This window comes from Prorops nasuta, unplaced genomic scaffold, assembly GCF_024137725.1.
Source record: "Prorops nasuta isolate Cenicafe-Biocafe unplaced genomic scaffold, Cenicafe_Pnas_1.2 PNAS00006, whole genome shotgun sequence".
NCBI lineage: Eukaryota > Metazoa > Arthropoda > Insecta > Hymenoptera > Bethylidae > Prorops > Prorops nasuta.
The window spans coordinates 9,217,004-9,361,182 of NW_027116803.1; the positions used below are offsets into that span (position 1 = coordinate 9,217,004).

A 144,179-nucleotide genomic window follows, 5' to 3' on the forward strand; every position below is an offset into this window, starting at 1 on the left:
ATAAAGTGACGAATAAAATGTGGCTTGCGAAATGTGCTTTTAATGTTGATGATTACAGTAATTTTATTATTATCGATAAGGAGTATTATCCTGGCACGAAAGGTCTATTTGAATTGATCTTCATGAAAGAACCTAAAGATTATACTAAAGATGATTTAGACACATATAAAAGTATTCTTTCTCAAACTAATGTGCACAGAGCAGATAACATTAGTACAGGAAAGCTTCGTGGGAATAAGGGACATAAATGGAAGAAAATAATTAGTGAATTATTTCCACCGAAGACAAAACTTGTACAAGGCAAGGGATATATGCGTGTTAATAATAATCCCGTGAGCTATGTACATTGGAACGATCCAAACGAACTGGTCGAGCTATTAAAACTATTAATTGCATCATCTGCTGCTGGTCATACGAATCACCATAATGAGATACAGTCAATAATTGAGGAGCTCCATGAAGAAGGTATCATCTTATAAAAGAGATTGCAGTTTCAAGATTTTCTCAGTTCAACGTACTACTTCACTATGACGATAAATAAATTTGGAGCTGGTTTCAATACTGGTAAAGTGAGAAATTATTTTCATAAAATTGATGATGATACGTTAAAGTTTGATAAATATAAGAATGCATTTAATGCCAAGAAGAAAATAATTTCAAACTTGGGATCTGATGTTACTGATGAGACAAGTGCGGTGAATATCAGTGTTCTGATGAGTAATTTGACACCACTGCGTGATAGCTTTACAAAAGAAATGAATGAATATAGTGTGAAGCTGAATGAATATGCATTAAAATGTGAAATTCTTGAGGAAAAAATGACAAATCTGTTGAAAAAACGTATCGACGAAATTGATGAAAGAATCGAAAAATTGAATGATAAAATCGATCATAATAGTTACAAATTGGCAGGATCTAAATAAGAGAAGAAAGCGTTATTCTATATAAAAGAGATTGCAGTTTCAAGATTTTCTCAGTTCCACGTACTACTTCACTATGACAATAAATAAATTTGGAGCTGGTTTCAATACCGGTAAAGTGAGAAATTATTTCCACAAAATTGATAATGATACGTTAAAGTTTGATAAACAAAAGAATGCATTTAATGCCAAGAAGAAAATAATTTCAAACTTAGAATGTGATGTTACGGATGAGACAAGTGCGGTGAATATGGCTGCTCTGTTACGTAATTCGATGACTGTACGTGATAGCTTAATGAGAGAATTGTTTGAATACAGTGAGAAGCTAACTCACTATTACCTAAAATGTAACATTCTTGAGGAAAAATTTACAACTCTAATGAAAAAAATCGATGAAATTGATGAAATTGGTATAAGAATCGATAAATTGGTTGATAAAGTCGATCATAATGATTATAAATTGGATCGAAAAGACAAGGAATTACGAAATGATATGATTGTTGGATTGAAAATTGTTGTAGAATATTTCTCTAATCAGCTGGCAAAAAAAGATTTTGCAAATGAGAAGAATAGAGAAGACGATATAAATTATGCCTTGAAGAAACTTATACTACCGCCAGTGCTTGATGACCTGCTGTAAACATAACACGTAATGGAATAATTATGAGTAGTGAGGAGAAGAAGCAATTGGTAGAAGAGTTGCATGTGCCTGCCAGACGGAACTTTTTACGTAGACGGGTAATAATACGAGGCTTCGATGACCTCTGGCAAGCAGACCTGGTAGACATGAGAAACTATGCAGACGCAGGCTACCACTACATTCTCACAGTTATTGATGCATTGTCGAAATATGGCTGGGCAATAGCCCTGAAAACCAAGTCAGGCAAGGAAGTGACAGCTGCATTGCTGAAAATCCTGAAGAGTGGGAGATGTCCGAAAAATCTACAGACCGACGATGGCAAGGAATTTTATAATAGTGATTTCCAATCGCTTATGAAAAAGCATGGAATAAATCATTACTCAACATACAGTGTATTGAAAGCAACCATAGTCGAGCGTTGGAATCGAACGTTGAAGACAGAAATGTGGAAAGGATTTACGTTGAATGGAAATTACAAGTGGAGAGCTATGCTACAACAACTGGTTGACAAATACAATTCAAGAAAACATCGTACTATAGGAATGCGTCCAGCCGATGTGAAACCTGAACATGCTAATAAGCTCTTAGCAACAGTATTCAGTAATATAAAGATCGTTGGTCGTGCCAAGTTCAAAGTCGGTGATTTTGTACGAATCAGTAAATATAAGAATATATTTGCAAAAGGCTACACACCAAATTGGACAACTGAAATATTTGAAATTATAAAAGTGCAGAAAACAAATCCTGTTACATATTTACTAAGGGATTCTAGTGATACAGATATATATGGTGGATTCTACGAACATGAACTTTTAAAAACTGCTAATCCTAATGTATATCTAGTTGAGAAGGTATTACGTAAGAAGGGGGACAAAGTCTTTGTAAAGTGGTTAGGATTCAATAATACACATAATTCATGGATAAATAAAAACAATATTTTGTAACATACAATTTATTAATAAAGAAGCAATTATTTAATCTTCATTTAAATCTACTTCACTTAATTCTATTTCATTTATCCTATAATGACCCCATGGTAGAGTTGATACAGTACCTTCTACAATATAGCGCTTATCATCATGTGGACTGAGAGAAATTTTTTGCTGTACAATTGAATAAACATTATGCAATTTTGAACGAATTAAATTTTGATTATGGATATGAACAGTAAAATTTTGTAAGCAGTCTCTATAATCTTCAAACGTTATTTTTCTAGCGATAACGCAACTCTTAACGCCCTTAGCTTTTTTAAAAATTTTATCTTGTATTTTAAATGTATACATTTTCGATCTCAGCCCAATAAACTCAGTCATAATTCTCCCGTTATTCTCATCTTTCATCAAACCAGGCACTTTTTTATTTACTAGAGGTAAATTATACTGGTTATTAGGCGAATAATCACTAGTATCGAATCTTGAAAGATTTTCTCTCATGATCGTGTAAATGTTATCGCATTCGATACTGTATATCAAACTATCTGTATCGGTATACAATGCTCTACATTTACTACCAAACGTTGGAAGCATATATTCATAATGGAATTCGTATAAACATGTTTTTGAAATATCTAGAATACTCATACCTACATATATAGGTTTATCAAATTTCGCCGTTAATTTTTTTAATTCTATCGCAACCAAATTTTCGTTGAATATGGCGCTACTGTGAAAATTTAGTTGGGATATCAATGCTTCTGCTCCATATCTTCCTTCCCACTTACTAACTAGCCTCACATCAACTCTATTTCTTACATTTTCCATCGTCTTACCGAACACTGCATTGTTCATTAGTTTGAAAAGATTTTTCTCAAACTCATTTTTAGATGCAGCTCGCAAACGTGTGTTTAAGTCTATATATTTGTTTAGCCAGGCAGATTGCTGGAATCTTAATCCGCGATGGATACGTTTCAGTACCATTCCATGACGAATACATTGTTGTAAAGCCCGATAATGTATAACATAACGCTCCTTATTTTCGACAGTTGCAAGTAGCTTCTTCTGTCGTGCTCCGGGCGGAGCCTCACGTACCGGACAAAATGGCAAGTCAGAGTGATTATCATGAAGTACGCTTGGATACTCCAAGTCTACCTCTAAAATAAAACCCTCAGATGAATCTATAGGTATGCTAGAGATATCAAAGTTGTTAGTATCTTCAATCCAGCGAAATCCATGAGTAGGTAGAGCTTGACACATTGCCCATCCGTATAGATTATTTACATCATAGTACATTAAATATTTGCTTGGTTTTGTTGAGTCATAATCATTCATATACCGATTGTTTGCTTTTTCATAGCGGTGAGAGCACTGACTCAAACCACCACGTATTCCGCGTTCTACGAAAAGCAACATTTCAACATCAGTGAAAAGTTCCAATTTTATTCTAGTATATTTAAGCATTGCATCCCAAGTGAAGCCTGGGAGTGTAAAATAATGTGCAGGATCCAAATGATAATTTTCCATGCAGCTATCGCGAAAATTTTCAAAAACGTCTGTCAGTAATAATACGTCAGTTTTTAAATAGATATCGCTGTACTCCCCAAGTGTTTGTATTTGAAAATTGATCCATACCTCCTTAGCATGATTATATGCCTCTTCACTAATATCACTGTCAGTTAATTTGTTATAGAATAACTTGCGAGGCGGTAAAGCATTTTCTTCCAGACGATTCAGATTATCTACGTAATCATAAGGAAAAATACCTTTTCTTGTTAGTAGATTAAATTGTTCCGTATTTAAATTTGAAAATTCTGACTCTAAGTTTTGCAATTGAGATCTCTCCAAGTATGAGCTCAATTTGTCTAAACTTGATGCAAGAAATTTAAATGAATCAATAAATCTGAGCTGAATATTATATTTCCGTATGTATTTTGTAAATGAAATATACTTTTCCTTATGTACAGGTAGCAGGTATACTGAACCCTCATACATGTTAGCGATCGCATTGAAGATGAAATGTGCATCGTAATTAGATAAATTATGAAAAATTACTGGAATAACGTGCGAATCTTTATAGTTTAAATTACAATTGTTGTGAGAGGGTCCTCTATATTTACCTGTTAAATGATCATGATCGCGAACACGTATTTGATTTGGAAGAAATGGCTTTTTACATATATGACAGTCGGGATCATTGTTATGACGAAAATTTTCGCTAATACTTAGCGTTCTCATAGGCACTACAGTCTTTAGTTTTTCGCTCGCTATGCTAGCAATTTTATCGAGTTCTCGCACAAACCATTCTATACACTCGAGTCCACGATATGATTTATAGGTTGAGAGCGATGAATCACGAACGCTTTTAAAATAATATCCTACACTAAAGGGTAAATGTTTTTGATAAATACTACTATTACCGCTCGTTTCATTCACTTTCTCTAATAAACATTCAATGTCTGCATATACGACGAATGGGGTCCTCTCATTGTTCTTGTCATTTTTAAAGGACACCCAACGGTCCTCTTCAGGTAGCAGTATACGGACGTTTATATTGAGCTGACTGCAATCACGTTTATGAGATTGAAGTTTATCCTCATTGAAGAAATAGTGTAAACATCTAAGAGAAAAATCATATTAGTATATAAACATTAAATAAAATTATATTAAAATATAAACAGTATAACATACCGATTACAAATAAGATGAGATTGTTTTTTTCGAGTCAGTTGTTTCTTTAGCAAGCGAGAAAGATTCGTGATACATAAAAAATGTGCTGCACCTTGATGTTCGAGAAGAAGAAGATTCGCATGTCTCGATTTCTCACATTTTGTGAGTTGAAGAGGTGCAATAATTTTATTCTCCTGCCCTTCCTGCTCATCCACCATGGTGAAAACATTAATCGACACATCATTATCTTCTTCAAATTTAGGTATCTGCCTTAATGTGGTTGGAAATGTTATACTTCTGACGTTGAAAACAGATTTAAAATGGGGGTATGAAGATTGTCGTTGTGGATTTTTAGTTGAAATAGTCGGATAGAGTGCAGCCGTTACAGCCCATGCAAAACATGTATTATCATCACTCTGTATGTTTATCACTGCATGTTTGTTCTTAATATATTTTGGAAGGTCGATTCCACAGCCTGCATGTAGTGGATTATAGTGATTAATATTCACAATTAAATTTAATATTTTTTCCAAAGCCCACCCACTATCACGCTCTTGAAATTCACCTAATTTTGTTAAAATTTTATCTATGACGTTTGTTTTATACCAATCACTAAAAGTATCAGTCTTGAATAAAATCACATTTTTTGTGGAAATATGTTTGATATCACTAATTTCCTTGCAAATAAATTGTCCGTTGAATACCATATTTATCTTAACAGCGCTTACTTTACTGAATACTTTGTTCATGTAGGATTGCAGCATTTCTGATGCTGCCAATAGAAATTCATGTGGTTCGATATAATTAGTGTTTACTATCATACCACTACACATTCGACTTTTAAATGATGAATCAAGATCTTTCCAAATAAGCTTTTCCGCATTAATGCCCGCTCCAATTGAATTTTTATTTTTCGCCGCATGGAGAAGTAACTTTCGAATACATTTTATTTCTGCAAGATTTTTCTGTATAGCATCTGGAGTTGCATTCCGGTTGGATTCTCTCAAATCTCGAATATAATCACGACACTTGCAAACCCACTCGCGATAATCATGCTGAGTTCTTAAATCGGGATTCTTAAGAGCGTGATTTGAAGAATAACTTTTTTCTCTTGCTGCTCTGATTAATCGACACTGTATCTGAGCAATTTCCGTAAATATTTTCTGCCTTGCCCCTATACGTGCATTGCGGCTAGCAACTCTCAATTTTTTAATGTAATCGCGACAATCACGTACCCACTCACGATATTCATCTTGGCTATTTAAAACTCTATTTAGAAGCGACATCGTAGTTCTTTCCGTTTAAATGATCAGCGTGAAACTAATGAAAAATCTTAGATGGAGAACCCTTCAAATAATCAGTCTCCGAGACACTTCAGTAACATAAATACTTTACGGATCAGGTTTCGCGTTGGAGTAAAAAGAATGCATTCAAGTTTAAAATATACATATATTCTAGATTTTTGATTCATACATATATTTCATATAATATACATTTCTCAGTGCGCATATACCTTCATGATTCATGCAAATAGGAAGTTGTGAATTATATAAACCATCTTCTAAATTATAATTTCCCCACACATATTCATCTACATTACTAATTTCTAAATCACAAATACTCTTTAACCAATTTAACTTTTCCACCCCTTTTACAAAAACCGTATCCTCATATACATATTTTTTTATAATATCTTTATATTTATAATATGGTGAAAAACCATCCATCCAATTTAAGCCATGATGATTGAAAAAGATTGAACTGAAAAAGAAATTCCTTATTCATTGAAAATAATAATTCGTTGTTTTTTATAAAATATACTTACTCTGTTTTCTTTCTCTCCTCTTCACTTAACCAAGTATGTGGAAAGGGGGGTGAAAATAAAATATGATGCACTTTTAGTTCTTGTAAAACTGCAAATTCTTTAACTATAAATGTCTTATCCATTAAATGGAATCCTTGAAAATCGACGAACGTTGGGATCATCATGTTAGCGTTTTTAATACTAAATTTATTACACTTTGCCGTTATTTTAAATATATTCTTTTTTTGTTTCTCTAAAGTTTTCCCCTTCTCTTCAAACCAAGTATTTCAATTCTCCCACTATCCTTAACTATTCTCTCTTTGGACCAATGGTGTTTCTAAAAGTGTCTGGTTAGTCACCTCCCACCACAGACCAAATTTTTCACATCCCTTACAGCATTTAAAAGATCTTGAGGAGCGTGTAGGGTAGTCTTCAGTTCAGTTCTAGCTTTAGAATATTGAATACTACTTTATTTTTTCGCTCAAGTTAGAAAATGTTCAGTTTAAACAGTATCACCCATATAATAGATATTGATGGATTTATGGTGAACAAGAAAATAGTATATAAAGAAGTAGCCATAAAAGATGTAAAAACTGATTACACATATTACGCCTCGTTTAAAGTGAATAACACATTTCATGATTTAAGTATTAAAGATCAAAAAAGTGCTAACTATGTGTATAGAAATGTACATGGCATAGAATATGGAAATATGGGTTTTGAAAAGTATATACAAAGTGAAATATATGACTTCATAAGAATTGTGCAACGAGACTATATGTATCCAGTAGTTGCATACAAAGGGGGCACTATAGAACGTGATATTCTAAATTTAATGGGCATTGAATGCATTAATTTAGAATATTACAAGTGCCCCAAGTATGACAATTTAAGGCAACATTTTACAACTTTCAACCTCCCATGCGAACTGCATAAATTAAAATTCAGTGGCAGATCAGGAAAACCAATCCACTGTGTCTACCAGGAGGTGGATGTTTTCGCAAAGTGGGTGCGAAAACAAATAGAAGGTAAATAATAAAAATTAAGTTCGCAATTTACTTGATATTAATAACTTTTTTGTATGTTTCAGAGTCTGTTATTAGCTGAATGGGCTAAATATTAGTTTAATTTGTATTAGTTTTTTATATAAGTTTAATTTGTATTAGCTTTTATATAAGTTTCATTTGTATTAGTTTTTATATAAGTTTCATGTTCGTTTTTAATTATATGATAAATTTTATTTAAAAGACTCTTTCTTTTCCTCTACTCCTATTTCCCTTAATTTAATCTGTAAAAAACAAAAAAAACAGAAAAAAGGAAATAAATTTGACATGATTTCACCTATTATTCTTGTAATTATAGGAATTACTTGAGAATTCTGTCTATACGCTAAATTAATAACCATTTGATACTGCATATTTTTTCACTTTATATTTATCGACAGCTTGTATAAGAAAAAAGGAATCTGTATCCAAGGTTCAAGAAAGGTACAATGTGAAATTAAAAGAAGGACCCAAGGAGGAAAATAGTAGGAGGGAATAGAATGGGTATGTGGAGGGAAAAAGACCCTTCAATGGTGTAGAGGTAGGTTGAGAGGGAAGAAAAATGGTTAAATGTGAAATCAAGTTAAATGGCGGGTCCATAGTAGGAAAATAGTGGGAGGGTCTAGGATAAGTATGTGGAGGGAGAAAAGACCCTCCGAGGGCAGGACTAAGAAATCAAAAATGGCAGTCCGTAAGATGCTTAGGACCCCTAGCGGTGTAGCTGCCCCAGTAATTTTCGTGATCGCCACCTAGTGGAGAAAAAAGAAACTTTTTCCTCCACCAACTAAAATACAAAAAAAAGTTCTCTGGGTAACTGTCAGGATAACTAACTATCCGGGCCCTAGGGTGATGGGAGAGGGGTAACCCTTAGGGAACTAGTGGACCCGTAGGATAACTAACCATCCGGACCCTAGTGACATGGGAGAGGGGGTAAGCCTTAGAGAACTAGTGGACCCGTAGGATAATTAACCATCCGGGCCCTAGGCTGATGGGAGAGGGGTGAGAGACTCTAAGAGAGAAAGAGAGGGTGAGAGGGATCTCTCTCTCTCTCTCTCTCTCTCACTCCCCATAGCCAAAGCATTTCCTCCGCACACCCGCACCCTCCTCATCACCCAATAAACCCTAGCTCTTAAGAAGACACTTCCCCCCGCACACCCGCACCCCCCTCACCACCATGTCACAGGAACCCAAGACACTTCCCCCCGCACACCCGCACTCCCCTCACCACCGTGTCACAGGAAAACCCAAGACACTTCCCCCCGCACACCCGCACTCCCCTCACCACCGTGTCACAGGAACCCCCTAGCTACCACTACTTATAAGCTTTATCGAAAATGCGAGCTCTTTAGGACAATCTACATGAAGAATGGCTTTAATTATTACTAGTCTCATCAAATTCTTTTTAAAAATACGACTGTACCATTGTCCCGCGTTTCGCCGTATGCCCTATATTTCAAGCATTACGAAATCTCCTTTTCTACAATTTTATTTCAAAATGATAATTGCATTTTTAGCAATTTCATTATATCGGTGAAATGAAATGTTCTCAACATTATTTTAGCAGTATTTATATATGTATAGCTACAGTTAGGGGAATAGCGTAAATATGAGAGGAAAGCTTCGCAGTAAGTTTGGATGCTGGAGTGGGGGAACACGTTAGCGTGAGCCGCGAGGGGGGAGGAAGCCTAGCTTCCTTCCTAAAAATTTTTGCTCTTCGTCCACCTCAGAAACGCGGGACAATGGTACAGCTCTATTTCTCAACCGATTTCAATGTTTTTGGGCTTGTTGGAATCGTTAGGTCTGGCACCTCGTCATAAAGAAGCCCGATTTTTCTATTTGTTTTGCGTTTAAATATTATTAATGCGAATTTTTAAACAATTTTATTTTTTTAAGTTTTGTAGAAAATACGGCTTTATTTATGACGAAAGGCGAGTCCTAACGATTCCAACAAGCCCAAAAACATTGAAATCGGTTGAAAAATAGCGCTGGACAATTCTCTCTCGTTTTTCGTTCCGTAATGTTGGCTACAGAGGGCTTGAGGGATCCCGTTAATACACATATACATGTGTATATTCATTAGTTTTATTAATTAACATGAATTTATCCTTAATATTAAAATATGGATTTTTCTTTACAGATTTCTCAGAATTTAAATCAAAAAAGGTGTTAAAACAGTTCTATTATGTGAAGTTTGTGAACACTGAAATCTATATAGCCAAACATTGCTTTTTAAACTTATTCCACGATCATTCAAATGTGTTAAATCTTTCTAATCGATATTTAAAATGGCATTATTTTCCGGCAAAGTTTATCTTCAAACAAAATATCCATTTATGGACTGCAATATAGAATTTTTATTTTGCGCAGATACACCCGTGCTGAACGAGTTAAAGGATCACCGGCTGTATCCTATACAAATTATGCATAAGATTAATAAGAGTCACGTCACATCAGGTATTAATATAGCATCAAGGACATCTATGATGACTTGAAAAATCTAAAAGTGCGATAGGCTTCCAAATGCCAAGCCTCTTCTTCGGATGAATCCATAATTAATACTCTGTTAAGACAAAAAGTAATATTAATTTCAATATTTTATTTTAGATTCTACAAGTTCATACCTTTCACGTTAACTTCTAGGTAGTGAAGCAATAATATAAACTTCTAAAAACTCAGATACTTTGTTGAGCCAATCATTTTGTCCATTGATGCATTAAACCATATTATTTCTTCAGTAATAGCAACATCATCTTCAAATGCTTCTTGCAAAATAGCTTTAATCGATTAAGTACTTTAAATGTTATATTTGTCTGAGGATTAAGTTAGATTAATAATAAGCATATAAAACAGTATCTATCAAATACATCTCCACATTGCAATGTACATAGGTCTTATATAGTATAGAAAGAGACATTTAATATTAATAATTTATGTTAAGTTACCTCCAATTTTACTATATTTAATTTGAAATGCAGCTCAATTTAGAGTAAGCGTGTGTTTCCACTTTTGATTAAGCTGCAGAAGTTGTAAAAAACATGAATTTGAATTACATACTCTTCTCGGACCAACCAAACCTAAACTTATTTTATCCGGGTGTTTTAAAAGTACTATTTGGGCTACTTTTATTCGGCTTCTTCACAGGAGAAAGTTTCGTTATCAATGATGAGAAAGCAACATTTTAATAAATTTGACATGTACAAGCTGCAAGTATTACCCTGGAAACATCTCCACCATATCGTTTAGCATTATTATAAATTCCATGACCTAGAAAATATAGAAATATTTAAAAAGTGCCATTGCAATAACAGGATAGTCATAAGAACATAACCAAATACCAGCGTTGCCAAGTGTAGTGTAATTACACTACGTAGTGTCCATATCCTATAGCGTAGTGTCCTTTTGGACACTACGCTATAAGATGTGTAGCACGAACAATACTTCTTAATACTTCTATCTTCCTCGTGTATTTTGACAGTTTATCTAGAATTGTTTGTTATTATTCAACTTTGTAAAGAATATTGAAGTGAAAATTGTTCTGATAATGCATTTATATACATATATAATTACCTAGTAAATTGAAAATTAAATAAATTTTTAAATATCGTGTTGGTCATTATTAAATAAATAATTTTATTCTTTTATTTTATCCCGAGGATGAATGATCCCTTATAATAATGCTGTAAAAAGTTTATCCTTTTTATAATTTTTAAGAATTTTAAAAAGTATGAAAATTTATTACTCTTGTATAATAAATAGTTGTTTTTCTTGTTTATATGAATTTTATTGAAATTAAATGTCTTTATTTATGTGAAAATCATCGTTGTGGAGATTATAAATTTATGTAAATGTCAACTGAGTTCTTTTTCCTGTAAATTATTATTAAGGAGTGATACTCCTGTAAAACGTTGTTTTTTAAAGAATTTTTGTTACAAGAAGAGTAAAATATTTATTGATTCGCCGTAAAGTGCATGTTAATTAATATTAAAGTTAAAAGTTGCTGATTCACCCAATGCTGATGCCAATGAATAATCCATCGTTATGGATATTTACAACTCCGCATAAAGAAATTCTAGAAGTAATTTGTAAAAACAAACCTAAGTTCAGCATAGAATTAGTGGGCTCCGGAACGATTTATTTACATAATAATTGTTTGTTAACAGCTACTGATTTTATGTTGGAAACAGTACAAACCTATAAAATAAGCAAGTGAAGGAATTATATTCCAAGCCATAAATTTTCTCTTAATACAATTGATCCCAAAAACAGCATAAATGCAGCGGACACCAACAAGATACCTCGATTCCACACTATACTAAGTAAACTCAACGAACATATAATACCCTCAGCGCACAGCTCAAGGACCTCGAGAAGGACCTAGATAAAAAGGTCAAGGGAGAGGTCACTACCTGTTTCCTATCAATTTATTTTATACTATTCAACATTGTAAAATAACTCTACGAGGACAGAATAAATTTAGTTGTACCATTGTGATTGAATTTGCTTATCGCAGTTTAAACCATTGAACAATATAGTGAAATTTAACAAAAAAAAGTCTAAAAATTAAAATTTAAGGTTGTTTTGAACAGAAATGTCGTTTTTTTTTATAAACAAAAGGAGAAAAAATTTATTTATAATGGTTTTTTTAATGAAGTTTAAGGTATACTTTGCTTATTGCTGAGGCCAATAAGTTAAAAAATGTATTTGCAAAATTTCCAGTAAATTAGACAAATAATTTTTTATTTGCATTTCACGACGCGAAAAATTAAACGTTTTGAGAAAAACGCGTTTAAAGTTTTTGGACTTAAAAGTTCTGTTTACTAACACTTTTATGAATTTCATCCTTATCAAAGTTTAATCTGTTTGCGTACATGTACATATATGTATTGAATAATATTCAAATAGCAAATTATGTATAAAGCTTATTAGGCCAAACAAGGCATAAGACAAAACTGCGAACTCGTTTTTTTATTTCATCTCATATACGCGTTTTGAGAGTATAGCTTCGATAGATTTGTAAAGATTCTTAAATTATTTTTTTTCACTTGAAACTTTGGGAATATATTCTTCACATGTTAAAGAATCTTTTTATAATAAAAAATTGTTAACAAACAATTTGTAAATTACTCTTCCACCTTAATAATAGTCATACTTCTTTAAATAAAGTATCTATATATACAGGAATAACGAAAAGTGTGGAATGTTACATGCTGCCTCACTCTCCAGTATCACCATATATGAGCTAGACGAAATAAAAAATAAAGCAATGATATTTGAATATCAGGCAGACATTGAACTTAACTTATTGATATAACTATATTAAAACATAGATTTTAAATAGAATATACATTGGAGTAAACATTCCTATCCTGGGTGCAAAGAGAGCATCCCTATACCTTCTCTACCTGCATTATCGCTTATAGAGCAATAAACCATGAACTGTCTATACAATTTACCCTTTTCAGACATCTTTTTTTACATACGGGGAAATCCATCTGCGGTGCAAATAAGCCACCCGGGAGTTTCTCTTTTTTTATGACTATCTACGAAAACCCATCCTGCGATGCAAACATCCTGCTATCGCCAACTTTGTTTTTGGGAAAAATCTTCCTGTGACGTAAAGAAAGTACTTCCCGTCCAGAAAAAATATCCTTAGCCTTCCCTACTCGGTGTACCAAAAATTTCCTCAGCAAAGGAACAACATTCGCTAAACTGAAGATCTGATTGGTCCACAGGGTGGACGATGGACCCCTTCATTTTCTTCTCAAGGAGGGATAATTCATTAAAAGCCCTCGTTAGCCCTTAGGCAATGTCTTTTTGTCTGTTTCGTCTTTGATCTTGTTTTTTAAGTTTTTGCTCTAAGCGTATCAGCGAAAATCGATAATTATTTTAAATTAATTTCTTCATTTACTGATTTCTTTGGTAAAGTTTAGTGTAATTGTGTGAAAACATTTTTAAAAATAGTAAAAGTGATAAATAAAGCAAAATATAAGCTTTAAATTAAACTACATCATTCAACTACCATCTTCATTCCAATTACGCTTAGTGACACAGACGGTATCTCGAATATACAAATCATCAATAATAAAAATCTCTTTTTAATCCAAAGAAATACGGTTTATCGTTTAATCCCCAGATTAAAACGAGCTGTAGCGGTAAAGCAAAGTATCGTAAAACCGTCCTTTGTTCGAATTAAATAAGTGTTCGATTAGTGGATTATCAATAACATCTGTGAAATACATTTGAAGCATATATCAGAAAAATAGGGGTAAGTTTGTTACATAAAATCTCTTTTCGTCGCTTCTACTAACATTCTTTAATTTTTAAATTTGTAACAATTTCGTTGATATTTCTTTAAAGTATTTTGATAATGGAAGCTGAGCAAGAATTTTCAGTAAATGCCCTGTCTGAAAGCAGGGGTCAAACGTGTTGAAAGATTTGGGAAACGGATCCTGCTTTGAAAGATTGGCTTCAACCTCACGCTTCCAACAAGAAAGCATTATGCTCAATGTGCGAATCTTCCATTTCGGCGCACTATCATACATTACGAAAACACGCTCGAAGTAAGAAACATTTGGATTTGATGAGGCGTACAAGTAGCACAAATAGTTTGGACACCGTGGAAACTGCTTTAGAAATTCAAAAAAAAGTAACAAGAATTGAATTAATGTTGACAGGATTCTTTCCAGAACATAACATAGTGTATCGTATAGTAGATCATCCAATACATCTATTAAAACATTGTTTTCAGGATGTAGATGTTTGCAAAATGTTACGTTTGGGAAGAACAAAATTAACCGCGATGACAGGTGTAATAGCATCTTCGTATAATAATAAATTATGTATTACTTTACAAAAACGCAAATTCAATATAATGACAGACGAAAGTACAGACGTCTCCAATGTTAAAGTAATTTGCATTATTGTTAGATTTTTCGATGCAGAAATACAACGTATTCGTTGCGCCTTATGGGATTTAATTGAAATTTATAGAGATGAAGATAGCAATGAAACAGCAGAAAATTTATATAACAATATTATTAATTCATTCACTGTTTGCAACATTCCTTTAGAAAATATAACCGGATTTGGTTGAGACGGATGCAATAGTATGATGGGTTCACATAATTCAGTAGCGTCTAGATTTAGAAATGATTGTCCTAATATTACTATTTTGAAGTGCATATGTCATACTGCACATTTATGTGCGAATTATGCTTGTAAAACATTACCACGTGAATGTGAAGATTTAGGGCGCAATATTTATAATTTTTTTAAACTTAGTAGTAAGCGGCAACACCAATTTAAGGAATTTCACATTTTGTTGGATGCTGAAGTGCATAAAATGTTATATAGTGCTCAAACGCGATGGCTTTCATTAAAAGCAGTTGTAGATCGAATTTTAGAGCAATGGGAGCCTCTTCAAATGTATTTCACACAGTTGTGGGAAGAACAGCATTTACCAGCAGCAGAGATAATTTACTCATCCATTCGTGAAATGTTATTATTAGTTCTTAAAATGGGTATTACCAAAATTTACAAAATTTAATTGACTATTTCAGTCTGAAAAAGTTATTATTCCATTAATTTACAATCAAGCAGCAGCATTATTTAAAGATATTCTAATTTGTTATATGGACAATAGCTATGTTCTCAGCACGAATGTGAAGGATATAGATCCTGATAACGAGTTTCATTTTCTACCAATAAATGAAATTTATTTAGGTTTAAAGGTAAATACCGAATTGCAGAAACCCGAGATAATACAACAAGCGGAACATGTACAGAATTTTCGTCTGAATACGTTTAATTTTTTGAAAGAAGCAAGCAAAGAATTATAAAAACGTTTTGATTTTAATGATTTACGTTTGAGAGATTTGGAATGTTTTATTCCTCACAAATCTATTGATCCCCAATTTCATGTAACGGTACCAACATTAACTTCTATTTTTGAAATGTTTCCTCGTAATTTAGATTCTTCCTGTTTCACCAGGCAATCAGTAGATGATGAATGGCGTCTACTACCTTTCGCACAGCTACCACTCGACATTACAAATGAAAAGTTAATAGATGTTTTTTGGGTTAAATTATTAAATTATGATGATATTATGGACCTACAAAAGTACACGAATTTATCTCAGTTTGTTTTAAACTTGCTTTGCTTACCTTATTCAAACGCTGAGTGCGAATGACTTTTTAGTAAAGTTAATTTAACGAAAACGAAAAACAGGAACAAAATGAAGACAACTACATTAAAAAATAATTTGACTGCGTGGGAATGTGTTAAGAATAGTGGTACTTGTAAATTATTTGAACCATCCGCAGATATGATAGATCATTGCAATCAAAGCATGTACAATTTTAATACATCAAATACAGATAATGAAAATGAAGGTGTTTCCGATGAAGATTCAGAATACTTTATGCTGATGTAACGCCCGTTTCTCAAAATTGCGTAATTTACTGATATTTCAATTATTATCTTAAATTTAAAAAGAATATATAAATTTGTAACTTAATCTATAGTTTTTATTTGAATCTTCGATATTTGAAAATTCTTTAAATTTGTAAAAAAGTTATATGCTTTTAAATAAATAATGTTTATTCTTACAATATTTTTCTTCATCTCATTTTCATTGTATAAAAATAATATTTTATTTATAAATATATAAAAACAAATAGCTAGATTTCATACAAAAATTATTAATATTATGAAGCACTGTTGAAAATTTAATCAAGATCGGTTGAATAATTTTTAAATGAGAGCTTATGTTACTTCCTAAACTTTGAAAAACTATACATCATATTATTATTTTATTGAGTTTCTGTTATATGCATCATCATATTAATGACGAAAATAGCAGCTAATACAGCCAACGAAGCTAGCCAAGACGCCAAAGACCGATCCTGTTAAAATGGAATTTCAGCTTATCAAAGTCTTAACAAAGATAAATTTTTCTCGATTGAAACTTCCATAAAAGACATTACTCTTCATCCTAAGTAATTAATAATATGATTTTATGTGTACTCAGTTAATTGGCATACGATTTTCGGCACAAATCATCAGTTTTGCAGGTACGGTAATCGAAATCTTTTAATTTGCAAGTGACTTTTCATGATTGGTCAACGTCCTTCCAAATTGACCAATCATATTTAGTCATTCATTCTCGAACGCATCTTAGGTATACTTCCAGTTGAAACTACAGTTTGTAGTCTAGACACTTGCTATACCACGTAGAGTAGTATATTTTGTTCTCGCCACTTACTATGCAGCGTAGTGTAATTCAAAATGGCGGACTTGGCAACGCTGCCAAATACATCACCCCGTACTATTTTCCACTTTCATGCTGCTAAAAGGTAGCATAAATTCTTAATATTATGATATTTAGCAAGTACTTCAACTGTTAATATACAAACCTTTAAACTCCTTATATTTGATTTTGATCAAAACTGTTTAATATTATAATAATTTGAAGACGATGAAAACATAGTTGTCATACATACCATGCATATACAGCCCTATCAATCGAAGACAGAAATATTTGCAGCAGTTGATCTCTTTCCTACACTCCAGGGTGCTCCAATGTGCTCCAGGGTGCTCCGGGGTGATTTTAAAGTAGCTAATGAATTGTTATCCAACAACATTTCACAGATAGTAATTTTCCTACAACATTAGAAATTTTCACAAAGCATGTATGCTCTCTTTATAATAAAAATAATTAGGTTTATACAACAAGCTTCAACTTATCTGAAAATGTGTTTGTTCATGTCACTCATAACCTTCCTTTTACATTTTTCCGCAACATTTCTGCAACATTTCCGCACCTACAAAAATACACGCACACACACATTCAAACATAAATGTCATTTTAGCAGTAGTGTTCAAAGTTAAGTGAAAACTGACAGACACTTCAGTCATATACTGTAAAACTGTAGACGACCATGTGTAATGGTCATTTCGGCCTAGAAAATTTTCGGAGAAATTTCGCTCTACCCTCCCGTTTCATCTCTGGTACTGCCCCCATTTTGTCACTAAAAAAAGTAGGACACTTGACTGACTTGGACCCCCTATCAATCCCAGCATGGATCTATCTAGGTATTTAATTTTCGCCGTTGCATTCTTGCGGCTTGATTGGATCGTGATTTGGATTGAATTACGGAACGGAAACCGTCTCCACAACAACCTTGAATTCCGAATATTCCAATCAAAAATCGAAAACACTTTGAAATAGCGGACTTGGCAACCCTGCTTGACAACTCTGGTTATTGGGCGTAAAAGGAATGTAGCCAATATAAATAGTGCATTTTGTTGATGTTCTCCTACCAAGTTGTTAATTGTTCCTTAATGTTGTAAAATTTTATGTTGAATTTTGAAAGTTTTAATAACTGAGTAATAAGTACTTGCAAAAATTTAGCAAAAACTGCAAAAGAATTTTTTTCATAAACCATATTTTATACAGGTATGCATTGCTATTATTTGGCTTTTAAACTTTTAATGATCCAGGAATATTTACTTACATGATCTATATTTATTTTAATTATAACGCTATTAATATTTTAGCATTTCTTTTTAAATGCAAACAGGACATTTTTTGTAATAAGTAAAAACATATATTCTTTTATAATAAAGTCAATAAAAAGTTTTGTATCAGTACTAGTTTAAATATTGATAATTATTGATAATAGTGTGTTTCCAACTTTAATCAGTTACATTTACTGTTACACATTTCAAAAGGATTGAAATGTTTGCTAAGAAAAAGAAGAAACCTCAAATTTCTACACCAACGAACTTTGAACATCGAGTTCATACTGGATTTGACAAACAAGAAGGCAAATATGTTGGACTTCCTCTACAATGGGCCTCTATAGTAGGAAACAATCAAATTTTAAAATCTTCCAATAGGCCTTTACCTTTGGTAGATCCCAGTGAAATTACACCAACAGAAATTCTTGATTTAAAAACAATTGTAAGAGGTCATAATGATCTTAGAACAGATAAATCAGATAAATCTATTGAAAATGGATTGCCAAAAACTGGTACAGTTGCAAGATCTAATTCATTAAGATCTTCAAGTCCGCCTCACTTTAGACGTGATTACAGGTATTTGTTTATAATCAAATAGATTACTCATTGATATATCCTAGAAGAAATTAGGATTGTTTCTTTTCTAGACATAATACAAACCTTCCTCCATCAGTACCTGAAGGACAAGAGATATTTTCTAATTCAAATCAAGTACAAGGCCTCTCAAATATGAATTTTGGCAAGCAAAATACTTATCTTGAGAAGCTAAGGCCAAATTCACAGACCTTTGGTAGTAGTGTGATGACTCACACACAAAATATTATACCAAATCTCCAAAATCTAAACCCAAATATGCAATCATCACCATATTTAACTCATACAAATTCTGGCACACCAACTTTATCATTAAATTTCCAAAATTTGAGTCCTATAGCTAATTCTCAAGGATCTATCTCAAATTCAAATATAAAACAAGTAGCAGAGTCTGATTTTTTTAGAATAAATTCATCATTAGCAATGAAAATTGAACATTATAATGGCAGTGTGCAAGTATGTAAATAATTCAGGTATCATTATAATTACTTGTTTTAATTTAGTTTTAATTACAAAATATTAAACTTTAGGTGGATAATATCGAATCATCTTTAAAAGATCATCAGATATCACAAAACAAAATTCATAAATTACAACCGAAAGAATCACCTGTCAGTTCAATAGCTTCTCAACGTCCGTTAAGCCAATTGAGTTCGCACAACATTAATAAATATTCACAATCAAGTAGTATTTCAGAAAATCTTTCAAATTTGCAAGCACATCTAAAAAAGCCTATAGAAACATCACAATCAATGCATAACTTATCCAAACCAAACATACCATCTTCTGTGTGTCTTGTCATTGGCTCTACTCCAGATCAAAATCAAAATCTAAAAAGTGCCGTTTCATCAAGTAATTTAATTATTACAAGTAGTGGTAGCAAACAAACTGCAGAACAAAGACTTACTCACGAACAGTTTAGAGCAGCATTACAAATGGTGGTAAGATATTGCAATGTTCATATTGTATAGTGTAATTTATTATTTAAAAAACAATGATAGAATTACAGTACCAAAGTTTGGCCTTTTAATGCTTTAATTCAACATTCAATATTTATAATGTTAGAAAAATCATGAGACAAATGAGATATTATTTCAAATGATCTGTTAAAATTTCAAATATTGAAATACAAAGAAAAAAATTGTTTTTAACCCAGTTACAAGATTGGAAAATCACTTTGTTTCCTCAATTCAGTTACCTTTGTTCATTTAAAAATAATTTTGCCAATTTCAAAGTTAAATTCAAACTATGTTTGTCCAACAAAAATTCATAAACTCTGCAATTAATTTAACGGGATCCCTCATGCGTGTTTTACCGACATTAAAGGTCAATAAACAATTAGTTTAATAAAATTCAAATTCGAAGCAAATTTAACAAACGTACGCTTTTAAGACAAGATGCCAATCTTAACGAGTCAAACGAGCTTAAGAACATTCAAATAGGACGAAAAATAACTGTACCATTGTCCCGCGTTCTTGAAGAAAGGTCACTTCTGGTTATTTTCACTTCAAGAATGCGGGGCAGTGGTATAATGTTATTTTTCATCCAATTTGAGTGTTTTTAAGCTCTTTGACTCGTTAGGACTGGCACCTTTTCCGAAAAATGCCCGTTTGTTCAATTTGCTTCGCATTTGGATTTTATTAAACTAATTGTTTATTGACTTGTACTGTCAGTAAAGCAGGCATGAGAAATCTTATTAAAGTCTATTTTTATATGAAATTTAGACCAAATGCCAAGCTTTGAAACAAACCATAAATTAGTTGCATTAATCATATATATTGTGCTTGATATAGGTAAGTCGTGGTGACCCAAGAGAAAACTTAGAGAATTTTCTAAAGATTGGTGAAGGTAGCACTGGAACAGTATGTATAGCAACTGACAATAGTACAAATCGTCAAGTAGCTGTGAAGAAAATGGATCTGAGAAAGCAGCAAAGACGCGAACTTCTTTTTAATGAAGTAGTTATTATGAGAGATTATCATCATCCAAATATAGTGGAAATGTATGATAGCTTTTTAGTAGATGATGAATTATGGGTTGTCATGGAGTATTTGGAAGGAGGGGCATTGACAGATATAGTAACACATTCACGAATGGATGAGAGTCAAATTGCTACAGTATGTTCACAGTGTTTGAAGCCATTAGCATACCTACATTCACAAGGTGTTATACATCGAGATATTAAGTCTGACTCTATACTCCTCGCAGCAGATGGTAGAGTAAAATTATCAGATTTTGGATTCTGTGCACAAGTTTCACAAGAATTACCAAAACGAAAATCCCTTGTTGGTACTCCATACTGGATGAGTCCAGAGGTTATTTCTAGGTATTTATTAAATTAATTTTTTATTATTAATTCTTTACATGAAATAAATATTTAACACTTATAAATCTATCCCTTAGGTTACCATATGGACCTGAAGTAGATATTTGGTCACTAGGTATAATGATTATTGAAATGGTTGATGGTGAACCCCCGTTTTTTAATGAACCTCCTTTGCAAGCGATGAGACGTATTAGAGATATGCCTCCTCCTAAATTAAAAAATTCCCATAAAGTTAGTGTACTCTTTAAAGTAACATTTTTATTATAAGTCTCAAATTTATTTACCATTTTTATCTTTAATAGGTAAGCCCGCGTCTTCAAGGATTTTTAGAAAGAATGCTTGTTCGAGATCCAGCTCAAAGAGCAACAGCAGCTGAATTATTACAGCATCCATTCTTAAGACAAGCTCAGAGTCCTAGTATTCTCATTCCGCTGATGAGAGGTGCCAGGCATACAAATTGTTGATAAGGTGAGATAGCATTAATTTGCTTATCTCGACGTTGATATAATTTAAATTCAAATGGAAAGTTGATCATTCCTAGAAAGTATTTTTGTACTGCAACATTTGTCATAATTCATTGAAGAAATGCTTACAATAAGTATCACAGATCTTAAACTGGTAAAACAAGAAAATTATTGGAAGGAATTTCCTTGCATTCGTCTTTATTAATCCGAGCAATTTTTATTATTAATTAATATGTATTCTATTAATTTAACAAACCAAATAATCACTTTTATAAATGAATCAATTATCGGTTTTCTAGAAAAGTAAAAAATAACGGAAGTTTTTCTTACATATTCGGTTTTTAGGACGCCTTTAAGTGTTTTTTATGGAGAACAACACTTATCTAAATAATTACAAGTTATTATTTTAAGAATGAAAGAAATGACCTCAGCAGCGAATGCAATATAAAATTAAAATTCTTGTTTTAAATAACCTGAATTGTCGTTAAAACCATCAAATAAAAAAAAGTAATGCAACTGTTTTTTACATTATGACTAGGAAATGTTTATTTCGAACATTCTCCTTAGGCTGGATTACATTTGATGTTTCCAACGCTCCTATATATATTATGTGACACATATACAAATTGGAGTGTTAGAAAAATATCAAATGGAATACTTCCTTAATATCTTTCGTTTTTAAAATATTAGCTTGTACCATTAGTTGACACGTCCTGTATTTATACCACAGGTTTCTATATATAATTTTAGTTGAAAAACATATCAATTAAGGATTTATCCTCATTTTCTCTAGAAAATTGATTATAAAAACAGTTTTAAGGAAAGATGCGTAACTGCGTTGGAAGAAAATTAATTTTTCATAATTTAAAATTTATGATCAATCAATAGGAATTCATATTTTCAAAGTTACAGAGAGAAAGCATTTCAGAAATGCGGTATTATTTATAGACAGGTTTCAAATTTTGTGGAATTTATTCGATGCGTCGCGACGTAACTTTTGAAGACAAATAGTTCCAGTAATTCATTTCTTTTTAGCGAGACTATACGTTTTAGAATTATTTATTAAATTACGTGTTTTAAAGATCCATTTGCATTTTATAATCGAATTCAATAATATTGAGGTTGCTTGATTCGTTAAGAGTTGCTTTTTTATTTTTGGTCGTATTTATTAAACATTAAATTGTCTAAATAATCTTTTTCATTTCCCCAAAATTGAACCGTATATCTTAAAAGATTAGGTTACTGCGCATCGAAGGAAATTACAAAGTTTCAATTCATCCTTCAAATAGCGTCGTACTTTTGGAATACGCTAGTGATTTATAATGTTAGTAATATAGGGACCGTGCACATCAACACAATGACAGTGAGATGAGAATGTGTATTGGTGTATATGCATACTATCAGCGCAAACTATCGGTCAATTTTCGCAGTTTTTGAGTGTAATTTATTTATACGTATATAGTTACACATTGAAACTTCTTTATCATTGTGTTTATGTGCACGGTCCCTATAGAGATTTGTATCAGCCCTACCCAAATCCCTAATCCTAACTGTACAGTACATTAAGCATCTCTTATAGAAAATCTTTGTAAATTTTCAGTTAAGAAATACACTTTATGCAGAGATGAAACGGGAGATTGCTCATGGCAGGGTCCTAAAATAATCCTTGCCGGTAGGCGGCGCTGATGTTTGAAAATTCCATAAAGCCACTGACGCCATCTGTCGGACACGAATGAGAAGCACTTTGTTAGGCACACACCATTACTGTGGTACGTATGCGTGTGCAACCTCCTTCGGTTAACATCGCTCAGCTTCGGCTATCTTTGCTATACATCGAGCTCGAGAGAGAACGGCATAGCTTTCTCGGATCTCTCTCTCTCCCTCTCGATCTAACTTTCGTTTAGCCGAAGAGCCGAGTAAAATTCCTTTTCGTCCTTCTGCTTCAATCCTCCTCCATCTTTCAAACCTAAGATTCGAGTTCGATTCCATCCAATAAATTTTTTTTTTTTTTGTAGAATGTTTATTTATTACCATTAACATATAAGATTAAAAATAATGTAAAAATGGGGGTTTAATATTCCATAGTTACGCTCAAAAGATCTTTATTAAGTCCTACACTTTAAATATTCTTGTAAAAATTTAATTTTTATTTCGTTATCAATTCAAATAAGTTATTAATGATTACTATAAATATTCTAAAATTATAAAAAATGAAAAAAGAAAAAAGAGTCGAAGAAGTCTCGAACCTGGGCACACCGGTTCCAAAAGCCGAGACCTTACCAGATGCGCCTATAAGAGATTTAAGGATATACAGGGTCTTTTCCTAACAGCAGAGCATAGGAGATTCGTGTTAGTTGACTATAGCACTCGGAATGATCAAATCTGAGAACGCTGATTGGTCAATATTACGTAGTACCAACAGATAATAAGCCGTTACCAATAGTTGGATACAAAAAATGAGATTCATCCGCCATATTGGTGTGGAGAATGTTTACATTCTGAACGTAGCAGAAAGAGGTGTAAAATGGAAAAATGTCAAATGTTGCCGTTACTAAAGTAAAAATTGAATACTTTGAATGAAAATGAAGAATATTCGTACTTTCCATTCATTATTTTCAATTTTTACTTTAGTAACCTTACCATTTGACATTTCTCCATTTTACACCTCTTTCTGCTACGATTAGCATGTAAACATTCTCCACACCAATATGGCGGATGAATCTAATTTTTTGCATCCAACTATTGGTAACGGCCTATTATATGTTGGTACCTACGCAATATTGACCAATCAGCGTTCTCAGATTTGATCATTCCGAGTGCTATAGTCAACTAGCACGAATCTCCTATGTTCCGCTGTTAGGAAAAGACCCTGTATATCGAAAGAAGGTATACTTGTATCTGTGTAACATGGAGAGTACGCGAATTTGTAGTTATAAAGTTTATGCAAGTTTATCATCTATATCCTTAAATCTCTTATAGCGCATGTAGTAAGGTCTCGGCTTTTGGAACCGGTGAGCCCAGGTTCGAGACTTCCTCGACTCTTTTTTCTTTTTTCATTTTTTATAATTTTAGAATATTTATAGTAATCATTAATAACTTATTTGAATTGACAACGAAATAAAAATTAAATTTTTACAAGAATATTTAAAGTGTAGGACTTAATAAAGATCTTTTGAGCGTAACTATGGAATATTAAACCCCCATTTTTACATTATTTTTAATCTTATATGTTAATGGTAATAAATAAACATTCTACAAAAAAAAAAAAATTTATTGGATGGAATCGAACTCGAATCTTAGGTTTGAAAGATGGAGGAGGATTGAAGCAGAAGGACGAAAAGGAATTTTACTCGGCTCTTCGGCTAAACGAAAGTTAGATCGAGAGGGAGAGAGAGAGATCCGATAAAACTATGCCGTTCTCTCTCGAACTCGATGTATAGCGAAGATGTCCGAAGATGAGCGATGTTAACCGAAGGAGGTTGCACACGCATACGCACCACAGTAATGTTGTGTGTGCCTAACAAAGTGCTTCTCATTCGCGTCCGACAGATGGCATTAGTGGTTTTATGGACAATTTTCGACGTCTACAAACATCAGCGCCGCCTACCGGCAAGGATTATTTTAGGACCCTGCTATGAGCAATCTCCTGTTTCATCTCTGATATTACTAAGATTTATTATAAAAGAAAAACATCTTGTTTCATGTCGCTTTACCAATTTTAACCTCTAGAGGACCATCTCATTTTAGGAACACTAGTTATTTTTATGATTAAAGTATTTTTATATTTTATTAGCGATGCAAAGATTACGCGCGCGCCTCTAGCGGTGAAATTTGTAACACGTCTAAGGACGACACCTTTCGTTTTCTGTATTAGTCAAATCCGTCAAATAGTGGTTTTTAACTGGATTGATTACCTTTTTTAATGAATAAAGCTACTATCATCGTTTATGATTAAATTTGAGAGAGTTAACTGCTTTAAGATTATGCTTCTTTCTTTATTTGCTGGAAGGAAATTTACTTGAGTACATTTTTCCAATGGATTATTTTCACACAGAATGTCTTTTAAGCTAGTATCCTCTTGGGTATGATTGTGTTTATCATCTGTTAAATTGGCTTACACTGATGCAGCTATAATATTTTTATGATAATTTTCATTAGTTAGATCACTGATTAGATCAGGTTTCGAACCAGCGTTATTATCTTTATCCATATCTGTGTATACTTTAAGATCATTCAATGATGTTACTAATTTGCTATATCTGATATTAGCTCTAAGATCTCGAGCCAAACTTTTTTCCTTGGTGCTTAAAATTTCTTCCTTGTCACAGCTCCATTTCGGAATATTTTGAGTAGGTAAGACGTGATGGAATAATTCATGCTTTTTGGAGTTTGGCACTATAAACATGCATACGATTTAATAAGCATATATATACAGGGTGTATCTCTAACGGCGGCATATAGGAGATTCATGTTAGTTGATTATAGCGCTCAGGAGGATGGTAACTGAGAGCGCTGAATGGTGAATATCATGTAGTGCCAACTTGAAATGGTCCGTTACCAATAGATGAATACGAAAAATGAGACCCATCCGCCATTTTGGAGTGGAGAAGTGTTTACATGCTAGTTGTAGCAGAAAGAGGTGTGAAATGGAAAAATGTCAAATAGTGAGGTTACTAAAGTAAAAATGGAAAATAATGAACGGAAAGTAAGAATATTCGAACTCTCCATTCATTATTTTCCATTTTTACTTTAGTAACTTCACTATTTGACATTTTTCCATTTCACACCTCTTTCTGCTACAACTAGCATGTTAACACTTCTCTACCCCAAAATGGCGGATGGGTCTCATTTTTCGTATTTATCTATTGGTAACCGACCATTTCATGTTGGCACTACATGATATTGACCAATCAGCGCTCTCAGTTACCATTGTCCTGAGCGCTATAGTCAACTTACACGAATCTCCTATATGCCGCCGTTAGAGATACACCCTGTATATATATATATATATATTTATACTATAGAATAATTTGACTTATAGTTGAGATAATAATCCGATTTTAAAAAATAATGATAACAAACCCTTACTGCTGATGAAGCTAGCTTACCCATCCTAAAAGCAATTTCCTATTTTCTTTTTATATTAATATCTTTGGAGAATAAATGAAAGCGTATCCCCGATTTCCCATACGTCGTACATTGATAAACACAACTATATTTTGTAGTTCTTCGTTTTTTTTAAGGGATTTCAAGTTCAAAACTCATTTACTTGTTATATCTATTTTCAAATGTGTTATTCTTAGACAGCTTACAAAATTTGCCACTCATGGCGCTAGTTTGAATCTTTGCTTTGCCACGAGTTTTATTTTGAAAAAGCTGACTTTTTAATTACGTTCAGGCAATCGAGCGTTGAGAAGAATATGCGACTTGATTGGTCAGTTTTGATCAACTTCGCTAAGTTTATCTAAGCGCAACCATTGTTGCAAAGCCTAAAAATAAGTTTCTGATCCTAGAGAGGTTAATAGATGGCGTTGGTTGTAATATGAGTTAAAAGTATAGATCAGAGTACCACAATTATAGGCTATTATTATTTGGAAAGAACTGTAAATGATGTAACATAATCACCGCATATTTTTAAAAGTAGGCACTACTAAGGGTGTGCCGATGACGATCCGAAAGTTTAAAAAAAAATCGACACGGTGGTTCCAAAATTATAGGCTTCCAAGTATCAACGTTCGCGCGTCAGATTTTGACAACATGGTAGCCACGGCGGAAAGTCGACTATATCTGAGCCCAACCCGTACACAGTGGGAAATTAAATCTTGTGTGGCTCGACTAGCTTCGCTCTGTACTTTAAATGAAAATTGATATACAGGGTTTTTCTCTAACAGCAGAACATAGGATTGTGTTATTTAACTATAGCAATAAAGCACTTACTATACATTATTATAATTAATAAAAGCGTAGATAGTTACGATTTAATGGTCTTTTAGTTTAATTATTTCTATTGTTCATTATAAATGTCATTTTACTTAATTAATCTTGGTTACTACGTTTAATATTTAAATTAAATGGAAAACAGTAATTTGACTATAGTAAAATTTACTATAGTCAAATAATACGAAATCTCCTATGTTCCGCTGTTAGAGAAAAACCCTGTATTACAATATAGCTGAGCCACACACGAATTAATTTTCCACTGTGTACGCCGCTAGTGACGCCATGCAAATGGCGTTGCACATTTAGTTTATAGAAATTTTACACATGCTGCAATAGGCGAGTTGGGAAATTTAATTGAACTCGATTTTAGGAAATGCAGTAATTATTTCAACTAAATCTAAGTAATTGCTTCATAAACACCTATCGGTAGATGTAAGCTTTCCTGGGTTTACTACTTCACGTAGAATCCCAAAACAAATAACCTCACATGACATTAATCCAACTATTATTCACATGTCAAAACACTTTATTAACCAGTCAATAAAATTGTGATAATAAAAAATCAGCGATCGTTCGCGCTCACAATACTGTCACGTATATCGAATCACGAATTAAAATAGAAGTACGCGCAAAACTGCGATGGATGCAATGTCCAGGATTTAGTGTCTTTAGCTTTTTTGTAGTAGAGGTTCTCTCTTTGCCGCAACGATTGAATACACACAAGAATACTGTGTTGCTGACTTAAAAATTTCTAAAACAAAAAATGCTCTGTTTTTACGGTTATATTGTTTTTTACTTTATTGTTAAATTCTTAATTTGAAACTGTTTGTGGAATAATTATTAGTTGCCAGAAATTTTTGAAAATTATTGATCCCTTTATAAAATTTTAATAAATAATCAAAAATAGATTCATGTAGAAATATTGTACGTTCATAGGAGTCGAAGGTTGGCTTGTCATAATAATTATTAAACACAAAGCTGAGAAAAAGTATTTTTTGGTAATTTACAGTGAAAAACAATTTGTTAAGCATAATTTGTCAAAACTTACAAGCGTGTGAACATTATATATTAGAATATCTACACACATCATAATATAAAAAAATTCGTAATACTTATTTATATTAGCTTTGAAATTCACACACATTTTAACATCCTGTAGGTAGAACAATATGGAGTATCATTTATAAATTATTACAGAGATTTTTAAAAATTTTAGTGTGTCAACTTTGGAAACATATTATACTTAAAAATAATTGAAATAGCAAAATAAGTATGTAATGGAATATTCGTAAACCTCTGCAATTTCGTTTATTTCTTATAATACATAATTATAAAGCAATTGCAAGAGACATTTTTAATAAAAAGAAACGAGAAAGTCGCAAAAATCTGAAAGGTTCATAGACCTTTCTAAAATTTTAAATAGTAACGAATATGAATTATGTAGCTAACAATTTGATTTAATTTAAAAGAAAGTTACCATAAATTTGGGATTAAATTCTTTTAAAATTCCAGAAATATCTACAATTAATAATTTATTTTCATTTTAATTAATAAAATTGCTAATAATTCGTTTACCTTATATATAACCGTATTCTGAAATTCATTCTGCATTATTATAGAAATTTACAATTCACGACTTTCGACATAATTGGTATTCCACAAATGAAATTATCAATGATCTTACAATTTTCACCATCACGATTTAATTCATTCGATCAACAGCTTTTAATTAATAAAAATGTATGTTCTTGCGTTAAGAAGTTTAGCCGATGTCAACTTCATAATTCAATCTAGATGTACATCGCCGGGAGTTGCATGCCGTTAATCTTTAATCGAAATTAATTGTTCGAAACAGTTTGTAAAATATAACAAATTATTTTAATAGGCATCAATTTTATAAAAATTCTCGTCAAAGTTAATTATTTTTAGATTCTTTATCTATTACGAATGAATCACAGTTAATTCATTTTTAATTTTTATTTTATGCTATAATTTTATTTTCTTTTTACAAATTAAGCAGCAGGTGTCGCTTAACGGATGTGGCATTCAATAGGTTTTGGTCGATTTTATTTTCAATTCTGTCTCACTTATTATCAAAATCTTTATTTCTCTTCTAAATGTACTTCAATTATGTCTTTTTTACTTTCAATTTATGTTTCATTTTATTAATTCAAATGCTATGAAAATAAATATTTATATAATATATTTTTCTACTGAAGTGTTTCGAATCCATTTTCATCGATTATCCTTTCAAATAGGCATATTTTAATTACAATTTGACACCCTGCTAAATAATTATAAGTAATTGTTATGTAGAATATTGTATCACAATAAATTATTTTCTCTAATTCGTATTTGAATCTTAATTATTATCTATTATTTTAAGCGTTTCTTTCTTTCTAAGGGATTTAAGATATTAGGTTTGATTGAAGATACGTTATGCAATTTATTTATTTTTAAACTAATAATAAGAATATACGTAGTTAACAGATGTGACAGAAATTTTTAACGAGTGTAATGCATTTTAAATGGAAACAATGTGACATACACATATTAACGAATAATTATAATGATGTTGAAGATAGCCGGCAGTTTCAGTCGACAGTTGAGATCTACTGCAAATAAATAATTTTTGCAAAAAACATGGTTTCGTCTGCTCCGAATAAAGTAGTGTTTTATCTTGATTAAATAATACTACACAGATGTGGTTTTCACCTATCGTATCGAAATTATAACGATTTCTAAAGTATTTTATAGAAATTGCCACAAAACATTATATGACTAGCAGGAAATTGATTTTTTTTCAACTATACAGCTTTATAGCCTATTAAATTATGGAGACAACAGTATAGGCATTTCATTGGGGCTTGTAAATATCCCAGATAACATTTTATGCGCAGATTGCTAGCAAATTGGCAACAGAAATATTCAAATTATGTTGTCAGATTATCATCAACTATAAAAACATTTGACTTGGTAGTTGGTATTTGCCGTCAGAATCTGCACATACTAGCCTTTTAACAGAGTAGCGCCAAATACAAAGTGAAATCTGTAAACATAACCTTTTTTTTCCGACGCTTTGCGAGGTAGGGGGAAACTTCTTAAAGCCTATGGCTTTGTTAAGTACCTCCGGCGGCCGATGTTTTGGCCGGAGTTTATGTGGGATTCTGACCCACCAAAACCACCACCTGCCCTCCTACCCGGTACCAAGCATAGCTTATAACATCAGGTAGGAGGATATATGCTCTACTCTACGACCTTTTGAGGCCGTCCCCACAAACAAACCCCAGACACTACCCCATCCCAGAGGAGAGAGCAGAAGACTCCTCATCTCTGACTCTACTGTCCTTGGAGATGAGGACCCTAGCCGAAAACCTGAAAAATGCCTTCCAGGCTCTCGGCGTCCTCGTAACCAGGGATACAAGGGTCCCCACCTCCAACGAGGGCACACCTAAAGCATCACAGAGTTCTACTCTTTCGCATTCCCACAGGGGACACCACAACAGCGTGTGCTCCGCCGTATCCGCAACCGGATTCGGTGAGCACCAGCAGTCGGGTGTCGCCCTGCGGCCCACACTCGCGCGATGACTCATGAAACTACCATGCCCCAGGAGCATCTGAAAAACATGGTAGCTCAAGTTTCTACAATTGGCAGCCAGTCAGGACCGGATGTCCGGGTTGAGGCGGTGGGCCCATCTACCCCGACCATCCGCGTCCCAGGCTGCCTGCCATCTATCTACAAGATTAGTCTTCGCCAATCTCCGCGCTTCGGCCATGCCAGCCGAGGAGCAACCCGCACGCGACGCATCGAACACCTCCCTGCGCGCCAAAACTAAAAGATGTGCCGGTGGTATGCCGGAAATTACTAATAGCACACAAGACGGAGCAGTATGACACGCGCGGGAAACCCTCAGCGCCATGATCCTCTGCGCGGAAATTAGAGACCTCACAATGATTGGACGAGAGGCAGCTTCAGCCCAGCAAGGGGCGCCGTAAAGAAGAATACTGTACAATAAATTCGTGTAGAACATCCTTCCCGAAACCCCCGACCCACCCACGTTCGCCAATACGCTACTTAACGCCCACCCAGCCTTTTTGGCTTTTCCCACCATGCAATTAATGTGAAACTTGAAAGAAAGACGACGATCCAACCGCACCCCGAAGTATTTCGCCCGCGGGGAGACAGAAACCGTCTCACCCCCAACCAAAAACCGCGGAGCCCGATCAGACCGCCTCCTAGAGAAGAAAACAGCCTCCGATTTGGAGGCGTTCACCTCCAGGTTCCTCCCCTCAAGCCACAAAACGATACGCGACAAAGCCCTATTAGCCTTCAACTGCAGGGACCCAACACTACCCGCTGACACACACAATGCCGTATCGTCCGTGTAACAAGTCAACATGCAGCCATCCAGAAGATTCAACCGCAACAGCCCGTCGAAATAAATGTTCCACAGGAGAGGTCCTAAGACTGACCCCTGTGGAACACCCGTCTCAACATACCACTGCCATCCAGCGCACTCAATGACCAGGGCCCCCAGGTAACTGCGGACTATATCCACAATCACCCCCGGGACCGCGCCATTGGCGGTCAGGGCCTCCAAGATAGCCGCATGCGACACAGAATTAAACGTGTTCTTGATGTCAAGAAGGATTACTGCCACGCGTTTGCTCCGGTACACAGACCCCCGAAGGGCGACCCGAATAATATTCTGGATAGCCAATACGGCGTCCAAGGTACTTCTACCAGGACGGAACCCGTATTGACCGTCCGCAAGAGGTGCGACCCCCTCGTAAACCTTCGTGAGACGAGCAACAACTACCTTCTCGAACAACTTCCCCACCACCGGTAGGAGAGATATGGATCTGACGGCCCCGATCCCTTTCGGGATTAGGACAACCCTCGCCCTCCTCCAAATAGCGGGAAAGTCGCCGAGTTCCAGGCAGCGGTTGAACATCCGGGTAAAACCAGCCGGGCAGCTCATTGCTGCAACCTTAACCACTTCCGGGAGAATGCCATCGACACCAGGGGCCCCCTTTGCAGGGGACCTCCCGGCAGCCATGACAATCTCCGCTTGCGTGATGAGATCAGACTCTAAGATCGACCTGGTGTTAACGCGAACCACAGGTGGAACGCCCCCAAACATCACTTGCGACATCGAGAAAAGACTCTCAATCGCAACCACCTACTCAGACTCCGCCAGACTAGCAGATGTCTGTTTCTTCAATCTCTTGTAGGCCACCCAGAAGGGGCGACCCCAAGGATCTGCCTCCACTTCATTCACCAGCGCTACCCATGCGGCCCGCTTTCTCTCGCGTATAGCGGAGGAGAAAGCGGTTCTCGCCGTCTTATAGGCTGCGCGCAAGTGAACTTCCGTATTGACACCCCTCGACCTCGACCACCTCCTCCGGGCAGCATTCGCTGCCTCAACATAACCTAGGCGCAGATTTATAACAGATTTGCGACAGGGGCCATTCCACGTCAAAACAGACAGATTTCGGAGTACAACACCGATTTTTTTTTTAAAAATATGTGTTAATATATAAGAAAATACAAGTCTTTTGGCGCTAGTTTGAGTCAAAAATCTTTTTTCGTTTCGGAGATACGAGCTGTCAAAGTTTGCAGTTTTACTGTTTTTGGTAAAAACACGTAATCTTTGAAAATTTATATCTCCTAAACGAATAAAGATAGAAGACTCTGGCTGGAACGAGTGTACTCAGAAAGAATCATACTTTATTAGAAAAATATAAAAAAAGACAGTTTGTTTTAATTGGTTAAAACTATTAACAATTAAAATAAACATTTGAATTAACAAATGTGTTGTCATGCTCTGACAATTATAAAAAAATATCAGGAATGTTCCTTGGAATGTCCTCTACAAAGAAAAAAATTAAAACGCGTATACTCTCTTGGTGTTCATAGTGAAAAAAAATATTTTATCACGACGCGCTCGGCCAGAAGCGTCGTTCGAGCGGCGTAAACCGGTGAAGCGCATGCGTAACTGAGCGCGACTAGTCTCTACATGTCGGAATCCATCAATCTATGAATAATGCGAGCTAATAACATGTTTTAATTGTTTGTTTATGTTTTTATAAATATTATAAATTAACAATATATTTATTATTATTCTGCTTTATAAGCAGTCGTTATTTATTTACAAAATAATTAGCAATAAGACATTTGAACATGGCATTGAATATACAAATTATATACTAATTTATATTTACATATTTTATTAAATTATGGCAGAAGAAAATATTAGGAATATGAAATTTCTGTACTGAAAATATTTAACAAACTTTAACATTTGTATAATTATCTGATTGAGGAAAAGCTTTAGTTTGTAATTGTGTCTTTGAATCTATCGTTAAAAATGCACGATAATTTCAAGTTCCTTTAACTATTTTCACTTTTCAAAAAATCTCGTACGAAGTGTTTTAATAAGCATTAAAATAATTTAAACAAGATTTTTTTGAAAAGTAAAAATAGTTAAAGGAACTAGAAATTATCGTGCATTTTTAACGATAGATTCAAAGACACAATTACAAACTAAAGCTTTTCCTCAATCAGATAATTATACAATTGTTAAAGTTTGTTAAATATTTTCAGTACAGAAATTTCATATTCATAATATTTTCTTCTGCCATAATTTAATAAAATATGTAAATATAAATTAGTATATAATTTGTATATTCAATGCCATGTTCAAATGTCTTATTGCTAATTATTTTGTAAATAAATAACGACTGCTTATAAAGCAGAATAATAATAAATATATTGTTAATTTATAATATTTATAAAAACATAAACAAACAATTAAAACATGTTATTAGCTCGCATTATTCATAGATTGATGGATTCCGACATGTAGAGACTAGTCGCTCTCAGTTACGCATGCGCTTCACCGGTTTACGCTGCTCGAACGACGCTTCTGGCCGAGCGCGTCGTGATAAAATATTTTTTTTCACTATGAACACCAAGAGAGTATACGCGTTTTAATTTTTTTCTTTGTAGAGGACATTCCAAGGAACATTCCTGATATTTTTTTATAATTGTCAGAGCATGACAACACATTTGTTAATTCAAATGTTTATTTTAATTGTTAATAGTTTTAACCAATTAAAACAAACTGTCTTTTTTTATATTTTTCTAATAAAGTATGATTCTTTCTGAGTACACTCGTTCCAGCCAGAGTCTTCTATCTTTATTCGTTTAGGAGATATAAATTTTCAAAGATTACGTGTTTTTACCAAAAACAGTAAAACTGCAAACTTTGACAGCTCGTATCTCCGAAACGAAAAAAGATTTTTGACTCAAACTAGCGCCAAAAGTCTTGTATTTTCTTATATATTAACACATATTTTAAAAAAAAAAATCGGTGTTGTACTCCGAAATCTGTCTGTTTTGACGTGGAATGGCCCATAATAGGCCTACATACATACGGATGCGACTGTGTTAGTGACTCATGGAGTATACTGTAAACAAACACACATAGCGTTTGCCATGTATGTACGTGGGTCTTATTTTCAATCGCAAAAACGGCCTTCTAAATTTATTGCATTGCACCTTCTACGACAAACTTCATAAGATTAAGAAATACTCATAGCTACATGTACACTGACATTCATCGAATCTGCTCGTGAAGAATGGCCTACTAGATTTGTAACTAGCTGGACAGCTTCAGGTCTCTAGTTCTCACCAAAGCGTAAAACGTCACGGTGACGTCAGATGACGTCACGATGACGTATAGGAGTCGTGGTGGGGAGAATAAGGAGAATCTGGTAAATTGCATATACTCGAGTGTAGCGGTTGATCGTCTTACTTTTGTCAAAAGTATATCATCTCGGGATAAAATGGTATAGTAAGAATTTTCTTCTTTCTCTGTCTAATAGCATAAGAGTGAGAGAGAAAGACATATGATACCCCATGTGCCCATTGATTCTGCTCGAGCACGTTTTTGGTATAGTGATAGGAATTTTGGTATACTGATAGAAGCGGTAATAATATAGTAATCAAACGACAGATCAATAAAAAGAAGAGGGCATATTCCAATGAGTGAAGTGTCAAAATGTGCAACTTAACCTCTGTAATTTGTATTAATTTATTAAAATAACTTGTAAGTGATGAACTTTTAATAAAATCATATTAAGTGTTATAAATTTGTATAAAAAATATGTATTTTAGTTTTAACCTATTATTGTGTAACATATGGTGTATAAAAATAACTGAAAATATATATTTTAAATTAAATTTATGTTGTTGATATTTTGTCAAGAATAACACATCATTAACTTTTATATTAATAATAAGGAGCTATATTCTTGAGTCGTAAAGTCCATTGGAGCTTGCAAGTCAACTATGGATCCCAAGCTTACAGCAATAAGATTCTACGAATAAAGAAGATGCAATTCATTATTAAAATAGATAATCGTTAACTCAGATTTTTTTGCAGAAACCTAATATCAATAGTGACAAGCTTTCGTATCTATTTCCAATTGATGATGCTGGAAGAGAACCTCTGAGAGCTCCTGACAGCTCAACTGCCACAGGTCCAAGAAACAGCTATTTACGTAAATCTGTCCAGTGTCATGCAATACATTATCCAGAAGCCATTCTGCTATTATCCAGCTAATGTTTCTACGCAATATAATTAATTTCTTATTAATTTTCAAATATACTAAATATGTAAAGAAGAAAAAGCCAATATATTAAAATCCATTTACTTACACTACATCTCATTACGTAACCATGAGTGAATATTGTTGAATGGTGACAGAACAGTTTATAGTTGCAGAATCAGAATACATTCCTGTTGTGGGTAATGTTGCTGGGTCCTTTTGTTCTTTCGCAGTATCCAAAAGCAGCAAATTTGCAATGATTTTACAATTATAGCCTATATTCGAAGAAAACTTTAATACTTAAACTTAAATTGAAGAATATTCAAATGATTAATAGTAACTCCTTACGGATTAAGATATCTTGCATTATTTTCAATTTCTGCTACCAGTGCATATAGGCAAATTCAGTGGTAAATTGTTATTCTCATCACTTAGAGCTTGTTAATCCTGTAAGTTACGTAGCACTTTAAAGTGGGCAAACAAATCCTTACGCTGCATTATATTAGTCTTCTCTTCCTTCGCTAACTTTTGAAAATTCATATATTACTGTTATCCACGAGTATATTTACCCAGTGGCTGAAAAATATTAGAAAGAGTATGAAAATTCATTCTTAAAAGTAAGCATAAATTATTTCCATATTCATAAAGTTATACATACCTATTCTATTATTTAGCTGGATGTTAGCTGCCACGAAGACATCCATATGCAATGTGCCTGCCCTCCTTCCTTTTTATTCCAGTGTATTATCCTAATAGTTTGCTGCAGGACAGTCTTAAGTCAGAAATAGATTGAAGTGTGATAATTCGGTTCTACTTTCTCTTTACCCTGGCCTACCATGAGGAGATACTCTTTTTTATCTTGATTTTTCATAACGTAAATGATAAATAATTATTCCTGAAATAAAAACGTGCACACACACATATATATATATATATATATTATTGTCTTTTCAGATTATATACTGTATTTTTTATCTTATATAATTTATTTTTTTTTTCTTTTTTTCAGTACTCCGAAAATTGATTTACGTTAAATAATATTGGTGGCCCTGAAAAGGGCCGATTTTTGGATCCAACACGTGGCAGAGCACATTCCTTTTTTATACCATGCAATCCGATCCATCTAAAAAAATACCCATTCGAAACCAACAACAGTAAAGCTCATTCAATAATCCGTCCAGTAGCCATTCCGCTCGATCACTTGATTAAGTCGATTAGGTATCGAGTTAGTCAAGTTAGCTAAGAACTCTGGGTCAGACCTAAGGCCTTCCCAGATATTCTTCGCTTGATCGAGAATCGCTGCCCTCGTCCTCGCGCCTGGCTCTATCCATCGTCTGGACATCAATGCCCAGACGTTCTCAATTAAATTGAGATCCGGTGATCGAGCGGGCCAATCCACCACTTCCAACTCCGGGTGTCGCGCAAACCACGCTCGCGTTTCGCGTGAGGTATGGATCGCTGAATTGTCCTGCACAAATCGGATCACCGGTACTTCATCCGCGGGATATACATTACGCACGCTTGGGAGAAAAATTTCTTCCAAGATGCGAATGTATTCCCGGGAATTCATACGTGGAGAAATCTCCACAAGATCACCGATATGTTCACCGGAAATCCAGCCCCATACGCCACACGATACGCGTCCAGACCGATGAGTCTGGAAGACGTGGTTTGGCTGCAACCGGGTATCGTTCGGGCGCCACACGTGCAAGGCCTGAGCCTGAGAGGGCAACGATATGAAAACCTTTTCATCGGTCCATATCGTAGCCTTCCAATCTGCACGGCTCCGCGAAAGATTCGCGAGGGCATAGCCAACTCTCTGCTCACGGTGAGCAGGAGTTAATGGGATTTTACGCGCTGGACGACGGCAGTGAATACCTGCAGAGTGTAAACGCCGCAGGCCGGTGGTCACTGAAGCTGGATAATCTATCTCCTCCACTATGTCGCTGACACTAGCGAAGGGATCTTCTTCGATCCTGCTCAGCAGCTGCTGGTCATCGATCTCCGAAGTCCTTTTCTGCCCTCTGTTCTCCGCTCTCCGGTCACGCAGTGCGTGGTCTCCGCCTTCGCGGTACCGACGTATCCAGCGCCTGACGGTGGTCTCGTGTGCCCCGCAGAGTACAGCGATCTCACTCGCGCTTTTCCCGCACTCAAAATAGCCAATGGCTCTTCCTCTGGTAGCCTCACTATGCTGTGACATCGTCGACGTATCCAATAGATATGAATGTTATAACAAATTAACGTTATTATAGATAAAAGTGAATAATGCCTCGATTATTGAATTAGAAGTATCGATAATAACGTTAATTTGTTATAACATTCATATCTATTGGATACGTCGACGATGTCACAGCATAGTGAGGCTACCAGAGGAAGAGCCATTGGCTATTTTGAGTGCGGGAAAAGCGCGAGTGAGATCGCTGTACTCTGCGGGGCACACGAGACCACCGTCAGGCGCTGGATACGTCGGTACCGCGAAGGCGGAGACCACGCACTGCGTGACCGGAGAGCGGAGAACAGAGGGCAGAAAAGGACTTCGGAGATCGATGACCAGCAGCTGCTGAGCAGGATCGAAGAAGATCCCTTCGCTAGTGTCAGCGACATAGTGGAGGAGATAGATTATCCAGCTTCAGTGACCACCGGCCTGCGGCGTTTACACTCTGCAGGTATTCACTGCCGTCGTCCAGCGCGTAAAATCCCATTAACTCCTGCTCACCGTGAGCAGAGAGTTGGCTATGCCCTCGCGAATCTTTCGCGGAGCCGTGCAGATTGGAAGGCTACGATATGGACCGATGAAAAGGTTTTCATATCGTTGCCCTCTCAGGCTCAGGCCTTGCACGTGTGGCGCCCGAACGATACCCGGTTGCAGCCAAACCACGTCTTCCAGACTCATCGGTCTGGACGCGTATCGTGTGGCGTATGGGGCTGGATTTCCGGTGAACATATCGGTGATCTTGTGGAGATTTCTCCACGTATGAATTCCCGGGAATACATTCGCATCTTGGAAGAAATTTTTCTCCCAAGCGTGCGTAATGTATATCCCGCGGATGAAGTACCGGTGATCCGATTTGTGCAGGACAATTCAGCGATCCATACCTCACGCGAAACGCGAGCGTGGTTTGCGCGACACCCGGAGTTGGAAGTGGTGGATTGGCCCGCTCGATCACCGGATCTCAATTTAATTGAGAACGTCTGGGCATTGATGTCCAGACGATGGATAGAGCCAGGCGCGAGGACGAGGGCAGCGATTCTCGATCAAGCGAAGAATATCTGGGAAGGCCTTAGGTCTGACCCAGAGTTCTTAGCTAACTTGACTAACTCGATACCTAATCGACTTAATCAAGTGATCGAGCGGAATGGCTACTGGACGGATTATTGAATGAGCTTTACTGTTGTTGGTTTCGAATGGGTATTTTTTTAGATGGATCGGATTGCATGGTATAAAAAAGGAATGTGCTCTGCCACGTGTTGGATCCAAAAATCGGCCCTTTTCAGGGCCACCAATATTATTTAACGTAAATCAATTTTCGGAGTACTGAAAAAAAGAAAAAAAAAATAAATTATATAAGATAAAAAATACAGTATATAATCTGAAAAGACAATAATATATATATATATATATATGTGTGTGTGCACGTTTTTATTTCAGGAATAATTATTTATCATTTACGTTATGAAAAATCAAGATAAAAAAGAGTATCTCCTCATGGTAGGCCAGGGTAAAGAGAAAGTAGAACCGAATTATCACACTTCAATCTATTTCTGACTTAAGACTGTCCTGCAGCAAACTATTAGGATAATACACTGGAATAAAAAGGAAGGAGGGCAGGCACATTGCATATGGATGTCTTCGTGGCAGCTAACATCCAGCTAAATAATAGAATAGGTATGTATAACTTTATGAATATGGAAATAATTTATGCTTACTTTTAAGAATGAATTTTCATACTCTTTCTAATATTTTTCAGCCACTGGGTAAATATACTCGTGGATAACAGTAATATATGAATTTTCAAAAGTTAGCGAAGGAAGAGAAGACTAATATAATGCAGCGTAAGGATTTGTTTGCCCACTTTAAAGTGCTACGTAACTTACAGGATTAACAAGCTCTAAGTGATGAGAATAACAATTTACCACTGAATTTGCCTATATGCACTGGTAGCAGAAATTGAAAATAATGCAAGATATCTTAATCCGTAAGGAGTTACTATTAATCATTTGAATATTCTTCAATTTAAGTTTAAGTATTAAAGTTTTCTTCGAATATAGGCTATAATTGTAAAATCATTGCAAATTTGCTGCTTTTGGATACTGCGAAAGAACAAAAGGACCCAGCAACATTACCCACAACAGGAATGTATTCTGATTCTGCAACTATAAACTGTTCTGTCACCATTCAACAATATTCACTCATGGTTACGTAATGAGATGTAGTGTAAGTAAATGGATTTTAATATATTGGCTTTTTCTTCTTTACATATTTAGTATATTTGAAAATTAATAAGAAATTAATTATATTGCGTAGAAACATTAGCTGGATAATAGCAGAATGGCTTCTGGATAATGTATTGCATGACACTGGACAGATTTACGTAAATAGCTGTTTCTTGGACCTGTGGCAGTTGAGCTGTCAGGAGCTCTCAGAGGTTCTCTTCCAGCATCATCAATTGGAAATAGATACGAAAGCTTGTCACTATTGATATTAGGTTTCTGCAAAAAAATCTGAGTTAACGATTATCTATTTTAATAATGAATTGCATCTTCTTTATTCGTAGAATCTTATTGCTGTAAGCTTGGGATCCATAGTTGACTTGCAAGCTCCAATGGACTTTACGACTCAAGAATATAGCTCCTTATTATTAATATAAAAGTTAATGATGTGTTATTCTTGACAAAATATCAACAACATAAATTTAATTTAAAATATATATTTTCAGTTATTTTTATACACCATATGTTACACAATAATAGGTTAAAACTAAAATACATATTTTTTATACAAATTTATAACACTTAATATGATTTTATTAAAAGTTCATCACTTACAAGTTATTTTAATAAATTAATACAAATTACAGAGGTTAAGTTGCACATTTTGACACTTCACTCATTGGAATATGCCCTCTTCTTTTTATTGATCTGTCGTTTGATTACTATATTATTACCGCTTCTATCAGTATACCAAAATTCCTATCACTATACCAAAAACGTGCTCGAGCAGAATCAATGGGCACATGGGGTATCATATGTCTTTCTCTCTCACTCTTATGCTATTAGACAGAGAAAGAAGAAAATTCTTACTATACCATTTTATCCCGAGATGATATACTTTTGACAAAAGTAAGACGATCAACCGCTACACTCGAGTATATGCAATTTACCAGATTCTCCTTATTCTCCCCACCACGACTCCTATACGTCATCGTGACGTCATCTGACGTCACCGTGACGTTTTACGCTTTGGTGAGAACTAGAGACCTGAAGCTGTCCAGCTAGTTACAAATCTAGTAGGCCATTCTTCACGAGCAGATTCGATGAATGTCAGTGTACATTATCGAGAGCTTTTAATGTAATTTTTCAATGTGCAATCGTACTTTTATTTGTTCCGAAATAAATTGCAGAATAAACGAGTCAGTGATGCCTTAAGACCTGAAATTACGGCAAAACGCGAGACAATGGTACAGGCGTATTTCTTAATAGAATTTGATGAGACTAGTCATAACTAAAGCCATTCTTCATGTAGATTGTCTTAAAGAGCTCGCATTATCGATAAAGCTTATAGTTTTCCAGTTATGAACGATTGAAGATGGACTTGCGCAACAGCTGATCTACGCAAGAGAAGAAATATGTATTTATGCGCCGTGCAACTTTAATCGCTCATAGGTGAAAAACTATAAGATTTATCGGAAATGCGCGAGCTCTTTAGGACAATCTACATGAAGAATGGCTTTAGTTATTACTAGTCTCATCAAATTATGTTGAAAAATATGACTGTATCATTGTCCCGCGTTTCGCCGTATGCCGTATATTTCAAGCATTAGGAAATCTCCTTTTCTACAATTTATAACGTGAATTTTAGGATCCCCGTTATAAGCGGGCGATCCAGGCCTGGAAGGCCTTATTATTTGCACGTTGCCCCATTCTCTTTTACCACGCTAAAACACACCTTGGCCTAGAAATACGGAAAATGTTTATTTATCCATGGATTTGACATTTATTTAATGTTATATTGTTCTGTATCGAGTCAGCGCCATAGTAGCGGCTGTATTAACTTGTTTATTAGTCTGTAAGTTCGTTTTGGGTGAATGTGCAGGGTGCGTTGTGTTTTGAAGCATAGGAATGTGTGTGTGAACGGACGAGGAGTGGGGGAGGAATGGAGACGTTAGAGTTTGATAGGAGCAAATGAGCCTCTCCAGATCCGTCGGTAAAAGAGAACATCAGGTGGGTATGAAAGAAAGTATGGCTGCGGATAGTTAAAGGAAGAAGGGGGAACACTCGGGCCTCTCACCTGGATATCATACTGTATATAGTTAAAGGAAGAAGGGGGAACACTCGGGCCTCCCACCTGGATATCATACTGTATATTATCTGCAAGAAACAATATCCTCGCTTAGCGGTACAAGATAATCTACGCGACAGAGTCGGTAGCTCCGCTAATCACGATGTTTCGACTAGAGCACGTGACCCTAGTCGGCCAATACCGCCGAAATTGCGGAAAACTAGATGATAGTCGAGGGTGAGGGGAGATGTCCGAGGAATTGGAAGTTGAGGAGTGCCTGTGAGGACTCTCTCTCTTCAGTCTGGTCCTCTGAAGGCAGCGGTCGTAGCAGTTTGGAGTCTGGAAGTAAAACCCGATGGATCTGGAGAAGGAGATGGAGCAACGGAGCACCTAAGAGTAGCAGCTGGGGCCAGGAAGGCGGGGACGAGGTGCCGATTAAAAGACCTGCGGCGAGGCTGACCAACCCGGTGCTGACCGATAGGAACGAAGGTTAGAGTTCCGTGTTTCCATCTTCTCGGTTCAACGAAATAGTGACGTAGATCGGCCTAGGAGGGGGGAGGTATCACGGTGGGCTTGGGGCTTACTCGTCGGTTTTCCCGGCTCTTCCCCAGTGGGCATCACGGTGAGGGAAATTCTCTCCTGTGGCCTTACCGGGTGGAGTCGGTGGGCCGGCGGTAGGCCTTGAGTCTCGCCGGGGTATCACTCCCCAGGTGTCTCGTCATCGAAGGGCATAGGTAGGGTGATATTTCCGGTCCGAATGGCTGATTCCCCTGTTTAATTATTTTACTTTGATTTGGGTTTGTGGACCGTCGGTTGGTCATAGAGTCATCCGCGAGCCCGAGACGCCGGTCCCTGTAAAAGCGTAGTGGTTCCTCCTTAGGTTCCCCGCTCTCGAGTCCGGTGCTAGGCGTCCGATCGGATGAGGGACGGGATCGGAACTTGCGGTACTTATCCGGAAGTATTCGGGGTGTCCGATGTCCTGAAAAGGGCCCCATTCGAGCGTCACTTCGGCGGGGCCTCTCTGGAGGACGTAGCCAGAGAGTGAGTGCCCATGGCGTGCCTCCCCATTAGACCGAGGTCACTGGCTCGTGTGTAGCCTCCTTCGGGACTTGGCATATATTAAGGGACTCACCGTTTTTCCCCGTCATCGGGCCGTATTCGTCGACCGAGAGGATGCCTGATTCATAACAGTCAAGAAAACTCCTATTCTCCCCGCTCCTCGGTTCGTAATATAGTGTGTAGTATGCTGGTGTGAGTGTGATATTTCTGTATGGTATGAGTGTGTCGCGAATATAAAGTCTGAAGTAACCAAGAGGGGAAAAACTACCGAGCGAATACTATTTTTGTATGAATCTCTAATACGGAAGATAAAAGCCTCGGTTATCTTACCCCTACAAGTTTGGTCTAATTTAATTTACAGCAATACCTGGTATAATACCTAAAAATCATGAAACTCGTCAATCCTAGAGTATTCTCCTAACTTTATCCCTCTCCTTTACCTTAGGGGGCTGAATAGCCGTGCAACAGAAACAAACATAGATTGATTTCTAAGGTCTGGTCATAAGAACCGACCTGGCGCCCAACAGATTAATATAGTACGTTTCGGAAATAATTCCCCGTAATCGGGTTGAATAAGGCCTGAAAAATCATATCGCTGTCCTTTATATGGCAATATTGACTGCCGAAAGGTAGGGAAAATATTGTCCGTTATAAATTTTATTTCAAAATGATAATTGCATTCTTAGCAATTTCATTATATCGGCAAGGTAAAATGTTCTCAACATTATTTTACTGGTATTTATATATGTATAGCTACAGATAGGAGAATAGCGTAAACATGAGGAAAGCTACGCAGGAGGTTTCGATGCTGGAGTGGGGGAACACATTAGCGTGAGCTGCGAGAGGGGCGGAAGGCTACCTTTCTTCCTAAAAATTTTTTGGTTTCGTCCACCTCAGAAACGCGGGACAATGTTACGGCTCTATTTTTCAACCGATTTCAATGTTTCTGTGCTTTTTGGAATCGTTAGGCCTGGCACCTCGTCATAAAGAAGTCCGATTTTTCAATTTGTTTTGCGTTTAAATATTATTAATGCGAATTTTTAAACAATTTTATTTTTCTTTCATTTTTTAGAAAATACGGTTTTTTTATGACAAGGTGCGAGTCCTAACGATTCCAACAAGCCCAGAAACATTGAAATCGGTCGAAAAATAGCGCTGGACAAGTCTTCATCGTTTTCGTTCCGTAATGTTGGCTACAGAGGGCTTGAGGAATCCCGTTAAGGCAATCTTTCGCCTTCGAGCTTATAAAATCATTGCTCATATCTCTTAACACCATTTGTATAGGAAAGGAGACTGTATCATTTTGACAAAAAAAACCTTTATTATACAAAATTTTCCGAAGTTTTCGTGAAACCAGCGAACGAACTACAACAATACCAAACTTATAATTTCAGAATATAACTGCATCCTTAAAATGGAAAAAGGAAAAAAAGAAAGGAGAAATGCTAATTTCACAAATGATAAAAAGGTCATTTAATAGATTTGATTGCAAAATATAAGAATGTGATAGAAAATAAGTCATCTAATATGATAACTTGGCACGAAACAGAAAAATCATGGTTTAAAATTTTGAAAGAGTATAATGACCAATGTAAAGAAAAACGAAATCTGCAATCATTAAAATATATGTAGACTAATTTAAAGAGGGATGCCAGGAAACATTTTGCAGACCTTAAACGAGAAACTTATCGGACTGGTAATTATTTTCAATTTTATTAATGAATAAATATTTGGCCTGTTATGAAGTTTATAGGTCGGTTATATTATGTAAAATAATAACTTTCTTGGTTCTATAGGCCTTTTCGGAGTTCGCCTATTTTCTTCACAATCTTCTACAATTTCTTCTTTTATATTTACTTACATCCAATCGCAGCTCTTGCATCTCCCACTTATTTCCCAACCCCTTATCATTACCTAATCCTAACTTATTCTACCATTCTTCAAATGAGAGAGACATGCGTGAAATAAAATTTATTAAAAAGTAGAGCTTCATGTTTAAAATTGTCATCACACATACATTTTTATGTATCCTTTTTTGTCTAGCTTATCATTTTTTCTAATTAAGTTGTAATAAAGTAAAAAAATGTATCTTGTATATCAGAAATTTACAATAAATTATTTCAGGCGGAGGAATACCAAAAATTAAATGTAACGTATTATTAGACAAAGTATACAATAGTATCTCGTTATCTGTGGATGGATTGTACAATCCTTTCGACAGGGATAGTTTCTCTCTCAGTTCCCTAGATAACACAACCGAAGACATGGAAAACATCAGCATAGCTAAGGCTAATTTAAATGATTCTGAGAATAGGGTTTCTTTTTATAATCCCCCAAGTAGCATGAGCAATGCTTTAATAAATGAGGATATGAATGAGGATAAGCCAGATGATCCCGGAGATCCCGTATTTCAAGTAAAACATTTAATACTTATGTCCATAAAATTTATTTTACCATGTAATTATTTTATATCTAAATGAATGAATCATATTGTATTGTAATTGTTTATACATATATTTTATATTATTCCTTTATATTTATATAGTACTTGCTTGATGAGGTAAAAATTAATTCATGGAAACAATGGTCCCCTCAATTATTAAACTCAACTTTAAGCGCTCCTTTAAAAAACAGCATTACAAAACAGCTAATAAAAAGTAATATTTTAAAAGAAAAAAATTGTAATGAGTTGAAGCCAAATGTACTAGTCTCAAAAAGAATTAGCTGAAGCTACGAAACAAAGAATATTAAGACAAGAACACATTGAAGATAAAATATTAAAAATGAAATATAAAAACGAAGTTTTAAAAAGAAAAATATTAAAAGTTAAATACAGAAAGTTATCACCAGATGATAAAGTTGTATCCTCCATTTCCAGGACTCGGAAACTAATATATAAGAAATAAGTAAAAATATTGCAATTTAATTTATCAAAGTTTCTGTTTATTGTTATTTCTTCTGACGTTTATAGTTTATACCATTTTTATAAAAATTATATGTGTTAATCTAATAAATTTTGGAAGTAATTATCAATTAACCATCTTCTTTCATTTTCATGTAATGCGTGATTATTATCTTCAGAATCATACGCATCGATTTGTCTTTTCCTTCGTCTTATTATATTATATAGTACTGCTGCAGCTATTATCGTAGAAAGAGTCTTTTCAGGCTTGGTAAATCGTGATCCTTTTGTTAAGACTGCGAACTGCCTTCCCCAAATGCCAAAACAACTTTCTACCATGCAACGAGTTTTTTTTGGGCTTCGTTATAAAGAACTTCTGATGGGGCTTGAAGGTTTTGTAGTGGGGTTACATTAAGTATGGTAAATTGGGATAGCCAAAATCTCCAACCAATAAATATTTACAAAACTCCCCTGACTCAAATCGTGCTATTATTCTTGAATTATTAAATATAGTGGCGTCGCGACCAGATCCAGGCCAACGAGAGCAACTATATCAATAATTTCCAATTTTCTGTTCACAATGACTTACATGTTTATTCAGAAAAATCCCTTTCTATTTCTAAATAACTCAGCTTCACATCCACCTACAATAAAAGAGAACATCCTGAATTATAAACTAGTAATTAAATAGTTGAAAAATGCTTTGATTAATGTAACAATACCATATGATTATATCCTAACATGAATGCAATCAATAGCACCAGCAACTCTCAGGAATCCGGCCTTCAATAAATTTAATGCTGCAGTTCTTTGTAGCTCCTCTTGTGTCGAAGAAAAATGAATAAATTCTTCGCTTAAGGATGCAATTAAAGGCGATATTCTATGCACAATGGTATGAACAGATGTTTTACTGATACCACAAAAGTCTCCTGCTGTGATCAGAAAGCAGTCTGTTGCTTAGAAACGAATTGCAGTAAGCATTTAGACTATGAGTGGTATAGGATTGTTCCTTAAAATATTTTTTAATCAATATTAAATAATTTACATGACATTAACCATTTGAATTAATTTATCTCCTTGAAAGATACTCTATTTTGCCTTCAATTCTTCTGAGAACGTATAGCACGTCTATTTTTGGAGAGACGGAATCTGCTTTCAAACTCCACATCATTGCAAATATCTACCCAATTTTTTCTTTGAAATATTCTTCTTTCTCGCCGCAAATGTCTTAAATTTCCTTCCTCAATTTCATCATCAATATGTTTAGCGACATTAATTAACCACTCCAATAATTCAACCTCTAAATCCATATCCTTTATATTTAAGATTCTATTGATAATTCTATTGAAACTTTAAAATTGGTCATCTCCTCTTTAAAAGGACTGTCAATATAATTTTGGCATTTAAAACGTCAGAAATTTGAATTTCATTCATTAAGATGGCCAACATGTATAATATTGATTATCCTCGATATAAGAATATTCAGGGATTGGTAACCCTGCTTAATTGGTAGTTGGGCCATTCCACGTCAAAACAGACAGATTTCGGAGTACAACACCGATTTTTTTTTTTAAAATATGTGTTAATATATAAGAAAATACAAGACTTTTGGCGCTAGTTTGAGTCAAAAATCTTTTTTCGTTTCGGAGATACGAGCTGTCAAAGTTTGCAGTTTTACTGTTTTTGGTAAAAACACGTAATCTTTGAAAATTTATATCTCCTAAACGAATAAAGATAGAAGACTCTGGCTGGAACGAGTGTACTCAGAAAGAATCATACTTTATTAGAAAAATATAAAAAAAGACAGTTTGTTTTAATTGGTTAAAACTATTAACAATTAAAATAAACATTTGAATTAACAAATGTGTTGTCATGCTCTGACAATTATAAAAAAATATCAGGAATGTTCCTTGGAATGTCCTCTACAAAGAAAAAAATTAAAACGCGTATACTCTCTTGGTGTTCATAGTGAAAAAAAATATTTTATCACGACGCGCTCGGCCAGAAGCGTCGTTCGAGCAGCGTAAACCGGTGAAGCGCATGCGTAACTGAGAGCGACTAGTCTCTACATGTCGGAATCCATCAATCTATGAATAATGCGAGCTAATAACATGTTTTAATTGTTTGTTTATGTTTTTATAAATATTATAAATTAACAATATATTTATTATTATTCTGCTTTATAAGCAGTCGTTATTTATTTACAAAATAATTAGCAATAAGACATTTGAACATGGCATTGAATATACAAATTATATACTAATTTATATTTACATATTTTATTAAATTATGGCAGAAGAAAATATTATGAATATGAAATTTCTGTACTGAAAATATTTAACAAACTTTAACAATTGTATAATTATCTGATTGAGGAAAAGCTTTAGTTTGTAATTGTGTCTTTGAATCTATCGTTAAAAATGCACGATAATTTCTAGTTCCTTTAACTATTTTTACTTTTCAAAAAAATCTTGTTTAAATTATTTTAATGCTTATTAAAACACTTCGTACGAGATTTTTTGAAAAGTGAAAATAGTTAAAGGAACTTGAAATTATCGTGCATTTTTAACGATAGATTCAAAGACACAATTACAAACTAAAGCTTTTCCTCAATCAGATAATTATACAAATGTTAAAGTTTGTTAAATATTTTCAGTACAGAAATTTCATATTCCTAATATTTTCTTCTGCCATAATTTAATAAAATATGTAAATATAAATTAGTATATAATTTGTATATTCAATGCCATGTTCAAATGTCTTATTGCTAATTATTTTGTAAATAAATAACGACTGCTTATAAAGCAGAATAATAATAAATATATTGTTAATTTATAATATTTATAAAAACATAAACAAACAATTAAAACATGTTATTAGCTCGCATTATTCATAGATTGATGGATTCCGACATGTAGAGACTAGTCGCTCTCAGTTACGCATGCGCTTCACCGGTTTACGCCGCTCGAACGACGCTTCTGGCCGAGCGCGTCGTGATAAAATATTTTTTTTCACTATGAACACCAAGAGAGTATACGCGTTTTAATTTTTTTCTTTGTAGAGGACATTCCAAGGAACATTCCTGATATTTTTTTATAATTGTCAGAGCATGACAACACATTTGTTAATTCAAATGTTTATTTTAATTGTTAATAGTTTTAACCAATTAAAACAAACTGTCTTTTTTTATATTTTTCTAATAAAGTATGATTCTTTCTGAGTACACTCGTTCCAGCCAGAGTCTTCTATCTTTATTCGTTTAGGAGATATAAATTTTCAAAGATTACGTGTTTTTACCAAAAACAGTAAAACTGCAAACTTTGACAGCTCGTATCTCCGAAACGAAAAAAGATTTTTGACTCAAACTAGCGCCAAAAGACTTGTATTTTCTTATATATTAACACATATTTTTTAAAAAAAAATCGGTGTTGTACTCCGAAATCTGTCTGTTTTGACGTGGAATGGCCCTTATACTAGTGTACATACATACGCTGGACGAGGTAACGAGCTGCAAAGGGGAGAGGGGAAGCCAACTTTATTTACTCCGAGTATGCATCTTTTTCACATTTCGCGTTATAATGACCAAAAGAAGCGTTGCAAAATTATGGAAATATTATAAAAGCATCTCCCCTTTTCACGCTCTATTCATAGATGCCACATAACTTGTTGGTGCATTTTTATTTTGCTCGAAATAAGTTGCAGAATGAACGAGTCAGTGACGCTTGAAGACTTGAAATTACGGCAAAACGTGGGACAATGGTACAGGCCTATTTCTTAATAGAATTTGATGAGACTAGTCATAACTAAAGCCATTCTTCGTGTAGATTGTCCTAAAGAGCTCGCATTTTCGATAAAGCTTATAGTTTTCCAGTTATGAACGATGGAAGATGAACGTGCGCAACAGCTGATCTACGAAAGAGAAGAAATATGTATTTATGCGCCGTGCAGCTTTAATCGCTCATAGCTGAAAAACTATAAGATTGATCGAAAATGCGAACTCTTTAGGACAATCTACACGAAGAATGGCTTTAATTATCACTAATCTCATCAAATTCTGTTGAAAAATATGACTGTACCATTGTCCCGCGTTTCGCCGTATGCCTTATATTTCAAGCATTAGGAAATCTCCCTTTCTACAATTTTAATTCAAAATGATAATTGCATTTTTAGCAATTTCATTATATCGACAAGATGAAATATTTTCAACATTATTTTAGCGGTTTTAATATGTGTATAGCTACAGATAGGGGAATAGCGTAAATATGAGGAAAGCTTCGCAGTAAGTTTGGATGCTGGAGTGGGGGAACACGTTAGCGTGAGCCGCGAGAGGGGAGGAAGCCTAGCTTCCTTCCTAAAAATTTTTGCTCTTCGTCCACCTCAGAAACGCGGGACAATGGTACGGCTCTATTTCTCAACCGATTTCAATGTTTTTGGGCTTGTTGGAATCGTTAGGTCTGGCACCTCGTCATAAAGAAGCCCGATTATTCAATTTGTTTTGCGTTTAAATATTATTAATGCGAATTTTTAAACAATTTTATTTTTCTTTCATTTTTTAGAAAATACGGCTTTTTTATGACAAGGTGTGAGTCCTAACGATTCCAACAAGCCAAAATACATTAAAATCGGTCGAAAAATAATGCTGGACAATTTTCCTTGGTTTTTCGTTCCGTAATATTGGCTACAGGGGTTTTGAGGGATCCCGTTAACGGGATCCCTCACGCGAGCTTCACCGACAGTACAAGTCAATATACAATTCGTTTAATAAAAGTCAAATGCGAAGCAAATTGCAAAAACGGGCTTCTTTATGACAAGGTGCCAATTCTAACGAGTCAATCGAGCTTAAAAAAACTCAAATCGGATGAAGAATAACGCTGCACCACTGTCCCGCGTTCTTGAAGTGGAAATAACCAAAAGTAACCTCTTTTCAAGAACGCGACACAATGGTACAGCGTTATTTTTCAACTAATTTGAGTGTTTTTAAGTTCATTTGACTCGTTAGGACTGGTACATTGTCCAACAAACGCCCGATTGTTAAATTTGCTTCGCATTTGAATTTTATTAGACTAATTGTTTATTGACTTGTACTGTCGATAAAGAAGGCGTGAGGGATCCCGTTAAGAGACAGAAATGTCCGAGAATCAGCGTCCGCTTCTTTAAGCTCCCGAATCCTACCGAAGCTTGTCGAAGGAAGCCGATGGCCGCACGATCTGTCGAGAGAGAATCCGAGTAGCCGAAAAGTGAGAAGTAAGAATTAAAAAAAGAGGAGACCGATGAAACTATATCGTTCTCGCTTGCACCCGAAGTGAACCGACGTTTAGCGAAGGTAGCCGAAACAGAGATATGCCAAATGGCAGTGTGGGTAGCTAGTAGTTCGCATTTCTCCGCTAGAGGTGCAAGTGGGCACCTAATAGTTCGCTGCGTCTCCGGTAGGAGTGCAAGCAAAGATCTCATGGATGACGGATGCATGTGTGCGTGCCAGCTTGGTCGACGTGATGGGGAGTGGGATTTCCCACGAGTTACCAGCACTGAGTATTAGTAATGTTTATAATGGTAAGGGTTATGTGCTATTATATATCCGTATACATAACACCCCTCTCCCCCTGGGAGAAGAGGGTGGGTGACTAATAATCTGCGTCTTTAAAATTTGCCGCTTGCTCAGGTGTTACAATAATCATGTGTGTTGGGGCAGCGTCGTCCGTTACGATGGCATTAGGTGGCAATGCCGGCATTGACCTGAGTCTGGGCTTAGGTTTTGGTTTAGTAGTAAAGAATTCGCCAGATTATGTCTATGGTCAATCCTATGATGATTAACGTTGTAGTAAAGTATGAGATGACCATATGTTGATCAATGTTATGTTGACCTGGGTCTTCGTTTCCTACGTTCTTTTTTAGCTGCTTTATTGGACGCTGAGCGTGTTGAGGTCGTTGACCTTGTTGAGGATGTTATGCAGCGTGGGAACTTTGGTTGTATTCATTGTTGCAAATAGTTATCTGGATCTATGGCTCTCAAAAGAAAAATTATAGTGTGGGATATAATTTTTATGTTTGTTGGACTTGGAGGTTTGTACAGGTTCCAAAACACAATCAGTAGCAGTTAATATACAATTTTCATATAAATTAATTACTCCGGAGCCCATTTACTCTATATTGTATGTGGGTTTTTGTTTGCAGATTACTTCTACTATTTCTAATCGCGATGTGGAGTATATCCACGAGGCTTAATTTTTCATTGGAATTAGCATCGGTTGCACAAAATGTAGAAGTTTATGCTCGCACATGTCTATATTTATGTACTTTAGGTATAATGCGATTTCGCATGGGTTAATGGTTTTTATTTTATTGGATGTTTTATCCGTGGGACCAAAATAATTGTCGGTTATGGTATAGTATTTTTGTAATTAAATTTCACAGTAATTTTTTCTAGGTTTTTTTCTGCTGTCTCTAATTTGAAGACTTATATCGAATACGGAGTTATTACAAATTTTTTCTCCTTCGTGTTTATAATAAAAATTATGATCATACAGGAATTTGTTTAATCGCTCGTGTCTTTCGTGGTATTCCGCTATGTCGGTTGTTACCACTAATTTCCATTTTCTTTGTAAAAATTGATGGTGCCGAATTTTTCATAGAATAATCCCGGTTGACCTTTGATGGGGTTTATCTGGACTTGCTGGATGCTTCTTTGGATTATTATGATCATAAGGGTCAGCATGTACCTATAATAAATTGTTAAATTAGTTAATTTTTGGGTTTTGCATATGTCCTTTACTAATTTATACTATTATGGGAAGGTGGTTTTATTAGGCTATCGCGAAGGTGCGACTCGTTTGTAGACACTAAGTCAGCGTTTTTGCATGATTTTTAGCGAAGTGGGGAATGGCCTATATAATCGCATGTTTCCTACGGGGTTTTATTTCATTATTACCGATTTGTGGAGTAAAAGTTATTTTTTAGTTGTGATTAGGAATGAGGAGGCTGTGGCGTTTCGCCGTATGTGTCGGTGGAGCGACCGGAGACAGATTGAACTAGAGTGGAATAACGAGGAATATGAAAACGACTTCCAAGTCCTGTCCGACCTGTGTGGAATCCGGTGGCTTCAATACACGGACGTAGAGCCTTTTCGCGGCTGGGGTTATCCTAACAGTCAGATCGTGGGGCTATGGACTGACAGCACTATGTGGACGGAGGAAGAAGTCCTTCGTTATCATAATTTAATTTAATAGGAGAAAAAGAAGAAAAGAAAATTGTGTTATTGTGTTTCCCTTACTTTTGTATTAATTAGTTGAATAAATTGTGATTTTTAGTATATTTTGATCTCTTAATTTATTTTAATGTTAAACCTTTCCGTAAATGTTAGAATTATTTATTAAAGTTTTGAGTAGTTTAGTTTACTTAATAATGGTTGTGATGGACTTCCGTTTTCGGTGTGTAGAGGTGTGGTTGAGAGTGAAAATGGCAGATAGGATTTTTGGAAGAAAAGAGTTTAGTAAAAGTGGGAGGAAGGAAAAATTGAGGGGTAAGACGAGTAGGAAAAAAGGGTTGGGAGAAGATATAAGAGAGATAAGAGGAGAGGAAGAATAAGGAAGAAAAAGAAGGTGAAAGAAACTGGTGATTAGAGAGGTTAGGAGGAGAGAGCGGGAAAGTGACAGGTGGAGTCACGGAGAAAGTAGAGAAAGTAGGGGTGGTGACACATATAGAAAAGAGAGAAAGTAAAGGTCGGTAAGGTAGAAAGCATATAGAAAGGAGTGAAATGGAGAGGGATAGGAAAGTTGAATGGGAAGATGTGGCGAGAGGCGATGAAAGGAGGATAGGGGAAGATGGAAAGGGAGGCGTAGTGCAGAAACTAAAACTGGGAAAGTTGGGTGGATGGGGAGGAGAAATGGGGAGGATATGAGAAGTGGAAGTGTAGGAAGCGTGGAAGAAATACTGAAGGGGAAAAGAAAGGAGAGGGAAAAGGAGGAAGGAGGAGAGGATGTTTAAGAAAAGTGCGAGGGTGGTGAGGACACTGGAAAGAAGGAAGATGGGAAAATGGAAAGGATAATGAAGGCGTTTGAAGAGATTAAGGGTAAAATGGATGAATGGGAAAAATGGAAGAAGGAAATAATTGAGAAAGTGTAGGAGGTAAAGGGGGAGATGGAAAAAGATAGGAAGGAATGGAAAGGAGAGATACAAGGACTGAAGAACAGAGTGGAAGAGATAGAGAAGAAGGAGGAAAAGAGGGAGGATGAGAGAAAGGAAAATAACAGAGGTAAAGACGGAGGAGAAATGGGGGAATTAGAGGCGAGAGTAAAAAGATTGGAATAGGAGAGGGAGAGAAGGATGAGAGAGAATAAGAGGAACAATGTGGTGATATGGGGATTGGAGATAGCAGGAGAAGGAGAGAAGGAAGTAAGGGAAGAGGTGGATAAGATAATGATGATGATTAGGGTGGAGGATGGAGTGTTGGAGGTAAAAAGGATAGAAAGAATGGAGGGGGGGGGGGAAGAAAAGGTGTGGAAGTAAAACTGAAAGACAGGGAAGTAAAGAGAAAGGTAACGGAAGGGAAGAGGAAGTTGAGAGGAAGGAAGGAAAGGATAGAGGAGGATCTAACATGGGAGGAAAGGAAAGTGATGACAATAGTGAGGAATGTGGCAGAGACGGAAGGAAGGAAAGGTAAAAAGGTGAATATAGCGTACATGAAGATATGGATAGGTAATTTGGAGTGGAGGTGGGATGAAGGGAGAGGAGGGTTAAGAAATAGGGAAGGAAAAAGGTTAGAAGATGAAGAAAGGAAAGGTGAGAATTTTGTGGGGAGAGGGGTGGACAGGATGGAGAGAAGATAGTGATGAAGAAAGATGGAAAAGGAGAGGAAGGGGGTAGAAGGAGGAGAGGAAGGTAGAGTGAAAAGGTGGGGAGAGGGAAATGAAAGAGGATGTAGGGAAAATGGGGAAAAGGGTGTAGAGATAGTATTTTGGAATGTGGCAGGCTTAGCAAATAAGGAGGAAGATTTTTAGGGGAAAATAGGAGGATATGACATAATTTGTTTAGTGGAGACATGAATGGAGGAGAATAGTTGGAAAAGGATAAGAAGAAAGTTACCAAAAGGATATAGGTGGTGGGCGCAATGGGCAAATAAGGAGGAAAGAAAGGGAAGGGCAAGAGGGGGAATTTTGATAGGAGTAAGGAAGGAATTGGAAGGATGTAGGAAGGGAGAGGAGGAGGAAGAAGAGGGTATTATATGGAGATAGAAGCTAAGATAGGAGGAGAAAAATGGAGGATAATAGCGGTGTATATAGGGAATGGGATAAGAAGAAAGTAGGATGGGTTAAGAAAAATAGTAGAAAAGAGAACAAAGGAAAAGATGTATAATAGGGGGCGACTGGAACGCAAGAACAGGAGAGTTAATAGGAGTAGATGAGGAAGAAGGGGGGGAAAGGGAGAGAAGGTCAAAAGGCAAGGTGGTCAATGCGGTAGGCAAGAGAATGTTGGATATTCTAGGAGAAATGGGAATAGAGATAATGAATGGAAGAGTAGAGGGGGATAAAGAAGGGGATTTCACATATGTAGGGTATATGGGGAGATCAGTAATTGATTATGTGGTAGGTGACAGGAGAGCAAGGATGGGGGTGAAAAAATGGAGGTTGAAATAAGGACGGAGTCTGATCACTTGCCACTAGTAATAGAATTGGAGGCGAGGAAGAGGAGAGGAAGAAAAAGAGAGGAAATAGAAGGGTAAAAACAGGTTGGGGAGAAAAAGTGAGAGAGGAGTATGGAAAGAGAGGGGAAAGGTTGGAAATGAGAGGAGGAGAGGGGATGGGAGAGAGATGGAAGAGGCTGCAAGAAGAAGTGAAGACTATAGTTGATGAGGCGAGGTAAAAGGGAGGAGAAAAAGAAGAAAGGAGTAGAGGATGGTGGGATGAGAAATGCAAAGAGAAAAAGAAGGAGCTGAGGAGGACGATTAGGAAATGGTTTAGGGAGGGAAGGGAAAAGGAAGCCTATATAAAGGAAAAGAAGGAATACATGAGAAAATGCGAAGAGAGAAAGGAAGAAATCAGGAAACAATTGAATATAGAAATGGAGAAAGCAAAACAGAAGTAGAGATATGGAAGGTGATAAAGAGATGTAGAGGGAAGGAAGGAAGCGGAGTGGAAGAGATAGAGATGAAGGAATGGGAGAAATATTTCATGGAGCAAATGAGTGGGAGAAGAGAGGAAGTAGGGAGAGAGAGAATGAAAAGAATGGTGTGGAAAGGAGAGAGGAGAGGGGATGGTTTAGAGAAGAGGGAGGTGGAGGAGCAAATAGAGAGGATGAAGATGGGAAAAGCACCAGGAGAGAATGGGCTGGAGGGTGAGGTATGGAAGTATGGAAAGGGAAGAGGATAAGAAAAGAGGTATGGAGGATATGTGACGGAGTGTGGAGAGGTGAACGGATACCGGAAGGATGGGAAACAGGAATGATAGTTCTGATAAAGAAGAAAGGGGTTGGTAAAAAGGTGGAGGATTATAGAGGAGTGACAGTCATGGATACGATAGCAAAATATATGCAGGAGTATTGGGAGAAAAGTTGCAAAAGGAAGTGGACGAAAAGGGAATGATAGGGGAAGGGCAATCTGGTTTCAGGAGAGGGAGGGGGGTGATGGAAAATGTATATGTTTTAAATTATATGGTGAATAGGGAGATAGGGAGAAAAAAAGGAGGAATGATAGGATGTTTCATAGATTTAAGGGCGGTATTTGACATGATAGACAGGAGAAAGCTATGAGAGGTGCTGAAGGAAAAAGGGGTAAGTGAGGATTTGAGAGGAGCGATAAAGGAGATGTATAACGAAACAGCGTATAAGGTGAGAAAGGGAAGGGAAATGGGGGAAAAGTTCTGAACGGAGAAGGGGGTGAAACAAGGTTGTCTGATGGCAAGCTAACTGGCGGCCGAAACTAGCGGCCGATGACTTTGTTTTTTTCGCCGACTGTACATTGAATTTTTCCCCTTTACCCCTCCATTGCTCAATTGTCGTACTAACACATATGAGACAAACCGTGAAGTTGCGGCCATACGGCATGCGAACTAACGCATGGCGCGTAAAGAAGACTCACCAGACTCGACGCGCTTAGCGCGAATGCGCATCCTTATATACAGGGTGAGGCACTTAAGCCGCCCCAGAATATGGATGCAGAAAGGCGCGTATCTCTTCACCTATAAAAGATATTCAATTTTTGCATAGAACCTTTCTGAAAGCAAATAATAAGAGGCTTCGAAAATGTCCTATGGAAAAATTGAATATCTGTTATAGTTAAAGAGATACACCTCTTTCGGCATTCGTATTCTGGGGCGGCTTAAGTGCCTCACCCTGTATAGATATAATTTGCGCCTCGCTCATACTGTACACACCGCGCCCATATTCATTTACGAATATTCTAATACCAAGGCAAAACGATCTAAAAGCATTTCCAAAGATGCACAAGACATGTGAGAGCAGGCAGAAAATTCAAAATCTTCCAATTTCGCGTTTTCTATCCTTTAGGCCAGTGCTGCCTAGTGATGGACATAGAAAATTCTTGAAAAAATTCAAGAACCTTCTCTTGTATTGTTTAATCAAAATAAGATCCTTTCCAGAGCGGCACAAGATCTGTGATCGAAGGAAAAAAATCCGAAAGTCTGTATTTTCGCGTTTTCCCTCCTTTAAGCCAGTGCTGCTTAGTGATGGACACATGGAAAATTCTTGAAAAAAATCATGAACGCTCGCAATTAATTCCCAATCAATTAAAGCAAGATTCCAGAGCGGCACAAGATCTTTGATCGAAGGAAAAAAGTCCGAAAATCTGTATTCTCGCGTTTTCCCTCCTTTAGGCCAGTGCACCTAGTGATGGACACATAGAAATTTCTTAAAAAATTCAAGAACCTTCTCTTGTATTGTCCAATCAAAATAAGATCCTTTTAAGAGCGGTACAAGATCTGTGATCGAAGGAAAAAAATCCGAAAGTCTGTATTTTCGCGTTTTCCCTCCTTTAGGCCAATGCTGCCTAGTGAAGGACACATGGAAATATTTTTAAAAAATTCAGGCATGCTCCACTTTGATGACCGAACGAAAGAATGGTATTTCCAAAGATGCACAAGACCTGTGAAAGCAGGCAGAAAATTCGAAATCTTCTAATTTCGTGTTTTCCCTCCTTTAGGCCAGTGCTGCTTAGTGAAGGACACAGAAAATTCTTGAGAAAATTCAGGCATGTTTCACTTTGATGGCTAAACGAAATAATGGTATTTCCAAAGATGCACAAGACCTATGAGAGCAGGCAGAAAATCCGAACGTCTGTGTTTTCGGCTTCTTCTCCCTTTAGGCCTGTCGCGTTAATGTAACTGCGGTTACCAAACATAAAAAATTCATTGAGCTTCCAAATTATAGCTATTTCTTAAAATAAAATACCCATGTTCCAGACTGCAAATGAATGTTATTGGAAAATGAGATGTCATTTAGTTTTTCTAAATTTTTATCATATTATTTAGTCGACGGGTAAGGTAACATGCCTAATAGATGGACAATGATCAATAAATGGATGAAGGTAGTAATCATCTTATAAATTTCGTTGAAATAAAAATTTTTTGTCTTTTTGATTTTAAAAAATGTTTTTAGTTATTAATACACATTTATTACTTTTTAAATTTAATTTGAATCTTCATATTTACTATTGTCCATCTATTGGTTTTTTTTGTTTATTTGACAATTTTTTTTTCTTATAATCTATTTCAAATTATTTCTAATATGTTGAATTATTTTTTATTTGATTCTTTAATTATATATTTATTGAGTTTCGTCAGTTATCTTTAAAAAAGAAAAATTATATTTTAAATATACAACCCTGATATACAACGAAGTGCTAAATTGTCCATTTATTGGACAAGTGATCGTATTTCAGCTCTCTTTTGTCAATACGTGGTTTGAATTTTGTAGGGAATTAATAAATAAAAAACAAATTGGCAACACAAAATTATTTGAAAATGGCTTTATTTATATAGTAAATGTTTGTAACATTTTTATTTACTTCTTCGCGTGACGTTTGGCTCTCCTTTGTTTTATTTTCATTATTTTTATTTATAGATTTTTGAAAAATTAAAGTAATTATTATATATATTCTTCTTCTATCTCTATCTCCCGTTCTCCATACCTCTTCCTTGTCTGTTATTTCCTCTGGCCTTTCAAATGTTTCTTTTTTTTCTCCTTCTCTTTTCTCTTCAGCTAAAATTATACGTTAATATTAATGTAATTTTTCCATTACCAATTTACATATATTTAATGGAAACAATTAAATTTTAAAATTGATAATACCTTGTCCTTGCAGCAACTTTCTTTGCAATCGCCTTAGTTGGCATTTCTGGCGTGAGTTTTTTAGCGAGTTTTTTCCTCTTTTTCTATTTTCTACGGAATAATTCAAAATTATTATTTTTATTATTATTCATTAAAGATAAAACTTTGATTTTAGATTACTTACTGTTGTTATTCGGCATTTTTAATCTCCCTTTTTTAAATTATTTAGTGACAACGGTGATGTCAGAATCAAGCCCTCAGCAATAAAGATGAAGTTAGCCGTCAGTCAGCAGCACTATCGAGAATTTGAAGGAAAGGGGCACAAACACAGCTATGCCTGCTCAGAATAGATGTGATTTCGATTTGGGGCAACATCGGCTTTGGAAGAAACGCGACTAGCGCTAACCAATGTATTTTTACATGTCGTCCCTTTGAAGTGATGCTAAGTTTACCCAAAAACTCGAAGGAAATGCAAATCCTTTTCCAAAATTAGTTAAAATTTTTATACAATGCTTACATGTAGCCATTAATTAATCAGATTTGGTAATAAATACAAAAATGCGTTTTTCTTATATCAAATAATGAGTGAATGTATAATAAACTTTTTTTTTATATTGATCAGCTAACAAATGCATTTTTTATATATTATTAAGTCGAATAAATTAATGGTTATTTAAAATAAACCTTGTTATTAAAAAGAAAATAATAATTTTAAACTCGGCCGAGACTCGAACTCGAGCCCTCTGCGTGACAAAACGCCAAACTTACCGTCTGCGCTACAGCGCTTACTTGGTGTACCAAAAGCAAAACAGTCTTTTAAAGACTGACTATAATTCTTTCAGTAACCCTTTATAATCGATCAAGAATTAGCTGCATTAATAAATAAATTTATTTACATAGCATTATTGCACTAAATTTATTGTTTTTAATTTGAAGCAGACATTTTGCGTGAAAACAAGATGGTTCAAGGGTAATCATGCAGTACTCTAAATACAAAATTATTAATATGCTCTATTATGATAAATTAATTAAGTAATATTATAATAAATGTTACGCGTGTAATCAAATAATTCATAATAGTTGAGTATATGAATAGTTTTGTGTTTAAAGTAATGCATGATTATCCTTGAACTATCTTATTTTCATGGAAAATGTATGCTTCAAATTAAAAACATAATAAATTTAGTGCAATAATGCTGTGTAACTAAATTTATTTATTATTACAGGTAATTCTTGATCGTTAATGAAGGGTTACTGAAAGAATTATAATTAGTCTTGAAACGACTGTTTTGCTTTTGGTACACCAAGTAAGCGCTGTAGCGCAGACGGTAAGGTTGGCGTTTTGTCACGCAGAGGGCTCGAGTTCGAGTCTCGGCAGAGTTTAAAATTATTATTTTTTTTTTGATAACAAGGTTTTTTTTTAAATAACCATTAATTAATTGGACTTAATAATAAATAAAAAATGCATTTGCTAGCTGATTAATATAAAAAACAATAAGTTCATTATACATTCACTCATTATTTCTTATAAGAATAACGAATTTTTGTATTTATTACCAAATCTGATTAATTAATGGCTACATGTAAGCATTGTATAAAAATTATAAACTAATTTTGGAAAAGGATTTGCATTTCCTCCGAGTTTTTGGGTAAACTTAGCATCACTTCAAACGGACGACATGTAAAAATGCGTTTGTTAGCAGTATTCGCTCTTCTTCCATTGCTGATGTTGTTCCAAGTCCAAATCACACCTATGCTGACCAGATATAGCCGTGTTTGTGCCCCTAATTATTTAGAAAACTAAATGTGTTAGAAAAAAATTTGATAAATGCTTATTTTTATTATTTTCCAATCTCTAACCAATGAACGTATTGATTTGATCTTGAGAGATATGCTGAAGGATAAACTAAGGGTATGTTGTTTTTTTAAATGAAACACCCAATTTTGTATAGCATTTTTTTAGCTGATCTCTAGAGCTTTCCAAAACACTATATAAATGTATTATTTCATCCAGTAACTCTCACTAGTTAATTTTAGTTGAACCTATATGTTGGTGTGGGTTTTTCGGAAGTAGTGTGCATGAATATTGCGTGTTTACTCGCACAGTCGCTTACCTAAATGTAATTTCAATTCTAAATATCTATTGTATTACTGGATAAAATAATACATTTATATAATGTTTAGGAAAGCTTTTAAGATCAGTTACAAGTACATGCCATAAAAAATTGAGTGTTTCATTTAAAAAAATTAAAATGACCTTCGTTTATCCTTCAGTGTATCTCTCAAGGTCAAATCAATATGCCCATTGGTTATTGTTAAAAAAATAATAAAACTAAGCATTTATCACATTTTTTCCTAACACACTTAGTTTTCTAAATAATTAGGGGTACAAAGACTTTTTGAACACCCTGTATATCTCAAACTAGCGTTAAATTTAAAATTTTATTTTAATTAGCTATACTTTTAATACTAAGAAATTTTTGTATTTCTATTTTTATCTATTATATAAGTTTATATCGTAAATAGTGTACAAAGTACAAAAAGTATAGCAATTTTCTGCTAATACGAACAGACCTTAAGTTTATAAGTCTGTGCTTTATTATGCTCATACTCTGCAAATTCAGCACGATTCAGCAATACCATTTGAAAACTAGAATAAATAACAAATTATACGCTTTTATGGTCGTATCGGTTTTGATTGAATATAGCACTTTATGTCTCCTAGATACGATAATTATATGTTTAAGAAAACTTTGAAGTTGTACCTTCACTCGTATATGGTGGCTGAGGTGACATAGCCGTGCTTGATTTTTAAAATCAAAGTTTATCAAAGTACGATATTTATAACACGTAATTTATTGTGTATATGAGTTATTGTGCGTGATAAATTGTTATCTGGGTGCATTTTCCCCAAAAGGGTAGTGCTTAAAAGGCAAAATTGGCCTTTCCAAAAACTGACGTTTTTGAGTTGCTATAATATATTTTAATACTACAGCTCATTTTTTTGGAGATAATTTCTGAGGAAGTAATCCTTGATACGTGTAAGTCCATTTAAATACTTTCTGTGTTTTTTTAGTATAACTGTAGATATGCAGAAATAAAATATAACAAATTTTTATAAATTCAATTAAGTATGTTTTCACCTAATAATATTGCATCAGGTGAGGGGAATTTAATAATAGAGGGGCGATGGGTTGTATAGCGAATTATATTGTTTACCGTGAAGTCTATGCATTTTTTTCACATAATTATATTAGAAAAAGTTAGTATGATAGACTATCTTCATTTTATAAGTTGCGTAAAGAATAATGCTTGAATATTTTGATGCTAATTGTAACTCCATAAATGGCTTCTTGGCTAACTTAACCTTTTGCTACCCCTTACCATTGGTCACGTACATACATATGTATATGTTTATGAAACGTTATTTTCTAGGACCAACTAAAATGTAAATATACACTAGTATATGTATATCTACATTTGCCTATACATTAAAAATAACCATATTTTTCTCGAATGTATATCGTAGAAATGAAGATATATTAAAAAATAATTTTATTTCTGCATATCTTTTAATTTTACCGATTTATCGTACGTTTTTCTTTATCAGTTTTATGAATATTGTGTAAACTTACAGAATATGTCAAACTAAAATAGATAAAACAAAATAGAGATTTTATTACACCAGCAATGGTTATAAAAAAGTAAATAGATTTTTTTAATAGTTTCTTTATATATATATATAGGGGAAGGTAGCCCAAAGCGGGCCACTTAAGATTTGTAGATCAAGAAAACTGCGTTTTTAATTGATAATCAAACATTCTCGGTGTCATTAGTCTGGGTAATTATCTGACTATAAAGTAATAAAACAATCAACAACATTTAATTTCATAATTTTTGTTTATGCGAAGAATAAAAAAAAGTGTTTTTGACCCGCTTTGCCCCATAAGTAGCCTAAAGCGGGTCAGTCTTTTGGGCAAAGCGGATTACCGTTATAATAAACCATACAAATGTTATTAGATACATAAAAAAAAACAAATTTGTATATTTGACTTTATGTTATAATTATTTTATCAAATTTTAAGTTAATGGAATATTAACATTAACATGAAGTATATTATTGAACGAAATTTCTAAGTTTAATTTCATTCTTGGCAAAAATTACAAAAATAAGATCTTCGACCAGAGTAATTTGCAACGCATATTTCAACAATTCAATTTCTTTAGCGTCATTGAATACCCTATGAAATCTATCGAGCTTTTTTTCACAAGTTCCCTTTTTTGATATATCTTTGTAAAGTGGAGTACCCATAGAGCACCTAGTAGCTTTAAGACAACTTTTAGGTGTCTTTTAGTCAATTGGATGACTAAAAGAAGTCTATAAGACAACGTTTAGTCAAGTGTGCTGTATGGGTAGTTTATATTATATTTTCTTGAGGCGGTTCTAATAGAACTTTCTTACTTTCGTCCATTGCCTTTTGCATTATGTCTTGACTCCAAGACGCCTGATATGTTTTTTCCTTTGGTATTTATTCACCATCTGTAAATTATTCAACAAAAGCTATCAATTTACTTGACCCGCTTTGCCCGGCCCGCTTTGCCCGAGAGTACACTTTTTAGTTAAATAATTATAACTTTTAAGAAAATTATCCAAAACAATATTTTCGCATATTATTTTAAAGCTAAATAACGCTGGTTCGAAATAGTATCAAGAATAAAGAAATAATTATAATACTTTTTAAATGATCTAGAAAAAACTAACCTTTAAAATTTTTATCGGCGTCAACAAAACTGATTTAATTGCCAGGACTTTTATAGAATACGTCTCTGCCAACGAAATGCTACTAATTTACATTCATAACTGTTGTATCAATATCACCAAATCAAAATATTAACACTTATTGTTTACATAAAAGTGTAAGGACAGTGACCCGCTTTAGGCGGACTATCCGCTTTGCCTAGGCTACCCCTATATATATATATATATATATTGTGACGTAGCCAATTCTATACGTCTTGGTGTCGTCACAATCGTAATTATTAAGAACTTACTCGCACTCTCGGGTGCGCCCTCTGGAGTAAATATGTTAAATAACGTTGGCAATTGTTAGTCGGGATACTCTTGGCTTTCTTTAAATACCATTTTATGAACATGTTAGACTAAGACTTTACAGCCTAAAAGTAAATGGAGCCTCCAGGATCATTTCGGAATCCCGCCATCACTAAGGATTAGAGTTCTCATTTCTCCATTCATTTACTTTTTATATCGATAACGAACGGTAATATTTAATTCTATAGTGTATTGCACTTTTTGGTTTCTTTTTCGCACATTTCTCACTCTATAATTCGGTATTGCTTGTATGGTGTGTCGACCTGAGCGGGGGCCTCGCCTTTCTTCTCTTTTACCCCATCGCCAACCTCGAGGAAGACTACGCCACCAGCTAAATCATCAACAGGAATACCGTAGCTCCTTTCTCGCTTTATGAGCTCGCCCTGGATCTCGACCCACCGAGGGACAGGATCTAGACTGGAGAGGATTCCCCGAGGTCACGGGAGGAAGCATAACGGAACCATCCTAGAACTATTTTGGGAATATTTTGGAGACAAAGAATCATTGCCTTGGAATGGATTAACTGTCGCCTGATCATGCTCTCCGGTGACGTCTAACCGTGGCTAATTCACGCACAGCAGCTGCCTACACCACCCACTATCGCTACCGTAGACGGAAATATTTAGAGTCGTCCAGGACAAAGCTGATTCCGGACGAAAGAAAGCAGAGAAAAGAGCTAGAGAAGAGGATCGCCTAATACCGCGGATCCTCGTAATTCTACGGTAATCCAATCGATATCCGAACCTATTGGTCAATAGGTGGGGATGATTGCGAATTACCGAGATCACTATACCGCTATGGCAGTCGAAATTTAGCGTTAATTACAGTCTGACGTGAGCCTAGAGCATCCTGGACCTGACCTACGACCGTTCTGCCGAAGCCTGGTCGAGTTTTCCTGAATATCGCTTCCTGTTGGCTGCTGTATCCGTGATACGAGTTTGTGGACGGAGAATAGAGGAAAGTTAGCAGATTGGTGAGTGCCTCCCTCGGGTCGACCATGCCAGAAATAGCCTAATTTCTTTATATCGAGTTATATTTTGCAATGTAACGAAAATCTTCTAAATTCCCCATGCTTATGATCACGGCCGAGTATTAAATGACGATACGTCGAGTTATGATAATAATTAGAATGTTGGGAAATTTAACTAGGAAAAATGTACTGAATTTTCTTGTATCTAAGTATCGTTTGGCGGTGTCGCGCGTCGAGGCCTACCTGTTGTAGGCTCGACATAATTCTCGAGATATTAGTAGATTTTACCGGGACAAAATTGCCAGAGTTTTCGTATTATTTGAATTATTGATGGTCCAGGATTGAATGTCGCTGGACATCAATTCTGTCTCCAGTTCACTCTCCATTTGAGGAATAAATTCTCCGCTTTTGAGGCGTGTGAGGTTCATTGAGTTTCTTTGAGTTACTATTTGAGATAATTAAACGACGGTATCGGTGATTGGCCCTGATCATAGGCAATCTTCACCACCTTTTCTCTAGAAATTTTTTGCATCTTCTTTATGTATCTCCACCTTACGTTATCTTATGTTGGCGGAATATAAATTGTATTTTACTAGCGTTTTCTTTTACGCATTCGTAAAGATTTGCTATTTAGTATCGTTAACGATTTGCGGGAAATTGTAATACAACGTGACAAACCAAACTAGTAACGGATTTTTACTTTCTAGACCTTATTAATTGAATCTGAAGCATTCTCTGTAATTTTGAAGTTCAGGAATTTTGTAAATAAACTTCAGAATTATTCTTAGGTAAATCGTGCCTTTTTCTTTAGTCGAGTTTTATTTCACGTTCTAGAGTTCTCCTTATTTATTTTAGCGAAAAACCTCTCCTAAATTTGTCCCTCTCCATTTTCCAGCTAGGGACAGAGCTAGCCCAGCACTTTGGGGAAATTTGTCATCGAGTAACAGATTTTTCGTAGAGAATAACGTCTTAGAGAAAACTGATCTAAGTAGACCTGGCGCCCAACTTATCGGTTCTTGAGTTATAGATTTAGAATATTCAAAGGCAGTTGTGCAGTTAGTCGCGTATTACTTTTAATTATATAGTATCGTCCCCGAGAATTTTTATAGAGCCGTAGTAGCATTGTCATTTATTTTTCTCTACGCGGCAAGTTTAATCACGAGATTTTTGCCGCGTAACAATATAAATATGTTATCGTTGGATATTTTCCATGATAAATATAGGTGGCATCGATTTTCAAAATTATTCAATATTATTTTCGAATAATACTCATAAAAAACAACTTTAATTCTTAGTCGGAAATATAAGTTCCACCTATACTTTTCGTTTAAATTTCGGACTGTAAACTGAACATTTTGAGAATATGAAGCTGAAGCTAGCAGACCAAAACTAGCAGATCAAACGTCGGCAGGATGAGAACCACTGCTATCACAAAATCCAAATAATAATAGTAAATAGTATATTTTCAAACGGAAAACGATATAACTTCATTTAATAAGATTTGCTATAATACAAAAATTATTCATTAAAGTAATTCACATCATTATTAAAAATAAACATTATTTTAATATTATTTATTCATATTTAATTCTTATATAAAAGAAATTTTCGAAAAACATAAGAGTAGTACCAAAAGAAAGGATTTTTTATGCATAAAATAATTATCTGACTTGCGTTAGGCAGCAAAAATTATAGAAAATCATACGTGAGAGAGTACATCGAGCAGCACGAAAATTGAAGACTTGTGGCCTTTTTCGTCATTAGAGAATTTTTCCAATCTTACAAAAGTCAGTTCATTATTTAGTGCATAAAAAACCCTTTCTTTTAGTACTACTATTATATTTTTAAAAAATTTATTTTATATGAATATTAGATATGAATAAATAATATTAAAATAATGTTTATTTTAACAAATGATGTGAATTACTTTAATGAATAATTTTTTTATTATAGCAATTTTTGTTAAATGAAGTGTAAGGTTATTCCCGTCAGTGTGAGGGGCCACTCACACTACGGGTTTTCCCATTACCTTCGCCCGTCCTTTTCTATCGGTATCAGGGCGCCAGTTGGTCAGTTGGGTGGCCAACAACCCTACGTTATCAATTGGGTCCTTCGACCCCCTTCTCTATGCATCTTATACGGCCCTGCGGCCAAGCACATGGACGGTAGCGGTAGCCAGGGTCGCTCAGTATGCTAGGTCGTGGAGAGAGGGGAGGGTTCCTTACGGAAGTCCGAGCCTCGCAGACCCACCTGCTGAGGGGCATACATTCATCCCTCACCACCCACACCCAGGTGGTGGTGAGGAGTGCGGGAACATGCGGTATCATTTGCCAAGCCTAGAGTTTGCCAGGGACGGACCACCACGGAGGCAATGTTCGCGGCCCGTCCAGCCATAGCGCAAGCCTACGGGATTACGGAGGGCACCGGGACACATTCCAACGGGCTAACTACGCCCCTGCACAACCCACTATGCATTGGCCGGTATCCAGTCGTGACGTACGTGCAGGCTGGTCTATAGCACACGTCTCACGTACGCGAACGGATCCATGGCTGCCTGAGTGTCGCGTCACGCGCTCACCAGCGCGCACGGACACATCAGCCCAGTCCTATGGTCGCGTTCCGTCTGCCTGATATGGCAGTCTGCGCACGACATTCGCGCAGCCTGCTTGACGCGCGTAACCAGCATTCAAGCCAGACTCGATGTTCTATCTCCCCTCCTCGTGGGGACTTATAGACACTGTCATTCCTTTAGGACTCCCCGAGGCCGCTTCTCCTTATCTCAGGTTGCCTGGGTTGTTTGGCATGGCCCTGCCTTACTTCTCAGGACAACCTGGACATCGTTTACTGGAGCGCCGGTCTTTTCATCAGGGCCTCTGCCTGTCAACGGGGTCTATCCTTGACGTTAGCTATAATCCACTCGTGAGCCTATCTCACGAGTCGGTAACGTAGGGATTAATAATATCCACTGCTCGGTAGCTTTTATACTTTTTATTCGGTATCTCGCATACGTAACGGGGAACTTCGTTACAGAAGTTGTATCGTTTTCCGTCTGAAAATATACTATTTATTATTATTATTGGGATTTTGCGACAGCAGTGATTCTCATCCTGCCGACGTTTGATCTGCTAGTTTTTTTTTGTTAGCTTAAGCTTCATATAAAAAAATGAGAGCATCTTAATGAATTTTAAGAAATATTACATTGCCAAAGATCAACCAAGTTTTCTTAAAAAAAAGGAAATTTAAATTTTATTTTCCAATTATACGGGGTGAGGCACTTCAGTCACCCCAGAGCGTAAATACAAAAAGACGCGTATCTCTTTAGCTATAAGAGATATTAAATTTCTATATATGACCTTTCTGAAAGCAAATATCAAGAGGTTTCGAAAAAATTCCTAAGTAAAAATTGAATGTCTTTTATAGTTTAAAAAATACCCGTCTTTTTGTATTTACGCTTTGGATCGGCTTAAATGCCTTACCCTGAATATTCTTACAGCAAAATAGCTGAAGAATACAATGATAATATTTTTACAAAATTACGCGGCCTTTTTATCCACGTTTTTTTTAAATTAAAAACGTTACATTGCCTAAAAGCAGGCGTTTTCTAGCAAAAAAACCTTGTTTCAATGAGCTAGAAATGTCTCTAATATTTTCTAATTATGTACACTTATAATTAATTTGCTGTAAGAATACATAATTGAAAAAATGAGAAAATAATCATTCCTTTTGAGAAACCTTGGTTAATTTTTGATAATATAATATTTAATACAGAATGAAGAAGATCATTTATCGTTATAAAATTTTTATTATTGTTTTCAACAAATAAGAAGCTAAAAAAACGTATTTCAAAGCTTATATTAACTTGTTTCGTATGTAATATTCATAATGAAATTATTTCGTGTTATACCGTGTGTCCATGTTACTCGATGTGAAACTGCCTGCCAACTGCAGTCTCATTTACTGTTTCTATATTGCGCGGAAAAAATTTACATGGATAAATAAAGAAAAACGTACTATAAATCAATAACTCATTTATGTCTTAATATTTATAATAAAAATATCTCTTTACTTTATTTAGGTTGAAGAGGTGCACTCTTTGGTGCGTACGATTTGAGACGTGGTTGAAGAGAATAGGTGCCCCCAAACTTAAAAAAAATTAATTTGTTTCGCAATAATTAAAAAAAAAAGTTATATACATTTATTTTCAGCTCTAAAATATTCAAATAATGCCATTTAAGAAAAAAAATACATTATCCGTAATTGCAAGAGCAATTTATGAAACAGATAAAAATTTTAACCCTGAAAATTTCAAGATTTCTGAAGATTTTAATAAATGGAGAGAACCTGATTGATTTTGGTTTAAAGTATCAAAATTTATATTTTCTAATAATACAAATAAAAATAGGCTACGAATAAAAGCAAAAAGTTTATGTGTAACATTCAGTAGAAATGCAAAAGAAATTGAAAAGTTTATTAATGCGTTTAGAAGAGATATAGAAACTTGCGAAAAAATAATTTATGAAGAAGTTGAAAATACTGACAGAAAAAATCCTGATGTTACAAATAATTATGGTATTGAAACTAATAATACTCATAATTTTAATGATATAGAAACATCTATTGATAATCTATACAATACAAGTAACTGTATCCTAAATCTTGAAGAAGAATATCATCATTTAGATACAAGTATCTGTGAGACAGATAAAGATAATCTAAAATCCATTGATACAGATGATACTGATAATATTGATGATGTTGATATTACAAAAAGTAATATGGAAATATTATATAATATTAATGATAAAGACAAAATAGAGAAAATGAAGGAGACGAAATTGGAGATTTTTTCAAAGAAATTGGATTCAATTCTTATAGTGCCGGCTGAATTTTGGAAAGAATTCTTGAGTAAAGGTGAAAAATCTATTAGATTGAAACAAGGATGGACTGATTCATTTAATACATATTTTGAAAAAAACTATCTTTTATGTGTTTTAAAATTTTTGTGGCACAAATTATACAAAGGCAAAAGAAGTAGAACTTTCACAGCGAAAGCTATTTGTAAGAATTCCAAATGCCAAGTTGAATTTGAATTTACTACTTTAGAGTTAATTCATGAAGAAAAAAATGTTAATATTTCAGTATTTATAGATAAAAATATTGAACACAAAAAAGAAGAAGGACATCGGCGATTTATAAGAAAAAATAAACGAGATGAGATAAGAGATGAATTACGAGGGAAAGAACCAAGTACTTACATATTTGAAAAAATTAATTCAACTTCAGATCTCTTATTGCAAAATGGAAATCTGAATAAAACACCCAGCTTACATTTAATTCAAAAGATTAAAAGTGAGGGTAATATTCGTTTGCAATTTGATAAAAATGATATAATTGCATTACTGCAATTAAAAGAAAAATTGGAAAATGAATGGAAAGGAAAAAAAATTGAAGGCTATATTCAAAATATATCTTTACATCCTTTTAGAGTGATTTTATTCTCAGAGATCATAATTAAATATATGCTTTATTTGCCACAAAATAACATTAAATGTTGTTTAGATGCCACTGGATCCATTATTATGCATCCAAGTAAACGAAAAGTAAACACCGATATGTTTACAGATGATGATTACAAACCTATTTATTATTATGCCTTTATCTTACCAGGCTCTAAAGATTATGGTCCCTTACCGATTGCAGAATACATTACAGACAGCCATAACATACCATCGATATCTCATTTTTTAGGTACCTTTCAACAAGCCATTAAGGAGATGACTGCAAGGAAAGTAGTCGTTAAAAAAATAGAAACAGATTTCAGTTTGGCTTTAATACAGTCTTGCACAATGACATTCAATGCAATAGATCTTTCACGCTATTTAAAATTAGCGTTCAGATACATAATAAAGGGAAAAACTAAACAATTTACAGAAAGGTACACTATTCTACATGTATGCTCTGTGCATCTATTAAATACAGTCTTAAGAAAAATTAAGAGAATAACCAAAAGTAAAGACTGTAGAATTTTAGCAGGAAAAGCTATAACGAAATTATTGCATACGAAAAACATGAAAGAAGCCAAAATAATATTTAATAATATTATTGAAATATTTGGTTGCAAATATTTAAGAAACAAAGCACAAAGCGACATTAGAAATTATGATTTCACAAAATACTTTAAAAAACGCAAAGATAAATGACGATAAAATTCATAAAAAATTATTACACGAATGTGGCAAATTCAATAAATTGAACAACTGGAAAAGTCTAACTCATGGCTCTCCATTTTATCAATATTTCAAACAATTATATGATAGAAAATTTAATTGTAATAATATATCTAATAAACAAATGAAGCGAAAATCTTTTTTAAGAAAGAAAAAGCAATTTTTAATTGTTAATCCTTTTTATTGCATTTCATTTCTCAAATATTTATTAAGATATATAATGCCATATTTTCCTATATGGTCAGCTTTGATAATAAAAGAATTTAACATAGAAGAGATAGTAATGCGTCTGTTGAAAACTGGTTGAAAATTGTTAAAACACATATTTTTAATAAAAAGTTGAGACTACCGATTATTAAATTTATTGATGAAATGTCAAAGATTATAAATGGAAAATTTAAACAACGAAGATATGAATTAACCACAGAGAGACAAAAGAATAAAGAAAAGAATAGAAAATATGCACCTGATTTGATAACAGAAAAGTGGGTAGATAAAAAGTTAAGCCTAAATATAAACGAACAAAACCAGTATATTTTGACGATGAAAAAAATATTGCAATGATTGAAGATAAAGAAGCAATGGATGTAACTGACGATGAATTCGAAATGGCGCAAATTTCATTAACAGAAGAAACTTCTGAAAGCGCGAACAATAATTTAACGCTGAACGTTGAATGCAAAATAAATAATGATGATCAATTGCAAAGTCAGAATGTAGAAGCAGACGAAAAACTAAGTGTAGAAAATAAAAAAGTTTTGCCTAACTTAAAACCATGGTTAGACATTGTGGATTATCCTGATTGTGACTATAAAATCGATTTAAATATATGCAATATAACGATTGATAAAAATAGTATTGCAACTCTAAAACCAAATTGTGCTATAGAAGACAATATTATAGATGCATTTATCAATGCAATTATAATTGAAGCTAATAATAAACATGTTTTGTGTTTTGACTCCCATTTTTCACAATGGACTTTAAATCCCACCACAATACGTTGTGGATTTGTTAAATGAGCTGCTTCAGTTAAAGCCTGGACCTTCAATATATGGCTTATACCAATTTTTCAAAATAGTAATTGGACATTAATAATTATTGACTTTATCAATAAATATTATGTTTATATAGACTCCATGCACGGAAACCCACCGAGTAATTTAATAAAAAATTGTAGCAGTTTCATCGAGAAATTGTTTAAAAGAAAAGATATTCCATTTCATTGGAATACATGAACTTTGTGCATTCCAAAAGATATTCTTCATCAAGGAAGTACATTAAATTGTGGTGTACACTTGATGTTATGGGCATATATATTATTAAATGGAAAAGAATTGGAGTTTTTAAATAGTGACATGGACTTTATAAGAAAATGGATTTATTTTAAATTAGTTAACGCAAATGGGTTACAAAGAAATGAAATTAAAAATAAAAGAATTTATGATTTGCCACCAGATAACGTGGCTATAAAGTCAGAAATTGATAAAATGCAAATAACTGATTATATACCATTACCAAATATACCTAAATGTCGATTAAAGACAATGTATTATTTCAGAGATTTAGTTAAATCTATTACAGAAAGGTACACATTATAAACTGTGACGAAGTATAATGTTCGTCACTTATATGTATTTTGTCTTTTCAGTTAGTCCGGTAAACGGGAGGGGGAACATCACCTGCCAGGCTTAGCGACAATCATGCGTATTAATCTTAATCGCGGTCGATAAGAAAATAGATCCGCGCATGCGTAGAGTACATTGTCTCGCGTGCCATAATTGCCGGACGACACTCGCATTTTTGGGCCCTACGTAGCCGGTTGTGTGCCGTAGTTGTGTCCTGTTGAGTCGTTAAGGGTACTCCCCTGTTTAGTATTTTCTATTTCTTATCTACTTGTAATAGTGCGCCATAGCGATTTCACTGAAAGGATTCCCTGGTTATTAAGGGAAAAGGTGTAGCATGGTAAATGGACCCGATACAGGAAGCATGGAAGGAAAGCAGAACTTGGGAAGAACCGTCTAGCACGTGGTAGTCCGTAAAAAGGCCCCTGCATGGATCCCCATTTTGTCTGCATATATAGTTGATTCCAGGTAAAGCTAACTTCGAACTTGCGAAATCAGGCTTCCTTAATCTTATACTCCTCTTTCCTTGAGTTTCGTCCGGCATTATTACTTGTATGATTTTTCTTATATTTGTATTGAGCGTATATCCGGTATTTTGTAATTAATTAATTTTGATTCGGACTTGTCCAAACCTATCACGGGATTGAGAAACGCGAATCGCTGAGGGAATGCCCTATATCCAAGGGATAATTATAGGTCGGGGTGTAACCCCTCGACGGAGGTGAGCATCGTGTGTGCCTCCTCTAAGGCTTTCCTCGCCTATTTCGCAATAGTCTCCCCTAGGTTATCTTTATTTTCAGTTGCATACTTTAAAGCGTCTTGGTCCACGCCTAGAGACAGTCTCAAGCCGGTCATCCGCGGACGGTCATATTAACGGATTTAGCAAGCTGGCGCCCAACACCTTGTAAACGGTTTATTGTACTTGATTTCCCTTTCATTATGGTGTATTTAATATAAGTAACAAGTTTATATAATTAACGATTGTCATTTGAATACAACGTAGGGAATACTGTATTGTAACTATGAGAACGTTTGCTGATCCGTAATAATTAAAGTAAAGCTGTATTTTTAGAAACTAATCATTTGCTTATTTGATTACCCGGCCAATAACTCCCTCCGTGTGCCTTGTGCGTCGGTTCTGGTCACTGCCTATCCCCTGGCAAACCAAGGCCTATAAGTGATACTTTCCGTTTTTAGGCAATAACCTTAGTGAAAGCACGAAATTGGCCAGGCCGCGAAATACGACGTTACAAAACATACATAGATATGTAAATATACATATAATATGAAGTAAGAAAAAATTAATATAAATGAGAAATAAGAATCTAATAAGTAAATAAACAAAGCTCATGCGATGAAGACTACTTGTTGGAGCATGAGCGTTAATATAAATTAAAAAAAAAAAGGTTAAGCGATGAAGACATTTTGTTGGAGCAAGAGCGTTAATATAAATTAACAAAATATAAGGTAAAAGTACCTATTATGGAACAATTTTAGATAGGTTAAAGTTTCCTCTTTTATTTAAATTATTATGAAATATAATAATGTAAAAAAGTCAATACATTTTGAAGGGCTGCTTACCAAAGATTCAAATGCAACTTCAAAAATGAAAATTGAATGTAAAGTTAATTATTAATAAACGAAATACCAAACCGATAAAGTGTATGTGTTTTGGAACGCCGCATTTACAAGCTGTCCCCCCGTTCCATAAATCATGCCCCCACTATGGAACAGTTTAAACATTTCTTATAATGTGTATTACTAATAAATTTGCAGGTTTGCATTACTAACATTGATAAAAGATTTAATATCATTAAAAAGTTTATTATTTCTCAACTTTTATCTTTTTCTTAATTTCATTCATTTTAGCTTTTAAATCACGCACGCACTGTTTCTTCTCCTATGCCAATTTTTTTTCTCTTCATATAATAATATTTTTTTTCCTTTTTGTTTTTCCTTCAGTTTCTGCGCTTGTTAGTAGATAGGCTAGGATGGTTCTATGACCGCGTGGCGAGGGGGTCGGGGTCCCGCGGGGGTAGGGGAAGTAGGGGAATAACCCCCACTTTTAAGCGGGGGGGGGGAAAGGAGGGATTTCCCCCACTCCTGGGTGGTGGGGGAATCACGTGACACCCGTGGTGGAGGGGGAAATTTATGAACGTGACACCCGTGGTGGAGGGGTAAATTTAAGAACGTGACACCCGTGGTGGAGGGGTAAATTTAAGAACGTGACACCCGTGGTGGAGGGGTAAATTTAAGAACGTGACACCCCTGGTGGAGGGGGAAATTTAATTTTTTTTTTTTGTAGATTTTGATAAAAATTTTTTTTTTTTCTAACAATCTGCAGCGAGATAGCTGGTCTCTGTGCGTATTGTTTTTTTTTTTTTTTCTCGTTGCTGCTAATCGTACCATTTTGATTCGTTCTTCCATCTAGAATCCAAATGGCCCACTTTGCCTCGTATAGAAGTAAGGTATACCTCAGGCTCGTAGCTTGTATTCCCCGTGACGAAAGTCTACGATCGCGTTGCAGCGAGATAGCTGGTCTCTGTGCGTATTGTTTTTTCCTTTCCGAGAAGTGGAACGCAGTCAAAGAGAAGGAGAAGGAGAAATAGAATTTTGAGGTTGTGAAATGAACGATATTTTTTTTTGTTTTTTTTAATTAAAATTTATAAATATATTTTTAATAACACATATAAAAAAAAGTTATAATTGAATTTAATAATAAAATATTATAAAAATGAAGTGGTAGTGAGAGTAGCAGTAGGAGCGGTATCATCTACGAGAAAAAATATTTATTATACTACTTATCCAAGCACTTGATAAAATTTTTTTTTTTTTCATTGATTCTTACCGATTGTTGATGGTTTCCAGTAGCTGGAGAACGTCATTATCCTCATCGAACCGTAATATATTTTCTGGAGAAATTTCTTGCTCCATATCAATACATTCCCACTCCATTTCACTACTAAAATCTGATAGATGAACCTCATCATCATCATCATCATCGTCATTATCCCCATCAGACTGGATATTTGATGTGGATTGTTGCCGCTGAAGCTTCTTCCTCAACATTCTCACAATCGCGGTCAACGCGTTGTTATTCACGTCTTCTATTTCACCCCAATCTCCTTCCAAATCTACTTCTTCTTCTTCTTCCTCCACTAATTCATCCATATTTAGAATGTTTTCAATATTTTGTTCAGTAGATAATCTGTACAATTTAATTACACCCATTTTTTTTGTAGAAACTATCACGTCAAGCAAACTCGGTAGACTGAGAATGGTAGAGATGTAAGCTCAATACGAAATGTATAATTATTATTATTTTCTCTATCAATACGTATTAGATTTCTCCACTTCACAATAGCTATTAACAGGTTATTATCCTCCTCTTCTACTACCTCGTCCATACTTTGGATGATATCGTTTTATCATTTTTCACGTGAATTCAAGGTTGAGGAGCAGGGGTTTGCTAGTTGAACAATCGTTGTAGTTTTTAAATAAAATTAATATATATTTTTAATAATAATATTATATACACACAATAACAATAATAGTAATGATAATATTGGTCTTAAACTGGAGCAGCAGCAGCAGCAGAATCTACGATTAAAAAATTGAAAATGATTTATTATTATTATTAGTCTTAAATTTTAATTTCATGAAGTACTTAATGTTAGAAGAGTTAAAACTTTTCTTACCGATTGGTGGCTAAAGACGTGGTATAGGTTGATTATTGACATTATCAGAATCACCAGCACCAGCAGCAGCAGCAGCAGCAGCAGCAGCAGCATTAGGCTGAAGCGGTGCAGGTCTTCGAAGTGGTTGATGCTGCTGCTGCAGAAGCCTCCATGTATTTCGTCCTACTACTAACCGCGGTGTTGGCTTTACTATAGCTACAGGCTTTCCTGTTTGTTGATAATCCAATAATGTCATTTTTTTGTCTGGTAAACTGATTTTTTTTTGGTTCGAATTCATTTTGTCTACTGTCAGAAACACTACTGAAGTCGACATTGCTCTCCAGTACGAATAATCCTTATCTATCTCTACTCTAGATTGAGTTACATCTCTTAATCAAAACGTATTAGATTTCTTTCCGTTTACCCCTGATGAAATAGGAAGGGGAATATTTACAATAATATTTCTACAATAATTTTTAAACTATTCTATAAAAATTTAATAATAAAAGAAAAAGAAATGTGGTGATTCATCTTCCTTCTTAGTCTGCTTTGACGCATTATCTTTTTCCTCCTCCTCCCCCTCCTCTATTTTTTCTCTTCTTCTTCTTCCTTCTTCATCTCCTTTGGCTCAATATCTTCCCCGGTCTGTTTCTCTTCGTCTTTCTTCACTTTAATTTAAAAATACAAATAGGTAATAATTATGAGAAGGTAAAAAAATAAAGTAAATACTTACATTCTTCCTCCTCTATTTTCTCCTCCTCCTCCTCCTCCTCCTCCTTCTCCTCTATTTTTTTCTCCTCTTTATCTTCTTCCTTCTTCGTCTCCTTTGACTCAATATCTTTTTCCTCAGTCTCTTCGTCTTTCTTCACTTTATTTTTTTGAAGAAAAAAATTTTACAAACAAATAATAATTATGGAAATGTAAAAATATTATAAAATAAATACTTACAGTTTTTATGCAAATAATGATGCAGTTTCCGTTCATACTCTTCGAAGTAACGATTGAAGAAATCGTTAATTCGATTCACGTATTCCTCTGTCAATTCTCTGGGAGGAGTGGGTGAAAGAGGAACAATATCCTCTTGAATCATGATTAATTTACACTTTTCGCAGCTCATTTTTTCTTACTGTCACCGACGATGTTGTAACATTGAATGAGGCTGCGAGGACTTGTTTTCCCCTCTTTATTTCTCTATGATTTTTAAAGAATCACATTTTTGCTTTTATCCATTTGGCAAAAACTGATACCTCCTCGTACGGACAGTGGATACGTTCATTGTTCAAGTTCTTCTCTCGAACGTGTAAATTGCACGGTGTTTTTTCAAAATCATATAATTCAATTAAATCCTTAAACTTAGGGCAACCATACACTTCTAAATTAATATTATCCACATTCATCCTATTCAATAGATTTTTTTCAATGTTCCCTCCCTTGTAGGCTACTACGGGATTCTCGCACGTTAGGCAACCTCTAATAAAATCTTCCACATCCTCCTGCTCGTATTTCTCGAATCCCGTATCACTGTATTTTATACCATGCACCATATTTAGCAAAAACCACACAGTATTTTTGTCTTTTTCACTAAGGTTTTTCATACTGTCACGCAAACGAAAAGATGCGTAAGAAATTTGGTTACTTTTTAAATCAATTATAGCTATATCTTTATATTTAAGTTCTTTTTTATAAACTAAGAAACCTTCTATATCCATTATGTGAGTTATTCTATGCATTGTTGCGCTATTCTCGACGAAGATAAAAACTGAAATGAAGCATCTCCGAAGAAATATCTCCGTAGAGAGAGAGAAAGATTTTTTAAAAATATAAAGTTACATTCGATAAGGAGTCCATTCTTTCTTAATCTCTGGAAGATATTTTTTTTCCGAAGAAACTAACAATGGGAAAAAATTCTTAGAAAATATCCCCTCCTAAAAAAAACATTAAATTTTAATATTTTCTTAAATGCAACAAAAAAAAAAGATCGTTCAGTATTGCATCGAGCGACTGACGACGACGATAATGACACCGACATTCGTTGATTTTCAAGGTTTTGTATTGACCGACAAGAGTTTTATAGTTAAAGAATTTGCGGTGTTGCGTGATAATGAAGTGTATCACAATGTATTTTCACCACCATTTCAAGAAGCTTGGTTGAGCGATCTCGAGAGAGAACAGAATGAGTAAGTATTTTTTTTTTTTTAAATGTAATGTTTTGTATATAATTTTTTCTTTTTTAAAGTTGGCTTTATTTTAATCGACATGGATTCAATTGGACCGACGGTCATTCACCTTATTACAAGCATAAAGATGTAATAAGAAAGTATGTAACGTCGTACGAGGGAGAGGATTGGATTTTCGTGAAAGGACGGGAGAAATATGATTGGTTGAGAAAAATTTGCAACTTAGAAAATATATACAATGCGAAGGAGTGTGAGTGGGGTAAATTTAGTCTTGGATGGAGTAAAAATTTCGAACCACCGTTACCCAAGTGTATGAATCATTATGGTATATGTTCACTGCAAAATGTTTACTTTATGAAATCTGTATATGATCAATATATAAAGGAATAAAAGACTTCTGAAAAAAAACAATGTATATCAATGTCAGTATGCATCTCGGACGAAACAATGGGATGTGTAGATACCCTTACTTCCATTCTCTATTCGATATATATAAGCGTTACTCTTCGGGAGAGACGCATTCGCAATTATTAATTTATTGTTGTTGTTCACCGTATGACAGAGTCATTTCTTTAAGAAAAAACATAAAATGTCGACTGAATTGCGAAGAAAATTTTTTACAATTAATAGTGCGAATGAGTACGACGCGTGGGTACTGGAATGTCGCGAGCATATTCGACGATTGAGCAGCGCGGATCGAGCTTTACCCGTTGGAACGCGTCAGAAGAATTTCGCCGAAATCGCGTGTATAAAGTGTCTGTTGCTACGAGCGCAGAGAGAATTGAATTATATTAAATCAGGGGCTGGTTGTAGCAATGACGTACAAGGACTTACCTGGGAGGAGCTTGATTCGGCGTTTCGAAGTCGAATATGCAGCGACATGGTAGTTAATAGTAATTATATAGAGCCTAAGGATTTTTTAGTAGACGCGGAAGTATTAGTGCGTACGCGTATAGATAAGGTATTTGTTAGTGCAAATAGTGTTAAGGTTAATTGTGTATTTAACGGACAATTCATCTCTAAGGACCAGAGTGATGATAAAAACATTAGTACGACTAATGCTACATTGTATAAGACTGATAATTTTAGTGATTGGTATAGGAAAAACATTTTAGACGTTATTATACAAAAATTAAGTGAATTTCAAGAGCGTGATAGTGGATGGACTTTGCACAAAATTCATTATTTACTAGTTAACATTAATCGTTTTAACCCGTTCCACGCGGGTTGTAAAATTAATCTGCCATCCGCTATCACGAGTAGGAAAGCTCTGATAAATTTAGAAACCAGTGATAATGCATGTTTCGCGTGGTCCGTGACGGCGGCACTCTATCCGGCAAAACCTACGGCTAATCCAAAGCGCACGTCCTCTTATCCACATTTTCGGACGGTTTTAGACGTCGGTAGCCTAACCTTTCCGACTACGCTAAAACAGATTCCGAAATTCGAGGTGGATAACGACGTGTCGGTGAACATCTTCACCTTGGAGAATGAAGAGCAAAATAGCGACGCAAAAAGCAGAATTGTGCCTCTTCAGGTGACGAAGAAGAAGAGATCGAGGCATGCTAATCTTCTTCTCGTCAACGATGAACAGGGAGCTGCACATTTTATGTGCATAAGGAATCTCTCGAGACTGGTGCGAAGCCAATTCACCAAGAGAGAAAATGCTCATTATGTATGCGATCGGTATGTATTAATAATAATAATAATAATACTGAAAAAATACAAATATAACTGCATATGTTTTATATTAAATTTTTTAGATGTCTCCACTACTTCCGCACAGTGGAGAGGCTCGAGTCGCACGAGCAGGATTGCGCGCAGCTCAACGATAATCTCCGCTTGATGTTGCCGAGCAAAGCCGAGGATCGCTGGGTTTCCTTCAAGAACATCAAAAATGGGGAACGAGCACCATTCGTCGTATACGCGGATCTCGAGTGCATATTATTGAAAGTTGAACAATCGAACAGTAGTAGTAGTGATATTTATCAGAGACATGAACCTATTAGTGTAGGCTATTATTTAAAAAGTGCTCGCGATGCGTCACTCTCGAGGTACGACGCTCGTCGGGGTGCCGACTGCATCGAATGGTTCGTACGCGAGCTCGAGAACATTGCGCGCATCGCGAGCGAGACGCTAAGTACTATCGTGCCCATGCATAATCTTAGTCTTAGCGAACAATTGCGTCACTATAATGACCCCAATTGTCATATATGCAAAAAGCCGTTTCTTCCGAATCAACTACGAATTCGCGATCACGATCATCTGACCGGCAGATACAGAGGACCGGCTCACAATAATTGTAATTTAAATTTCAAAGATTCGCATGTCATTCCAGTAATTTTTCACAATTTATCCGGCTATGATTCGCATTTTATCTTCGAGACGATCGCTAATTTGTACGAGGGATCGGTACATCTGCTGCCTGTACATAAGGAAAAATACATTTCATTTACCAAATATTTGCGAAAATATAATATACAGTTGAGATTTATCGATTCGTTCAAATTTATGGCCTCCAGTTTGGACAAATTGAGCTCGTACTTGGCGGAATCTCAGCTGACAAATTTGAGGTCACAATTTTCGGAATTGAGCGTCGAGCAGTTCGACTTGCTTACGAGGAAAGGTATTTTTCCTTACGACTATGTAGATAGTGCGGCTAGATTGGAAGAGACGGCTTTACCACCGCGCCAGTCGTTTCACAACAGACTGACCGACAGCGATATCAGCGAGGAAGCATACAATCATGCCGTAGGGGTATGGACCAAATTCCACATGCGCACACTTGGGGAGTACAGTGACCTGTACTTGAAGACCGATGTCCTATTGTTGGCCGATGTTTTCGAAAGTTTTCGCGATAGTTGCATGCTAAATTATGAGTTTGATCCAGCCCATTATTATACGCTACCGGGCTTCACCTGGGACGCGATGTTGAAGCATACGGGAATCAGGCTGGAGCTTTTCACGGACGTGGATATGTTGCTGTTCGTAGAGCGCGGTATACGCGGTGGTTTGAGTCAGTGCTCCCATCGTTACGAGAGGGCCAACAATCGGTACATGCGGGACTACGATCCGGCGGAACCGTCGAAATATCTCATGTATTACGAAGTAAACAATCTGTATGGGTGGGCAATGTGTCAGCCGCTGCCCACCCATGGATTCCTATGGATCGAGGACGCTGCCAATCTCGATGTCTCCGCTATACCCACGGATCATCCCGAGGGTTATATTTTGGAGGTCGATTTGGAGTATCCGCGCGAGCTTCACGACAAACACGCGGACCTACCGTTCTGCATGGTGCGCGAGAAACCGCCGGGCGCTATAGCCAGGAGAAGCTGCTGGCCACTTTAAACGATAAGACCCGTTACGTAATACATTATCGCGCTCTGCAACAATGTATGCGTAATGGACTGGTACTGAAGCGTATACATCGTGGTTTAAAGTTTCAACAGTCCACCTGGCTACGCGATTACATCGAGCTGAACACGCGTTTGCGCACCGCGTCCACCAATGAATTTGAGAAGAATCTCTTCAAATTGATGAACAACGCGGTTTTCGGTAAAACAATGGAGAACGTGAGGAATAGAGTTGACGTGAGGCTCGCAACCAAGTGGGAGGGAAGATACGGGGCGGAAAGCCTGATTTCCAAACCGAATTTTCACAGTCTCGCGATTTTCAAGGAGAATTTGGTCGCGATTCAATTATCGAAATTGTCCGCGAAATTTGATAAACCCATTTACGTGGGAATGAGTATTTTAGATATTTCAAAAATTTGCTTGTATGAATTTCACTATGACTATATGCTTCCTACATTCGGCGGTAAATGTAGAGCGATGTATACCGACACGGACAGTCTGATATACAGTGTCGAGTGCGACGACGTTTACTCGGTCATGAAACGCGATCTCGCGCGATTCGACACCAGCGATTATCCTGACGATAATCGGTATGACTTGCCACGCGTCAACAAAAAGATACCCGGTCTGATGAAGGACGAGAACAATGGTCGTATCATGACCGAGTTCGTAGGACTGAGGGCAAAAATGTATACTTTCAAGGTGCAGAACTGTGCGAGAATTACCAAAAAAGCCAAAGGTGTCAAAGGTTACGTTATCGATAGAAATATAACATTTGACGACTACAAGGATTGTTTGGACAATTTCACCGTACAGTCTCGCAGTCAAAATTTAATAAGATCGAAGCTGCACCGAGTTTTCTCGATCAGTCAGCGGAAGGTCGCCCTCAGTCCGTACGACGACAAGCGTTTCGTTACACCCGACACCGCGACGACTCTACCCTGGGGACATTATAGTCTAAAATTATAATTTATTTATTGTTTTTATTTATTCGCTTTATTTAGTTATTTATGTATTTATTCTATATTTTGATACATCTTAATAAAAGTTTTTATAAAACATTGCTCTTATTTATCCAGGAATTGTGCGTACTGTCGAATCCCAGCCACTTAACGAACACTTTATCGCCCTTTCTGCGCAATACTCTCTCCACCAGATACACATCGGGATTGATGGTTTTCGAAAGCTCGTATTCGTAAAATCCACCCAACAGTTGCGTGCCCCTGGAATCCTTGAGGAGATACGTAGCGGGATTGGTACTCTGCACTTTCGCCACCTCGAATATTTCGGTCGTCCAATTTGGCGTGTAGCCTTTGGCGAACATCTGCTTGTATTTACTGATTCGTACGAAATCGCCGACTTTGAACTTGGCACGACCTGCGACCTTGATGTTACTGTATACTGTCTTGAGTAGCTTATCTGCATGCTCGGGTTTCACATCCACGGGACGCATTCCCGTGGTACGATGCTTTCGCGCATTGTACGCATCCACCAACTCTTGCAGCATAGCGCGCCACTTGTAATTACCGTTCAGCGTAAATCGTTTCCACATTTCCGTCTTCAACGTACGATTCCAGCGCTCGACTATCGACGCTTTCATCACGCTGTAGGTCGAGTAGTGATTTATCCCGCGTTTCCTCATCAACGCCCGAAAGTCACTGTTGTAAAACTCCTTGCCGTTGTCGGTCTGTAAATTTTTCGGACATCTGCCGTTCTTCAGTAGGATTCTCGTCATTGCCGTCGTCACTTCTCCGCCGCTCTTGGTCTTCAATGCCACCGCCCAAGCGTATTTCGAGAGGGTATCGATTACAGTGAGAATGTACTGATGACCCGCATCGACGTAATTGCGCATATCAACAAGATCGGCCTGCCAGAGATCGTCGAAGCCGCGCACGATGACTCTTCTGCGTGGAAAATTTATCCTCGCCGGTGCGCGGAGCTCCTCCACCAACTGTATCTTTTCTTTGCTCATTTTTTTTTTTTTTTTTTTTTTTTTCAAAAAATAGACAGATTCTTAGAAATTCCTAATGAAAAGTGTTGCTAAGTATTGCTCTTTCCAGATCTCTTTTACTCACTTTATCATCCAATTTTTCACAAATTGTTTGAAAAATTTGGTCCATCTTTTTCTCAAATTGTTCATTATGTTTATTCAATGTCATTGTCAGATATTGTTTGAATTCATGCAGTAAATGTTCTAAATTTGGTTCGTGTTTCCTACTCTCACCATCCAGTCCAATTCCAAATTTATTTATCGACATTTCAAAAATCAGTCTCCTGTTCCTCGTTATTATTCCTCTTTTTGATGGCTCGTAATGTCGAGAGTATACAGTCTACGATGTATGTTAAACAAATGCAAATTTCACAGCAGCAGGAGTCAGACATTTATTTTTTTTTTTTTTTACCTCGTACTACCGAAAGACGTTGATATTACACTGAGGTAAGAGTGTAACGTGCAACTTTCTTTATACGATGAGATCCTCGTCGCGCAACTCCTCGATTATCGACTGTATCTCGTTGTGATGACTCGTATTACCGGCAGCCACCGACGCGATCAAAAGTCTCAAACGTTCGATCAATTCATTCGGATCGTTCCAATGTACGTAGTTGATTGGTCCCTCGGTGACGCGCATAAGACCTTTACCCTTTTTTTTCGATGATGCTGATGACGGTTTACTTGCGCTCGACGGTTTACTTGCGCCCGACGGTTTACTTGCGCCCGATGTTGACGCGTCAGAAGTTGACGATTTTCTTGCGCGTGATGTTGATGGTAACCGATAAGGCGGTAAAATAGGTTTTCCCAATAGCAATGGTTTCATAATTTCTGTATATTTTGCACCTCTATTACCTTTGATTTGTTTTAGACTATCGTTTAACAGTTTATGCGCTTTAGTTTGATTGAGAATACTCTTGTATTGTTCCAAATCGTCGGGTTTTATAATGGCTCGATTGGGTTCTCTCATGAAAATTAGTTCATAAGTACCCATTGTACCGGTGTATAACGTCTTATCGAGAATAATATCTCCCTCATGACTTATTTCAAATTTACATTTACCAAGCGTCAGTTGATCATCTTCATAACGAGGTCCAAAAGCACGATCAATCAAGTTATCCCTATCAGTCAGAAGTAATTTAATATACTTGCCAGGGATCGGATGTAATTGAATATGTTGAAAGACATGTTGAAACAAGCCTGGTTCCTGTTTTTCATCAACATTTAATTTTTCTAGCAAACTTTTTTTTGAATCGGGCGACGGTTGATCGGTTATAGAAGACTCGTCGTCGTCGTCGTCGGTCATGAAATCCAATGGATTCGTAATAGTTTCACTAATATTACTACTACTAAGATTCTTTGCTCGTTTATGCGGTGTCGATGTGAAATAGGCTCCCCTCTTCAATTTATCGTTGTATTTGACAAACGAACTATTATTATTATTTGTGTTATCCTCTGTTTGCGAAACGAGTTTCTTCAATGGTTCGACTATCGGCTTGAATGTCTCAATCAAACTGCTCTCCATTATCGCCTTCTCCGATTTCAAGGCACGATGCTTGTCGCGAATGACCTCGCTCGTCTTGGCGATCCTCTTCAGAAGCGATTTTTCATCCATCGCGATGCTGTATAAAACAGCTTTCCCCCGAATTGAACGGTTTTTAACCGACCTGTTGCGATGCTGTATTCTCCCCGAATCGACACGGGTTTTAACCGACCTGACACGGTGATCCGAACAGCCTGCGCTCCAGTATCAAACTGACACTCAAGGCCGTGATCGTGAAACCTTACCGGCATGATTATCGACATTCACAAGGCCGAAACCTTACCGGCAAGGTCGAAACCTTACCGGCCTGACAAGGCCGTTCACTCGATCGTGGCGTACTCGTTGAAACCTTTGCGATAACGACCGTTCCTCAGAGAGCTATCCTTGTCTATTACTAAGAAACCGTAATCGCGACTCCAACAGGTCGAACACAATGTGAGAAATTTCTTATACGACATATCACTGTTGACGTGATCGTTGAAAATATGCTTCAGATTAGTTCCATCCTGCTTAAATATTATTAGCAAGTTTGCGTTATCTCGTATCAGATGCTTCGGTATTTTCGCATAAGTCTGACAGAGGTAGAAACAATCGATGTTGGAATGTCTACCCATGCAAAAGTAGTCCCTTATATTGTCCTCCTTGTCGTTGGCCACATCGTCGAATATGAAAATGGAATTCGGCTTTGCATCCGCGACGTTCACAACCTCGCAATTGTTGGAAAATTGAAAGTAACCGATTTCCTCCGTTTCCTGCAGAAGCTGCTCCAGATATCGATACTTCGGTTGCTGCAGCGATTTCGAGTAGACGTACAGGTTCTCGAATCTCACACCGTGCGGACTCTCTATGAGGCTCAGCAGCACGTTTGTCTTACCGCAATTCGACGGACCGCAAACTATGCAGCGTATCGTAGATGGTAATAGCGATCCGTGACGTTTTTTTTTTATTTGCGCGGTAGCATTGTGAGCATCCAAATTTGTCACGCGAATAGTCGGCACGTGCTTCACGAAATGCATCCTCGCTATTGACCTTCGGCAACAGCCGTATCGTTCATTTATATTTCGCGAATTACGGAACTATTCGGTCAGTTGCCATTACGATGGCGTTCATGCTAGTCGTCGTCGATTCTCTGCATAACTTGACGAATCATCAGCTCGAACACATACCGAAGATCGTATTGCTCGAGTACTTTCCAGACAGTATCGCGAGTGTGTGGGAAAGATTACCTCGGCACATTCGCGCGGACTCGGATGTGCAGCAATATCAATATTGTTTGCAACACTACAATCTACCTGATACCACTCACCACGACGGACCACCGAGACGGATAAAAGACTGTTACGTTTGTCAGCAAGAGAAGCAGTTGCTCTAAATGTCTGGATCGTTCTTCAATAAAGTCTTGAAAAAATTGCCATTTGAGCTGCACGTGCCCGGTTACAATTATTGCGGACCCGGCACTCGACTTCGCGAAAGATTGGAGCGCGGCGATCGTGATATAAATCCGCTGGACGAGGCCTGCCTCGATCACGACTTAGCATATTGGCACAACGAGGATCTACCGGAGCGTCATCAGGCCGATAAAGTGCTAGCGAGGAGAGCGCGTGAACGTATTAACGCAAGAGACGCGACCTTGGGTGAACGCGCGGTCGCCGCAGCCGTATGGGCATCGATGAATGCTAAGCGTAAACTTGGCTTGGGATTACATAATAATATTGTTGCGATGAAGAAAGCAGTAGCGGCTAAAAAAAAGAACAACAACAAGAAAAAAATTGGTATTACGAGGAAGAGAAGAATTCGAATGCCGAGGAAACGGGGTGGTATAATACCTATACTTCCACTACTAGGTGCAGTCGGAGCATTGGCAGGTGGAGCATCGGGTATAGCGAGTGCTGTAAACCGTGCAAAAGCTGAGAGAGAACGATTGCGGGAAATGCAACGTCACAATCGCGCGATGGAAGCGTCGCGCGAGAGAGGCCGAGGTCTTTATCTGAAACCGTACAAGCGAGTCGTCGGAGAGGGTATCCGTGGAAAAAAAAAACAAAAAAAAAAACAACAAAAAAACGGTCGAGGAAGAAAATGAATGAGGGAAAATTTCGTCGTCGTCGCGATGCTCTCCCGGATTCAGGTCCTACTAGTAACGTACAATTGACACGCATCTGCCGACGCATACCATACTTCCGTGGAGTCTTTATGCGCACATCTCTGCCGCTAGACGGGCCGCGGTGCAACGAGTGCGCGATCGTGAATCTCGACGATCAATGCGGTCCTGGTACCCACTGGGTAGCCTACGTCAAGCGTAACGACATCGTCCTATACTTTGATTCCTTCGGAAATTTGAAACCGCCGAAAGAATGTGTGCGTTACTTTGGCCCTAACGTTACAATCTACTACAATCATGATCGATATCAATCGTACGATAAAAGCAATTGCGGTCAGTTGTGCGTGAAATTCCTGCGAGAACAGATACTTTGAAACAAAAATGTCTTTCACCGTGACATTATCGGATCGTAAATCAGTATTAAATTCAGATTTCTTCCCCCCCATCAATCTGCAAGACGATCGCTACGAGATCGGTCTCGTGGACATGCAAACGTTCAACTCGATAGCCAATGTGGACGAGACGAATAATAAGTTTTACTACGATAACGATAAGGTACTGACGATACCCAGAGGCTGTTACGAGTTGAGTGCCATAAATGAATTTTTCCAGTCTGAAATTTCTGCGAGACATGAAATTAAAGACAACATTGACAGCGTCATTCTTCTACGAGCGAATAACAATACACTGAAGAGTGAAATATTCTGTAAATATTCGATTGACTTTGGAAAACCGAATAACATTGGCTCGCTACTGGGCTTCTCGTCGAATCGCGTGATCGAGCCGAACGTCCAGGCTGAATCCGACGATACCGTGGACATTGTGAAAACAAATATTCTACGCATCGAGTGCAACATTGCGGGTGGTGCGTACACCAACGGTAGACCACGACACATTATTCACGAGTTCTTTCCCAGCGTACCACCGGGCTATAAAATCTCGGAGGCACCGAAAACCGTCATTTATCTACCGGTCATCGTCAGAGTAATCGACCGTCTCACGTTACGTATCCTCGATCTGGACGATCGTCTCGTAGACTTTGGACGTGAAGAAATTACCATAAGATTACACATTAAGAAATGTTAATTTACAAAAGTAGTAGTAGCGAGGATTATAAAGCGGTGAAACTGGATGAAACGTTCGCTAGTCGTTCGTCCTACGTGGAGTCGAATACACCGGCTCGGAGTGAAAATCGCGACAAGAGGAGCTTCCTGCTAACGAGAAGAAATATCGAATTTTTACAATCATTGGGATTCACCGTGAAGAGATTGGGCGAAGGTAGTACATAGTGGAACAATGGCAGATCCCTTGAACGTCACCGCACCGCTGACCTACGACAATCGCATCACGAAAATGGAGATGCATGCCTACAATCCGTATGCGAACGCCTCGTTGGCGAACAGCGACGAGATTCGCATTCCCATACAGCAGCAAGATTTGATACTCCTGCCGTGCGAGAGTTATCTCTACGTCGAGGGCCAGCTGGTGGAGGGTACGCGTGACGCGAGCGCCACCAACGATGATACAGTTACGCTCGACTGCAATTCCGCGGCTTTCCTCTTCGACGAGATTCGTTATGAATTGAACGGTATCGAGATCGACCGATGCAGAAACGTTGGTATTACCAGCACTCTGAAGAATCTCGTTTCCCTGAGCACCGAGGAGAGCGCCAGTCTACGTCATTCCGGATGGTTCGTCGCTACGGCCAGAGACCGGCTCAAAAAGGAGGCGGCTGTTAAGAATTTCAGCTTTTGCGTGCCCCTGAAAATGCTGCTGGGATTCTGCGAGGATTATCGGCGAGTCGTCGTTAACGCGCGTCACGAGCTCGTTCTCATTCGCGCGCGCGACGATACAAACGCCATTTACTCGGCGGTGAAAATCACCGATTCGTCGATCAAGCTGCTACGAGTGCAATGGAGAATACCCCATGTGACCCTGAACGAAATTACGAAACTCCAATTTCTCGGTATCGTCGAGCAGGACAAGAGTCTGTCACTCGCTTTTCGCGCCTGGGAACTTTACGAGTATCCCCTTCTGCCCAAGTCGCAGCGACACACGTGGTCCGTGAAAGCGTCCACGCAATTGGAGAAGCCGCGATACGTCATTCTAGCGTTCAGAACGAACAAGAAGAGTAATCAGCACGAGGATGTGCTGAGATTTAATCATTGCAAAGTCCTCGATGTCAAACTCTATCTGAATTCCGAATCCTATCCGTACGATCGTCTCGACACTGATTTCACGAAATCCCGCTACTCCGTCCTCTACGACATGTATGTAAAGTTTTTCACCTCCTATTACGCTGGTGAGAAACTCGGGAGACCCATGCTCGACTATACGGACTTTTTGACGTACGGGCCGCTCTTCGTCATCGACTGCTCGCATCAGAACGAGTCCATAAAAACCGGCACGGTCGACGTTAAACTCGAGATCGAGTGTATGGAAATCATTCCGGATAATACTACAGCCTATTGTTTAATCATACACGATAAAATTGTACAATATAATCCTCTTACGAATATTGTTAGAAATGTAAGTTAAAAAAAAAAAAAATAAAATAATATACTTTCTTAAAGTTCTTAATGTTTTATTCCTAAATTCTACATTATGGGAGATTAAACGTAGGGAATAAATAAATATTAATAATTATAAGCATCAATTAATTTTTTATTTTTAATACAAAATATCTATCAAACTTTACACTTAAATTTCACGTTGTGGTATTTTCCTCCTTTATATAACATTATTAAATTATTTGCTGCTGCAGCCTTTTGCAGCTGCTGCAACTGCTCCGTATCCTCCGCCAATTTTGCCATTCTCCCTGGCAAGAATACCCAATCGGCTGTTGGCAGCTTTACAATAATTTTTATGCCATATTTTGTCTTAATTATTTCAACTTCAGATATTTCGTATTCGTCATTTTCCGTTAAGCTATCTAATTTAACGAATTTTTTTGGAATGACACTTCCCAATTCATTGATCTTATTGAAGTTCATTTTTATCTCTATGAAAAAATTAGTCTCATTAGAGTAAAAAAAAAAATCAATTAAATAATGCATTTACTAATCGAATGAAAAAGAAAATCCTTACCTTTTTTTATTTATGTAAGAATCAAGTTTATTTTTAATGCGTTCAAACACACAAACTTATTTTTTCTTAATAGTTCAAGCACGCGTGGTACGACTATGCAGCTCTCGTTTAACAGACTGACTTTTTATATGAACGATATTATCATATATTAAGCGTATGCAATGTTTGGAAGGGGTAATTTTTTTTTTTTTTTTCTTTCTTACTTGCGATGAATTTCCATTGTGATTGACCTATAGGTTTATCACAGTATAACACAATAGGAAAAAATATCTATGGATATCACTATACGGGGATTATTCAGAGGGTATAGTGTATCCTTCTTAATTAAGAAAGAAATAATGGAAGGGGTAATTTTTTTTTTTTTTTTTCTTACTTGCGATAAATTTCCATTGTGATTGACCTGTAGGTTTATCACAGTATAACACAATAGGGAAAAATATCTATAGATATCTCTATATACGGGGGAGGGTATAGTGTATCCTTTAAGAAAGAAAGAATGGACTTCTAATGTAATTTCATATTGAAAACAAACGATAAAGACTCTCTCTCTCTCTCTCGACGGGATTTCTTCAGAGGATTCATTCAGTCCTCGAACCTACAGCAGTACACGTTGAAAGAGCAAAATATTAAAAATGGAAAGTGAAAAGTGTTCTGTGACGATAAATCGTGCAGAAGAGGAGGAAACTGCAGCAGAATCTATGCAGGATTATATTAGGAGAATTAACGATTCTCATGAACGCTATTTTCGAGAATATGAAGCGATGCTTCAGCGAAATATGCATTGTAAGTACTTATTTTATTAATTTTTAAAAGAAGAAAACCCACCCATACATAGAATCATGAAATAATCTTACAACACACATACGAAAAAAAAAAAAAAAATTTTAATTTTTTTTCCTTTTATTTTTTAGCAGCTATTGATTTAGAGAAGGAGGAGGAGGAGGAGGAGGAGGAGGAGGAGGTGATTTTTGTAAGTATACTTGATTTGTAAAGTAGTTATTACAATATTAAAAAAAGTTTTCAAATATGTCCTAGGTGAAAAATAGTAGCACGCAGACGGAACCTATTTTCGCAAAAACAGAGGCTACACAAATGGAACCTGAAATGGATTTAACACCACATTATTGGTGTACTAATTGTGAAAAGTATGGTCACCTAAAAATTAATTGTACACTTCCAGAGTGGTGTTCCATTTGTAAACAATACATTCATCATACTATCGAATGTATGAAAAACTTTTAAAAATTGTAAATAAAACCAATAAATATATTTTTACTTAAATTTGTGTTTCTTCAATACCTTTCCATCCACTTTACAAAATAATATTCTGCGTTCCACTTCTCGGAAACTACTCATAATTATTCCACTACGTGTTATGTTTACAGCAGGTCATCAAGCACTGGCGGTAGTATAAGTTTCTTCAGGGCATAATTTATATCGTCTTCTCTATTCTTCTCATTTTCAAAATCTTTTTTTGATAACCTCAAAATTCTATTTCTCCTTCTCTTTCTCTTTCTCTTTCTCTCCTTCTCTGCGTTCACTGCTTACCGTAAGAGGGGGGAGGCCACTTGTGTACCCTACGAGTTTAAGAGACCAGCTATCTCGCTGCAACGCGATCGTAGATTTTCGTCACGGGGAATACAAGCTACGAGCCTGAGGTATACCTTACTTCTATACGAGGCAAAGTGGGCCATTTGGATTCTAGATGGAAGAACGAATCAAAATGGTACGATTAGCAGCAACGAGAAAAAAAAAAAAAAACAATACGCACAGAGACCAGCTATCTCGCTGCAGATTGTTAGAAAAAAAAAAAAATTTTATCAAAATCTACAAAAAAAAAAATTAAATTTCCCCCTCCACCAGGGGTGTCACGTTCTTAAATTTACCCCTCCACCACGGGTGTCACGTTCTTAAATTTACCCCTCCACCACGGGTGTCACGTTCTTAAATTTACCCCTCCACCACGGGTGTCACGTTCATAAATTTCCCCCTCCACCACGGGTGTCACGTGATTCCCCCACCACCCAGGAGTGGGGGAAATCCCTCCTTCCCCCCCCCCCGCTTAGAAGTGGGGGTTATTCCCCTACTTCCCCTACCCCCGCGGGACCCCGAACCCCCTCGCCACGCGGTCATAGAACCATCCTAGCCTATCTACTCTTGTTCTTTTTCCATTTGCATTTTCCACCACTCTTCTGAAGTTCCCACAGAGGGTAGTTTCAGTTTTCCAGTTGTATTCAATTTAAGTCGTTTTTTTTTTTGGTAAGTATTCCGGAGGCAAGGTAAAAGCATTGGCAAAACTCTTTTTTTCAATATTAATGACATCTACAAAGATATAAACATTAAATTAAATGATTATTAAATATGTATACGGAACTAATTGAACTATAAATCCAATCAATTTTGAAGAATTACCAGAATCTGCAGAAACAGAACCGAAATTCTCTTTTTTTCCTTGAAATTCATTGCATTCTTCACGAATATTTTGAAATTTTTTCTGTGAAACAGGTAAAATGGTTTGAGATTTTGAAGACTGATAGATTTCTCAGTTTGTTCACCAACATTTTTACTAGAATCCTGTTTCCTTGGGCTTGTTATTTCATTTTTTGAATTAGTTTTAGTAGTAGTGGCACTTAGACAATTGTCTTTGTTGGTAACTAAAGAGTTGATTGGTTTTTGTATTAAATCATTCGATACTGTGTTAATCACCTGAGAATCATTTAACACATTTATAGTTGCACTTTTACCAATGTTTTCTGAAATAATGGAACATGAATGAAATGAAATTAGATAAAGCATTGCAATGAATAATTTTTACTAAATTTGTAGAAACCTTTTAGACAGATTATAGCATCTAAATTTTCAGGTGGTACATCTATAAACTTGTTATTAGACTCATTCGTGTTATTGTTCGATTCTAAAGTTATACTTTCTATATTAATTTCATTAATAAGAGCGTTTAATTCATCTTTTTCTACGTTATTTAATTCTATAATTATTTCGTCGTTTGCCACATTTATGTCTCTTTCATCCACAGATTTAACAGACGTATTTTCAGACACTGTATGAGGAACTAGAATAACATTGTGGTTCTTTAAACGTTCAATATTTTTAATTAAAGGCCGCGATCTCATTCTGGTATCTAAATACGTGTATAAAATAAAATATAATAATTATTCAAATATCTTAGAATTTTAAGTTATACTATAAATAGAAAAAAATAATTGTATGTAGTCAATTATAATCGTAAATAGTAAAAATTACTTTGATAAATAGTCAATTAATTGTAAATATTATAATTAGTTTGCTTGATTATTTGTTTAACACCAATAGTTTTTTTAACTTCAAGACAGTACTGAAATAAACTGCTGTTCTCTGTATCTGAATTATGTACACCAGTGGTCTCAGCAGTTTCTTTGAAATTCTCAAGCATAGCTTCAGATAAATTTTTTTCGAGAGTCAGTAGATGCTTTTCCATGTCTTCTAATTCATTAACTGGGTCTGTTCTCCGGACTTCTGTTTCTTTCTTTCTTTTACTTTTCTTTTTATGCAGAACATTATATTCTACTGCTTCTGGATTAAAGGGTACTAAACCAGCTGCTTTAAATCCATTTTGAATAGTTCTCTTTTCGTTGACAAATGAATTTAAGGCTTGTTCAAGTACAGCTGGAAAATGTTCCTTCTTTAGCCTTGAAATGTTATTAGTAGCTTTATACTTAATAACTGCTGCTCGCCATACTTCTTTGAATGGGTGAAAGAACGCAATGTCTAACGGCTGCATGATATGTGTTGCGTTTGGAAACAAAGCAATCACCTCAATTTGTTTTTCTCGACAAAATTTGACTAATGGTATGGTAACGTGAGATGAATGACCATCCAAATATATAATAATTGGAAATTCTACTTCATTTTGCAGTAGCCAAGGATGGAAAACATTTGCTATATATTCATAGAATGTCTCTGTCGTCATCCAGCCATTATCCGAATTGCCAATACTCCAACCAACTGGACAATTTTTTAAAATATTATTTGGTACACTATCTGCATACTTTAGCATTATCATAGGTGGTGCTCTTGTGCCATCAGCGGCATACATAAAGAGTGCTGTTAAACTTTCTTTCTCGCACCCATCTACAATTTTGTAGGCTGATCTGGCTCCTTTCTCGGTCAACATCCTTTTCAGATTTTGGAATAAGTTGAATATTTGTCTCGTCACAGTTGAAAACTCTTGAAGGATTCAATTTATCTAAGCCTTTTGCTTTTAAATATACTCCGATATCAGAAAACCATCCTCTGAGATCTTCTTCAGTTACACAAGCACGTGTCATAGCAAGGTTTTGTGGGGTCCTGATCGTTACTTCAGGATGTCGAGCTCGAAACTTTTCGTACCAGTGACGACCAGGTCTCTCGTGAGTGAATGGTGTTTTAAGTACTCCATTTCCCAGATTACGAATGTAGCTTTGCACACTGTCCAGTAACTCAGTTTTTGTGACTGGATATCCTTTTTCAGCTCGATACAAAATCCAGTGTACAATGTCATTTTCAATTTCAGGTGGCAAAACTGAAGGAGGGCCCGGCTTTGATTTTTATTTTTTTTATTTTTTACAGCTCTATGGATAGACGTAGGTGGAACGCTATATTTGTCTGCAGCTTTTCTTATAGACATGCCAGAGTTGACTGCATTTATAACTCTCTGTAGATCCAGTGCTGAATACAGTTTTCTTACCTTTTCTTTCCTCTTTTTAACTTGCACTGCCTTTTTCACAACAACTTTCTTGTGCTTTGCACTTTTTTTCTTAGCGTCCTAGGCCATTTTGTTCTTAAATTCTTTTTTTGCCTTTCGTTTCGCTGCCATTTTTTAAAACTGTGATAAGCTAGTACTTATCTATAAAAAATAAGAAAGAAAATTCATAGGGATTGATCAATTTTACCCATGTTTGCTTAATTAGTAGGTTAGATTTTTCTTTGTTCTAACCCTTTATTTATACATACATATTAATACTTACCTATAGGTTAAAAAATATAAACAAGAAAACGTATGTTTAGAGACGTTTAAGTCTTATCAAAATTAATTTGAAATTGTTCAAAATTAGGTTTTAAAGCTGCTCTCCAAAAACGTTTCATAAAACGGTACTTATATGAAAGAAAAGAAGGTCCGAGTATGTGAAACACCGATTTGGACTGTTCCATAATTCCGGACTATTGCAATTTTTAGGTACTAGTTTTGAAACACCGATATATTTGATAAAAAAATCTAATTTTACAGAAAAAATAATAGGTAATTTTATTCTATGAGCCAAAAACCATATATAAAGTATGTAATTATTAAATAACAGTGAAATTGAAATATATATCAATCAACAAATCATTTTGTAGAAATTCAGCTCCTATGGTACAAAATAGCATCAACTTCAGTCAATCTCGCGGCATATAAAATTGTATGTTTTTTATTAATTCTAATTGCTGCGCATCTATATATATCTTTGTGTATTTTAAACGTAAATATCTAAACTATTTAATAAAATTTTTATAAACCTAAAACGACCTATTATAATAGATTTTTTTTTATATATTTTAAACTGTTCCAAAACGGGGTAAAAATTTTAAAAGTGTTCCATAATGGTTACATTTACCTTAACGCTCATGCGATGAAGACATTTTGTTGGAGCAAGAGCGTTAATTTAAATTAACAAAATATAACGCTCATGCGATGAAGGCTTTATGTTGGAGCAGGAGCGTTAACATAATTTAAGCAAATATAACGCTCATGCGATGAAGAAATTTTGTTGGAACAAGAGCGTTAATTTAAATTAACAAAATATAATGCTCATGCGATGAAGGCTTTATGTTGGAGTAGGAGCGTTAACATAATTTAAGCAAATATAACGCTCATGTGATGAAGCCATTATTAGAGTAGTAGTGTATTAACACTAAACTTACCGTGGATTATTTATACACGTTTGTTTATATCTAATATTGTCATTTGACCGCCAAATGGTAGCTTTAGTGTTAATGTGCATTACACCCGTTGAATGTTATAACAGGAGCGATTATATAAACCAATAATATGTAATGTTCATATACAGGGTGTTTCTCTAACGGCTGAATATAGGATTGTGTTATTTGACTATATATATATAGCATTGAAACACTTACTATAAATTAACATAATTAATAAAAGCGTAGATAGTCAATTTTTAATGGTTATTGTAATTTAATTGCTTCTATTATTCATTAAAAATATCATTTTACTTAATTAATCTTGGTGACTACGTTTAATACTTAAAATAAACGGAAACCCTAGTGGAAATTTAAAATATGCCCTGGCTTGGCACTACCTAGATATTACGAGAATCTATCTCGGCCCTGTCTAGGAAAGTTGCATAGGGCCTAGCTAGTCGTGTAATGCTTTTTACATCTAGTCCCTGGCCTGTAAAACTAGACCGATACTATAGCTACTTAATTTATACAGATACGATGCAGTTTTATTATCTGGGACCCTAAGATAGGAATCGAGGAAGGAACTAGCTACACGAGAGAAAATGTTTTGCGTCAATGAATAATTTTCATTTTCAATAATGAAAACAATTTTATTGATATAATGAATTACTTTTTACATCAATAAAATATATTTTATTATTGAAAATGAAAATTATTCCCGACACAGAACATTTTTTTCAATGTAGTGTTATCTTTTTTAGTGTTCTCACATATGAATAAAACAGTCAATATAAATTTCTCTACATAATTATTATAGTACCAAAGGATTATAGTACAAATTTATAAGAAAAAATTTATGAATATATAATGTTTGCGCTACAAATTTTTAAAGATAAAATAGAAATGTTATACTTAAAAAAAATTGCAGAATAATAAAGAAATCCTTAGAAAATTATGATTAAGAAATAAGATTTAAATTTTATAGGTCATGTTTTTCGTTTGCAACACTGGAATTTCTTAGGTTACGTTTATGTCGAAAACCATCCCAATCTTTCGAATTAGTCAAAACTTTTCCCAAAGAGCAATAAAAATCCTTTTCATTGTACGTTTTTAAAGCATCTTGAAGCACTTCTAAAATACAATCAAAATAATTGCGATTAGTTACTTCCCACTTAATAGCTACTTAATAAATTATATTTAGAATTATTGTATTAAAAATAAAACTTACTTTGTAAACTACTGCAGTAAGACAAGTCTTTGAATAAAAATTTATTTCCAACCTTTTTAGTTGCAGTAAATAATAGTGCTACTTCCCTACACAAATGTTTTTTTAGTACGTAAGTAATGTTTTTTGTAAATGTCGTATCCACTCGAATAAGATAGTGCATAGAGTTTTCCTGCAAAAAGTAAAATAATTAGTTTCATATTTTATAAACTTCCTTCTTATGTATTACTTACAAAATCCTTTCTCATATTTTTATCCTTAGTTAACTCCTGATCGAATATTAGCAGCTCTTCGACATTTGTAAACGGGAAATTATATTCAGTAATTTTATTATTGTATTGTACACACGCATTATTACTCTCTTTCTCTTTATGTAACATGAAACTTTGAAGCATACATTTCAGCTCCTCAAATGTCATGCTTAATTCCTTTAATTCTATAGATATAGTATCATTATAGAAGATTTTATGTCATCTAAAAGAGTACATTATTAAACAAGCCAAATAAAGATTAGATTATTATATTATCTAAAGTAAACACGAAGTACCAGATACACACATACTATGCTATGTAGCAAGTATTTTACGTTTAATACTCAGAAGATTATTCGCAAAAATCAATATTTAAATTTATTACCAGTTGCACTTTTTACAAAATCATTCTGTTGATCCGCTTGCATTATCTTATGTTGAGAAAGAGAATCAGTATCTATATAAAACGAATATTGCATTATAAAATAAAATTTTAAAAAGCATACACAGCACTTATTATAATTACATAATTAAAAAGGAAATCAATCTATATATTACATGTAATATATTATTTTGTAAGTATAACAAAGAAAATCTATTACTTCTAAAAGAACTCGCTGCTAAATCTTCATTTTTATTTTTTTTTGTCCTAATTTCTTCATTCGTTTTGAAACAACTGTCTGCTTTTGCTTTATTACATCTGTCGAAGTCACAGTATCATCTGATAATATTGCATCGCTCGACATGTTAACTGAAAGTAAAATTAAAAAACGTTAGATTATGTAATTTAACATTATAGAGACAATCTACTCCATTATCTATAACCTACCTGATGACCTATTAGAGCTATCACTGCACATCTTATTTATGGGAGAAATATTTTTTAACATTTCTACATGATTCTTTATGTCATTTTTCTTTGTCTCTGTAAACATTTTAGTAAATTTTTTTGCTTTATCAGAACTATCTTGCCCATCAGTTGTGTAAGCATAATCATGCATCTGAGAGCGTAAATTGTCTAACCGTTTTAATGCTTCAGCATATGTTTCTAGAAATACAAATTAATATATGTCTAAAGTAAAATATGGAGAGTGCTTAGTGTTTAAGAGTAGGCTGACTCAAATTTAAATATGTATAACATACTACAACTAATTTTATTGATGAAAAGGGTGGTGTAGGCACTTTGATACTTCTTCATCATCAAAAGTAGACATAAAATATTGTACGTCAAAGTGTTGAGCCGTTGAGCCTATGTACTCTTATATTAGTTTACATTATATTATTTATACGATTATGTAATTATATTAAATTAATTTAACTTACTCGCATGCCCTTTTAAAATTTCTTCATATTCTGGCCAAGTTAATTTTGGGTCTTTTAATTTTTTTATTAAACAGTGTAATTCATGAATATTTTCTTTGTTGTATGGAGGAGGTAGAAACTTAGTTACTAGACATCCTTTAATAGTGTCATAATAAATCCATGTATTTGGAACACAATCATTCGTATGGTCATCAATAAATTGGATAATTTGGTATGGATATACATCACACGTAGATCTAAAATCATTAAATTAATGAAAGATATGGTACTTAATAAAAATAAAGATAAATATAAAATAAAGTAATACAATTGGAGACATGTGAATTTCTACACAGTATAAAGATTTTTATTTGCAGCGTACTAAATTCTTAATAAACAATGATGTCAGATAAGACATCTAAAGATAGTTATCATGGTTACATTTTTTCAAAAGGATTGTTTTAAGCACAGGCTAACTCTTTTTATCACTATTAAAAAATAAGCAAACGATTCTTAAAATAGGGTTATCCATATAAAGCTCTGACTATAAATACAATCTTAAAAGATGCCTTATGCAACATCATTGTTTAATGGATTATTAGAATTTCCTATTCAATATGCCAATATGAAATATATTAGACTAATGCTACATTAAAATAAATTCCATAAAAGTACGATAATAAGACAAAAAACCATAATCCATACCTGTTTGTTTTTATAGACATTTTAACTAGCTTTAATGATTAAACTTTTGTGATAGATAGTAAACTTGGTTAAAAATATGAAGATTTGTTTCTCCAAATGCAATTTTACAATGTAAAACAGAAAATCTTTTTATTTAACTCCTGGATCCTTACTGCTTTATTTATTGCACAACACTACTCCTTCCTCGCCTCTCCCCTCTTTGCATGAACGAGTCACTTAGAACGGCCTGTCCCCTCCAAAGACACTTTGGCTTTACACGCCAAATTCAATTTAACAAGATAGATTCTTCTGATTATTTTATGAAGAATATTGCAAATAACTTAAAAAAGTAAATATTCTGAATATAATTATAAATGGTTTGGTTTAAATTCAGGGTTTTCAGATTGATTAAACACTCTAATGTCGTCCTTCTACAATAGTAATAGTCGTAACTACTTTCGTCGTACTTTGTACTTTTTTCCTCTTGTTTCGGTAGGTTCGGGAAGAGTCGGAAATGATCTCTCATTGGTCCATCTGTACTTTGTTTTTATACTTTGAATTTCGTATTATGTACATATTATTCTCCATATATGCAATATGTATGCATGTACTGATATCAATGGGTACTTCAGTACATATTATTACGAAAATAACATAATAAATGTACAAATATCCAACATTCACCTTCATATGTGTTATAGATAAAATTGACCGGATAATTAATGGTCAATCATAGAAATATGATAATAAATTAGATATACTTTACTTGTAAAAGTAATATTTTTGCTTATAAAAAATATGCATTTTATTAATTTTTTATTCGTGTAAAAGTCCAATTGCATATATTTTATTATTAAGGTGCAGAAGCACGGCTTTGTTTTTTATATAGTTTATTGGAACTGCTTGTAAATCAGTCGAAGGCTCTCTATAAAGCTCCCACATTTGTACGTTATTGGAATCTAAAGGATACTTATATATAGATTTTTTTATTTTCCATATATTTCCTATTATAATCATGTTTATTCTATTTTAATTTATAGATCTTATTAATAATATTGTTTTATTATGCAGAATTACAATATTATTTGATTTTTTAACCGATATGGAAAATTGTTTATAAATGATAGTGACAATTTGATTTTCTCTATTTCTTTTTGTAACTTTGACATTTGATGGAATAATGGGCTTTTTATTTTTAGTACAACTCTTATCATGTAGACGACGACATACTTGAGCCAATGGTTTATTTGCAGTACGAAGTAACTTTTTTAACTGACCCAAATAATTTTCAAAAGAAAAAGCTGTTATATCAGATACTGGGCAGTTCATATTTCTTATATCATCCGCAAGATGTGTAAGACTATGAACATTAATGGAAACTGAATTTTTTCCATAATAATATGGCATTAATTTGCAAAATGATGTTAGAAATTTTTTGGCATAACTATTATATTTGATGCACAACCTCTTGGATGACAAAATTCTGCAGGAAAAATGCAACAGAAGAAAATGTTCATATAACTTTTTCTTTAAAATATTTTTCAGTATTATAGGGCCAATGTATAGTAAAAAGAAACGATATTCAGTTGCTTTCCAATACATAATGTGGGCAGTTGATCGTGGTTTCCTTTTAATTTCACTAGGAACTTGATTTTTTATTAATTCCATTTTCTCTGCAATGCATTGTCTGCTTCTTACACCGAGTCTTATTTTTAATTTTCCAAAAAGCCACTTCTCCATTAATGCTTTCATAACTCCTAAGCAGCATAAGTGCATAAAATCCAAAACAAAGGTAGTAATCATGTTTGTAGGAAGTGTTATGCGAAGCAGTGGACTTATATAATTATGATGTTCTTTTTGCAATTGGTTCCGAAAAGATTCATCTGTTTTTTCTGAACTATCTACGCAAGGATAAGTCATAACTCTATCTATTCGAGTTCCTTGGATGGTACATCTTTCGCAAGCTGCATATTCTCCATAACCTTTCGTACACTTTATAAAGGATCTTGCAGGCACATCACAAATAAATGCTTTTATAGAAATATAATATCTTATGCCATTGATGAGTATTCCTTCATTTTGTAAATAGTTTATTTCATTTATAAAACTGTCCAAATACTCATCAATATTTTTTGGTTTTGCTGTACCAGAAAATATTGCTACAGGAAATGGACTATATGTCTGGCTCAAAAATTACTTTGGTTAAAATGGGCCAAAATTGTTTAGGGCTAGATCTATATAATTTTACTCCATCTATGTTTATTTGCAGCTGTATATTGTTGTTCTGGTGTAGCTGTGTACTTAAACACAAGTTTAAACCAGCTGCGATCCCAAAATAAACCAATTCTCCATTTTCCCCCTTACTACTTTCCATCTCTATAATATTATAATTATAAGATGTAGTAGAGAAAAAGGTTTTTGAAGATTTTGGCAAGTCAGGTAAAACCAGTGATAATATAGATAATAATTTGTCTAAATGAGCCTGCGGAATGCTGCAATCTATAGCCCAATCTCTTAGGTTGTTTATAACTTGCTTTTGTTCTTTCTTTTCAGAAGTTTCAGTATCACTATTTACAAGACAATTTTCTATAACTTCAAAGTCTTGGATATTATAAATTCCTGAACTAGTGGGATTAGCTGTTACTTCTTCGTTACTAAAGCTATTAGTCTGCAGTGCCATATCAGAACTATCATGTTCAACAACTGTAACAGGACTTTCATTGGCCACATCTGATTCCACTACTGTATTAAAAGCAATTATTACTTTTATTATTAATTTTTTGTTTAAATTAAAATTTTTATTACCTTCATTATCTGGTATTCTTGATTGCCTCAATTTTTGGAGAGCCCTAAATTTTCGTACTCTCATCCTGTTTTTCTTTAATTTTAATGATGTTCTATCCATCTTTGTTGATATATAAATTTATCTATGAACTATTCATAAAGGTTTCAAATTTCTAGTATACACTGTGCACTGTAATCTTCACACCTTAACACAAAAAAATAAAGTTAATCACTTATAATGATCACTCAATCACATTAACAATTTCCTTTAAATCACTTTTTTAACAGTTTCGACGCATAACCTATTAGATGACTATATTAAACGGATAACCAAATTTAAAACGATCTAGGTCAATCCAGATGTGATCAAGATTTAACCTAACTAGTAAAATCCGTGATTTTCGATATCGATAAAACTAGTTATTAGTTTATTTGGGCCGAGATAGGTTTTCCTGTATTGCTGTAGGTACAAATTTTGGCAACGTGGCGCTAATTACAATGGATACAACCACGTATAAACTTCATAATGCCTTACGAGGGCCTAGATGTATTTCTCTATCAGGAGTTATCTATGTTGAAATTATGCAGTTTTGAGGAAGGCATTTCTAGTCAGTTTTGCCCTGCTTTACCCTAGCTAGCGCCTGTATGGTATATAGGCATTACTAGAAGAATTTCTACTAGAGAAACAGTAATTTGACTATAGTAAAAAATACAATAGTTAAATAACATGATATCTCCTATGTTCCGCTGTTAGGAAAACACCCTGTATTACAGATATAATTCTACTTTTTAATTTAAAAATAATTTTCTATATCGTACTGTGCAAAGTTATCAGGCGAAATGAAATTTTCGATGCTCATAAATTATGTTTATCATCTGCAGAAATAAAATTTTAATTACGAATTAGCTTTGCAAATTACCGTAGAGAAAATAACGTTAATGAATCGTGTTTCAATTTTTGTTCGTACAAGAAAATAGCTAGTCTCCAATTTTACTCGTCGGAATTAATGTAATATAAATGAACAAAAATTGAAGCATTAGTGCAATATAATATACCTACTAATTCTAAATTACGTAAATAATAATTAGTATGTAATAATTCGTTTAAAAAGTTTTTGTTTATTCTGTTATACACGGAGAGTATTATTAAAATGTTATAAAGATAATTTATCCTTAATAATAAATAAGCGAATTTATCCTTCATCTTCTCGAAACAATCACAGTATCTTCTTAAACTATTCTTAGATAATATTAATTAAAATAAATTGTGATTAATCCAATAAATATTCGCTATTTATAGTCAAATATTTACTTCGTGCCAAACTAATCCTTTATTTGCTTAATTTTAATTTTTCTTAATAATATTAATTAATATTTCTCTCAGTGTATCGGTAAAGTTACTCTTGTTATCTTTGCATTTTCTTACTATGTATTAACTTCGCATATAAAATGTAAATATATTTATATAGTTATGTGCCTATTGTTATCTAGAATTTATCAATTTCAATTCCAGAGAGCCAATGATAATGAAATTGACGAAGATATTTTCAATTAAACTTGGAAAATCGGAAAGCCTGAGGTACGATATTCACATAGCGTAACACAAATAAATTATTGTTCGTTTTTTAATGTTAAGCAATCGGAGAAAGCCATATAAATTCAATATAGTAATTCAAAGCATTAATTAAAAAATGTTGGTTATCTTAATACAATATATATAAAAGTAGCACTGATGTATCTTATTGTGCTAACTTTTATACCAGTTAGTCTGAAAAAATAAATTTATCGAATTCTACTTGACTGAAATATATTTATCTGGATTTTTCTTATTGCTCCACAAATACAAATTACATTAATTGAAAATTAATATAATATATTTTTCAGAATAATTTTTTCACGGTCCTACGAATATTAGTCAAATGGATTATGAAAATATTATATTATCTTGTGTCACCTAACATTCATGATATTTAACAAATAGAGAGATAAATACAGTTTAAACTATGAAATTATTATATCATAGGTATTTATTCTTTTTTAATAAATTCTAATTACTTTGCATAAAATAATTTTTTAATAAAAGTGTGTTTTTACAGCTATTTTAATTATAACTGCAGTCATATGAAGATTAATAATTACTTGATTATTCCAAAAAATGTATTTAAGTGGAATATAAAAATTTGCAAATTTATCAATAATAATACTAAGAAAAAAAAATAATTGAAAAGAGGTAACTAATTTATTAATGTAAACTCAGGATATAGAATAATCGAAAAGTAATAATAAAGCATTGTTTCAGAAGTCACATTGAATAAATCTATAAGATTTGATAATTAAATTCATTATGCCGTTAATTTCATGTTTCTTCCAACAAATTTCATTATTTGAAGCACCACTATATATTGAAAATATTACTGAAAATAAAAATGAATTTGAGGAAGAAAGAAATTATGTAAAGGTAACGAGATAAATACTTTTTCACTGAAAAAAATTAATACGTAAAATTAGAAAACACAATAACCATTTAATATTTCAGACGTAAAATTTTCCGAAACAAAATTATACTATTACTCCTAATTAGTATGACGATACATATGAATGTTTTTCTTCTTACGCCAAGTTACCTCTTACGCATCAATGAGAGTGAGGAGAATGTCAAAGAATTATGCCTGCTAGCATAAAGTCAGAATTTCCGTTCCTTTATATTAGTAAATTTCTTTAAATTTTTTAAAAATAATTATTTTAAAATATACACTATTTATTAATAGAAAATAGCTATCTCAAGATGATGAAAGTAATCTTATTCACTGAGTCATTATTATCTTCCAATCATTTTTAAACAAAATTGTGATGAATCGTAGGACGTTTGTGCATTGAGATAATCATATTTGTAAACAAAATAATGATTTGTGTGCGTGTGTGTGTGTGACTCGCTTGATAGAGTATGTATGTATACAACATTATTTAAAAATTTATGGTTAACCGTAAAAGAGATGATACATTGTTAAAAATTTATAAAAAAAAATATTGTAAGATCTTTTAACATTATTAATTGGATTCACTAAGTTATATTAAATTTTTATATTTTCTTTCATTAATTAATTCAATCTTTATATCCTGTTATACGGTAAACCATTAATTTATACAAATTTTTATTAAGATAGTTTCAAACCAGACGTTCGTTCCCTTTAAAATCAAAAATTTAATTTTACCTAATTATTACAAATAATATTAGCTTTATCGAACACATCATTTCAAATATTTTTTTTCAATTAAAAAAGAAAAAAAAATAGATTTCTGATCCTAATACTATTTTCCAGATCTGCATTGTAAATAGGAAACGCCATCATCTCAAAAGACGTGTGTGTGTGTTCTATAAAGTTAACTATATTTAAAAAAAAAAGTATATTTTTGGCATTTAGAAAGGGATGAATGGGTTGTCTGAAACAACTTGTATATATTGTTATATTGCTTCAGCATTTTGCTTGATGGTTTCAAGTATACTTTTATTTCAAAATGACGAAGCATCCTTAATAATGTTAAACAGTCATGAACGTCGTAATCGTGTAATCCCTATTTAATTTATTTTATTAAGTGAGCGAAAATTAATAATTGTTGAGAAATGTTAAAGCAAAAAAAAGCATATTGTGATAATATTAATAATATTAACGCTATTTACTAAGTGAATATTGTTACTTTTAAAAAATATATTTTAAATTATATTTATATATGGCCATAAGTATTATAATTGTTAATTAATCAGAGCCAAAGAATGTTATATTATACTATCACCGATATTTTATCAAAACTTGTTATATATTAAATGTATTATAAATTGTGAATTTTAAAAATATTTTTTATTAAATAAAAAATATTATACCTCGAGTAATTTAAAATCAATTAAAAATATGAAAAATCTAAAATATTTTTAATTAATCTTGGGATAAAAAGATTTATATTATTTCAAATGCTCCATTTTTGAAATATACTAGATTAAACGTGCATATATCCGTTAATGAATTCAGCATCAAATTAGACTAAAAAAATAAAAGCATATAAATTAAAGCTTAGAAAAAATAAGTGTATCATATGAAGAGTATAAATTGAAGCATGTTTTGCTGCCTCATTTATCTCCTAAAATTCCTTCAATCATTTACATCAATGCTCACTAATTAAAAGCTCTTAAAATAAACCACAGAATTAAATGAAATTGATTTTGTAGTTAATTTAGTTGAACTTACTAAATAATAGAATGGTAGCTCGACGGCAAAATAGTCATGGCTCATTGTCTACTGAAACATGTACTATTTAGCGTCCACGCATTGCCGCGTATTTAGATACATAAGCAGAAACAGCAATGTATCCTCCAATTGTAGCAGAGGGTTTCTCCGTGCAAAATGGAGCAAATCGAAGTATCGAGGTTTTCTGTATTTGTTCACATATCTTGTGCCGCTCTGGAAAGGATTTTATTTTGATTGGACAATAAAAGAGAAGGTTCTTGAATTTTTTCAAGAATTTTCCATTTGCCCATCACTAAGCAGCACTGGCCTAAAGGAGGGAAAACGCGAAAATACAGACTTTCGGATTTTTTTCCTTTGATCACAGATCTTGTGCCGCTCTGGAAAGGATCTTATTTTGAATGGACAATACAAGAAAAGGTTCTTGAATTTTTTCTAGAAATTTCTATGTGTCCATCACTAGGCAGCACTGGCCAAAAGGAGGGAAAACGCGAAAATACAGACTTTCGGATTTATTTCCTTCTATCACAGATCTTGTGCCGCTCTGGGATCTTATTTCAATTAATTGGGAATTAATTGCGAGGGTTCATGATTTTTTTCAAGAATTTTCCATGTGTCCATCACTAAGCAGCACTGGCCTAAAGGAGGGAAAACGCGAAAATACAGCCTTTCGGATTTTTCTTCTTCGATCAGATATCTCGTGCCGTTCTGGAATCTTGCTTCAATTGATTGGGAATTAATTGCGAGCGTTCAGGATTTTTTTCAAGAATTTTCCATGTATCCATCGATAGGCAGCACTGGCCTAAAAGCGGGAAAAAGCGAAAATACAGACTTTAGGATTTTTTTCCTTCGATCACAGTTCTTGTACCGCTCTGGGATCTCACCTCGATTGATTGGGAATTAATTGCGAGGGTTCATGATTTTTTTCAAGAATTTTCCATGTGTCCATCACTAAGCAGCACTGGCCTAAAGGAGGGAAAACGCGAAAATACAGACTTTCGGATTTTTTTCCATCGATCACAGATCTTGTGCCGCTCTGGAAAGGATCTTATTTTGATTGGACAATACAAGAGAAGGTTCTTGAATTTTTTCTAGAAATGTCTATGTGTCCATCACTAGGCAACAATGGCCTAAAGAGGGAAAACGCGAATATACAGACTTTCGGATTTATTTCCTTCTATCACAGATCTTGTGCCGCTCTGGGATCTTATTTCAATTGATTGGGAATTAATTGCGAGGGTTCATGATTTTTTTCAAGAATTTTCCATGTGTCCATCACTAAGCAGCACTGGCCTAAAGGAAAGAAAACGCGAAAATACAGACTTTCGGATTTTTTTCCTTCGATCACAGATCTTGTGCCGCTCTGGAAAGGATCTTATTTTTATTGGACAATACAAGAGAAGGTTCTTGAATTTTTTCTAGAGATTTCTGTGTCCATCACTAAGCAGCACTGGCCTAAAGGAGGGAAAACGCGAATATACAGACCTTCGGATTTTTTTCCTTCGATTACAGATCTTGTGCCGCTCTAGAATCTTACTTCAATTGATTGGGAATTAATTGCGAGCGTTCATGATTTTTTTCAAGAATTTTCCATGTGTCCATTACTAAGCAGCACTGGCCTAAAGGCGGGAAAACGCGAAAATACAGCCTTTCGGATTTTTCTTCTTCGATCAGATATCTCGTGCCGCTCTGGAATCTTGCTTCAATTAATTGGGAAGTAATTGCGAGCGTTCATGATTTTTTTCAATAATTTTCCATGTATCCATCACTAGGCAGCACTGGCCTAAAGGCGGTAAAACGCGAAAATACAGACTTTCGGATTTTTGTCCTTCCATCACAGATCATGTGCCGCTCTGGAAAGGATCTTATTTTCATTGGACAATACAAGAGAAGGTTCTTGAATTTTTTCTAGAAATTTCTATGTGTTCATCACTAAGCAGCACTGGCCTAAAGGAGGGAAAACGCGAAAATACAGACTTTCGGATTTTTTTCCTTCGATCACAGATCTTGTGCCGCTCTGGAAAGGATCTTATTTTTATTGGACAATACAAGAGAAGGTTCTTGAATTTTTTCTAGAGATTTCTGTGTCCATCACTAAGCAGCACTGGCCTAAAGGAGGGAAAACGCGAATATACAGACCTTCGGATTTTTTTCCTTCGATTACAGATCTTGTGCCGCTCTAGAATCTTACTTCAATTGATTGGGAATTAATTGCGAGCGTTCATGATTTTTTTCAAGAATTTTCCATGTGTCCATTACTAAGCAGCACTGGCCTAAAGGCGGGAAAACGCGAAAATACAGCCTTTCGGATTTTTCTTCTTCGATCAGATATCTCGTGCCGCTCTGGAATCTTGCTTCAATTAATTGGGAAGTAATTGCGAGCGTTCATGATTTTTTTCAATAATTTTCCATGTATCCATCACTAGGCAGCACTGGCCTAAAGGCGGGAAAACGCGAAAATACAGACTTTCGGATTTTTTTCCTTCGATCACAGTTCTTGTGCCGCTCTGGGATCTCACCTCAATTGATTGGGAATTATTTGCGAGGGTTCATGATTTTTTTCAAGAATTTTCCATGTATCCATCACTAGGCAGCACTGGCCTAAAGGCGGTAAAACGCGAAAATACAGACTTTCGGATTTTTTTCCTTCGATCACAGTTCTTGTGCCGCTCTGGGATCTCACCTCAATTGATTGGGAATTAATTGCGAGCGTTCATGATTTTTTTCAAGAATTTTCCATGTGTCCATTACTAAGCAGCACTGGCCTAAAGGAGGGAAAACGCGAAAATACAGCCTTTCGGATTTTTCTTCTTCGATCAGATATCTCGTGCCGCTCTGGAATCTTGCTTGAATTGATTGGGAAGTAATTGCGAGCGTTCATGATTTTTTTCAAAATTTTTCCATGTATCCATCACTAGGCAGCACTGGCCTAAAGGATGGATAACGCGAAAATACAGACTTTCGGATTTTCTAACTCCTCTCACAGATCTTGTGCCGTTCTGGAATCTTGCTTCAATTGATTGGGAATTAATTGCGAGCGTTCAGGATTTTTTTCAAGAATTTTCCATGTATCCATCACTAGGCAGCACTGGCCTAAAGGCGGTAAAACGCGAAAATACAGACTTTCGGATTTTTTTCCTTCGATCACAGTTCTTGTGCCGCTCTGGGATCTCACCTCAATTGATTGGGATTTAATTGCGAGCGTTCATGATTTTTTTCAAGTATTTTCCATGTGTCCATCACTTAGCAGCACTGGCCTAAAGGAGGGAAATCGCGAAAATACAGACTTTCGGATTTTTTTCCTTTGATCACAGATCTTGTGCCGCTCTGGGAAGGATTTTATTTTGATTGGACAATACAAGAGAAGGTTCTTGAATTTTTTCTAGAAATGTCTATGTGTCCATCACTAGGCAACAATGGCCTAAAGAGGGAAAACGCGAAAATACAGCCTTTCGGATTTTTCTTCTTCGATCAGATATCTCGTGCCGCTCTGAAATCTTGCTTCAATTGATTGGGATTTAATTGCGAGCGTTCATGATTTTTTTCAAGTATTTTCCATGTGTCCATCACTTAGCAGCACTGGCCTAAAGGATGGATAACGCGAAAATACAGACTTTCGGATTTTCTAACTCCTCTCACAGATCTTGTGCCGCTCTGGGATCTAACCTCAATTGATTGGGAATTAATTGCGAGGGTTCATGATTTTTTTCAAGAATTTTCCATGTATCCATCACTAGGCAGCACTGGCCTAAAGGCGGGAAAACGCGAAAATACAGACTTTCGGATTTTTTTCCTTCGATCACAGTTCTTGTGCCGCTCTGGGATCTCACCTCAATTGATTGGGAATTAATTGCGAGGGTTCATGATTTTTTTCAAGAATTTTCCATGTATCCATCACTAGGCAGCACTGGCCTAAAGGCGGTAAAACGCGAAAATACAGACTTTCGGATTTTTTTCCTTCGATCACAGTTCTTGTGCCGCTCTGGGATCTCACCTCAATTGATTGGGAATTAATTGCGAGCGTTCATGATTTTTTTCAAAATTTTTCCATGTATCCATCACTAGGCAGCACTGGCCTAAAGGATGGATAACGCGAAAATACAGACTTTCGGATTTTCTAACTCCTCTCACAGATCTTGTGCCGCTCTCGGATCTCACCTCAATTGATTGGGAATTAATTGCGAGGGTTCATGATTTTTTTCAAGAATTTTCCATGTATCCATCACTAGGCAGCACTGGCCTAAAGGCGGGAAAACGCGAAAATACAGACTTTCGGATTTTTTTCCTTCGATCACAGTTCTTGTGCCGCTCTGGGATCTCACCTCAATTGATTGGGAATTAATTGCGAGAGTTCATGATTTTTTTCAAGAATTTTCCATGTATCCATCACTAGGCAGCACTGGCCTAAAGGCGGTAAAACGCGAAAATACAGACTTTCGGATTTTTTTCCTTCGATCACAGTTCTTGTGCCGCTCTGGGATCTCACCTCAATTGATTGGGAATTAATTGCGAGCGTTCATGATTTTTTTCAAAATTTTTCCATGTATCCATCACTAGGCAGCACTGGCCTAAAGGATGGATAACGCGAAAATACAGACTTTCGGATTTTCTAACTCCTCTCACAGATCTTGTGCCGCTCTGGGATCTCACCTCAATTGATTGGGAATTAATTGCGAGGGTTCATGATTTTTTTCAAGAATTTTCCATGTATCCATCACTAGGCAGCACTGGCCTAAAGGCGGGAAAACGCGAAAATACAGACTTTCGGATTTTTTTCCTTCGATCACAGTTCTTGTGCCGCTCTGGGATCTCACCTCAATTGATTGGGAATTAATTGCGAGGGTTCATGATTTTTTTCAAGAATTTTCCATGTATCCATCACTAGGCAGCACTGGCCTAAAGGCGGTAAAACGCGAAAATACAGACTTTCGGATTTTTTTCCTTCGATCACAGTTCTTGTGCCGCTCTGGGATCTCACCTCAATTGATTGGGAATTAATTGCGAGCGTTCATGATTTTTTTCAAAATTTTTCCATGTATCCATCACTAGGCAGCACTGGCCTAAAGGATGGATAACGCGAAAATACAGACTTTCGGATTTTCTAACTCCTCTCACAGATCTTGTGCCGCTCTGGGATCTCACCTCAATTGATTGGGAATTAATTGCGAGGGATCATGATTTTTTTCAAGAATTTTCCATGTGTCCATCACTTAGCAGCACTGGCCTAAAGGAGGGAAAACGCGAAAATACAGACTTTCGGATTTTTTTCCTTCGATTACAGATCTTGTGCCGCTCTAGAATCTTACTTCAATTGATTGGGAATTAATTGCGAGCGTTCATGATTTTTTTCAAGAATTTTCCATGTGTCCATTACTAAGCAGCACTGGCCTAAAGGAGGGAAAACGCGAAAATACAGCCTTTCGGATTTTTCTTCTTCGATCAGATATCTCGTGCCGCTCTGGAATCTTGCTTCAATTGATTGGGAAGTAATTGCGAGCGTTCATGATTTTTTTCAAAATTTTTCCATGTATCCATCACTAGGCAGCACTGGCCTAAAGGATGGATAACGCGAAAATACAGACTTTCGGATTTTCTAAATCCTCTCACAGATCTTGTGCCGTTCTGGAATCTTGCTTCAATTGATTGGGAATTAATTGCGAGCGTTCAGGATTTTTTTCAAGAATTTTCCATGTATCCATCACTAGGCAGCACTGGCCTAAAGGCGGTAAAACGCGAAAATACAGACTTTCGGATTTTTTTCCTTCGATCACAGTTCTTGTGCCGCTCTGGGATCTCACCTCAATTGATTGGGATTTAATTGCGAGCGTTCATGATTTTTTTCAAGTATTTTCCATGTGTCCATCACTTAGCAGCACTGGCCTAAAGGAGGGAAATCGCGAAAATACAGACTTTCGGATTTTTTTCCTTTGATCACAGATCTTGTGCCGCTCTGGGAAGGATTTTATTTTGATTGGACAATACAAGAGAAGGTTCTTGAATTTTTTCTAGAAATGTCTATGTGTCCATCACTAGGCAACAATGGCCTAAAGAGGGAAAACGCGAATATACAGACTTTCGGATTTTTTTCCTTCGATTACAGATCTTGTGCCGCTCTAGAATCTTACTTCAATTGATTGGGAATTAATTGCGAGCGTTCATGATTTTTTTCAAGAATTTTCCATGTGTCCATTACTAAGCAGCACTGGCCTAAAGGAGGGAAATCGCGAAAATACAGACTTTCGGATTTTTTTCCTTTGATCACAGATCTTGTGCCGCTCTGGGAAGGATTTTATTTTGATTGGACAATACAAGAGAAGGTTCTTGAATTTTTTCTAGAAATGTCTATGTGTCCATCACTAGGCAACAATGGCCTAAAGAGGGAAAACGCGAAAATACAGCCTTTCGGATTTTTCTTCTTCGATCAGATATCTCGTGCCGCTCTGGAATCTTGCTTCAATTGATTGGGAAGTAATTGCGAGCGTTCATGATTTTTTTCAAAAATTTTCCATGTATCCATCACTAGGCAGCACTGGCCTAAAGGAGGGAAAACGCGAAAATACAGACTTTCGAATTTTCTAACTCCTCTCACAGATCTTGTGCCGCTCTGGAATCTTGCTTCAATTGATTGGGAATTAATTGCGAGCGTTCAGGATTTTTTTCAAGAATTTTCCATGTATCCATCACTAGGCAGCACTGGCCTAAAGGCGGTAAAACGCGAAAATACAGATTTTCGGATTTTTTTCCTTCGATCACAGTTCTTGTGCCGCTCTGGGATCTCACCTCAATTGATTGGGAATTAATTGCGAGCGTTCATGATTTTTTTCAAGTATTTTCCATGTATCCATCACTAGGCAGCACTGGCCTAAAGGATGGATAACGCGAAAATACAGACTTTCGGATTTTCTAACTCCTCTCACAGATCTTGTGCCGCTCTGGGATCTCACCTCAATTGATTGGGAATTAATTGCGAGGGATCATGATTTTTTTCAAGAATTTTCCATGTGTCCATCACTTAGCAGCACTGGCCTAAAGGAGGGAAAACGCGAAAATACAGACTTTCGGATTTTTTTCCTTCGATTACAGATCTTGTGCCGCTCTAGAATCTTACTTCAATTGATTGGGAATTAATTGCGAGCGTTCATGATTTTTTTCAAGAATTTTCCATGTGTCCATTACTAAGCAGCACTGGCCTAAAGGAGGGAAAACGCGAAAATACAGCCTTTCGGATTTTTCTTCTTCGATCAGATATCTCGTGCCGCTCTGGAATCTTGCTTCAATTGATTGGGAAGTAATTGCGAGCGTTCATGATTTTTTTCAAAATTTTTCCATGTATCCATCACTAGGCAGCACTGGCCTAAAGGATGGATAACGCGAAAATACAGACTTTCGGATTTTCTAACTCCTCTCACAGATCTTGTGCCGTTCTGGAATCTTGCTTCAATTGATTGGGAATTAATTGCGAGCGTTCAGGATTTTTTTCAAGAATTTTCCATGTATCCATCACTAGGCAGCACTGGCCTAAAGGCGGTAAAACGCGAAAATACAGACTTTCGGATTTTTTTCCTTCGATCACAGTTCTTGTGCCGCTCTGGGATCTCACCTCAATTGATTGGGATTTAATTGCGAGCGTTCATGATTTTTTTCAAGTATTTTCCATGTGTCCATCACTTAGCAGCACTGGCCTAAAGGAGGGAAATCGCGAAAATACAGACTTTCGGATTTTTTTCCTTTGATCACAGATCTTGTGCCGCTCTGGGAAGGATTTTATTTTGATTGGACAATACAAGAGAAGGTTCTTGAATTTTTTCTAGAAATGTCTATGTGTCCATCACTAGGCAACAATGGCCTAAAGAGGGAAAACGCGAATATACAGACTTTCGGATTTTTTTCCTTCGATTACAGATCTTGTGCCGCTCTAGAATCTTACTTCAATTGATTGGGAATTAATTGCGAGCGTTCATGATTTTTTTCAAGAATTTTCCATGTGTCCATTACTAAGCAGCACTGGCCTAAAGGAGGGAAATCGCGAAAATACAGACTTTCGGATTTTTTTCCTTTGATCACAGATCTTGTGCCGCTCTGGGAAGGATTTTATTTTGATTGGACAATACAAGAGAAGGTTCTTGAATTTTTTCTAGAAATGTCTATGTGTCCATCACTAGGCAACAATGGCCTAAAGAGGGAAAACGCGAAAATACAGCCTTTCGGATTTTTCTTCTTCGATCAGATATCTCGTGCCGCTCTGGAATCTTGCTTCAATTGATTGGGAAGTAATTGCGAGCGTTCATGATTTTTTTCAAAAATTTTCCATGTATCCATCACTAGGCAGCACTGGCCTAAAGGAGGGAAAACGCGAAAATACAGACTTTCGAATTTTCTAACTCCTCTCACAGATCTTGTGCCGCTCTGGAATCTTGCTTCAATTGATTGGGAATTAATTGCGAGCGTTCAGGATTTTTTTCAAGAATTTTCCATGTATCCATCACTAGGCAGCACTGGCCTAAAGGCGGTAAAACGCGAAAATACAGATTTTCGGATTTTTTTCCTTCGATCACAGTTCTTGTGCCGCTCTGGGATCTCACCTCAATTGATTGGGAATTAATTGCGAGCGTTCATGATTTTTTTCAAGTATTTTCCATGTATCCATCACTAGGCAACACTGGCCTAAAGGCGGGAAAACGCGAAAATACTGACTTTCGGATTTTCTAACTCCTCTCACAGATTTTGTGCCTCTCTGGAATCTTGCTTCAATTGATTCGGAATTAATTGCGAGCGTTCATAATTTTTTTTAAAAATTTTCCATGTGTCCTTCACTAAGCAGCACAGACCTAAAAGGAGGATAAACGCAAAAATACAGATTTTCGAATTTTCTATCTCCACTTACATGTCTTGTGCATCTTTGGAATTGCCTTCATTTCGTTTGGCCATCAAACCGAAGCATGCCTGAATTTTTTCAAAAATTTTCCATGTGTCCTTCACTAAGCAGCACTGGCCTAAAGGAGAGAAAACGCGAAATTGGAACATTTTGAATTTTCTGCCTGCGCTCACATGTCTTGTGCATCTTTGGAAATGCTTTTAGATCGTTTTGCCTTGGTATTAGAATATTCGTAAATGAATATGGGCGCGGCGTGTACAGTATGAGCGAGGCGCAAATTATATCCATATATAAGGATGCGCATTCGCTCTAAGCGCGTCGATTCTGGTGAGTCTTCTTTACGCGCCCTGCGTTAGTTCGCACACCGTATAGCCGCAACTTCACGGTTAGGCTCATATGTGTTAGTACGACGATTGAGCAATGGAGGGGGAAAGGGGAAAAATTCAATGTACAGTCGGCGAAAAAAAACAAGTCATCGGCCGCTGGTTTCGGCCGCCAGTTTCAGCTTGCCGATGAGGGCAGCAAGGAGAACATGGTGTTTTGAAGAAAAGCTAAGGGAGGGCAAAGGTAATAGATGGGCCAGGGAAGGTCTGAAGGAGATAGAAGATAGGCAAAGACGGGTAGTAAAATTATCAAAATGGGAAGAGGGGAGGGAGAGATTCGTGGAAGGAAAAGGAAAGAGAAGGGGAGATGAAGTATTGGAAAGAAAGGAGGAAAGAGAAAGGATGTGGGAGGAGATAGAGAGGGAGGAGAAAGACAGAAAGGGAAGAGAAGGAAAAGAGTATAGAAATGTCACAAGATATAATAGGTGGTACAAAACGATAAGAGAAGAGGAAATGCCAGAGTATCTGAGGGGGAAAGAAAGGAAGGTGAATGGGTGAAGATGGCGAGGTTCAGGTTGGGAAACGAAATGTGGGAAGGTCAGTAGTGCAGAATGGATGCTGAAAGGAAGTGTAGGATTTGCGAATGGGGAATAGAGCGATGGGAGCATTTGATAGATGGATGTATAGGAAGAGTAGAAAGTGGAGAAGGAATAGAAGAAAAGGTGAAGGATATACTGAGGGGGGATGGAAGGGGATTGAAATGGATGATTGAATTAGAAGATTTTAGAGGTAGAAAAAATAATCCGAAAACGGAAGTCGAAAGGAAGGATGAATGTGGAAGGATGGAAGAATGAGAAGGATGTGTGAGAAGGCTCTCTCTCTCTCTCTCTCGAGTGAATGTTGGAGAATATATTAAGGTTAGAATAAGATTAGATATAAGAAAAAATGTAAACTGAATGTATGTAAAGGAGATGGAAGGAGTATGTAGAAAATAGGCGAATCCCGAAAGGGCGCCTAGAAAAAAATAATGGTTGTGATAAATAGTAGTAAATTGTTAAAATTGGATATTTGTAATTGGGTTTGTTTAGTAGGTAATATTATTCTTAGATAAGGTTAGTTTTGGTAGAGATAGAAATGAAGAAAACGATACAAATGTTGGTATCGTTTGATGTTGGTTAGATAGGATATAGTATTAGAGCTTAGATGTATAGATTGACGATACCGGCTTCGTGGAGAACCTTCCGGAAGTCGGTAGGGACCAAGTTTTTAGTAATTTCTTAGGATGGTACTAATAATTATTAAATTTTAAGGGGACGGGTTGGAAGGGTGGAGAAAATAAATTTATAGGAGTGAGGATTATTGGCGTTGGTAAGGGGGTCGGTAACTACACGTGATAAGGCTTTATCCTATTAACGTAGGTTACGGTATTTTCTTTTTACCTACTGCTAATACAAAATTTAATTCGCTTAGTTTCGTGGTAATGGTATAGGGAACGTCGTATAGGGGTTCTAATTTCTTTGGTCTTCCTGCGCGAATCATTTCCCTTTTCAACAGTACCCGGTCTCCTACTTCATAGTTTGTTTCCTTTGTATATTGATCATAATAAATCTTCAATTTTTCCTTTTCTAATAGCAATTGGTCTTTCATTATGTTATGTACATAGAATAAACATACATAACTCATTGCTACAATAAGCATTATATAATTCATATTATTAATATTATTATCATTTGAAGACATAATTAATAAATCTAAATCTATCATAATTATATTAAAATATCAATAGCCTCATTGTAAAGGAGAAATACTCCTAAAAGCGACAAATTCCTAAATGTAATACGAAGCGCCAGACGCAGCTCGTTCACACTGTCGCCAAGGCTAAGTCCCGACACGTGGCAAATGCACTTCGACGGCAGTCGAATATTCTAGAACAATGACGCATTTGACCATTGGGACCCGCAAATGTTACCATATAAGGTAATGTTTGACGCTGCACTTTGAGGGTAAGAGCCCCAAACGTGCAGGCCCAAAAGTCAGTTCGAGTCTACACCTAAGAGGAACCAGTCGAATCTTTTAGGACCTTCAGTCCTCCTACCTCTTAGACTTTTCTAGGCAATCATTTGCCTCTTAAGTACACTATTAACTGGCTCATAGCTCTTGGATAACGAATTGTATAGAAAGAGACATTGTAATAATTCATAATAAATCTTTATTATACAAAAATTTCTTAAGTTTGTCGTGAATCTGCGATCGAACCACAACAAACTGGTGGCAGCGGTGGGATCCGTTGACTGGTGAAGATTAAACCTACATAAATCTTCTTCCTAAGGAAAATCAGGAAAATTTTATTTCCTCGATCGACCAACCTCTACAAAGACAAACCGACGTGGATGATCATCGATACTCAACGAGACATCCGCCAACTTCGCTTTTCTCAGCAACGTAGCGACAAACCCACAACTTCGAGGTTCACCCCGCACACTACCTCACGACTACAAGAAATCAACGACTGGAAACCAGCAGAACGTGCAGCCAGCCAACCAGTGAAAATGAGCTTTTGTTGAGTACGGTACCAATCATATCAGTAGCAATTTTATTTGTGAATATTGTAACCGCGAGCCCATAGCGTTCGTAGTAGTAAATTTCTTCCATGTACCGTAATCCCGATAATTTAAACCGAACTCAATCTGAACCTAGTTTAACTCCCGCGATACATAGTGTACGTCGACCAAATCGTATTTCAATCACCCGAGATATAGACAGTTGCATCTCTCAATTAGGGAATAGAACCTTGCGTACTCTTAGAGAAACTGACGAAGGAACTCCATTTCGAAACGTAAATACGCGAAGACGGAATAGACTAACTATGGCTCACCGTGGCAACGCGACCAACGACGTCCCAGAATTAGACCATAGTTACACCGCGAACGTCCGCCTATCAGAATAGAAGACGCACCAACAAACACGATTCCTCATGACGAAAGCGTACCTCCTAGTGCCATAGATGCTGAAATTAGAAGATTACACAACAGTATAAGGCCCCGCGAAATTAGCGCAATTGAAGAAGAAAACGCGAGACTAAGAGACGAGCTCTCTAGACTACGCCAAAATATTAATAGGTTCCCAGCGAGGACCTCTACGGCAAGACCAGCACAAAGAACATCGTATGTGACTCCCTGCGAGAGACCGCGATACGTGCCAGATCTAGACGATGAGGAAGAAGAAGAACCTCATCACGGATATGCCTCCCTACATGTAACTCTCGGAAGAATTCCAAAGTATAAAGGAGACCCAGACGAGCTAGAACCGTTTGTGAATTGTATAGTTATGGCAAATCATAATCTACACCCGTTAGATAGAGAAGAATTTCTACGGCAGGTTAGATTCACAATACTAAGAGGCAAAGCTTATACTGAAACCAAGCACAAAGTAATCGAAAATATCGAGCAACTAATACGAGAATTAGAAGAAGCGTTCAAACCCCGACGGTCTACCGCGACCCTTCAAAATAGTTTAAATCAATGCCGACAAGGAAAATATGAATCGGTACGATCCTATGCTTCTCGACTAGAAGACATATTATCAGGTTTGAAAGAAAGATGCATCACGCCAGCAAATGACCCGGCTAAAAACGAAGCCATAGAAGAATTGTTAACGCAACAAGCGAAACATCAATTCATAAAAGGATTGAATTTTAAACTCCAAGTTATGGTAGCATCTTGCGAACGCGCAACTCTTAGAGAATCAATTGCTATCGCAATCGATCGTGAATCCTTGAGTCGCTCCGACGAAGAGTACAGAACTCAACAGGGTTCGACCCATGGCAGACGCGATAACCAAGGATAACAGCGACCCTCCGGACAACGGAATAATTCGCACCTCCATTGCAAACGCTGCGATAGGAAAGGACATGTAGCCGAAAAATGCTACGCGCGACTTAGCAACGCAAAACGGACTCGGAGTCACTCACCTTCCGTTAACAAGGTATCCACCTCTTGCAATTATTGTGAAAAACCAGGACACACCGTCCAAGAGTGCCGCACCCTAAAAGCAAAGCGAGAAAGAGAAGCTCAACAGAATGCAAATAACCCAGAACAGCCAATTAACGAAAACTTGATTCGACCAACATCTGTGGGAAATCTAACCGCTAACATGGTATTATGTACTCCTAAAAAAAATTTGATTGAAGTACAAGCCGCTGAATTCATACGACCAGCAACCTTACTCTTCGGCACTGGAGCCGACGTCTCCATAATTAAAATAAGGGTTCTGCGCAAAGAAACGATAGCTGACAAAACTCCGATTACGCTAACAGGAATAAGTGGAACACCTGTGAAGACGCTAGGATCAGTTTACCTACATGTAAAAGTCGGAAAATACACTATAACCCATAAATTTCAATTAGTGCCAGACACCTTTTCGCTAATAGCCGACGGGCTAATCGGTATGGATTTCTGGAAAAGAAACAGTCTCCATTATGAAAAGGACGTGTCCTTGACGATGCTGGGACACACCTGGCCAATGAAACAAGTAGTATCACGTACGATATCACTAAAACCGAGATCCCAAACATTAGTAGCCGCGTTAACGGATAGCAAACAAGACGGCATTGTAAACGGACACCAAATACTACCTGGAGTGTATATAGGTAACTGTGCCACTAGGCCAACCAAATCTACCTGCTGCGTCAGCATTTTGAACATCACGGAGAAAGAACTAGAGATACCCTTGCCTACAATTGTGTTAGAAGATATTCCGAGTCCACCGACTCAGGGAGACGACCCTTCTGTTCCCATAACCGTATACGCTGTCAATAATTGCGCCAGCGATCGACTCGCCCGGCTAAAGTCTCAATTAGAACTAAATCATTTAAATCAGGAAGAATTGCGCACTCTAACGGATATCTGTGAGGAATACAATGATATATTTCATTTAGAAGGTGATAAACTCCTCACTACCGAAGCAGTAAAACACACCATTACTTTGGTAGAAAATACCAAACCCATCTTTAAGAAACCCTATAGGTTACCTGAAAAACATAAACAAGAAATAGATAAGCAAATTTCTCAGCTAGAAGCCGACGGAATAGTACGGCCGAGCCAAAGCCAGTGGAACGCGCCACTGCTCGTGGTACCCAAGAAACCCGATGCTCAAGGGAATATAAAAATGCGCATCGTCGTAGATTTTCGCAAGCTAAATGAAGCTACTATAGGTGATGCCTACCCATTGCCAAACATCACCGAAATATTGGACCAACTAGGCAACTCGAAATATTTCACCACCCTTGATCTAGCCTCTGGATTTCACCAGATAGGCATGGCCGAAGAAGACAAGGAAAAAACAGTCTTCTCCACACCCCTAGGGCACTACGAATACAACCGCATGCCCTTTGGATTGAAAAACGCGCCAGCTACATTTCAAGGCTTAATGAACACCGTGTTATCCGGACTCCAAGGAATCCAATGTTTCGTCTACCTAGATGACATAGTAATTCACGCTCCTACTCTAATAGAACACAATAAAAGACTGAAACAAGTGTTCATCCGACTGTGTGAAAATACTCTAAAGCTGCAACCGGAAAAATGCCGTTTCCTTCGTAAGGAAACTTGCTACCTGGGTCATATAATTACAGTCAAAGGCATCTCCCTAGACCCAACTAAAATAGAAGCTGTAAAAAATTTTCCAGCACCCAAGAACGTAAAGGACGTACAATCCTTTTTACGCCTAGCAGGCTATTACCGAAGGTTCATTGACCATTTAGCTGACCTGTCAAAACCTAGGACGAACCTATTAAAGAAAGGAGTGAAGTTCAACTGGACCTCCCTAGAACAATCATCATTTGAAAACCTAAAGGAAAAATTGACTACTGCACCACTTTTACAGTATCCAGACTTTCATCTTTCTTTCGTTTTGACCACGGACGCCTCCAATAAGGCAATAGGAGCCGTGTTATCGCAAGGCGAGGTAGGCAAAGACCTCCCCGTTGCTTACGGCAGCAGAACGCTTAACAAGGCCGAAGTAAATTACAGCACCACGGAGAAAGAATTAGCAGCTATAGTTTGGGCTGTACAAAATTTTCGACCTTACTTATATGGTACTAGATTTACCATCATCACCGATCATCAACCACTGACTTGGCTTTTCAATGTAGAAAACCCAGGCTCCAGATTGATGCGTTGGAGATTAAAGTTAGCCGAGTACGATTACGAAATTAGATATAAACTAGGAACTCAGAATACAAATGCAGATGCGCTAAGTCGTATATACGTGACCACGCGCTCAAGAGCACGGCAAGCTGCCCCAAGGCCAACCGACTCTAACGAAGATGCAACCTCAGCTAACTCAGACGCCGAGGAAGAAACAGCTGATGAGAAATCATCGACCTATACTCCCGCAATGTTAAATCAAATCCTTTACGAGTATCACGATACTCCTTTCGGAGGACATGAAGGCGTAAATAGAACCCTGCAAAGAATTAAAATTAAACACGTCTGGCCAAATATGAAAAAGGACATTGAAGAATACATAAAAAAATGTGACAAGTGCCAACGCAATAAAACAGGCAACGTGAGACGTGCAACAATGCAGATAACAGACACGCCAGTAGAACCCTTCGAAAAGGTCGCCCTAGATATAATAGGACCATACCTTGCGACCCAACAAGGAAACAAGTATGCCTTAACCTTCCAAGACCTTTTTACAAGATACAGCATAGCCTTACCGATTCAAGACTAGTCAGCCTCTACTGTGGCACGACTATTCATTGAAAGGATCATTTTTTCTTACGGGTTACCCCAAAAGGTTTTAACTGACCAGGGTACTAACTTTCTAAGTAACCTCTTTAAGGACGTCTGTAAGCTATTAAAAATTGACAAAATACAGACCACGGCATACCACCCACAGTCGAATGGTGCGCTGGAAAGGTCGCACCGAACATTGGCGTCATACATAAAAAACTTTGTCAACGAAGACTTAGATAATTGGAACGAATGGTTACCCTACGCCATGTTCACCTATAACACTACACCACACACAGCTACAGGCCGAACGCCTTTCTCATTGCTATTTGGGCGCGAGGTTGAATTACCGACCACGCTCAAATATCCGCCGCAACCTACATATACATTCGAAGATTATTATAACGAGCTTCGCGAAAGAATTCGCTCAACAGGTAACATCATGAAAGACCAATTAATATTGGAAAAGGAAAAATCGAAGGTTTATTACGATTACAATACGCAAGAATCAAACTACGAAGTAGGAGACCAAGTATTGTTGAAGAGAGAAATGATTCGCGCTGGAAGACCGAAGAAATTAGAACCCCTATACGACGGTCCCTATACCATAACCGCAAAACTAAGCGAATTAAATTACGAATTAGCAGTGGGTAAAAAGAAAATCGTAACCCACGTCAATAGGCTAAAGCCTTATCACGTGTAGTTACCGACTCGACCACCCACACATACCATCCTCTCTCATACACTTTCCCCATCACCCTAATCTACTTCCTACTACAATTCTATCTTATAATTACCAATTACTATATATCACTACCACTAGAACTTTCTAACTATATTAATCATTCTTATAAAAAAATAAAAATTTATATATATATATATATATATATATATATATATAATTTTAATTTCTACGGTATTTTTATAATTTTTCCCCTTTCATATTATTACTATTGTTATATACATACAACTACTTATACCACTTTTCTCTATTAACTTAAAACCTAGCCAATAATTAGAATTAAAACATTTAATTAATTAAAGTTAGTTAAATTAAAAAGGCTCCGGTTGCATTCTCACCAAATGCCGTGTGGCGTCATTCGTATGCAACCTGAACCTCTTTCTTAGGCAATAGCACTTCTTTGTTGCCAGGGCCTCAGAGCGCGCGTAGCCAAAAGTCTTAGTCAGTTATTAGAACAATCGACTTATTGACGTACGGTCGACTTAGTAACCATTGACGCACGATCGATTCCCTAAAACCATACCATATATGGTCATGAGAATTGATGCATTTTGAGGCAACGACTTAACTGCTTGGTTCCTGACCGATCAGTCCAGGCCCAGCAGTAACTAGAACAAGTCTTCTGACTTTACCAGAGCATTAGCTCCTAAGTTACTCTAAATTCTATCTAACTTCAATTTAGAAACCATTTTATTAAAAACCTGTATAACTATAATTTATTTTTATAATTCAACATTGTAAAATAACTCTACAAGGACTGAATAAATTTAGTTGTACCCAAAAGTACTTGAATTAGTTCGTCACGGTGTGAACCCATAACAAAAGTGGTGGCAGCGGTGGGATAGGCTGAAAGATCTATCGACTGGTGAAGCAACAGGAAAAAGCAAGGAGATTTCCTTACGCTCATCAACTACTACGACGGCAACAACTGAAGGAATTTTCACTTCGAATCAACTTCTCAGTACTCCAGTCCTCACGGGATTCATCGATCATTATCGGAGTCTCAAGATTTCGACCTCGTCCATTCGGGAGATCACTGCCTATCCTAGAGGATTCAACATCACCGACAGCTTACTCAAGGAATCTACAAGAGGACCTACGACATCAAGAACCAGCTGAAGAAGAATGGATCTCTGGTGAGTACGGTTCCAACTTGTAAAAAATCAGTAGCAAAACTATTTACTTTGCAAATCATTGTAACCGCGAGCCCAGCGAGCGATTAAAACTTTAGAGGAAAATTTTCTCATGAGTCAAGACGACGGAAACCTTGACCGGACTCAATCGGTTCCCAATCTTACGGCAACTTCTAGGCGTTTGTTTAATCAAGTTTCTATCAGTGACGAAGTAACTCCCTTCTTGCATGAAGTGCAGGAAAATACCGAAAGCGCATTATTCGATACGGAAAGCCCAGAAGTGACCGATACTGTTGCACGTCCTAGCACATTAAATACTAACGCGAGCCGAAATCCATTAGTTGGGAGCATAGACCGCAGTGTATTTAGACGCAACGTAACTACTTGTAGGCGCGGAAGCTCCATTATGGCAAATCGCGATCGTGTTGTCTTTCATGACCCAAATGCGGTTCATGAACAAAATCCAGATAGAGCCCTGGATACCAGAATACCTGAACACCTGCCCCAAGGGTGCCACGGTCGCCAGTAACGACTGAAATAAACAGGTTGAATGAAACCTTACGACGAAAGGCCAATCCTCTCGAAGAAGAAAGTGCTAGGCTAAGAGAGGAACTTAGACAACTGCGTATCCGGCAGGACGCGCTTTTATATGCAACAGAAAACGAACCGCGACCTTGCGGAAGTTCTACAATAAAGAAACCTTCGCGGAGAACTTTCTCTAAACCGTTAAACCACGGTTCAAGTTATGAACGGGAAGAACTAACTCAATTCGAAGATGAACCAAAACCCCGATTCTCGTTCGATACAGCTATGAAAATGTTACCCACTTTCTCAGGGAATCCAGATGGATTAGATCCATTTATAAGTACAGCATACCTTATTCACGATGATATAGCCCCTAAAGACCAGAGCGACTTATTACAATTCATTAGATTTTCGAGTCTAAAAAGCAGAGCGTTCCATGAACTTAAATATAGGGCCATTGACACAATCGACGATTTAGTCGTAGAATTAGAAGTCATATTCAGGCCTAAACGGTCTGCAGCAGTCGTACAAAACGACTTATACACTAGCCGTCAAAGAAAAGACGAGCCAGTAAAACCATACGCTAACCGAATAGAAGAATTGCTTACTGAGCTATTACAGTTAAGCTTGGACCCGGGAAACTCAGCAGACAGTAATGCCGCAATAGAAGGATTGCTGAGAAAACAAGCGTTGATACAATTTAATCACGGTCTAAATTCGTGTATTGCGACTATAGTGAAGGCCTCTAAATGCCTCACTTTACAGGAAGCTATCTCCATGGCTATAGAGGAGGACAGCACCTACCCATCTTATCATGAACAAACCAACATAGGAGAGGAAACCAACAAGGTTCCAACACGGGTATCAACAAGAAAAACGATAATCTACATTGCGAAAGGTGCGATAGAAAAGGACACCTCGCCAAAAATTGCTACGCACGTTTATATAACGCTAAAAAACCTCAAGACAAGAAGGTATCGATAAACAAAGTATCCGTTGTATGCAATTATTGCAAAAAACCTGGACATACAGTCCAAGAGTGCCGAACCTTACAAAGGAAAAAACAAAGGGAGTCCACTCAACCAATAAAAGCCGCAAAGTCACAAGAAGAGGAACGAGTACGACTCGACACAACGAAACTAAACGTATTACAGAACTTTTCGCATAGAAATTTAATTGAAGTTCAAGCTGATGAATTTAAAAAACAAACAGCTATGTTACTTTTTGACACGGGAGCTGATATTTCTATCATAAAGGCAGGAATTCTCCAAGGAAGAACGATGATCAAACAAAAGGAAAATACCGTTACCGGATTAGAAAATTACCCATTCACTACTGCAGGAACTGTGGAACTACACGTAAAGGTAGGGAAACATAATTTTGCATCCATTCCAGGTGATACCTAGTTCATTCCCTTTAATCGCAGACGGAATCTTAGGTGTAGATTTTTGGGAGAAAAATGTTTACACGGTAAACCGAGATCATTCAATTACGATGCTAGGACACAGCTGGCAAATGCACTACTCAGCTCCCCAGACAGTGACCCTGAAACCGAGAACCGAAACATTAGTAGCGACGATAACACATAGTAAAATTGATGAGCTAGCGACAGCCCGAGAAATAAGACCAGGCGTGTACATGGGAAACTGTGTCACCAGGCCGTCTGAGTCTACCTGCTGCGTCAGCATAATCAATGTTACAGAAGTCGAGCAGGAAATAAATACCCCTATAGTGGAACTAGAAAAAATTCCCGACCCTCCCGAAGAAAACAACGAGTACTCTCAACCTCCAATAATTTGTCATATAAACAATTATAATGAAGACAGAATTGACAAATTGATAAATCTCATAGATGTAGCCCATTTCAATCAAGAGGAAAAACGAAAATTACATATGATTTGTAAAAGCTATAGTGATATATTCCAAATAGAAGGGGATCGTCTTTTGACAACAAAAGCAGTAAAACACACACTCACCTTAAAAGAAGGAACCACCCCAATTGTCAAGAAACCTTATCGTCTGCCAGAAAAACATAAAAATGAAATCGATAAACAAATAAATCAGATGGAAGAAGAAGGCATAGTACGCACGAGTAAAAGTCAATGGAATGCACCACTCTTGGTAGTCCCCAAGAAATCTGATGCTCAAGGAAACGTAAAAATGCGCATAGTCGTAGACTTCCGTAAATTAAACGAAGTGACGGTAGGAGATGCGTTCCCTTTACCAAACATAACGGAAATTCTAGATCAATTGGGCTATTCTAAATACTTCACGACTTTAGATTTGGCGTCAGGCTTCCATCAGAGAGAAATGGCAGAGAAGGATAAAGAGAAGACAGCATTCTCTACGCCAATGGGACACTACGAATATAATCGTATGCCATTCGGGTTAAAAAATGCACCCGCAACATTCCAACGTATGATGAACTCAGTGTTATCTGGATTACATGGAATCAAATGCTACGTGTATCTGGACGACATAGTAATTCATGCACCAACTTTAACAGAGCATAATAAAAGGCTACAAGAAGTGTTTACCAGATTAAGGGAAAATACACTAAAATTACAACCAGAAAAATGTCGTTTTCTACGAAAAGAAACATGCTATCTGAAACACATAATATCGGATAAAGGTATCTATCCTGATCCGAGCAAAACAACAGCAGTAGAAAAATATCCACGACCCAAGAATGTAAAAGACATTCAATCATTCCTAGGTTTAGCAGGCTACTACAGACGTTTCATAGACCAATTTGCTGACCTGGCCAAACCATTAACAGAACTCTTAAAAAAAAGGAAAAAAATTCAATTGGACTACGGCGGAAGAAACTGCTTTTAATACACTGAAAAGGAAACTCGTAAGTGCACCAATATTACAATATCCAGATTTCAAAATACCCTTTATTTTAACAACGGATGCATCTGAACTGGCAATAGGAGCCGTATTGTCACAAGGAATTCTGGGAGAAGATCTGCCTGTGGCACATGCCAGTAGAACATTAAACAAAGCAGAAATAAACTATAGTACGACTGAGAAAGAACTAGCAGCCATAGTTTGGGCAGTTCAAAATTTTAGACCATACTTATATGGGACAAAATTTACTATAGTAACCGGTCATCAACCCTCGACATGGCTATTCAATATTCAAGATCCAGGATCAAGACTCATGAGGTGGAGACTGAAGCTTAAAGAATATGATTACGAAATAAAGTATAAGCCAGGAAAGCAAAATACCAATGCAGATGCTCTCAGTAGAATACATGTTGTCACAAGGGCCACAGCGAAAAGGGTACACTCAGATTCGTTAACAAATAATAAGACAAAATCTCCAATAGCAGATCCTAAGTTGATAACAGAGAAACAAAAAATCAGCGAAAAGCAGACGACAGCTGAACCTGTTACATCGCTAGCGACACCGAACGTCGACCCAGAACGGGAGACGCCGAACGTTGACGCCGACACAGCGGATTCGTCAAGGTCAGAAAAAAGCGAAACAGAGGAAGAAAGCGAGTCAGAAATAATGGAGAATGAAGAAATATACTCCGCCGAAAAAATAGCTCGCATACTTTATGAGTACCACGACAAACCCTTTGGAGGTTATGAAGGTATACACAGAACGTTAAAGAGAATTAAACTCCGACATACCTGGCCCAACATGAAAAAGGACATACAAGAATACATTACAAAATATGACAAATGTCAAAGGAATAAAACAGGGGGAGTAAAAAGGGCTCCAATGCTTATTACGGATACACCGTTAGAACCCTTCGAAAAGGTAGCACTTGATATTATTGGACCCTACCCACCAACACTACGTGGAAATAAATACGCGCTGACGTTTCAAGACTTATTTACGAGGTATAGTATTGCCTTACCAATACCAGACCAGTCAGCTTCTACAGTGGCTAAATATTTTGTGGAAAAAATACTTTTTATATTTGGAATCCCGCAAAAAGTATTAACTGATCAAGGTACTAACTTTGTCAGTCAACTCTTTAAAAACGTATGCAAATTGTTGAAAATTGAGAAAATTCAAACAATCGCATACCATCCACAATCTAATGGAGCTTTAGAACGGTCGCATCCAACATTAACGTCATACTTAAAAAGCTACGTTAATGACGATTTAAATAATTGGGATGAGTGGTTACCATACGCTATGTTTGCATATAATACAACCCCTCATACTGCCACAAACGAAACTCCATTCTCATTGTTATTTGGGAGAGAAATAGAACTCCTAACATCTCTAGAAGCACCGCCGAAACCATCATATACATACGGAGATTACCGCGAACAATTACGCGAAAGAATGCGTTCGGCAGGTATTATGATGAAAGATCATTTAATAAAAGAAAAAGAAAAAGAAAAATTTAAAATACAGTACGATAAAAACACGCGAGAAATTGACTCTAATATAGGAGATAAAGTTTTACTCAAGAGAGAAATGATTCGTCATGGTTGGCCAAAGAAACTTGAACCTATCTACGATGGTCCCTATACAGATACAAGGAAACGAAACGATTTAAACTACGAAATACTAACCGGGAAAAAATTCATTAATGTACACGTAAACCGGCTAAAACCCTATATTATGTAAATAAGTAAAATAATTATAATAAGTAATCGCGTAGTTTAAATAGTTAGTACTGTAAGAATTTATAATAATAACTACAAACCTACCACAAACTAACAATCAATCGGAGATAAAATTAAACCTGAGCTATCTTATAATTAACTGCATATTAACAGGTAGGAAAATACAAATAAAAACAAAAAAGAATTGAGGTAAAATCAATAATTTATTCAAAAAGTTCGTTTTGGGAAAGGGAAATATAGAAATGTTACAAAAATTAAGTAAAATTATAAATTTATTATAAAAAGCAAAATACATAAAAAATTTTCCTTATTCTATCAACCCGTGGTACCATAAAACATAATCCTCGGAGGGGACGTGTTGGTCCCATCCCATCGGATTCTCCACCTGGAGGTTGTTGTACCCCCAACCGCGACGAGGTACCACTCCGGTACATTGTAACCACCGGATCCCAAAATAGTCAAACACCTCGTGGAAGTCGTTTTCCTCCTCGTCAAATTTCGCGTGCAGCCTCGCGAAATGCCGTTACTGCCGGCGATACTGCCTTCTTGCCGTGATAGCCCGTAGGTTTTTCCATAAAACTAAAAAAAAAAAACAACAATATAAAATTAGAAAAAAGTTACAATTAACTACATAACAAAAGTAATTTTATTTGAAAATACTTACAACCACCAAAAAATCCAAAAAGGGGAACACCATTCTCGTCGCATAGTCCCCGATCATGCGGCCGGTATTTAGCTAACTCTTGTTTGCGGGCACTAACCATTTTCGGTGAACGTTAAGCAACTACACAGTTTGAAAGAAGAGACAAAAATGACTTTACGTCCGAAAAATGCACATTATATAGGAAAATCCCCACTTAGGAACACATAAAAAAAAGCTGACCTGGCGACCGTATGACGTTTAAGCCACGGGTCGCATAGTACTGTAAAAAAAAAGAGAAAAGAAAGAAATCTTTTATTTTCTAATAAATAATATTCGTTCTAGGTTCCTATTGGTATTAACAATTATCCATATTGAACGGACGAAACAACAAGTCAAAATAAACCCCATAGTTGGACAGTCAGGACTCTTTTACGAACGTATTGGAACTATAAACTACTATAAAGAAAAATGGAAGCTAGTAATCACAACGGACGTCACTGAATATTATGCGAGACACAGGACACTAGAAAAAATAATGACAGAACAACGATTTTGCAATAACGACAATAATAAGCAAACTTGCATGAACACGATAAACGACATTGACTACAAATTAAACACGACAAAACGAAACTTACAAGAACTTAATGAAATAACAGAACACACAGACAGTGATGATAGAAAGCGGGTATTCGTTCCCTCCACTATGCAACCATAGGCTCACTACGACTCCGAAAGCCTTCTGGAAATTATGGCATGCGTGAGACATCCCCACTCGTGTCCCTTCTCGCTGATCACACAGCGATGCATACGTATCTCGGCTTCCTTCGCTTGACTTCGGCTAGCTTCGTTGAACGTAGAAGTACGAAAGAGAGCGGTATACTTTTCTCGGACCTCTCTTTCTCGTGCTCGATCTTCGTTCGTTTAGCCAACGAGCAAAGCCGAGCTAGCCGAAGCAAATTAAGAAATGTCTTTTCTGTCAGCTATGATAAAAAAGCTGGCCACGTTGAATGAATATTAAAATAATATTTATAAGCAGCCATTAACTTATTAGATTTTATAATATATAAGGAAATGCGATGATTTTACGTAAAATCGATCAATTTTGTTGAGACTCATATATTACGTATTATTGTTAAAAATATTTCATTTTCTTAATTTATTATTTAATCTAGTAGATTAATAGTAATAAAAAAAAAATTCATTATGAAAAAAAATTTTTTAAAAATTGCACGAGTCTTCGGGAATCGAACTCGAGCCCGCGATAACAGCAGGCAAGCGCCTTACCATCTACGCTATGGCACTTATTTGGCAGCTTAGAAGCAAAGTCGCAAGTCGCTTGTTAAAGCGATGGAACCTTTCTCTATTAAGTTTAATTTCCAGAAGAAATGATTAATTATAATCTTATATTTATTTACTTCGTATGTCTTTTCATAATAAAACAAAATATTTTTTTGCATATTTCTAAACATTAATGACTTTAACACCTGTAGCTTCAAAAAGTGACTGTAACATTGCGGAGAACATTTTTGAAAGCTGCAGAATTAAAAATAAGTAACCCAAGAATCGTATTTGGTATTTAATATGTCATTCCTATTGCAATCTATTTAATTTAAAATACCTCATAAATAGAAAAACGATTAATCGTTCTTAACAAGTAAAAGCACGTGGCTGACAGAGATTAAGTCGATATTTATAATAGATAATATATGAAAATAAACAAATAAATAAATAAATTGTGATCGATTTTTTGCATTTTCAAATATTAGTATCGCATAATTAAAAGAGGTAGTGCAAAAGTGGATGAGCTAGTCTAAAGGATCGATATCGCAATTTTGGCAAATCATCGAATAGTTCCTCCCGATCTTTCTCCTTTAATTTTTACAATTTCTGAGAAATAAGCATATCTACGTGTAGCCCTAAATGTTTACTTTCTACGATGTCTAAACAACTTTTTTCGATAAAAGCAATTTTTCCGGCTCAAAAAGGCACTTCACGCGCTGTGTACCCGTACCTTAATGTTCGTACGGAAGGAGAAAATCAAAATTAGCAAACGATCTGAGGCTAAATGCTTCTCAGACGGCTCTGGCATCAAATATTGCAGAATGAAGTTGAACCCAAGATTAAAATTTTGTTATTAAAACAAAATTTATTAACCCACTATATTATCTGCAATAAGTTAATGGCTATTTAACTATATTGCAGGGATCATTTGAATGGTTTCGAATGTACTACTCGATGGCAAATTCAAATTGACACCTTCAGTTCATCGGTAGAGGTCATGTGAAGGTCAACCTTCGATTTTTATATGGATAAATATCTTTTTCAGCATGGATTATTGTAGCTGACATGGAGAGCTTTCCAAAACCCTATATTAACATGTCATTTATAATTGTAAGTTACATCATTTTTAAATTTGAACACAAACGCTGGCTTCTTTTTAACCTACAATTGTTCAGTATATATATGCCTTATGTGACGAAGTACATTTTTTAAATGGATGCAAATGATTGAAGATAAAATTCTATTATTTTAGTTCGAGATATTTGAAAAAACATATTTAAAATATATTATTTGGCTGGTTATATATATTTAATTGTCTAAAATATTATACCCGTCACATACTGGTTTTTATATTTTTATTAATGATATCCTAAGTAAAATATTAAGTAAGATTAAGAATTAATGAAGTTAGGGGACAATTAATTTAAAGTTTTGACATTTTTTTAAATGTGAATATATTCAAAATATAATTTGTAATTAAAAATAATAATAATTATTTCCTTTTCTAATAACATAGGGGGCTGGTCCCCTGTCTGCTCCCCGTCCCCGTTCTCGTCCTCCATCATACCTCCTACGCTGCTCATTGGCGTACCAATTACGCCTTGATTGGCCAGCACTGTATGGTCTTTCTGTATAATTGAAGAAAATTCAATATTAATTATTAAGCTATATAATTAAATGCATAAAAATTTATATAACAGAATTACACTGCAGGCCAAAAGTTTAAGACCACTTGGTAAAATTGTCAAAAAGGCAGGCTCTCCTTTAAGTGCGTGTAGTTTGGCAACCCTAAGAGGTAGAACAAATTTAAGGATATCGTCGTGAAGCTTATTAAATTCCGCGTCCTACTACATTAATTTGACCTAAAAAAATCTAATTGGTGCCTGTGTTAAAGGAGAGGAACATGACAACATTTTTGACGTCTCTTTATTTATGGATATCAAATTTCAATTCTTTGCACCGCTCATAATAATCCTCTGAGGCATTTGAAATTCAAATAGGTGAAAGCTTGAATCTTTAGCTTTCATTCAAGTCCAAAAACGTTTATAAATTTTTATTAGGTCCGCAGGTATTTGATCATTAATGAAGCAGTGTACGGCCAGCATTTTTTCCGTAAAACATCTGCTCGCTAAGCTCTTGAAACAAATTCAGGTCGATATAAATTATAAGTGCCAAAAGGAAGAACCACGTTTAACTTTTCTTTAATTTGATTAACTACTATTCTACGGTATCAAATAAATCAATGAAAGCTTAAATACAATTAACATATTTATACTTATATTGATTGAATTGGAACACGTAATGTTGTTAATAATCAAAATAAAAAAAATTAAAAGTGGTACCCGTTTGGCACTCATAGTTTATACCGACCTACATTTGTTCTTAGAGCTGAGCAAGCAAATGTTTTGCGGATAAAATGCTGGTCGCGCACTGCTCGACTAATTTTCAAATAACAATTCATATATGTTTTTGGTTTTAAATGAAAACTTAAGTTTCAAGCTTTCACTTACTTAAGTTTCAACTTCATAAGACTATTGCTATACCCGGTGCAAGTCATTGGAATTGGATATCCATATATAAAGAGACATAAAAAATTGTACGTTATCTCTCATCTTTAATACAGGCACTCATTAGACTTTTTTAGGTCAAATCAATGTAGTAAGACGCAGAATTTAATAAGCTTCACGACGATATCCTTAAATTTGTTCTACCTCTTAGGGTTGCCAAACTACACGCACTTAAAGGAGAGCCTGCCTTTTAGACAATTTTACCAAGTGGTCCTAAACTTTTGGCCTGCAGTGTACATTATCAAATTTGGTTACCCAATGGTGCTGGCCTATTTGTCAAAACGGCACTGCTCCTTTCTCCTTGCAGCTGCTGTTGTTGCTGTTGCTGCTGTTGCAACTGCTGCAGTTGTATTTGCAGCTGTTGTTGCTGCTGGCCTATTGCCTGCTGATCGCGGGCAATAGTGCTGATCGCGGGCAATAGATTGGCACACCCCTTCCAACGCCTCCAGCCTCTGCACCACCAACAGCATCATTTCTCGGTCCGTGTCTGTAAAATAAATAAGAATGAAATAGTAAGGAAATGTTCTGAAAGAAGTTGTAATTATATTTAAGAAGAAAAGTTTTATAATACTTACAATTCATGTAATTCTCTTGAGACATTCTGGAAAAAAGGAAAACCATTATTAATATATTTCCTTTAATTCGAAGTTAATAGCATAATTTATTATAGTACATTCAAAACGTTCACAGGAGTTTGATATTAACGATATTATACGTTATTAATAATTGATTGGTTACAGAACCCTAAACCCACGTGAACGTGTTGCAACAATTTATTAGCTATTTCAATGAATAATTTTTGTTAATTATTAAATATTAAAATTGAAAATACAGAAAATTTAATGGTTTTAATGATAATTACTGAATAATATACATTTAGACTTACATGTCTGTATCCTGTGACACTCCAAGCAAAACTAAGACGTGATATTGGGTTTGACTTATCATTTCTTCAACCTTCCCGCTATAATCATAAGCCTTCCTCATACTATACACAAACACTGCTGTTTCGAAATAAATAAAACTAGACATCTTATATGAAATCACGTTAAATATACGATACATAATTACCGAAGTATATTTATAATTAAAAGCGTTTAAAGTAAAATAGATAATAGCATAAAAAACTATTAGTATTAGCAAGAACTAAAATTAATATAATAATTATACGCATATTGTGTGAGCGGATAATTGATAAAATTAGTAAATGAAGAAATATATGAAATTATGAAATAACATGTTTTTTGAAAGCTCTCGTTGCCAGCAAGAAGAACCTGAGCTGCAAATAATATGCATCCATTTAAAAAACGAAGGTTCACCTTCGGAGCACCTCCTCTAAGCAACTTAAGGTCGATAAGTATCCGCTATCGGGTATGATGTTTTAAACCATTGCAAATACCAGTAGTGTAAAATTTTTGTACGATGCTCCGTTTCTGAGATTTTAAAGATTTTGCAGGATTTACTATTAAATCTTTGGCCCCATCCCATTGCTCTTCTTCTATCAAAACAAAGTCAAATATACATATAAACCAAGGAAATATCGTATAACCTACAGTAGTTGTCTTTGAGTTATATTGGTGACAGTGTGGAAAGTTAGTATAACGATTTTTTCCAATTTAAAGTGGATATCTTTTCATTTGGGAAAATTTTGTGTTTTGTGGTGAGGTAGTGCAGAATGTCATCCAGCCCAATTAGAAAGAAGGCTAAGAAGATAAAAACCTTCAGGTACCAGTGGATGGATATGAATCCTTCTTGGAGGACATGGGTTAAACCAGTACCACATGATGCAAGTAAATATTTCTGTCTACTTTGCAATAAAGCGATGAATTGCGGGTACTCCGAAATATCCCGGCATGAGAGTAGTGATTTGCATCAAAGAAATGCCGACAAACAATGTGTCATGACTACTGGTAGCGGGTCTGAAGCCAGTACGTGTTATGCACAAATGCCAGATTTTGATTTTGCAGATCGTGTCAAATTAGCTGAGATTAGAATAGCTACATTTTTTGTTGAACACAATATCGCGTATTCAACAAGTTCCGCATTATTAGATCTTTTTAAAAGTATCGGGGAGGAGCCTTCGGTGCTTCAAGCTGTAAAATTGGGACGCTTGAAATTATCAAAAATTGTTAATAACGTGATTTGCCGCGAAGAGACGAGGCGTTTAACGGAAACGTTACAGAATAATAAATTTTCCGTTTTCGTAGACGAAACCTCTGACATAAGAAACGATAAATGGTTTTCCGTTATGGTGCGTTTTATAGAACCGTCGACATTAGATGTACAAGCGCGGTTGTTGCAGTTGATCAATTTGGATGCGAAAGATTGTTCAGCTGAAAAATTATTTTCCGCGTTCAACAATGATTTATTGAAAAAACAGATCCCGTTAGGTCAGATCATTGCAGTGGGTTGCGATAACGCGTCAGTAATAATGGGTAGAAAATCGTCATTTCGTACCAAATTATTAGTGCGAAATATTAATATAAAAACGGTGCCCTGTATTTGCCATTCGTCGGCACTCGCAGCTGCTGCCGCGTGTAAAGAGATTCCTTCGTCAGTCGAAGAATTGATTAAAAATATAGCGGCTTTTATAAATAGCAGCCCTAAAAAGACGGCTATTTTTCGCGATTTTCAAAAATGTTTTGCGCAAACAGAAGCAGGAATTTTGAAATTAGCGGAAACTAGATGGCTCAGTCGGCATAATTGTATTGAGCGCATATTAAAAAATTGGGACGTTTTAAACAGCTTTTTATTAGAACAAGCTTCCGAAAATAATAAACAGGCTACAGAATTGCATAAATGTATGCAAAATGTTGAAACCAAGGCCTATTTGCATTTCTTGGATTATACATTAAATAAATTTAATTCATTTAACGCGGAATTCCAGGCTCGTGAAACAAAAATACATTTATTGCAGCCAAAATCCATGGACATTTTAATTTTCTTCGCTAGCAATTTTCTAAAGCCTGCTTTAATAAAACACTCCATTTTTCATGAGAACTTCCGTAACACTAATTTTTCTAAACCATGCAATATTATGGAAGTGAAAAATATTAATGTGGATAGTGATTGCGAAGAATATCTACAAGACATGATACATGCAGATTCATTAGAAGAAATGAAATACAATGACATTAAAACAGCCTGTTTAAGATTTTTAATAAAAGCTGTTGAGGAAATTCGAAGCCGTTTCCCAGTAGATAATGAATTGTGCAAAAATTTAACGATTCTAAATCATACAACCGCACTTTTCGACTCCGATCGAGAAGCATCGGCAGTTGTATTATTAAAAATTAATAACGCTTTCGGCATTACAAACGAGCAAGAATTAAAAGATGAATGGCTTTCCTTGTTCAATAATGAATCCGCTAACGATAAAATGTCATTGTCGAAACTTCATTTTGATGAAATGTGGATTAAAATATGTTCACAATTAACATGTTATGGGAAGGAGAAGTATCCTAATTTGAAAAAGGTACTTAATATTGTTAGATCACTCCCTCATTCCAATGCAGAGGCAGAGCGTTGCTTTTCCATAATTCCTGATGTGAAAAGCAAAAAGCGAAACCGTATAAGTTCTGCAACATTAAATTCTATTTGTGTCCTTAAAACTTACTTAAAATCAACAGGCACCAATAGTCTTACAATGCCGTTAACAAAGCGACATTTAAATTTGTTTGAAAGTTCTAATTTATATGGAAAAAGTTATTTCGAAAATGAAAGAAGTTTAACACTACACAGGTACGAAAGTGATGACGATGATTCTCTTTACGATGAATAAAAAATGTCAGTAAAAATCGACCCTTAACAATTATTATGTCTGAACAATTCGACACAATTAAAAACAAATTAATGAACTATGTCAGTAACTATCGACAATTGTTAATTAAATGTCTGAACTATTCGACACCAGTATATACAAAAAAATAAAATTAATGTCTGTTTGCAACGACAAATCGAGGTGAAACATGTCAGTAACTATCGACACTTATAAATTATCGGCTACTTTCATAAATATTTAGCAGGAATAAGAAGGGGTTTTAGTGGGTATACAATCAGAATAGCTGAGTTGGAGTCCCACATAACTCAAACTTTTGGAGTATGCGTAAAGCATTTCCCCCTTCTATAAAAAAAAGTCATTATAATCAGCCAGTGGAAGAAAATTGAAATGAAATGAAGATATTTATAGCGTCCTTCAAAAGCTCTATAATCTTCTATTTTTCATATCTGTAAATGTAACAGAGTAATTAGAAATGAATTTTTGAATAGCTCTCCATGTCAGCTACAATAATCCATGCTGAAAAAGATATTTATCCATATAAAAATCGAAGTTTGACCTTCACATGACCTCTACCGATGAACTGAAGGTGTCAATTTGAATTTGCCATCGAGTAGTACATTCGAAACCATTCAAATGATCCCTGCAATATAGTTAAATAGCCATTAACTTATTGCAGATAATATAGTGGGTTAATAAATTTTATTTTAATAACAAAATTTTAATCTTGGGTTCAACTTCATTCTGCAATATTTGATGCCAGAGCCGTCAGAGAAGCATTTAGCCTCAGATCGTTTGCTAATTTTGATTTTCTCCTTCCGTACGAACATTAAGGTACGGGTACACGGCGCGTGAAGTGCCTTTTTGAGCCGGAAAAATTGCTTTTATCGAAAAAAGTTGTTTAGACATCGTAGAAAGTAAACATTTAGGGCTACACGTAGATATGCCTATTTCTCAGAAATTGTAAAAATTAAAGGAGAAAGATCGGGAGGAACTATTCGATGATTTGCCAAAATTGCGATATCGATCCTTTAGACTAGCTCATCCACTTTTGCACTACCTCTTTTAATTATGCGATACTAATATTTGAAAATGCAAAAAATCGATCACAATTTATTTATTTATTTGTTTATTTTCATATATTATCTATTATAAATATCAACTTAATCTCTGTCAGCCACGTGATTTTACTTGTTAAGAACGATTAATCGTTTTTCTATTTATGAGGTATTTTAAATTAAATAGATTGCAATAGGAATGACATATTAAATACCAAATACGATTCTTGGGTTACTTATTTTTAATTCTGCAGCTTTCAAAAATGTTCTCCGCAATGTTACAGTCACTTTTTGAAGCTACAGCTGTTAAAGTCATTAATGTTTAGAAATATGCAAAAAAATATTTTGTTTTATTATGAAAAGACATACGAAGTAAATAAATATAAGATTATAATTAATCATTTCTTCTGGAAATTAAACTTAATAGAGAAAGGTTCCATCGCTTTAACAAGCGACTTGCGACTTTGCTTCTAAGCTGCCAAATAAGTGCCATAGCGTAGATGGTAAGGCGCTTGCCTGCTGTTATCGCGGGCTCGGGTTCGATTCCCGAAGACTCGTGCAATTTTTAAAAAATTTTTTTTCATAATGAATTTTTTTTTTATTACCATTAATCTACTAGATTAAATAATAAATTAAGAAAATGAAATATTTTTAACAATAATACGTAACATATGAGTCTCAACAAAATTGATCGATTTTACGTAAAATCATCGCATTTCCTTATATATTATAAAATCTAATAAGTTAATGGCTGCTTATAAATATTATTTTAATATTCATTCAACGTGGCCAGCTTTTTTATCATAGCTGACAGAAAAGACATTTCTTAATTTGCTTCGGCTAGCTCGGCTTTGCTCGTTGGCTAAACGAACGAAGATCGAGCACGAGAAAGAGAGGTCCGAGAAAAGTATACCGCTCTCTTTTGTACTTCTACGTTCAACGAAGCTAGCCGAAGTCAAGCGACGGAAGCCGAGATACGTATGCATCGCTGTGTGATCAGCGAGAAGGGACACGAGTGGGGATGTCTCACGCATGCCAGAATTTCCAGAAGGCTTTCGGAGTCGTAGTGAGCCTATGGTTGCATAGTGGGGGGAACGAATACCCGCTTTCTATCATCACTGCCGGAAAGTCCCCGGAGCAGAGATGTTAACTTGTGGGAATTCGGTATCCCCACCACGCCGCCACTAGCTTGCACGCACACAGTGCCAGCGGTACATCGGTGAGCCAACCCCACTACTATCGCCGCTCGCTGGTCACGCACACAGCTACATCGATACGTGCGTGTCTCGGCTTTCGCCGTTGAAGTTCGGTTAGCTCCGGTGAGGTATGAGTACGAGAGGGATGAATATACTTTTCTCGGACCTCTCTTTCGCTCTCTATTTCACCTAAGTTTAGCCAACGAGCCGCGCGAAACTCCTTTTCCAAGGGTGTCGGCCGGCTCGATGCGCTCGTAAGAGAAATTTATTTTTTGACAATTATAATACAGGAAAATTATTAAATGTTACTATAATTTAACAATTATCCTCAAAATTGTAAAAAATTTTTGTATATAAAAAATTATTATGAGATGAAATAAAACTAACAAAGAAATAATATTATCCGTGTAACTAATTGAAAGAAAAAACCCTTATTATATTGCACAAAATGATCACTGAAGTGTGACATTTAAAATTAATTAAATAAAAAATTATACGAGAATACATGAGATTGATTAATTTGAAAAAATGGTTAAAAATGAGGTAAAAACTCGACCATTTTCTTGCAACATCACTGTACCGATGGTGATTTGGATTTGCAAATATCACAAAATTGTCCAAAATTCATCAATTTCCTATGAAATGCAAAAATCTGACATAATTTCTATGATGAGAGCCTAATAAATGAAAATGTGGGGCGGCTAGGATGTTTCTTCGGTTACTTTCTTGTATGGTACACCTATAAGCGAATGAAATCTCCTAAAAAATATGCCAAAATAATGGCAGGAAATAAAATTGCGCCTTAATATTACAATGTAAAATACAATGTCAAGAAATAGCTCAAACTAACAACTTTCAAACTTGTTTCATGCAAAATTTTAGTGTAGGAGGTACTTCCGCCTTGAAAATTTTGCAAATTCATGTATAATTGTTGATAAATAAATAATTATTGATCCAGAATGCACTTAAAATAAAGGATTATTAAAATTGAGTTTTACACTATGAGCTTTAAAAATCTGACTTTATTTCTATATTGAGAGGCAAATAATTCCGTTGGTCAAGCTTCTTGGCTCTTTTTTCGGCCATAATCTGGTGTAAAATGTCCGAATGAACAAATAGATGCTATAAATGATAACCAAATCACGTTGGAATCAAAAGTTGGCTTTCATAGCTATGTTGCAAAATCAAGCCTAGAAATGGCTAAAATTGTCCATTTTCAAACTCATTTTCTACAAAATTGGAGTGTCGTAGCCGCTTCCGGTTGGATTTTTTTGCTATTTCAGGTATAGTTGTCAGTAATAATAATAAAAATACCCTCTGAAAGCTCTGAAATGGTAAGTTTATTGAAATTCAATTTTACCCTATGAGAATCAAAAATCTGACTTTAAGCACATATTGAGAGGCAAATAACTCAATTTCTCTTGCTTCTCGGCTCTTTTTTCGGCCATAATCTGGTGTAAAATGTCCGAATGAACAAATACATACTATAAATGATCATTAAATCACCTTGGAACCAAAAGTTGACTTTCATAGCTATGTTGCAAAATCAAGCCTAGAAATGGCTAAAATTGTCCATTTTCAAACACATTTAATGGGAAAGTGGAGTGTCGTAGCCGCTTCCGGTTGGATTTTTTTGCTATTTCAGGTATAGTTGTCAGTAATAATAATAAAAATACCCTCTGAAAGCTCTGAAATGGTAAGTTTATTGAAATTCAATTTTACCCTATGAGAATCAAAAGTCTCTCTGAATCTCCATACTCAGCGAATAAAGCTTGTTGAATTTCTCTTCGTGTTCCATGAAATATTTCCTATTGGAAAAATGAAAACAATTTTTAATTGTAAATTGTTGCAGTGTTTTTTTTTTTTTTTTTTTTAAGGGAAAAATGCATCCTGGCACACTTAGTATTACGGAAACATACATTTCTTCCTATTGTGTTCTTTCATTACACAAAAAGTTATAAAACAGTTGTGTAATGTAAGTTCAATTGTTGGAATGAATATATATTTTAGCCGTATACTAAATAGTGTGGGACTCACCATCTCCATGCTTGTGTCGAATTAATATACTTATTAAGTTCGAACTACATGGTTCTTCTGACAGCGCCTACCCACTAAAAAACCCTCCTTTCGCGGTTTACGTATTTTTTCGGTCAATTTTACGTATTTTCTTTGAACTGTCGAATCCGTCAGACATTTTTTCACTTGATTTTATAATTGTCGAATCCGTCAGAC

At 35.7% G+C, this 144,179-nt stretch overlaps 2 protein-coding genes, 2 long non-coding RNA genes and 1 pseudogene across 12 annotated transcripts; 3 read left to right on the forward strand and 2 right to left on the reverse strand.

Annotated features, from left to right (window-relative positions):
* Nucleotides 1-18,266: 18,266 nt before the first annotated feature.
* On the forward strand, nucleotides 18,267-106,216 carry mbt (serine/threonine-protein kinase PAK mbt). 9 transcript variants are annotated; one of them, XR_010822702.1, is made up of 10 exons: nucleotides 18,267-18,466; nucleotides 18,742-19,107; nucleotides 19,179-19,581; nucleotides 19,656-20,066; nucleotides 20,919-21,451; nucleotides 21,529-21,682; nucleotides 21,754-21,919; nucleotides 45,424-45,725; nucleotides 45,826-46,443; nucleotides 46,575-46,921. XR_010822702.1 is itself a non-coding variant. In XM_066728028.1 (8 exons), the coding sequence occupies exons 2-7, from the start codon at nucleotides 18,749-18,751 to the stop codon at nucleotides 21,913-21,915; spliced, it is 2,022 nt and encodes a 673-aa protein (XP_066584125.1). In that variant the 5' UTR covers nucleotides 18,267-18,466; nucleotides 18,742-18,748; the 3' UTR covers nucleotides 21,916-21,919; nucleotides 45,424-46,921. The 9 variants fall into 9 exon arrangements, 4 of the variants coding, with proteins under 4 accessions (XP_066584125.1, XP_066584126.1, XP_066584124.1 ...); XR_010822703.1 differs by having other exon boundaries at nucleotides 45,826-46,486; nucleotides 46,575-46,584; XR_010822704.1 differs by lacking the exons at nucleotides 45,424-45,725; nucleotides 45,826-46,443; nucleotides 46,575-46,921 and adding exons at nucleotides 105,763-105,828; nucleotides 106,134-106,216.
* Nucleotides 36,125-37,248, reverse strand: LOC136774444 (uncharacterized). The gene is made up of 5 exons (XR_010822807.1): nucleotides 37,130-37,248; nucleotides 36,820-37,047; nucleotides 36,581-36,746; nucleotides 36,310-36,490; nucleotides 36,125-36,240 (listed from the first exon to the last, which is right to left on the reverse strand). It is a non-coding gene; the product is annotated as an uncharacterized lncRNA (long non-coding RNA).
* Nucleotides 40,799-41,362, forward strand: LOC136774446 (uncharacterized). The gene is made up of 3 exons (XR_010822808.1): nucleotides 40,799-40,906; nucleotides 40,997-41,177; nucleotides 41,247-41,362. It is a non-coding gene; the product is annotated as an uncharacterized lncRNA (long non-coding RNA).
* LOC136774669 (tigger transposable element-derived protein 6-like) lies at nucleotides 95,344-96,729 on the reverse strand (annotated as a pseudogene).
* A 31,374-nt stretch (nucleotides 106,217-137,590) lies between the features above and the next one.
* Nucleotides 137,591-140,262, forward strand: LOC136774670 (protein FAM200A-like). Its single transcript, XM_066729083.1, has 6 exons — nucleotides 137,591-139,484; nucleotides 139,545-139,656; nucleotides 139,707-139,776; nucleotides 139,829-139,889; nucleotides 139,941-140,020; nucleotides 140,185-140,262. The coding sequence occupies exons 1-6, from the start codon at nucleotides 137,591-137,593 to the stop codon at nucleotides 140,260-140,262; spliced, it is 2,295 nt and encodes a 764-aa protein (XP_066585180.1).
* The last annotated feature ends 3,917 nt before the right edge of the window (nucleotides 140,263-144,179 follow it).

Excerpts from the sequence above, each read along its gene's own strand:
- mbt (XM_066728028.1), top strand. The coding sequence starts at position 18,749 with ATGTTTGCTAAGAAAAAGAAGAAACCTCAAATTTCTACACCAACGAAC. Across the intron at positions 19,108-19,178 it reads CACTTTAGACGTGATTACAG|ACATAATACAAACCTTCCTC; the intron begins GTATTTGTTTAT and ends TTTCTTTTCTAG. Across the intron at positions 21,452-21,528 it reads AGTCCAGAGGTTATTTCTAG|GTTACCATATGGACCTGAAG; the intron begins GTATTTATTAAA and ends TCTATCCCTTAG.
- LOC136774670 (XM_066729083.1), top strand. The coding sequence starts at position 137,591 with ATGTCATCCAGCCCAATTAGAAAGAAGGCTAAGAAGATAAAAACCTTC. Across the intron at positions 139,485-139,544 it reads GAAAAGCAAAAAGCGAAACC|GCACCAATAGTCTTACAATG; the intron begins GTATAAGTTCTG and ends TAAAATCAACAG. Across the intron at positions 140,021-140,184 it reads CTCAAACTTTTGGAGTATGC|CTCTCCATGTCAGCTACAAT; the intron begins GTAAAGCATTTC and ends ATTTTTGAATAG.